This window comes from Cynocephalus volans, chromosome 12 (genome assembly GCF_027409185.1).
Source record: "Cynocephalus volans isolate mCynVol1 chromosome 12, mCynVol1.pri, whole genome shotgun sequence".
Classification (NCBI taxonomy): domain Eukaryota; kingdom Metazoa; phylum Chordata; class Mammalia; order Dermoptera; family Cynocephalidae; genus Cynocephalus; species Cynocephalus volans.
In genome coordinates this window covers 80461959-80606137 of record NC_084471.1, presented here as the reverse complement: position 1 = coordinate 80606137, position 144179 = coordinate 80461959, and the positions used below count along the sequence as shown (strand labels likewise).

The 144179-nt window shown below is 36.1% G+C and overlaps 1 protein-coding gene across 1 annotated transcript; it reads right to left on the bottom strand.

The window, feature by feature from the left end:
* Window positions 1-56684: 56684 nt before the first annotated feature.
* On the bottom strand, window positions 56685-122753 carry SYT10 (synaptotagmin 10). Its single transcript, XM_063075965.1, has 7 exons — window positions 122603-122753; window positions 107315-107672; window positions 92325-92892; window positions 64890-65010; window positions 61723-61894; window positions 59519-59648; window positions 56685-56756 (listed from the first exon to the last, which is right to left on the bottom strand). Exons 1-7 carry the CDS (start codon window positions 122751-122753, stop codon window positions 56685-56687), a joined length of 1572 nt encoding a protein of 523 aa, XP_062932035.1.
* Between the last annotated feature and the right edge of the window lie 21426 nt (window positions 122754-144179).

Sequence of the window (144179 nt, the reverse complement as noted above, 5' to 3'; positions counted from 1 at the left end):
AAGAATACAAATTGTTTTTGAACCACCAAAATGCAGATCAGAGAAGTCTAAATATATTTAAGAACATTAAATAAGGCATCATTAGCTGTAATTATACTTAATTACATGGTAACAACTTGGGGTTAACAAATTTGAGAAAATAAATCTTTGGTGGTCGGAACATTTTTTCTTTTAAAAAAATCTTTAGCAAATGATAAAAAGAATAATGCTATTATATTGGATAGATAAACTCAGTGCTAGTAGACCGAGGTAAGAATCTGAGGAATACTCTCGAGCATAATAAAAGTAAATGAATATATTTTCAATACAAGTAATTGTAGGGAATTTTGTATGATTTTACTTATTTATTTATTTATTTTTTTGGTAGACAAAACTAATTTTTAAAATTGTCAAATAGATATGTTTTCAGAATTAAATTTAGACATTTGTGCCTAAGTTTGTCTATCGGTCAAACAGATCTATACCACCACTAATGTTAAGGTCATAAAATTATGACTTCTGTGATATTTTTGACAGTTCACTCATGAACTAAAAGCTGTGAGAGCACTGGCAGCTGGGCTTTCCCCAAAGCCTCACACATGTCTTGTGAGCTTGTCTTTGATTCTAAGCCTCCAAATTCTGGGGTCTAACAGGTGGCCACGGTGAGGCCTGGGGACATTGTGTCCACAACACGTGGGCCACCAGCTGTAGTACAAAGCCAAGCCTGATATGTTCTCCTCCTTGTCACAGCTCCACCTCCTGGCCATGCTAGAAGGCACAATATCCTTTAGACATTATTTTTGTATCCTCTGCTTTGAGGTCTGTCTACATGACCTCCCTGAATGCCACAGAATTACTTGGGACCCAGGATGGTTAAGGAAAGGGGACCTAAGTCCAATATCTCAAAGGCCTTAATTAATACTAGTTGATAAATTGCTTTCTTCCTAGGTTTTTCCACTGGAAGTTAGGGTTACTAAGAATTAAAATTATAGTTAATATACTTAATTAAAACTGCTATGTATAAGAAAAACAATTTTGTGTACAGAATGTTTAAAAAAAGTAAAATATGAAGAAAACAAAATGTTTCTTGGTTAAAAAAAGAAAAAGGTTATAAAAAGAACACAAAGATGTAATGTGGTTTTCTGAAAACTTTTTTAATTCCTTTAATATCGGGCTGCCACTTTCCAGACTAACATTTCAATTTACATTTGAACAACCTTTGTGCCTATTACTTTATGGACTATTCAGAAAGTCCACTGGGACACCTGATACAAACTGCAAAGCAGAAAAATCTGTCAGCTTGCCACTGTCTGCTCTTGCTTCAGCTGAGGACACTGTGAGCCTGATGTCTAAAATCTTGACTATCTGCCCTCTGGACTCAAAAACTGAGTCTATAGTTTGCTCTAACCATTAACATTTGTTTTCTTTTATTTCCATAGACATGCCTCTTAATAAATATCTGATTTCTCACACTATATAGAGGCCTGACTTTGATAGCAGCCCATCTGCAACGCCACTGCCTATAATGAAGCACAACTTTTAACTGTTTAGCTGGACTGGCCTTTCTTGGAACTGAGATACTGATTCAATGACTTATGAAATAATACACCACCACAATTTCCGGATTATGAAATTTCTTGGGGAAGTTTTGGAGCAGGGAATGCTGGGGCCCAGAAAGCGATACCCCAAAGTGAAGGCCTCAGAGGCAGCCTCGGAAGCAAAGATTTCCTCTGACCATCTCCCACCCTCCTGTCTCTGAGCCTCATTCTCTCCTGAGGCAAGCCATGGAAACTAGAATCCCTCCTCTCCAAGGTGGCTCATGGATATACTCTAATCTTTCCCCCTGCCTCTCTGTCGTGGAGCTAACATAAAGAAATTCTCTAACCTACCTTGTCTGATTGTAGGTCATAAGACCCCCATTGCAGAAAGGGTCCTGCCCCATGCCCTGGAGGAATGGATGCTGCACAGAGGCCAAGAAGAATCTGAGCAGACAGGCCTTGCTGGGTTTCCCCACTCAGTCTGTCAGCATTAGATCAAACTTTTCTTGTCTGTTCACATTTCTACACAGCATGCCTGTTTCATAGAACCTAAGCATAAATATGGACAATTTTCTTTGGGTCTTTATTCTGAAGGCTCCCATGTCACATAAAACTTGATACAATAACATTTGTTCTGCCTTTTCTTCATATTAGTCTATGTTAATCAGATTATTTTTCAGAGAACCTTCAGGGAGTTGAAGGAGATGTTTTCCCTTGGCCCCTACATAATAATAAGTAACTGATGACATTTCATAATTTTCTCTTTCATAAAAGTCATCTGCAGAGCCTGTATACTGAAAAAACTTAAAAAGTATAAGCAATAAGGCAGCCATCACTTTAGTACACAGGTCACTTTGGCATTATATGAAAAACAAGAAGGTACAAATCATTAGAGTGTACAATTAAAGATTAGTATCACCATTATGGTCATTCTTAGATATGTAAAATATAAATTAAGGCTCATGGATAATTTGCAAAGTTGAAAAGACTACAGATAAGTTTTCTTATAGAAAACTGAATGCTAACTTGTCAAATTCATCCCTGCCAATTTGTGGGGGTGTATACAACATGTGACGCATGACTCATCAATTAATTCTCAATGGACTAGATCAACTTTTGGTTGCATTTTGATTTTGCTACTGCCATTTACATGCAGCCAGCCTTGATTTCCAGCAGCTGTTGTTAGAAAAAAGTGTACCTTGCTTTAATTAAATAAGGATTGCTCAGTTACATGGCCCATTTACCCACCAGAGTGACATTTATAGCTTATAGAAGTAAAAAAAAACTTAAAGACTGACAAAATTATAGACAAAATATTCGAGGACCAATATAATAAGAGGATTGTTCTCTTAGTTTCTATTTATTAAAAATCACAGAGAATTAATTCATTCCTTGTTGGGCTTCTATAAAGTTCCATAGATGAATAAATGAGTGATACATAGGGTATGCTGGCAGAGTAAAATTTGGTTACATGATATGGGTATAAAGAGATGCTATCTTTATTGACAAGTCAAAAATTAGAAATTGTTAGAATTCAGGTACTGTATTCTCTTCATAACTAAATTTTCCTGACAGAACACTACTACTATAACATTATGAGACAGGAATTTTAAAAATATACCTTCTTATCCTTAGTTACTAAGGTATATATTTTTCATTGTTTCGTATTGCCTAAAGAGCTAAATAAAAAAAATTAACCCATTAAAGCCAAATATTAAGATATTTGCCATGAAACTTCCCTTATGCAGAACAAATCATAGAATAATTACATGTTTAGAAGTGGAAAATACTTTGAAATCACTCCATTTTTGCTTGGCTCTTCCTATCAGTGATCTGATTCTCACCTTTCTCAGGTTGACAGGCTGCGACAGTCAACAGTACACCTGGTGATGGCTGTTGCCTACCCAACCTGTGCAATTGTATTAGGAAAAGAGGCATAAGTGCTGGAGAACCAAAGGAGGGCACTGTCAAACCAGGCTGGGAGGCCAGAGTGATAAACTCTTGCTTTTGCTCTATTTGTTCCAGTCTCTAGATATCCATCAGACTTTCTTTAATTTCTTCTAGAATTAACATCCTCTTTCTTTAACTGAGCTAGTGAATAGGCCTGTGTCATACACAGAGACTGTTAAACAGTAGAAGCTTTACCAATATTTGGACTTGGCACAGTTGCACTTTGTTATAAATCTCTTAGGCCATTCTGCTCAGTATCAGCGTGGTAGGATGTTTATCTCTGCCAGGGAACTGTAAGCTCTTTTGGGGTGGGACTTTGTTTTCCCACAACTCCTTGATTGTACCTTTTGTGGACCTTATTAAGCCTGTCTTGCCTGGCTTATTCATGGCTTTTTCCTACGTCACTGGATTATGAGTTCCTGGAGTCCTCACTTGTGCCATTGTCATCTCCCTGCTCCTCATAGCAGCTAATGATGCTTGGTACGTAATAAGTGCTCAAAGTTTTTATTTTCAAAACATTCACATTTGAATGGGACTTATTTTATCTAAGTGATTTATTCTGCAGATTAAGGTGATTGTGAATTAAACTAGAAGACATGAAAAACTTTAACATGCTGCTTCAGCCTTCACTAGGGATTTAACACAGTGAGTGCAGAGTAGCAGAACGCACAGATGCCATTTGGTAGCTAGTAATTTTCAGAGTATGTTTGCTATGAGACGGTAAGGTACACACTTGATGGGGACTTTTAAAAAAAAAATTTTTTTTACTTTATTGTAAGAACACTTAGTAGAGATATACAATTTTAATAAATTTTTAAGTGTATAGTACATATTATTGACTACAGGCACAATGTTGTATACCAGCTCTCTAGAGCTTATTTATCTTGCTCGTCTGAAACTTTATGCCTGTTGATTAGTAATTTCCCATTTCCCCCTCCCTTGGGGCTTTATAAAGATGGGGCAAATAGGCCCTAAGGACCATATATATTCTTTGTACACAAATTTTGGCAGTAATCAATTTAACTTGTACTATACAATAGAAAAGAACGGTTAAAAAGTTAAGCTAGATATTCCAATCACTCAAATAACTGGGCTTTTTGAATTAAATGAGTGTTTACTCATTTAATTAGTTGCATATAATGTCTGATGTCTGAGGCAGGAAACTTGTCAGACATTAGTGGAGGACGGTGAAGAAAGTTTTCTAAAAGTTACTTGTTTTTTATTCTTTGACCCCCATTTCTAAAAAGTGCCAATGTGTTATCTAAAAGGATTTTTTTTAAATGCTCACCTGTTATATAAAATAAGTTCACCTGTACAGAGTATGCTTTTTAAGAAGAAATTTGAAATGTTTGTTTTCAAAAGACTCAGCCTGTGTCAGTCAGTCTCTAGATAGCAATCAAGCCTTTCTTAACTCACTTCATAACTGATCATTGATTTGTTGGAGCATTCTATGAAGATCATGATTTGACATCGTTGGAATGCTCCAAATGAGCCCTTGAAGTTGGAAAAGATCAGGAGTGATATCTGGCCATTCATTGTCTCTCTCATCCAAACACTAGCTAGTTTCCTGAGGGTCAGGAAAGGCCCAGCATAGAACATCTCAGCAGCTGATTGCTCTAAACTCAGAATAATGGAAGATTTTGGTGTTTGCAACAGGTTAAAGTGTAGGCAAAGTGTTTTCCAAAAGCTGCAATTAAAATTACAATTTAAAGGAAGTTCCTTTAAAGTAGCAGCCTGGAGTTCGCAGACATCTCTCCTGAAAAATTTACCTTGGGAAAAATCTAGTTATGAGTTCCTATGGATTTAGACCAACTCTGTCTTTGAAAAAGAAGCTCTCTCATATTAAAGTTGCCTCTTTTCTTGTCTAGAGTCTAGACTAGAATAAGATTGGAAGTTCTTCATGAAAAGAGACTGCCTCTCATTTTGAAGAAATAGCAGAATAGTCTATTCCACATACGACTATGTTATAGGAATAAAGAAAAAAACGTATAATTATTTGTAAGTTTTTCCCTCTACTTTTTGCTTCCATTCCCTCCCTGTACTCCTCCTTTTTGCTCATCTTTCTAAGAAGAAAGAATGCCTTTGTACATTGGTCAACTGACAGTCTTTCTTGTGCTTACAAGACCCTTAATGTACTTAGAGCCGGAGAAGAGAGACTGGAGGAAACAGGATCTGATCATTGATATAAGAGATGGCAAAAAGGTACTTAGAGAAGAGACTGAAAAAGCTTGGTTAAACAGGGGAAAGGGAAGCAAGAAGAAAGCCAGGGCCTCTGTTAAATTTTGCAGACAGAAAGATTTAAGAAATGTGAGTTGGTACTATTTAAAGTGAAATTTCGAGGGAGTTTGGGATGTTTTACTTTCTAACATGCAAAGTAATTCCGATAGATCTTTAGGTGAATTGCAATAAAGGCCAGCAATATTCTCATTGTTTTATGGACCTGGACTTCTATAGCTTATGAATGTAAGATGATACCCTAGTTTTACTTGTGTTACACCTATTGTTTTAGTCCGTTTTGTGTTGCTGTAACAGAATACCTGAAACTGGGTAATTTATAAAGAAAAGAGGTTTATTTGGCTTACAATTCTGGGACAGCTGCATCTGGCTGGCCTCAAGCTGTTTCTACTCATGGTGGAAAAGTGGCAGGCAGCCACATGGCAAGAGGAAGCAAGAGAGAAAGAGAAGGTGCCAGGGTCTTTTTAAGCAACGAGCTCTTGTGGGAACTAATAGAGCGAGAACTCACTCATTAATCCCCCCTCCCCCAGGGAAAGCATTAATCCATTCATGACGGATCCGCCCCCATGACTCAATCAGTTTCCAACACTGCCACATTGGAGATCAAATTTCCACATGAGTTTTGGGAGGGACAACACATCCAAACTCTATCACCTACTAAGCACATATCAGAGAGCAGGTATTCTATTTGGAGATGTAATGTTGAATTAGACGTATGTAACATATGCTGCTTGTTGAATGATATTTGTTAAACGATAGGACAAGGAATGCATGAATAAATGACCACACTTGGAAGGTCAAACATTTTTTTCTCCTCTGAACACATATATCATGGCCCTTTACCCCTAAATATTTCAATGTGTATTTTGTTAGAGTAAAAAATCAGGTGATTTTATTTACTCTCTTCATTAATTTTATGGGCTTTTAGAGAGGGTGCAGGGAGATTTGGAATCAGGCAATTGCTATTGTTCTCCTGAGACTTGTTTATTAATAATGTATTTTCTCACATGGACATGACCCCTGGTTATACTGAAGAACAATACACTGGGCACGCACTATAAGACCTTTCCATACCTCTCCTGAAATTACAATTTGCAAGAGAGCAAGCACTCGTTCATCATATTCTTTCAAATGTGCTGATTGCAAGAGCACACCATGAAAATAGTTCACAAAATTTTTTTCTAGCACAACATCAGCAATAACAGTTGTTTGCTTCAAATCTCACTTCCTTTATAATACTCTCATTTGGCTATTTTCAACAAGCTTATTACCTCCCATACTCAGTTTATCACACCTGCCACTCCCGCCCACCAGTGCCTCTTACGATATTCTCTTGGGCTTGCTTTTCAGCTGTGTATCTAACAGCTCTGTGATCATTGGGATGTCACACTCCTCTCCATTCCTCTCCTCTAGTGACAAGGGTCACTAGGATACTGTGTGAGATATGGTCCCTTTACATTACTAATATGTTAATTTCAATCATATGATTTTTAGTTTCAATTTTTCCATTTTCCATGATCCTGTTTCTTATTCTCCTACTTTATTTTTCATTTAAGTTCTAATTTTGATTCTTGTTCATTCTCTTTTATTTTTCCTTTGTTATGCTTACTGCAATCTTCAAGAAAAATGCATAATGTTAAAATTTAGGGGGGCACCAAGATATTGTTTACTGGATCTTCTGAGAAGTTTGTCTAAATCATAGTAGACTCTGTTGGTGGTTCAGGAAAACAGTAGAAAGCCTGAATGGATTTAAATAGGTGTGAGCTTCTCTATTAGTCTGTTTCTGTTGCTTATAACAAAATACCTGGAACTGGGTAATTTATAAGGAAACAAAATTTATTGCTTACAGTTTCTGAGGCTGGGAAGTCCAAAGTATAGGGAACACATCTGGTGAGGGTCTTCTTTGGTGGTGGCTCTACAGCAATGCAGGGGTCTCACATGGCAGAAAATGGTAGAGCAGGGAGAGCAAAACTATCCTCCTTATTCATTCTCCTTTTAAAGCCCTCCAAATCATGCCCATGACCACCATTTTTAATCCATTCACTATGGCATGGTTCTACAACCTAATCAACTCTTCAAAGTCCCACCTTTCAATTACCGTAATAGAATTTCCCACCCTCTTAACACTGTCACACTGAGGGTCAAACTTTGGGGGGATATCCAAGGCAGCTTCCAAAGGTACCTTACAGGAAGATTTGCAAATTTGTAACTGTCAGGTTGGACTCATGCTGCAAGACTGATATTTCTTTCTTCTTTTTAAAAAATTTTGACCCACACAATGGTTTAAACAATTTTCAGTTAGTCACCAGCATTCAACATAAGAGATTTTGGCTTCTCTTTAAAATCTAGATCCACAAAACTAGAGGGCAACAGTCAGCTGTAGCTGAAGAGGTGCTGACCTCTTTAGATGGGGGTATGGTTTGGAGTTTACCCCAGTCCCCACCAGACCCTTTTCGATCATCTATCTTCCCTGCCTGGCCCCTGTAGGCATGTGGGTTTTTGACATTTATATTAAAGTCTTGGAATCAGCCTGTCTTGGGAGGTGGAGAACATGGCCGTATGAAAGTGACAAATGCCCCCAAAGGACACTAAGAAACTATAGTGTTTTTACTGTGGCTCCTTGGCTTTGTTGCCTGATGTGTGGTGATATTTTTTGAAAATGACTGACTCGACAAACTGACTGACTGAACTCAGGAATCATTGTGATACCTTAATTTTAAAAACCTCTGAAAACTCAGCAGGGCTAGTGTGGAATTTGCAATCCTTCCAGCCCTGGACATGAACAGCTGTGAGGGAGGGCCAGACTCATGGATTTCACTTTGTTTTGTTTACTCAACTACCAATGTTTCCATCTTCTTACTGTGATTGGATTGGCAGTTTCCTAAGAGAAAGATCATTAGGGGTAAGGAAGACACACACGAAAAGTCATTGTAATTGATCAAAAATATAAATAAATGGCTTCATGTCACCATCTTGATTGAAACCCTTCTTTGGATTCTCACTGCACTTGAGTAACACCTAAACTCCTTATCAGGTGCTCTTTTGGCTCCTTGCCTCCTCCCTGTCCTAGCTCCAGTACAATTCTGTACTCTGTCCCATTCATTCCACTTCAGGCAGACCTCTGGGTCTCCTTCAGATTTTTGACATCTGTATTAAAGGGTTGGAAGCAGCATGTTTCAGGAGGTGGAGAACAGGGCCATGTTGAGGTAGTAATTTGTCCTAAAAGGACACAGCCCAGAGCGTCTCCTTCAGGCTTCTCCAGCCCATCGGTCTCTTTGCTACTGCAGGGACTGGCACTGGCTGTCTGTCTGCTTTCACCTTGGCTGTCTTTTGACTTGTTCTCTTCCCATCTTTTAGGTCTCAGCTTAAATGTGCCATCCTCAGAAAGGTCTGCTTTGATGATCTCATTCAAAGTAGGGCTGCACATCATATCACCTTACTTATTTTCATTTTAGCATTTGTCATAATCTGGTGTATGTATGTATGTTTGTTTTTAATTAATTAATTAATTAATTAATTAATAATCTATCTCTCTACTTTAAACACAAGTATAAACTCTATGATCACAGCAACACTGCCTGTCCACTTATTGACATATTCCTACCACCTAAGCAGTGTCTGGCTTATAGCAGTCGTTTGGCAGAGATTACAGAATAAATAAATATGTACTACACGTTGAATCCCCTTTATGACTTTGATATTTCTACCTCCAGCGATATACTTTCTAGAAACAAATTATATTATTGGAGTACATTCTATTAACTATTTTCACTATACGTTTAAACCAATTTGAGAAAGTACTGAAGAGTATAATTTATTCTAATTAAATATTGATATAATTTTCTTATAATGTGAATCAACAGTTGCATCCACTCTTATTTCTAATAATCTTCTCCCATGATTTGTTTTGTAAGTGATAATAAGTTCAAAAACACGAAAGTAAAATTTTTACATAAGGTTGTGCAAAGGTAATTTAATTTGAAGCATACTTATTTGAAAGGCATGATACTCTATTAGTCACATGAACTCTATGATTATAATATAGGTTTTACTATGTAACTAAACTACTTTAAGTCAATGGACTCTGTGAGATCATAATAGCCAGTGATTCATTTCCCTGCTTTCATAAGCATTTCGTATTCTATAATTCTCATATATCATATTTATTTTTTTAAAAAGACCTAGCCAATTCGACTTTCAGATAACGTAATAGCTCTTGAATTCCCATCTCTACATTTCTCTAAGCACTGAACGTGAGACAATTCAACGCTGTCTGTAGTGTAGACATACTCCAGACTTAAGCAATAAATCCTAGCCTACAACAGGAGAAATGTAAAAATGTATTCCAGGTGCATATCCACTCCCTACTGTGTCAGCTGTTGTTGCTTCGTGTAAGGCTAGGGCTAGGGCTCACAGACCCCTCGAGGCCGTTGTCCACACTGGGTCACAAACCCTCCACACGCAGGTCTAGGAGCCAGGTAACAGGAAAAGGTCCTGGGAGCCCTGGGTGAAGACTTAATAGGCTTTATTCAGAGCTAGGAGCAGCCGCCCTAGTGGCTTCCTGGGGCATCCTCAGAAGCGCCTTGTATCAGAGCCGTTAGTCCGTTATACTCAAGTCTACAATCCAAACACCCTCAGGGATGCAGAACCCAACCCCAGGATGTGAGGAGCAGAGTTGGAATCACCCCACTGTCTGCAATTTCCATACAGAAGACGGTGGAGTGGGCAGAGCTGCACGTGCGCAATCACATCAGACAGTAACAAGGGACACCTGGGTGCACGTGCACATTCACATCAGATGCTCAGCGAGATTCTGAACATCTGAGGGGCCCTGACCATTTTTCTATATTTTCCCAATACCTCAAGTACAGCCAGAGATTCCCAAACTGTATTAAGATTTGCTGACCTTGAAGTCATAGAATCCGACATCTGTAGTCGGTCAGACCTCTTACTGGCTGTCTGTCAGTCTTTCTGTACTCTCCCTGGTTGCCTTCCCCACCATTGTTCTAGATCTTTCCTTTTACTCCAATTTATATTAATGTGCAACTTATTCTACCCCCATTTGGACATGCGGCCATGCACATGAGAAAGATTGGACTGGTAAGGGGATCGCAACTCTCTGCACGGTGTCATTAGCACCACGCTCAACCAGTGAGCGCACCAGCCATCCCTATATAGGATCCGAACCCGCGGCCTCGGCGCTACCAGCGCGGCACTCTCCGGAGTGAGCCACAGGGCGACCCAGAAAGATTGGTACTAAACACGTTGGTCCTCTTAGTCTGTTTCATGTGCTTTTAGTCACTACATCATGCTTTGGGTTTTTCTTACAAATAAACCCAAATGAAAATACTGGATATCGTTACATTTATATAATTCATTTTGATTTTTGAGTCTTGCTTAGAAATACATTGAAGTTTTAGGCATCCTTTTGATAATAGTTTTCTTGGTAAGTTACTCCATAGTCGTCTCACCTCTTACTGCCTTACCCTTCTCATTTCTAATTAAGTCCATAGAAATGTCATTGCTATTCTTATTTATACTCACAGCATAGTCCAATACAAATTCCACCAAAACCAGATCCCTTGTGGACCAAACACCAGTAGTCCAAACACCAGTGATATCCTATCTCAAACGATTCATTTCCCTTCACTTCATTACTGGTTACCTTTGATCTTTAGTTTTAGCAAATCTTTATTCCCTGTGAGAGTGCTGATTATCAAGCTGAGAAGGTTATTTCTGTGATTAAAGTTTCATGGTTTCTTGCATCTAAATTCTTTGCTAGAGAGAACAATGAATATTCTCTGGAGGAAAAAAAAATACAGGATAACAATTTTCTGTTGCAGAAATTTACCATTATGAATTCTAGAGAATGCCCTTTCATTAGTTCTCTCCGGGAGAAAATGAATAACTGTAATCTTGCTGCCTAGCAAGAATCAGGTTTTGACAATTTATGTTTATAATAATAACATCTTAGATATATAAGGATGATTTTTATCTGTATTTTTATTTTCAAGACCAAATAGATAAGAAATGGAAGAATTAAAACAAGAATATACCGTGTGAAAATTTTAGTCCTACATTGTGCTATTTCTAGTCCTTCGATGGTTTATTGATCCTATTAATATAATCATGTTCTTCAGCATATTTTGTTTAATAAGCCACAGGTTTTTTTTGTTGCAATTGATATTTCAGAAGGAAATTCTTAATTGATTTAAGAACCTGCCATAGCAAATCAAAGCAAAAAACATTTCTTATAATCCCAATGTGTGGCTAGTTCTATTTTATATACTCTAAAGGAATTCATCATCTCTGTTGTGAGTTTTATAATCTTGACAAAGAAACAAGTAAAGAAAGAGAAGTCCAATATATTGTATATGACATCAAGTTCTAGTTTTTATAGGATAAAAGCTGACAGATTAAAAAAATCTGCATGTTAGCATCTCATGGGGGCACTAACTTAGGGGTATGAGACTGTTTGCCCTTAAAGAGAGTGTAGGAGTTAAATTAAGGGGTGAGTGAGGAAGGAAGAGGGAGACACAGTAGAGAGGTCAGTTTCCATCAAAAGGTGGGTAAACTCTTTTCTTCTGGGGAAGTACATTTTTGTCTAACCCTCAGATTTTATTGGACCAACTCTCCACGATATGTGTAGTGTTGTCTTTAGAACTGTAGGACTTTCAGGTTTCTTGCTGTTCGTAGAAATGGATGGGCTTGCTGAGGTGATTTACAACAAGTAAATTAGACCAAGTTCAGTGATGTTCAATTTTGCCACGTGCATAGACACAGCTGTAGCTCTGGAAGTTATTCAGATTTTATTTCAATAATAGGAGGTTAACTGGTAAGGTCACTTTGTGATTCAGAATAGAAAGACAAAATGTTCTGAGCCAGATAATAAAATACAGCCAGACATGTGACCAAGATTTCTCTCAGGTACTGGAATCTGAAACATATTTTTATGTTGGAGAAAAACAACAGCATAATTTGGTGAAATATGTCACAGGCAAGAATTAACATCTGATTCTGTCCTTGTCTGAGTATAGCAGGCATCCGACCTCAAGTAGCTGCAAAGAAGAGGGGATTTTTAATACTAAGTGGGTATATTACAGATCCAGTGACTTCTGAGCAATCAGGAAAAAATTCTCCTCAACTTAGAATTTGTTCTGTTTTTAACCAAAATTCAGGAGCTATAGATCCGTTTTGGTGCTACAGTGTAGATGAGAAAAAAAATGAAAAATAGAAATGGAAAGGTCCAAAGAGGATGGAGCTAGAGTAAGACAAAGAGGAACTGAGAGAATAAGGGAAAGAGAGACTGGGCTCTCTTCCTGAACCTAATACTTGGCATTAGGAACTAAATTGTGCGCCCCCACCCCTACCCCCAGTTAATATGTTGAATCCTTAACCCTCAATTTGATTATATTTGAGACAGGGCCTTTGAGGAGATAACTGAGGTTAAGTGAGGTCATAAGGTAGTGCCCTAATCTGATAGGACTTCTGTCCTCTTCTTGTAAGAAGAGGAAAAGACACCAGAAATTCTTTCTCTGTAAGCACAGAGGAAAGGCCATCTAAGGACACAGGGAGAAGCAAGCCAGGAGGAGAGGCCTAATCAGAAATCAACCTTGTTGTCACCTTGGTCTTGGACTTCTAGCCTCTAGAAGTGTAAGAAAATAAATGTCTGTTGTTTGAGATACCCAGTTTGTGGTATTTGTCATGGTGGCCTGAGCAAACTAACATGTTCAGTATGTCAGTGAAGAAGTGGTGTGCTTGGCAGACCTGGAAGCAGTGTCCATAATGGGGAAAAATATCCACAAGAGACACAATGGGGACAGAGTAGTTAGGAAGAGAGGATGGGAGGATGGCCCGGAGACTGGCAGCTGCACCTCTTTCTGTCCTTTGTATTGTTTTTAGCAACATACTCTGGGGTTGCGGTCTGGGAAACAAAGCTCAAAAGAAGCTAGGAGGTGCCTTCTCCACTACACTTGCACACTTTTGCTTATGTCTACTATATGAACAGCCAATTCAGATCCAAAACATCACCACCCAACCCCTCCCCCAAACAAAACTCCAAACCAGAAACACTGCGTGAGCATGCTCACATGGCTATGAATGCAGGGTTCCCTGGGTCTACATCTCCGGATGAAGAGGATGAATAGCAGAGTGCACAGTACTAACCTGAGATCTGGACAGCACCTGAGTTTGGCTGGGGTGGGGCACCAGCAGCACTGGGGCCAGTGTTAGACTTGACAGCTCCCAACTGTTGATAAATCTACAAAAATCTTGTTTGCTTTCCTTAATGTGATACTGTCATCACGTTAGGTCAATGTGATGAAGCTGAGAAGAATTTTAAAATTGCAGACATAATACTAATAAGAAGTTATATATTAAATTATTGCAATCTTGTTCTGTTACACACATGTCATCCAGCTGCCCACTGCACTGCTTACAGGCTGCTTTCAGGATTTCTCCACATGATTCTTCACATAGAGCCTGCATAGTAGGCTCTACGAAGTGGTTTACTTGGCATATGTCCCTTGTGCTCTGACTTGGGTACTTTGAGGACCTTGTGAGGCACCCACACCTCTGTGTTCAAGGTGAGTCTTAACTTTGTAAAGTTAAATCAAAACAAGTTCCATCTGAAGCAAGAGCCTAAGCAGCCACTTCTTATCTTGTTCTTTTCAGAATGTCAGAAAGTTCCCAAAGATGAAGGCTGGGAAAGAGGAGGAAAGGCGAAGCAGAAAGGGTGAAGGAAAGTGAGGGGCTGTCTGAACTCAGTGGAATGAACAGCCATTTCTATTGTCCTTTATAAATTGATGGATCAGCGGCCAACAGAAGTTGGGTTCTGCACAGCTTTGTATGTTCAGGGAGGTCCCTACAACAGTACCCTCCGTAGAAATGAGCGGAGTCATCTGCCGTCAGTATTTGTATGCTTCCAAAGCTGAAGGAAAACAACAAATCCAAGATCAAAATTTAAAAAAAAACCCAAACACTACTTCTTCCTATATCCCTTGCCCCCCCCACACCCCCCGCCCCAAACCAGCCAACCAACCAACCAACCAAGACTGCACCATTTTTGAACAGCCAAACCACTTTCTCTGCTGTAAAGAAACATGAGGGGCATATCTCGATTTGTGTCTAAGTGAGTTTGAGGTGACATCACCCTTGAGTTGGGTCCAATTTTGTCAGCATAATGAAAATAGATGAGACCATCCATCAGCTCAGGAAGATCTTGAACTGCATCCCCACCCAAAACAACTTACACTGATTTATCCTAAATTCAATTCTGTTTTGTGTCTAATCCTTTCCTATTCTTCTGTTCTGTGGTAATGCCAAGGGATGCAAGTGAGTCATTCGTAGCTGAAATACTTTCATAAGGGTCCAAGCGGCATTGTAGCCGTGACAGACATCACTCCCTGCTGGGTGGTCCTCAGTTTAGAGTTGGTTGTGGTCTAGGGGAAGCCCTCTCATTCTCTGGGGGTGGGTGACAGGCAGGGCTTCCTCTAGTGCAAGTAGGGGAAAGGCAGGCTTCCCCAGCTGCCAGGCCCTTGAATAACATGCTCCCTCAGAGTGAACCTTTGCTTTAAAATACCTCATTCCTCACCATGTGATTCATTCATGGCAGGCCTTCTCATCCTGGGCTCAGCAGCCCACCACCCAGCCTTTAGCAACTTGTTCTAGCTTCATAGGAGTTGAAGTGGAGAAAAGCTCTGCCTCAGTTTGACTAAGTCATCTCCGTGTCCCAATGAGCAAAGGCTTTTGAAACAAAAAGGCCAGGAAGAAATTCATTTTTTTCTCCATCACTTTTCTCTCCTGAAAAAATGATCTTGGAAAATCTAGCTGCTTTGACTGTGGACATCAGAAGAAGAAATGGGTGGGGAAAAGCCAACCCCAAGGAGGAAGGAAGAGAAAGGAATCGTATTGGCAAATGTTTTAAAATATTACCGTGTCATGCATGTTATGCCACCTGCTGTATGCATGTATGCATGTAAACTGCTATTAAGTCCCAGTTTCCATCTTCCTTAGGAGGGATTTAGGGAACCAGGAGTCAATAGAAATGGTTATAGAAATGTCATACAAACTTAAATCATGGAGAAAGAAGTAATGTCATTAGGTTAGTGGTTATCAACAGGAATGACATTGCTACCAGGGAGGTAGTTTTTTTTTTTTTGTTTGTTTTGTAATTGCATTTTTTTTTTTAACTTTTATTTTGTCGATATACATTGTGGTTGATTATTGTTGCCCCTTACCAAAACCTCCAGGGAGGTAGTTTTGAGTGTCACCATCCTGTATCTTTTAATGAGAAAGGACCAGGAATGCTAGATGTTCTGCAATACTTAGGGCTGCCTGAACAAGAAAAAATTGTTCAGCATCCTGCATAGTTTTTATTTTTAAGAAACTTTAAAAAATTTTTTAAAAACTTTTTAAAATTAAAAAATTTTTAAAGTTGACAAAAATTGTATATATGTATTGTGTACAAACTGATGTTTTGATACATTGTGGAATGGCTAAATCAAACTAATTAACATACACATTACCTCACATGCTTATTTTTTTGTGTGGTGAGACCACAAAATCTACTCTTAGTAATTTTCAAGTATACAGTATATTGTTATTAACCACGATGTGCAATAGATCTCTTGAATTTTTCTTCCTGTCTAACTGCAATTTTGTGTCATTTGACCAATATCTCCCTCATCCCATAATCCCCAGCCTCTGGTAACCACCATTCTACTCTATTTTTATGAGTTCAACTATTTTAGTTTCCACATATGAATGAGTGCTTGAGGTATTTGTTTTTCTGTGCTTGGCTTATTTTATTTAAGATAATGTCTTCTAGGTTCATTCTTTTGTTACAAATGATGGGAGTTCCTTCTTTTTTTAAGGCCAAATAGTATTACATTGTGTATCTATACAACATTTTCTTTATCTGTTCCTCCATTGATAGACATTTAGGTTGTTTCCATGTCTTGGCTATTGTGAATAATGCTGCAATGCACATGGGAGTGCAGATATCTCTTTGACATACTGATTTCAGTTTTTTTTTATATACCAGAAGTGGGTTGCTGCATCAGATGGTAATTCTGTTTTTAGTACTTTGAGAAACCTCCATACTGTTTTCCAGAATGGCTGTACTAATTTACATTTGCACCAACAGTACACAAGTGTTCCCTTTTCTCTACATCCTTGTCAAAATTGTATACCCTGAACAAGCCAATCCTTCCAGATGGATTCTGAGTGACTAGCTGGGTCCAGATTCTGAGTGGAGCTGAGCAGCCATTTGCTGACTGGAAGTTACACACATAACCTGCACCCTTGGAGAAACTGCAATAATTGAACTTTGGGGTTTTCAAAGCTGTTTGCTCCTGTTTACTCAGCCAGAATCAATTGCTGCTGGAAAGTACCATTTTGCCACCTGGATCTGACCAATGCTCTTTGACCTGTGGTCAATTTTAATGAAAACCAAACAGGACTCAACAATTAGCAGCCCTCACTTGCATAGCAGACTGAAGTAGGAACCTGGGTGAGAACTTTCTCTATATAAGATAGTCTCTCCTTTTGTTCTAGTGGAGCACACCTTCCATTGTACCGACAGCTGCATCTCCCTGGTTTGCAAACTGCTCACCCGAATAAAGTCTTTCTTTATCTCAAATTCCTTTGCAGTGAATTATTTTATTTTATTTTATTTATTTAACAAAACACTTCTTTTTTTCTTTTTGGTAATAACCGTTTTAACAAATGCAAGGGATATCTTTGAGGTTTTAATTTGAATTTCCCTGATTTGTGATGTGAAGCACTTTTTCACATACTTGTTAGCCATTTGTATATCTTCTTTTGAAAAATGGATATTTGGGTCCTTTGTCCATTTTTAATTTGGGTTTTTTGTTTTCTTCCTAGTGAGTTGTTTGAGTTTCTTATACATCTTGGATTTTAACCCTTTTTCAGATATATAATTTGCAAATATTTTCTCTCATTCAGTAGGTAGTCTCTTTACTCTGTTGATTGTTTCCTTTGCTATGCAGAAGCTTTTTAGCTTGATGTAATCCCATTTGTCTATTCTTGCTTTTATTGCCTGTGCTTTTGGGATCATATCCAAAAAATCATTGCTCAGACCAATGTCATGGAGCATTCCCTCCAGGTTTTCGTCTAGTAGTTTTACAGTTTCAGGTCTTTAATTCAGTTTGAGTTTAAGTCTTTAATCCATTTTGAATTGATTTTTGTTTATGGTGTATGATAAGGCTCTAATTTTCTTCTTCAGCATGTGAATATTCAGTTGTACCAACACCAGTTATTGAAGAAACTATCCTTACTCTATTGCATGTTCTTGGCACTTTTGTCAAAAATAAATTAACTGTAAGTGTTTGGATTTTTATCCAGGCTCTCTATTTTCCATTGGGCAGTGTGTCTGTTTTCATGCCAGTACCATGCTGTTTTGATTACTATAGCTTTGTAGCAGATTTCAAAATCAGAAAGTCTGATGCCTCCAGCTTTGTTCTTTTTGCTAAAGATTGCTTTGGCTGTTTGGCATCTTTTGTAGTTACATACAAATTTTAGGATATTTTTTTCTATTTCTGTGAAAAATGTCATTGGAATTTTGATAAGGATTACATTGAATCTGTACATCAGTTTGAGTAATATGGACTTTTTAACAATGTTAATTCTTCCAATCCATAAACACAAGATATCTTTCCACTTATTTGTCTTCATTTTTTCATCAACTTTTTTTGCATGCAATAAATATTCATTTATTTATTTATTTTTATTTTTTATTTTTGGCCATAAAACAAGTCTTAATATATTTAAAAAGACTAATATCATAAAAAATATGTTCCCTGACAACAATAACAGAAGAAGATTTAGAAAATTCACTAATGTATGAAAATTAAACAACACTGTCCTAAATAAATAATATGTAAAAAGAAAAAAACAGGGAAATTAGAAAGTACTTTGAGATAAAAATAGACATCCTTTTCCTTTCTGGTCTCAATTGGTGATTCTCCCATGTCAATGCAGTTGAATGTCTGGCAGGGCACCTGTATGATGGCTGTGGCTACTGCTATGGTGTTGAGCCACTTTTGCAGCAGTTGTGGCTATGGTGGTGCCTGAGGTAGGCCACCTGCATGGAAGTGGTGTTTTTGGTGAGCTCCTTGCCTGATTATGGGTGGAGCGGGCAGCCCTTGGTTCCTGCCTCAAGACCCCAGGCCTTTCTGTTGCCTGCCAAGTTTTGAGTGGAAGGGAATTTCATCAATGTTTTATTTTACAGTTTTCAGTGGAGCGGTCTTTTACCTTTTTGGGAAAGTTTATTCCTTTTTTTTTTTTTTTTTTTGGTAACTATTAGAAATGAGATTGTTTTCTTGATTTCTTTTTTGGATAGTTCATTGTTGGTATGCAGAAATGCTGCTGATTTTCATATGTTGATTTTGTATCCCACAACTTTACTGAATTCATTTATCAGGTGGAGTCTTTAGGGTTTTCTATATTTAGGATCATGTTATCTGCAGAAACTATGTAACTTCTTTGAATGTCTTTTATTTTTTTCTCTTGCTTAGTAGTTCTGGTTAAGACTCCCAGTACTATGTGAAACAGAAGTGGTGAGAATGGGCATCCTTGTCTTGTTCTTGATCTTAGAGAAAGAGTTTCCTACTTTTCCTCAATGAGTATGATGTTACCTGTGGGCTTGTCATATATGGGCTTTATTATGTTGAGGTACATCCCTCTATACCTAATTTGGTGAAAGACTTTTTTTAAAAATCATAAAACGATGTTGAATTTTTTCAAGTGCTTTATCTGCATCAATTGAGATGATCATATCGTTTTGCCCTTCATTCTGTTAATGTGGTGTATCACATTTATTCATTTGTATATGTTGAAACATCCCTACATTTCCAGGATAAATTCCACTTGATCTTGGTGAATGATCCTTTCAATGTGCTGCTGAATTGGGTTTGCTAATATTTTGTTGAGGATTTTTGCACCTATGTCAATCAGGCATATTGGCCTGTAATTTTCTTTTCTTGTATCCTTGTCTGGCTTTGGTATCAGGGTAATGCTAACTTCATAAAATAAGATTAGAAGTATTCCCTCCTCTTTAATTTTTTGGAGGAATTTGAGAAGGATTGGTATTAGTTATTCTTTAAATGTGTGGTAGAATTCAGCTGTGAAGCCATTAGGTCTTGCACTTTTCTCTGAGGGAGACTTTTTATTACTAATTCAGTTTCCTTAATAATTATTGGTTTGCTCAAATTTTGTGTTTCTTCATGACTCAGTCTTGGTAGGTTGTATGTTTCTAGAAATGTATCCATTTCTTCTACGTTATTCAATTTATTGGTGTATAGTACATGACTTTTAATTCATCCACAGAACATCCATGTAGATGAAAACCAACTGATAATTATCTGAACCTAGAACTTACCTCTGTTTTACATAAAAACACAAGGTATTTTTTGCATAGTGTTGAAATATATTCAATTTTCTAGAAATGGTGCTACTGAGAGAAGATGGTAATTTATTTTGGTTAGAAATTTACCGTAAGTTGTTAGCCACTAGGGAAAATCATGCCTGCAGTAGTTAATTTTCTTCCATGTGTACTTTTATATTGCAGTAAAGATCTTTTAGGGATTTTTTTTTAAAATGACATATCTCAAAAGATTATAGTATATACATGTACTAAGGGGTCCTTAATACCACCCTCAGGTTCAGTGATTCACTAGAAGGACATGTAGAACTCAGAAGAACTATTGTACTCCCAGTTATGGTTTATTACAGCGGGAGAATACAATTAAAATCAGCAAAGTTAAAAGGTGCATAGAGCAGAGACTGGAGAGACTAGGCACTAGTTTCCAGTTGTCCTCTCCCAGTGGAGTCATATGGATAGCGCTTAATTCTCTCAGCAATAATATGTGACCACATGTATGAAGTAATGTCAACCAGGGAAGTTCATCTAAGCCACGGTGACCAGGCTTTTAGTTGGAGATTGATCACTTAGTTATGAAGTGTCCTCGTTGGTGACCAACATGGTTTGTTTGTGTACCTCCAAAATTCATGTTGAAGCCTCATTTCCATTGCAGTGGTATTAAGAGTTGAGGCCTTTGGGGAAGTGATTACATCATGAGGGTTCTGCCCTTGTGAATGGGATTAATACCCTTAGAAAAGAGGCTCCAGAGAGCTGCCTGGCCCTTCTGTTTCTTCTGCCATTTAGGGACACAGAAACAAGATGCCATTGTGCAAGCAGAGAGCAAGCCTTTACCTTACACTGAATCTGCTGGCACCTTCATCTTGAACTTCTCAGTCTCCAGAACTGTGAGATATAAATTTATATTATTTATAAATTACCCAGTCTAAGGTATTTTGTTATAGTAGCACAAATGAACTAACACACTGACCTTATTTAATCAATCTTCAGCTCCTTAAGAGATCAAATTGACACTGGTTCACCCAAGACCCCCACCATAAACCACATTGTTAACATAAACTGTCTTTTGTGGCCCAAGTTTCCAGGTAAACAAAGACTCTTATCAGGCATAATATTCCAAAGGCTTAGAGATTATCTTCCGGGAGCTGGTCAGGGTCCAAACCTTTGTTTGGAATGTGCAGGATTTGGACAACCCAGGTCTTCTGAGTTAACCCTTTACTGCACCTTTTGGATTTTATTTCAGAATATGAAAAAGAATACCGCAAAACTTCTATTATTAAAAGGCAGCATTGGGTTTTCTAGGGTTTAGAATCACTGTATTAAAACATAGAAAGAGATTGAGTTAGAACAACATTTTACACTCTGAGAGAAAATATAGCCGACTGCAACTTCAATTCACCCCTTCTTTCAGTCTCCTTCAGGTGGTAGAGTGCAATTTCCAAGGCACAAGTATCTGGAGTCAATCTGGACAATAATCTGGCCCTACTATTCACAAAGTTTGTGATTCAGGGGAGGCTACTGAAAGGTCTCATGACTAAGTTTCTACATGTGCTAGTATAGTAGGATTGCAAAGTACCCTACTAAGAACATAGTCAGTTACTTGTAAATGATTTTTGGTAAGCATTCAATGTCTATTAGTATTACTAATATTATTAGCTTTTGTAAGAGAAGAAATGGGGTTACCAAAATCAGAATGCAAAGAAAGGTTCAGCATCATTTGCATTTTGAGTAATGGTGCCTTTTCAGTTTTGGGTTCTGGAGGGCTCTGGCTCTCAGTCTTTCTCCCAATTAATTAAGGGATACATGCTATTTGAGATGGGTTTTGAGTTCTGAAGAATGAAGAGCAAGGATGGAAAAGTGCTAGTTGTCTCCTGAGAGCCTGCTCAGCACTTTTGGTTCAAAAAGAGAGAGCTTAAAGCAAATCTCTTTTATGTTTCTAAATTGTCCAAACCTATTGGCTAAGGTACAAATGAAGCAGAGATTCACGGCAGCAGTTCAGTGAAATAATAAACATTTTGCTGCAGTTTTCTTTGGTGCTGCTTCCCTTGAGCTGCTGAGAGGATGGACTTTGTACGGCACCTCCACACACAATTTACCAGTTACCTAACAGCCTGAACTCATAAAACTTTTCTTATCTAGGGTGAACAAATTACATTATGTAAAGTGATTTTGAAGTGCTTTAGTCATTGCTTTCATGATATACATACAACTTATAAGAGTATGTGAATGATTCATTTAGGCAAAATAGGTTGCATAAATTGGCTTTTATCAAAAATAACTTAAAATAAGAGAATTGATTAATTGAAGACAATATACCTCAGTTGAAGAGTCTCCGTTTATGGTAGAGTTACATACCACATTATCCAAAGTGCAGTGCTATCAAGTGGCAGAAAGTGAAAATACATACTGTGCATTAGAGAGCCTGCTTTCTAGAACGGCCCACAGGGCACAGGGGTGGTCTTAGGGATGAAGTGACTCATGCTCCCAACCCTAGCTAAAGCTATTAATCTTTCTTCTTTTTCAGAAAACTTTTTCAGAGAATTGAAGTACAATTGAGCCTGTTGGATAATGAATTTTAATAAAATAACATCTTCTTAGGAGATTCCCACAGCTGTTGCTCAAAGTGACGAAGAAAGCTTGCTCTTTGCCCCATCACAAAGCTCTGGACAACCTTTTCAGACTTCAGCAGCCCTGGGGACCCTCCAGAGATGACTGAGGTGAACTCTTGCTGCTTGGCATTCCTACTGTCCTCAGAATTGCTAGACTTCCAGCCACTCCCAAGTTCACATTATCATAATGCTCTGGGGCTCCTCTCCACTGATGCAGTCTCTCACTCCTTTTACACTCTCCTAAACCTTTTCACTGTGCCATTTGGTACTCCTGATCTATGATCAGCAAACTCTTGTGTAGCCTCAGTTTCTTTCACGCATTGGCCTTAACCGAACCTCCTTCTGTAGTATCTCTCAAGCAGAGATTCACCTGCTCACACCCTGTATTAGTCCGTTTTGTGTTGCTATAACAGAAATACCCGAGACTGGGTAATTTATGAGGAAAAGAGGTTTATTTGGCTTACGATTCTGGGACAGCTGCATCTGGCATGGGCCTCAGGCTGCTTCCACTCATGGCGGAAAGTAGCCACATAGCCGGTGGGTACAGGCAGATCACGTGGCAAGAGGAAGCAAAAGAGAGCAGAAAGAGGAGGTGCTGGGGTCTCTTAAAACAATCAGCTCAGGCAGGAACTAACAGAGCGAGAACTCACTCGTTAATCCCCCCTCCCCCAAGGAAAGAATTAATCCATTCATGAGGGATCTGCCCCCATGACTTAATCAGTTTCCAACACTGCCACATTAGAGATCAAATTTCCACATGAGTTTTGGAGGGGACCACACATCCAAACTCCATGACACTCCACTTACCTCTGGGTCAGATCATGTGAAATACACAGGCTATTAATGCCTTGACCACCTGCCTCAAATGGGATCTCCTATTCACTAGATATTCTCACTTCTGTGGGTACATTGCCTACCTTTTATCACCCCCAAATCTTCCACCTTAAAATCCCCACTGCAGACATTTCATTGGGAGGCCCTTCCTATATTTCTTGTTGGCTCATATAGCTTATTGGCATGATTGTTTTGTTTTTATGCTTTAGCTCTTCAGCATCAACCTTAACTCATGTAGCTTTCTCATAACTATTTCAGATTTTTACTCTCTATCCTCAAAGACCTAACCCCTTCCTTCTTACTTTTGGCAAATGATTTGGACTTTGATATCCACCTACTTGACACAGACATTTAGATGTCTCAGTCATCTCGAACTCAGTATATGGAAAAATTTTTGAACTCTCTTCTTATATCAAAAATGACTCTCCTTTGGTGTTCTCTATTTCTTTTGCACTCTTGAACACCTCCAATGTAGTCACTCAAAAATTTAAAATTATAAACCTGAAGGTCTCCTGTCTACAGTCATCCCATTGCCACTATTAGAAAGTTTAAGTGCTTGTTAATCATGCTACTGCATGGGCTGGCTCCAGCCTATCCATCTCTCCAGCCTCATCTCATGCCAGTCCTTTGTTCTACCCACAGTCAGCACATTTCATTTCTTATAATGTACTCAGGGTCCCTGCACAGGCAGTTTTCTCTGTCTACCTTTATACCCAGCAACCAGCTTACACCTTCTCATTCTTCATGTCTCAGTTAAAATACCTCTTCTTCCCCTGAAACCTCCACTGTCCAAGCTCTCTAACCACTCTGAGTTAGGTCTTTCTGTTATACAAAATAATAAAAAGTTTCATATCTCAATAAGAATGATTGATTAGTATCTCTTTCCTACCCTCAAAGTAAACTCTATAATGTTAGGGTCTGGGTCCATTGTATTTACCCATATAGATTCTCAATAACATCCATGAAAAACAAATGAATGACTTTAAATTAGTCTGTTTACCATGTTTTGCAAACTTATCATTATATTTTTTTTGTGACTCACAGTGGTATGATTTTCTCTCCTCAAAGAAGACACGAATAACTGCAGCCCCTCTGTTATCTCAATTTCATGCACTCTGCTCTTGGGTCACTATCTCCTATCTTTCCAGGTTGCCCCCTCTGTTGCTCCTACTCTATCGAAACTTTGTGCTTGTACCCTTGAAGCTGAATGTGACTGGAGAAAAACAATTACACTGACTGTTCCTGCTTTAAATTCATCACCACAAGCCTAAAAGTAAATGCTTAATTCTGCCCAGCCATCAGAGTACCTTTCCCTAGGCTGTTCGCTCTCCCACACTCACAGAAGATTTTCACACCTCTTCCTTTCTCATACTTTGAGTACTACCCTTGCAGCCTTCGCTCTCAGCCAACACCCTTGCTTCCTTCTCCACTGAGAACACTGAAGCATCTAAAGAGAAAGAGAAATTAAGGTGGGAAATATAACATCATGCTTGTGTGTTTTGGAATAATAATGGAAACAGGGAAAACGTAATGATACAAGAGAAAGGGTGCAGATTTGCTGGAACAATGTTTACATGGATGAGCACACAAGTATGATGTTATTCTCCCATCTTAATTTTTCTTTAAAATTTATAAAAATAATTTTCTGATATCATTCAATACTTTCTGAAATGTGACTTTTGAGTTCAGTATGTCAGTTTCCTACTTTTTATAATTTATTGTTTGTCGATGGTTTCTTGTTTTTTTCTTTGTGTGTGTGTATGTTTTGCTATATAGACTACTTTGTTTTTTTTCTCAATTTATACAGAGTATATACTTTGCTTTCATTCTAGTAATATTTATTTTTAGGTAAATATAATGGTTATTTTCTTTGAGTATTGGTGTCTATCAACCACTTCCATGTATTATAATAAATTCAATTTGATTTTTTCCTTGCACCTATATCCAGTTTTTTTTTTTTAAATAGGGAAATCTATGTTATTTCATATTTGTTATATCAGGTTTTCTCTTTCAAGATTTTTTATATTATATTAAGTTTTATAATGAATTAATATGCATTCAAACAATTTCTTATTTAAATAGTTTTATTTCTTAGAGAAAATTTTTTTATACTATGATTTTTTTCTCTATTCTTAAAACCTTTGATTTTTGATTCTTTTCTCATTTTGTGGAATTACTTCTTTAAATATTTTGTTCTTAGTGTATGCATATATAAGGGTACTTCAAAAACTTTGTGAAAAATAGAATTAACAGATAATACAAATCTTTCCATGAACTTTTTGAAGACCCCTCGTACTATACTTTCTGTACATTTGCACATCTAAAGATATCTGTTCTTGTTCTTACAGTTGAATACAAAGTTAGCCATGTATAGAGTTCCTTTGTTATAACTATTTTTTTTTCTGTGCAAAACTCGGTAAATATTGTTTTACTTTCTGATCTTAAGAATAGGGTGAAGGAAGTTCAGGGGTTCATATGTCCTATACCATCCCCACAATCTGAAGGAGGAGGAAGTACAACTATTAAAATGTGGTGAAATTTTCAAAAGCATAGGTAAGAGATAAAGTATGTTTCTCTCTACTTTGTGACCAGGTGAAGATTGCAATATTTTCAGCTAGAAAGCAAATAAAAATTATACAACTGATTCTGGTACTTTAACCTCATCATTTTTGTCCCACTTATGTCCTGCCTACAGACCTGTTCATACTCACTTGTTTATAATGACACTGTACAATACTATCATGCGAGGTACACAAAATCTCTTAAATTTTAGCTGTGGTTGGATGTAGTTTATTTCTTGGTACCTGAGATGACTTTCAAACTGTACAAAATAAAAACTGTACTAATATTTTCATAATAATTAAGATGCATTCAACTAATAAGTGAAGAGTGCAAAATAACCAAATATTTTATTATTATCAAGAAGTTTTCACTTGGTGCTAATATAATGAGAATATACTGAGGTTACAGTATGAGATTATAATCATTTCATGGCTTGAAAATCATGAAAATAAGGAAGAAATGGTATTAACTAAAATTTACCTATAAAGCAAGAAAACTTTAAATCAAAACTTGAAATTTTCAAACATCTTGGTTTAGATTTTTCTGATCATGTTCTACATAGGAGGTAGCTTTCCCTTGTTTATGTTATTGGTCTAACAATAAAAATTCACCCATGAAAGATAGTTATTTACAATACAAAAGACTTTAATCTAAATAACACTATAACAACAATGACATTGGAAAATTTAAAAAAATATGACGTTAAATAATATTGAAAATCGGTGCAATTAAGGACTGAATGCCAATTTCTTGGTAAAACTGTTGCTGATAGTTATAATTACAATTATAATTAAATTACCTAATCACAAGAGGTTAAATAAATAGAATGCACTTGAAATTCATAGAGAACTGTACTTATTTACTTAGACAACAATTTTTATACTTAAGAAAGATAATCTATTTTATTATGAACACAGTCCACAAAAGAACCGTTTTAATGTATTAGTTCATAAGATAATATTCCTACAAAGTTGTGCAAATTCAAAATAGAATCATAAGAATTAGAATGCTGCATGACATTGGCTACTAGATCTTTTTTGGTTTCTTTAGTAGTATCTGATGGAAATATTGATGTACACATAAATGACAGCTGTCAGTTCATGTAAGATAGTCGAATACCAAAATTTTTCTAAAAAGAGTACTTAGATTTTATTATTGTAGAAAAGGCAGCTGGAAACAGCATAAATAGGTTCTTTTTTTTTTTTTTTTAGGAAATAGTTCTTTTATTCTGCTGATGAGGGTGAAAATTGGTAAGAACATTTTGGAGAGCATTTGGCAACTGCAAGTATATTTTCAAAAGTGCAAATCATATAACACAGCAATGCTACTTTCAGGTATATGACATAGAACATTCTGCACCTATATATAAGGAAACATTTATAATTACATGCCTTGTAGAATTTTTATAACAATAAAATATTAGAAACATCCTTTGAGTGAAAGATTAACAAAATGCTTTCTCTTTCTATGTGAAAAAATTAGGCTAACTTTCTACCTCTGCTCCTCTGGGAACCTGACGAAAGCGAATGTCAGCTGCATAGGTAACATTGCTATGGTAAAAATGATCTGTGACTGATAAATTGCATCTGGACTGTAAGTGAACTGTGAATGCTTGGTAGGATGCCATAGCCCTTGTGTAGTGATTTTTGTAACTGTTGCAGGGGATATTGTCTCCTATGTGGGATATGCTGCTTCTAAATCTGGGTGGCCTGTTTGGTCTTGTTTCCTAACATCTGTGTACTTAATGTGGGGTGAAGGGATGGGGGAAGTGCAGAAAGAATAGTTAGTGAGCTGTGTGGACAGCTGAGGGGACTCCCCTTGAAAACACTTCTGGCAGGAGCGAAGTCAACACCTATGTGGCCTATTGAGCTTTGTAAGCCTGATTGTCTACTTGAGCCTAACACCGTCACTGATGACACTGTAGAATCCAAATGTTCATCAGAAAGGAACACATGATATAATGATAAAACAGGATTACATAGTGGTTGAAAGTAATAAAATAGATCCAGATGTATAAATTATTATATATCTCAAAAGTAATTTTAGTTAAAAAAAGCTAATATCACAATTACACATACAATGGGACAGCATTCATGTAAATATTAAAAACACAAAATACATCACCACATATAAAATATAATACATATAATACATTCATGTTTATAAACATATATAAACACCATTCGTGTATTAGAAATATAAAAATGTGGACTTGAGAAACAAAGTTCATAATAAGTTTGTCTTGAGGGGAGGAAGGAAATGAGACTGAGAAGAAATATAAGAGAGATGTCAATTTTACCTGTACTGTTTCATTTATTTAAAAAAAATTGAAAAATGTACATTTAGGTGTAACTATATTTATTAATATAAAGAGATATGGATGATATAATATTTTTAAAAGATGCTACAATTTGTTCCTATGGTAGAAATGATTATGTTAAAATAATTGGGGATTTCTTCTTTCTCCTTAAGATATTTATGTATTATGCAAAGTTTTTCACAACTGTAGAGCAATTATATAAATAAAACCACTTTAGTTTCTCAGGCAGGGTTGCTGGTGAGAGGATGGAAAAGGCTTTCCCAGGTGCTTGAGGTCATTAGCATCAGGCACTATATTTTCTCAACACCAAGCTTCAGTTTAGAATGGAAAGAAATGGGCATTTCTCCTCATACATATCTATAAAGCACCCACTTGTGGCATTTTGGGCCATGGAACTGAGTTGATGACCTTAAATTTCATAATGATAATCAACTTCTTAGAGATAGTAAGGAATGTAATCTGAAGAACAAAGATTAAATAAACATAAATTGCTTATCAATAATTTTATATGTCTTACCCCATTTCCAGAAATCCTTCAAATGCATCTACCCCCAATGCCACATCAGTATTGCTTGAAAAATAATGCAGATCCCCACTGGTGCCCCCTTTGGCTAAGGCAAATCACTGGACACAACTCACTATTATTCTCTGTATCTTTGAATTCCTTAAACCTTCATCTCTTACTCATGACAGTAGCAGGAAATAAACAACAAAAAAGCCCAACCTTCCTCCTCCTTCTCTTTATTTTCCTTCAAAGTCATCATTAACCTCCAAGGCTTCAGATACTTAAGCATACAAAGTCTTATAAAGTTTTTTTTCATTCTAGCCAGTGGGAGGTCATATATCTATCACACGCCCTTTGACCTTTTAATTCCTAGTGCAGTATTAATCAGTATATCTTCAGGGGCCAGCCATTGCTAAACTTTACACATCATTAATTATAGCAACTTTAAAAAAAAATTGAAATATAATTGATTATACCTATTTGTCTGGTACAGAGTTGAGTGTCAATACCTGTATACAATGTGTGATGATCAAATCAGGATAATTATCATATTCATCATTATAAAACAAAATCATTTCTTTGGGTTGAGGACATCAATCTCCTCTATTCTAGCAATTTGATAACATGCAGGAAATTAATGTTAACTAAAGATACCTAGCTTCACCTGCTTTTCCTAACTAGCTGTTTTATGTCCATTAATCAATTTCACTATTCCTCCTCCCCCTTTCCTACCTCTAGTAACCACTGTTCTGTTTTCTCCTTCTTTAAGTTTAACTTATTATCAGTTGTCTTTCCTTCCTTCCTTCCTTCCTTCCTTCCTTCCTTCCTTCCTTCCTTCCTTCCTTCCTTCCTTCCTTCCTTCCTTCCTTCCTTCCTTCCTTCCTTCCTTCCTCCCTCCCTCCCTCCCTCCCTCCCTCCCTCCCTCCCTCCCTCTCTCTCTCTCTCTCTCTCTCTCAGCTCCCACTTATGAGTGAGGACATGCAGTATTTCTCTTTCTGTGCCTGCCTTATTTCACGTAGCATAATTTTCTTTAAGTTCATCCATGTTGCTGTGAATGGCAGAATTTCATTCTTTTTTATGGCTGAGTAGTATTCCATTGCATATATATACCACATTTTCTTTATCAAGTCATCTGTAGATAAGCATTTAGATTGGTTCCATATCTTGGCTGTTGTAAATAGAGCTGCAATGAACATGGGAGTACAGGTGTCCCTTCGACATGATGGTTTCCATTCCTTTGGGGATATACTCAGCCGTGGGATTCCTGGATTGTATGGTAGTTCTGTCTGCAGTTGTTTGAGAAACCTCCATACTGTTTTCCATAATGAGTGTACTAATTTACAGTCCCACCAACAGTGTAGAAGAGTTCCCTCTTCTCCACATCCTTGCCAGCATTTTTTACTCTCTGTCTTTTTGATAATAGCCAATCTAACTGGGGTGAGATGATATCTCAATGTGGTTTTGATTTACATTTCCCTGATGATTAGATATGTTGAACATTTCTTCATGTACCTGATGGCCATTTGTATGTCTTCCTTTGAAAAATGTTTGCTCAGCTCCTTTGCACATTTTTAGATTGAATTATTTGTTTTTTTTACTGTGAAGTTGTTTGAGTTCCTTGTATCTTCCGGATATTAATCCTTTGTCAGATGAACAGTTTACAAATATTTTCTTGCATTCTATAGGTTGTCTTTCTGATCTGCTAATTGTTTCCTTTGTTGTGCAGAAGCTTTTTAGTTTGATACAATCCAATTTGTTTATTTTTTCTTTTTTGCTTGTGCTTTTGGGGTTTTATTCATAAAACCTTTGCTCAGTCCTACTTCCTGAAGTATTTTGCCTATGTTTTCTTTTAGGAGTTTTATCATATCAGGTCTTATTCTTAAGACTTGAGTCCATTTTGAGTTGATTTTGGTATGTGGTGAGAGGTACAGGTCTAGTTACATTCTTCTGCATATGAATGTCCAGTTTTCCCAGCACCATTTATTGAAGAAGGAGTCTTTTTCCCTATGTATGTTCTTGTTGCCTTTGTCAAAGATAACTTGGCTGTAAGTATGTGGGTTGATTTCTGTGTTCTATATTCTGTTCCGTTGGTCCAAGTGTCTGTTTTTACGCCAGTATCATGCTATTTTTGTTACTATAGCTTTTTAGTATGATTCGAAGTCTGGTAGTTTTATGCCTCTGGCTTTGTTCTTTTGCTCAGGGTTGCTTTTACTATTCAGTGTCTTTTGTTGTTGCATATAAATGTTAGGATTGTTTTTCTATTTATGTGAAGAATGTCATTCATATTTTGATGGGGATTGTATTGAATCTGTAGATTGCTTTGGGTAGTATGGACATTTTCACAATGTTAATTCTTCCAATCTAAGAGCATGGGATGTCTTTCCACCTTTTTGTGTCCTCTTTAATTACTTTCAGTAGTGTTTTGTAGTTCTCACTGTAGAGATCTTTCATTTCCTTGGTTAAATTGATTTCTAGCTATTTTATTTTTTTTTGATGGCAATTGAAAATGGACTTGCTTTCTTCGTTTCTTTTTCTGCTGGTTCATTGTTGGTGTATAAAAATGCTACTGATTTTTGTACATTGATTTTGTTTCCTACAACTTTACTGAATTTATCAGTTCTAAGAGTTTTTTGGTGGAGCCTTCATGTTTTTCTATATATAGGATTATGTCATCTGCAGAGACAGTTTGACTTTATCTTTCCTTTCTTGGACGCCCTTTATCTTGCCTGATTGCTCTGGCTAGTACTTCCAATAGTATGTTAAATAGGAGTGGTAAGAGTGGGCATCGTCATCTTGTTCCTGTTCCTAAAGGCAAAGCTTTCAGCCTCTCCTCATTCAGGATGATGTTAGTGGTGGGTTTGTCATATATGGCTTTTATTGTATTGAGATACTTTCCTTCTATACCTAATTTGTTGAGAGTGTTTATCATGAAGTGATGTTGAATTTTGTCAAATATTTTTCTGCGTCTATTAATATGATCATATGGTTTTTGTCTTCGATTTTGTTGATGTGGTGTATCACTGTTACTGATTTGCTTGTGTTGAGCCATCCTTGCCTCATCAGGATGAATCCCACTTCAATATGCTATATAATCTTTTTAATGTCCTATTGAATTCTGTTTGCTAATATTTTTGTTGAGAATTTTTGCATCTATGTTCATCAAGGGTATTGGCCTTTTCTTTCTTGTGTCTTTGTCTGATTTTTTATCAGGATGATGCAGGCCTCATAGAATGAGGTTGGGAGAATGGCCTGTGTTTTAATTTTTTTGAATGATTTGAAAAGGATTGATATTAATTCTTCTGTAAAGATTTGGTAGAATTCAGTAGAGAAGCCATCTGGTCCTGGGTTTGTTTTTTTTTGTTGGGAGACTGCTGATTAGTGATTTAATCTCATTGCTGAATATTGTTCTACACAGGTTTTCTGTTTCTTCTTGGTTCAGTATTGGTAGTTTCTATATGTCCAGAAATTTATCCATTTCCTCTAGATTGTCAAATTTTTTGGTGTATCATTATTCAAATAGTCACTAATGACTCTTTGTATTTCTGTGGTATTGGTTGCAATGTTTACTCTTTCATCTGATTTTTGATATTTGGGTCTACTGTCTCTTTTTTTTAGTTAGTCTAGCTAAAGATTTGTTTATTTTGTTTATCCTCTTAGAAAACCAAATTTTTGTTTCATTGATCTTTCGTACAATTTTTGGGGGGCTCTATTTCATTTATTTCTGCTCTAATCCTTATTATTTCTTTCCATCTATGATTTTTTGTAGATTGAAAATTTTGAGATTGGATTGTTCTTGTTTTTCTAGTTCTTTGAGAGGTTTAGCATTACGTCATTTATTTGAAGTCTTTTTATTTGTTTGATGTAAACATTTATTGCAATAAACTTCCCTCTTAGTATTGTTTTTGCAGTATCCCAAAGGTATTGGTATGATGTGCTTTTATTTTCATTTGTTTCCAGAAAATGTTTGATTTCCTGCTTAATTTCTTCTCTGACCCATAGATCATTCCAGAACATGTTGTTTAATATCCATGTATTTGTAGTTTCCAGAGTTTCTCTTGTTATTAATTTTTAGTTATTCTATTGTGGTCTGTAAAGATACTTGAAATGATTTCAATTTTTAAAAAATTTGTTGATACTTGATTTCTGACATAACATGTGGTCTATCCTGGAGAATGTTCCATGTGCTGATGAGAAGAATGTATATTCTGTAGTTGTTGGATGAAGTGTTCTGTAGATGTCTGTCAAGTCCAATTCATCTAAAATATAGTTTAAATCCTGTGTTTCTCTGCTGATTTATTGTCTAGATGATCTGTCCAGTGTTAACAGAGAAGTGCTAAGGTCCACAACTATTATTGTATTGGGATCTATCTCTCTGTTTAGGTCTAATGATGTTTGCTTTATAAATCTGGTGCTCATACACACACACTCACACACACACATATATATGTATATATAGATAGATATTTGCTTTATATATGTGGGTGCATATGTATTTATGATTGGTATATCCTCTTGCTGGATTGATCCCCTTAACATTATTTAATGACCTTCTTGTGTCCTTTTATAATTTTTGGTTTAATGTCTATTTCATCAGATATAAGAATAGCTATTCCTGCTTGTTTATGGTTTACATTTCTGTGCTGTGTCTTTTTCCTTCCCTTCACTATTAGTCTGTGTGAGTCTTTACAGGTAAACTGAGTTTCTTGCAGGCAACATATAGTTGGTGCTATTTTTTAAATCCATTCAAACAGTCTACGTTTTTGATTGGGGAATTCAATCATTTTACATTTAGGGTTGTTACTGAAAAGTATTGCCTTACTTCTGACATTTTATTGATTTTTTTAATGGTTGTTTTATATATCCTTTGTTCCTTTCTTGCCTGCTATTGTTTGTCTTTGGCTGTGGTGGTAAGATATAATTTCTTTCTAATTTGCACATATGCTCTACCAGTGGGTTTTATTCTTTCTCATGCATTCATGCTTCCATTTATGACATCTACATGAGTTTGAATTTTAGTGGTGTTGTAAAAAATTTATTTTTTTGCATTAAATGATAGTAAGGCTTTGCATGGAATAAGAGAATTCTGAAATGTTCCAAATTTTAAAAATTTCCATATAACACTATGCATCTGAAATATGAGAGGCATTTTGTTTCACAAAATATTTGTAAAGAAGTTAAATTTGTAATATTTAGGACACATTATTTGTTGAGAACATATTGAATTGTATATCAGCATGGATTATATGAAAGAATGTTTCAAAAATGCAACTTGGCTAAAAATTGGAGTGATTTAACGATATTGGCTTCCAGATTTGAATTTTATCTTTTCCCTAAAACTTTTGTATCACATATTGAGGGTTTGGGATTTTGCCTAAGAGTGTCAAAGTAAAAGTATTGTCTTTTCCCTTTTCTTTTCCAAAGGAGAAGCATTGAAGAGAAACAAAATGCTTAGGACAGTGAAGAAGAATTATACAAAATCAAAAACACGGAACTAACCAAACAAAAAGGCAAACAAAAAAGTCTGATATTTTAAAGTTATTAGAGTTATAAACAACAGAACATAATTTTAAAAATGAAACATTTTTTTTTTTTTTAATTTTATTTTGTCGATATACATTGTGGCTGATTACTGCTCCCCATCACCAAAACCTCCCTCCCTTCTCCCTCCCCCCTCCCCCCCAACAATGTCCTTTCTGTTTGCTTGTCGTATCAACTTCAAATAATTGTGGTTGTTATATCTTCTCCCCCCCCCCCGGTTTGTGTGTGTGTGTGTGTGTGAATTTATATATTAATTTTTAGCTCCCACCAATAAGTGAGAACATGTGGTATTTCTCTTTCTGTGCCTGACTTGTTTCACTTAATATAATTCTCTCAAGGTCCATCCATGTTGTTGCAAATGGCAGTATTTCATTCGTTTTTATAGCTGAGTAGTATTCCATTGTGTAGATGTACCACATTTTCCGTATCCACTCATCCGATGATGGGCATTTGGGCTGGTTCCAACCCTTGGCTATTGTAAAGAGTGCTGCGATAAACATTGGGAAACAGGTATACCTTCGACTTGATGATTTCCATTCCTCTGGGTATACACCCAACAGTGGGATAGCTGGGTCGTATGGTAGATCTATCTGCAATTGTTTGAGGAACCTCCATACCATTTTCCATAGAGGCTGCACCATTTTGCAGTCCCACCAACAATGTATGAGAGTTCCTTTTTCTCTGCAACCTCGCCAGCATTTATCGTTCATAGTCTTTTGGATTTTAGCCATCCTAACTGGGGTTAGATGGTATCTCAATGTGGTTTTGATTTGCATTTCCCGGATGCTGAGTGATGTTGAGCATTTTTTCATATGTCTGTTGGCCATTTGGATATCTTCCTTAGAGAAATGCCTACTTAGCTCTTTTGCCCATTTTTTAATCGGGTTGTTTGTTTTCTTCTTGTACAGTTGTTTGAGTTCCTTATATATTCTGGATATTAATCCTTTGTCAGATATATATTTTGCAAATATTTTCTCCCACTCTGTTGGTTGTCTTTTAACTCTTTTAATTGTTTCTTTTGCTGTGCAGAAGCTTTTTAGTTTGATATAATCCCATTTGTTTATTTTTCCTTTGGTTGCCCGTGCTTTTGGGGTCGTATTCATGAAGTCTGTGCCCAGTCCTATTTCCTGAAGTGTTTCTCCTATGTTTTCTTTAAGAAGTTTTATTGTTTCAGGGTGTATATTTAAATCCTTAATCCATTTTGAGTTGATTTTAGTATACGGCGAGAGGTATGGATCTAGTTTCATTCTCCTGCATATGGATATCCAGTTATCCCAGCACCATTTGCTGAAGAGGCAGTCCCTTCGCCACTGAATAGGCTTGGTGCCTTTGTCAAAGATCAGCTGACAGTAAGTGTGTGGGTTGATTTCTGGATTCTCTATTCTATTCCATTGGTCAGTGTGTCTGTTTTTATGCCAGTACCATACTGTTTTGGTTATTATAGCTTTGTAGTATAGCTTAAAGTCAGGTAGTGTTATGCCTCCAGCTTTATTTTTTTTGCTCAGCATTGCTTTGGCTCTGCGTGGTCTTTTATTGTTCCATATAAATGTCTGGATAGTTTTTTCCATTTCTGAGAAAAATGTCTTTGGAATTTTGATGGGGATTGCATTGAATTTGTATATCACTTTGGGTAGTATGGACATTTTCACTATGTTGATTCTTCCAATCCAAGAGCATGGGATATCTTTCCATCTTCTTGTATCCTCTCTAATTTCTCTCAGCAGTGGTTTGTAGTTCTCATGATAGAGATTTTTCACCTCCTTGGTTAACTCAATTCCTAAGTATTTTATTTTTTTGGTGGCTATTGTAAATGGGCAGGCTTTCTTGATTTCTCGTTCTGCCTGTTGACTATTGGAGAAAAGAAATGCTACTGATTTTTGTGTGTTGATTTTGTATCCTGCTACTGTGCTGAAATCATTTATCAATTCCAAGAGTTTTTTTGTAGAGGTTTTAGGCTGTTCGATATATAGGATCATGTCATCTGCAAACAGGGACAGTTTGACTTCATCTTTTCCAATCTGGATGCCCTTTATTTCCTTCTCTTCTCTGATTGCTCTGGCTAGTACTTCCAACACTATGTTGAATAAGAGTGGTGAGAGTGGGCATCCTTGTCTAGTTCCTGTTCTTAAAGGAAAAGCTTTCAGCTTTTCCCCATTCAGGATGATATTGGCTGTGGGTTTGGCATATATGGCTTTAATTATGTTGAGATACTTTCCCTCTATACCTAACTTATAGAGCGTCTTTGTCATGAATGAGTGCTGAACTTTATCAAATGCTTTTTCAGCATCTATAGAGATGATCATATGGTCCTTGTGTTTGAGTTTATTAATATGGTGTATCACATTTATTGATTTGCATATGTTGAACCAACCTTGCATCCCTGGGATGAATCCCACTTGATCGTGATGGATAATTTTACGTATGTGTTGCTGTATTCTGGTTGCTAGTAATTTAGTGAGGATTTTTGCATCTATATTCATCAAGGATATTGGCCTGTAGTTTTCTTTTTTGGTTATATCTTTACCTGGTTTTGGTATCAGGATGATGTTTGCTTCATAGAATGAGTTTTGGAGATTTGCGTCCGTTTCAATCTTTTGGAATAGTTTGTAAAGAATCGGTGTCAATTCCTCTTTGAATGTTTGGTAAAATTCTGCTGTGAATCCATCTGGTCCTGGGCTTTTCTTTGTTGGGAGCCTACTGATAACAGCTTCAATCTCCTTTATTGTTATTGGTCTGTTCAAATTTTCTACATCTTCCCGGTTCAGTTTTGGGAGCTTGTGTGTGTCCAGAAATTTATCCATTTCCTCTAGATTTTCAAATTTGTTGGCATATAGTTGTTTATAGTAGTCTCGAATGATTCCTTGTATTTCAGATGAATCAGTTGTAATATCGCCTTTTTCATTTCTAATTTTGGTTATTTGGGTCTTCTCTCTTCTTTTTTTTGTTAGCCATGCTAATGGTTTGTCAATTTTATTTATCTTTTCAAAAAACCAACTTTTTGATTCGTTGATCTTTTGAATTGTTTTTTGGTTTTCAATTTCATTCAGTTCTGCTCTGATCTTAATGATTTCTTTCCGTCTGCTAACTTTAGGTTTGGATTGTTCTTGTTTTTCTAGTTCTTTAAGGTGAAGTGTTAGGTTGTTCACTTGCCATCTTTCTATTCTTCTGAAGTGAGCGTTTAATGCGATAAATTTTCCCCTCAATACTGCTTTTGCAGTATCCCACAGGTTTTGGTATGATGTATCATTGTTTTCATTAGTTTCAATAAATTTTTTGATTTCCTGCTTGATTTCTTCTTGGACCCATATGTCATTAAGTAGAATGCTGTTTAATTTCCATGTGTTTGTATATTTTCCAGAGTTTCGTTTGTTATTAATTTCTAGTTTTAATCCATTGTGGTCTGAGAAGATACATGGGATAATTCCAATTTTTTTGAATTTATTGAGACTTGATTTGTGACCTAATATGTGATCTATCCTGGAGAATGATCCATGTGCTGCTGAGAAGAATGAATATTCTGAGGTTGTTGGGTGGAATGTTCTGTAGATATCTGCCAATTCCAATTGGTCTAGAGTCTTGTTTAGATCTTGTGTTTCTCTACTGATTCTTTGCCTAGATGATCTGTCTAATATTGATAGTGGGGTGTTCAGGTCCCCTGCTATTATGGTGTTAGTGTCTATTTCCTTCTTTAGGTCTAATAGAGTTTGTTTTATAAATCTGGCTGCTCCAACATTGGGTGCATACATATTTATGATTGTTATTTCTTCTTGATGGATCAGTCCTTTTATCATTAAGTATTGTCCCTCATTGTCTCTTTTTATGGTTTTTAGTTTAAAGTCTGTTTTGTCAGATATAAGAATAGCTACTCCAGCTCGTTTTTCTTTTCTGTTTGCATGGTAAATCTTTTTCCATCCTTTCACTCTTAGTCTGTGTGAATCTTTATGGGTGAGGTGGGTCTCTTGTAGGCAGCATATAGTTGGGTCCTGCTTTTTGATCCAGTCAGCCAGTCTGTGTCTTTTAATTGGGGAATTTAAGCCTTTTACATTAAGAGTTGTTATTGAAAGGTGTTGATTTATTCCTAGCATTTTATTGGTTGTTTGGTTGTCTTAGGTGTCTTTTGTTCCTTGCTTTCTGATTTACTGTTTGGTTTCTGTGTTTGTTGGTTCCTTAGGTTGTAGATAGTGTTTTTGTTAGCTTGTTTTCTCTTCATGAATGCCATTTTTATTATACTAGCGGGTTTAGATTTTTCTTGGGTTTTTATGGCAGTGGTAGTTATTTTTCAGGAACCAAACCCAATACTCCCTTGAGGATTTCTTGTAAGGGTGGTCTTGTGGTAGTGAACTCCCGCAGTTTTTGTTTGTCTGAGAAATGTACTATTTGCCCCTCATTTCGGAAGGATAGCCTTGCAGGGTAGAGTATTCTTGGCTGGCAATCTTTGTCTTTTAGTATTTTGAAAATATCATCCCATTCCTTTCTAGCTTTTAGGGTTTGTGATGAAAAGTCTGATGTTAACCTGATTGGGGCTCCCTTATAGGTGATTTGACGCTTCTCTCTTGCAGCTTTTAAGATTCTCTCTTTATCTCTGAGTTTTGCCAATTTGACTATGACATGTCTTGGAGAAGGTCTTTTTGGGTTGAATACATTTGGAGATCGTTGAGCTTCCTGGATCTGAAGATCTGTGATTTTTCCTATACCTGGGAAGTTTTCCGCCACTATTTTGTTGAATATGTTTTCAATGGAATCTCCATTTTCCTCCCCTTCTGGAATACCCATGACTCGGATATTTGATCGCTTATGGTTGTCTGATATCTCTCTCAGATTTTCTTCAATGTCCTTGATTCTTTTTTCTTTCTTTTTGTCTGCTTGTGTTATTTCAAACAGCCCATCTTCAAGTTCAGAGGTTCTCTCTTCAACTTCGACAAGCCTGCTGGTTAAACTCTCCGTTGTGTTTTTTATTTCGTTGAATAACTTCTTCAGTTCAGCAAGTTCTGCTACATTTTTTTTCAGGACATTGATTTCCTTGTACATTTCCCCTTTCAGATCCTGTATACTTTTCCTCATTTCATCATGATGTCTAGCTGAGTTTTCTTGTATCTCATTCAGTTTCCTTAGAATTATCACTCGAAATTCCTTGTCAGTCATTTCAAGGGCTTCTTGTTCTAAAGGATCTAGAGTTTTAGATTTATTAACTTTTGGTGGTGTACTTTCTTGATTTTTTGTATTTCTAGTATCTTTTTTTTGGTGTTTATTCATTGTGGCCGGGGGTTTCACAGTTCACCGGTTTAAGACTAATGACTAACTAGGATGTTGCTGTAGTTGCCAATTTGGTATGGCTCCCTCCGTGACTGCTCAGTTGGCCTCTAGTGCCTTGTGTGTGTGGTTGCCTCGGGTCTTGGGCTTCTCCGGGGAGCCACCTTTCTGGTCAGCTTGGACTCTGCTGGGCTGGTGGATCACGTATCACAGGGTGTGTGATCTCTGTTGAGCTTTCACTTCCCGTGCAGGACTTCTCCCTGTTCCGTGTGCTCTGGCCCAGGCTGTTAGATCGTGCAGTGGCGACCCCACAGGGTGTGTAGTTTCTGTCAAGTCTCCGCCTCCCTGGCCGCACGTCTCCCCACTCTGTGCGCACTGTGCTGGGCTGGGGCGTGTCTTCTGCACCCCTCGTCTATCAGCTGGGCCTTCAAGACCCTGCTCGGCACCGCCTCGCCCAGGAAGTCTACCAGGTTTCTGCTGGGCACAGACGACCGGTCTCTCTGTGTGCCTTTGTAGCACTATGTAGATCTTTCTCGGGTCTTGTTCACCTTTGTATCCCCCCAGTATAAACCGAGTCTAGCGCCCACCTGCAGCCTGGTCTCCGGCCGGTTCAAGCGGACCTGGGAAGTCTCCTACCACACTATTCCAAATCAGAAATTCGTTAGGCTTTTTTCCAAACTGGTGGCCGCAGAGATGGTGTCTGCCTCCCAGTAACAGGGAGTTTACCTGGGGCCGGAGTCCAGGGTATGGTGGAGTGACGGATACTACCTTGCCCTCCCGAGTCTGGCCCGGGACACCCCTGTCACCAGCCCCGCCAGAGAACCGCGGAGGGAGTTGGAGCCGAGGCCAGTCCGCAGGCTCCGGAAAGCCCGGCGCCAGGCCAAGCAAGTGGGAGGGCTCAGTTATGGCCGAGCAGGGCGGAGCTGCCCGCACCTGGGAAAATGGAGGCAGCACCTGGCGGTGAGTGGCCTGGTGGTGCAGGCGGGAGCCGCGTGGGCATGCACCCCCCGAACAGAGCTATGCCAGGGATCACTCACAGTGCTGTGCCAGGTCGGGTGCTCGCTCTCTGTCTCTGGTTTGCCGCCTTTCCCAGTTCTCGGCCGCTGCCGCCTCGGGCTATTCAGTCGCGGCGCGGCTCGGGCGCTCCCAGGAATCTTCTTTAATGCCGGCCTGAAACCTTGAATCCTGAACAGGGCAGCTGGCCGCCTTCAGCGCGGCCCCGGCCTCCGGGATCCTGGCTGCATCCACAGCAGCCCTGGCGCCGTGTACCCTGTTTCGAGACTCGCTTTTGCAGCTAAGAAACAGTTCTTTTCCTGCTCCACACTTCAAAGCTGTTGCCTGTAAATGAGGCAGCCTCTCCTGCCGGGGGGCAAAGTGGCGGTCACCCCCCCCCCGACCGGTCAGCAGCAGCAGTCCTCCCTTAAGAGATGGCGAGAGGAAGGTCCACAGGTTTCCCGGCTGCCTGAGGCCCAGTGGCCGCCTTTTTCACCTCAGGTACTCCGCGCCAGCCGCCGCAGCCGCCGCCATCTTGAAAACCCTCAAAAATGAAACATTTTTTGAGACTATTTATAAGCAATGTTTGTAATTTAAGGACACTTTCTCCAATCTCTACTCCACTGCCATTATTTATATTGTCATTCCTTTGGCCAACATTACTACTATCACCACTCTTTCTTTCATTTCCCTGTAGTCTATATAATTGAGACTCTGGTGGTAAATGAGAACTAACCAGATGTATCCAAAAGGGAATATGGATGGGGGGAGATGGGGACAGTGGGAGAATGAACACAGATGAAGTTTGTTTTCACCCTGTTGAAGGTAGATTTTAAAAGATCGGTGGCTGTTCATTTTTACATTTATCATTTGAAGTGGTAAAATTAAAATTTTTTTCTCTGTTTAACAAGTTCATTTAACCACATTGGACTCACTCATCCAATTTTGTGAACTGGTGATATAATACATACAATGTAATAAAGCAGTCAATTAATTATTTTTTAAATGGGCCTTGATCGTACAGAATTATGTTAATCATAATGCTTGGATGCTGGTTTCTAGACAAATTATCTTCATTGGCAATACAAGGTCCTCTTTTATTTTATGTGTGTAGGTATGAGCATATATATGCATTTATTAATATAAAGAGTACCTGTGAACTCAAACCTTACTCAAGAACTAGACCATTTCTAGTTATTTATGTCTCTATATTTATTCATTTTCATACTATTGCTCTATCTCCCATCTCCAAACAAACACTTTCCTGAATTTTATGTTTATCATTTTCTTGCTTTTTTTTTTTTGGTAACAGCTTTATTGGGATATAATTCACATACCAACCAATGAACCCACCTAAAGTGTATATTTACTGTTTTTTAGTGTATTCATATAGTTATACAAACATTACCACAATCAATTTCAGAACATTTTCATCACCTCAAAAAGTAACCTCATTTTCTTTGCAGTCACCCTCAATCTTCTCATCTATTGCAGCATCAGGCTACCATTCATCTACCTCCTTTCTGTATAGATTTTCTTATTCTGTACATTTCATATAAATGAAATCCTGTAATATATATTTTTTTTCACTTACCATAATGTTTCTAAGTTCACTATGTTGTAGCATGTACCAATGTTTCATTCTTTTTTATTGCCAAATAATATTGTGTTGTATGGACATACCATATTTTATTTATCCTTTCATCAATTATTGAGCATTTTCATTTTTCCTCTTTTTGACTATTTTGAATAAGGACGCTATGAACATTCATATACAAGTTTTTTTGTAGACATGTATTTTTATTTCTCTAGGGTATATATTCAGGAGTAAAATTGCTGGTCATATGGTAATTTTATATGTGACATTTTAAGGAATTGCCAGGTAATATTCCAAAGTGATTGCACCAGTTTACATCTCTACTAACAGTTTACAAGAGTTAAAATTTCTCCACATACATTGTTGGGCCCATTTTTAGGAGCAAACATTATCTGTGAGCCACATGGTGCCTATGGGTGGAGGATGAAGATGGTACCTGCAGGAAGTAGGGGAGGCGTAACCCAAAAGGTTTTTATTGGTCCTCCAGTATTTCCACACTCATGAGCCCTGCGTGATTGCTATGCTCAACATGTTAGTACAAAATGCATGCCCGCATGATCCTTTAATTGATTGGTCAGTTCATGGAAAGCCTGTACTTGCTTGCTTATATAAATTGCAGTGTAACGGCAATAAAGTGGAAATGCCCTGACAGAACCCCTGCCGCGTCTGAGTGTCTCTTTCACAGGGCTGGGTTGGCGGGTAGCAGGCTCACTTTTCCCCAAGATCTCTTGGTCCCAACACCAGGGGTGATTCTGTCAGCTCCTTCTCCTTCTGGGTCTGCCAGAGGACCCCAGGTGCGCCCTTGCAATACATGCCAACACTTTTTATTATCTGTCTTTTTAATTATAGAGATGGATTTTAGTGGGTATGAAGTGGTATCTCACTGTGGTTTTGACTTACATTTTCCTGATGACTAATGATGCTGAACTTCTTTTCATGTACTTATTGGTCATTTACATATCTTTTTGAAAAAATGTCTTTTTAGATTGCCCATTTTTAAACTGGGTTCTTTGTCTTTTTGTTACTGAATTTTAAACGTTCTTTATATATCTAGACACAAGTCCCGTATAAGATTTATGACTTGGATACTGTTTCTCCCATACAGTGAAATATTTTTTTTCACTTTCTTAATAGTGTCCTCTGAAGCACAAAAATTCTTAATTTTGATGAAGTCCAATTTGTCTATCTTTGAAATCATTGCCAAATCCAAGGTCATGAAGATTTACCTACGTTTTCTTCTCAGAGTTTTATCATTTTAGCATTTATATTTAGGTCTTTGATCCACTCTGAGTTAATTTTTGTATGTGGTGTGAGGTAGAGGTCTAACTTCATTCATTTGGATGTGTATATTTAATTGTCCTAGCACTATTTGTTGAAAAGACTATTATTTCCCTATTAAATTGTTTTGACACCCTTGTCAAAAATCAGTTGAGTTAAATATGTGGGTTTATTTCTGGATTCTCAATTCTATTGTATTAATCTATTTCTCTATCCTCAATTATCACATCTTTATTCTCATGTTCTTTTGAATTAATTTGCATGTGGTTTTTGTTTGCAATGATCCAGTATTTTTTAGGGATTATAAAAAAATATAAAAATCTAACCATATATATTCTTTAGGGACTTAGTGTTTTCAGGCGACATTTTCGAAGATTTGTTACTAAGATTGATCCATGTTGTAGGTAGCAATAATTCAGTTATTCCACATTGTGTAATATTTTATTGTTGAATATACCACACTTTCTTTGTCCACCACCCTTTCTATAGGCGTGTAAGTTATTTCTTATCCCTCTCCCCCGTTTTGTACAATTTTTCTGTGAAAATTCTTGTAATATCTTCTAAACCACATGGTTGAAGGTTTTCTGTTTAATGCTACCTACTATTATCTCATTACAACCTTGACTTGCATTTCCTTGATTATTAATGATGTGGAGCACTTCTTTATATGTTTATTGCCTGAGGACATTCCCTCCTCCATAAAAGATCTTTCATGTTTTTGCCCACTTCAAATTGCATTATTTAAAACTCTTCTTATTGATTTGTGAGATTCATTTATATAACTTGCTACTAATCCTTTGTTAGTTACATGTGTTGTAAATATCTTATCCTCAATTTTTAGCTTGCCTTTTCACTTTTTAAAGGTGTGTTTTGATAATGACAAGTTATTTATTTAATATAGTACAATTTACCAGTCTTTTCTTACATAGAGCACACTTTGTGTGTTAAGATACCATTTCATCTCTCTAAATTATTTGTACTTTACAATAGAATTTTGAAAGTTTCATTTGACATTGGATACTATCTGAAGTTGAACTTAGTGTGTGGACTGAAAAGGGGATCCATATTTATATTTTTCCCTATGAAAAACCATTTTTTACAGCTGCAGTTATTAAATAGTCTCATTTTCCCCACAACTTAGTATGTCTCCTCTGTTACAAATCTAATTTCCATGTCAACTTGACAATTTTTACTCTATTTTGTCAATTTTTCTGTCTTCACAATAGTGCCACACCGTCTTGATTAATATAGCTTCAGAATAAGACATGATCTTTTTTATTAAGCCACACATTTGTAAGTCTCTCTATAATTGTTTTGGGTCATTTTTAAACTAGAAATTCTTGGCTAGGTGCGTCTACTCCAAAGTTATAAAGATATCCTGTTTTGTTTGGTCTTCTGGAAGATTTACAGGTTTAATATTTCCATTTCAGTCTGATGTATATGAAATTAACTTTTATGTATGATATGAGGTAGGGGTCAAATATTATTTTATTTTCTTATGGATTTTGAGTTGTTCCAGTACCACTTTTTTCTTTAAGATTTATATAAGGTTTTTGAGCAAGGGTATGTAATGTTGAGAGATGCATTTTTTTGGAGATGGATCTGTGTAGTAGAGAGTGGCTTCTATAAGAATCTTGGAGGTTTTAAAACCAATCTGCAAGATTTATAAAATGCAGAAAAGAGGTTCCATGGCCTGAACTAGGGTAATAGCAATGGGAAAATAATAGAAAATGAGATATGATTAACAGGAAGACTACAGGACATGAGCCTATGGATCATGTTCCTTTTCTGCTCTTTTTTGTCAGGTCAGGGTCAATTCTGCATCTACTCCGCCGTTCTTAGCCATTTGATCAGCACAGACACCTATCTATGGCTTTTAAAAATATTTATCCCATTCAAGGGTTTCGGCTATCATGTTGGTGTAAAAACTAGTGCCACTATTTGCATACTATTTTACATATCACAAAAATGACACACATATAAACTAATTAGTAGGTCAGACAGATGTATCTCATGAGTAAGTGTCAGTGAGGTTTATGTATCTTTTATCTTGGTGATTTATCTAAAGAGGCAAAAATGCTTTAAGTCTTCTTTTGTTTCATAGCATGTTGAGTGCATTCTACTGAAAACAGAAGTCATAAAATGTGCATGTAGTTTGAAGACCAAAGACCTTGATTTGAAGCCCAGCCCCATTGTCTACTACATGACCTTGGTTTGTAGTTAACCTCCCTTAAACCACAATTACCGTCTTTGTTAATGGGGGTGATAAAATCCACATGACTTGGGGCAAGATTAAAAAACAGTATATGTGAAAATATTTTAAAATTGTACAAATATTAGTTTTTATATTTTTTGACTTGTAGAGAAGGAAAGCCTAGACTTTAGAATGAGTTAGAGATGTATGTAAAATTGTGCTTTGCTGTTAGCTATGTATCCACTTAATTGATCTGAGCCTCTAAGTGAGGGAAAAGAACATGAACAGTTTTTCCTACTATACTTTCCCAGCACACTTTTGACACCAGATATATGGGGATTGCTACCCACCAGCAAGCAAGCCAGCATTTCCATAGCAGACACCAGCTGGGTGTCCTCTAATTGAATTCTGACACTATCTACCTGGAGATAGTGTCAGATCCCATACTGGGGCTCAGTCCCACAGACTGTCCCCTCACTTTAGATGCCAGGTACAAGCCCCAGGTTATTTTACCTGTGCTTCTGACTGACTGGCTCTACATTGCGGTTCTCATAACCCCTTCCTCCCTCTTTAGGCTCTATTAATTTGCTTGAGCAGTCCACAAAACCCAGGGAAACTCTTACATTTACCGGTTTATCATATTATAAAGGCCACAGATGAAGAGATGCATAGGGCAAACTATGGGGAAAGGGGATGAAGCTTCCAGGCCTTCCCCAGGTGTGCCACCCTCTGCAACTCTGTGAGTTCAGCTGTCTGGAAGATAGCCACAAGTTATCTGAACTCAGGCCTCTTGGGCTTTTATGGAGGTTTCATTACACAGGCACGATTGATTAAATCGTTGGCCACTGGTGGTCATCTTAACCAACTTTAGTCTCTCGGAGACTAAAGTTAAGTTGACCACCAGTGGCCAATGATGTTTTGTTCTTTCCTGTGACCAGTCTACATCCTAAAGCTACCTAGGGACTGCTAGCCATTAGTTAACTCATTAGCATACAAAGAAACAGCACTCTGAAGATTTTAAGGATTTTTAGGAGTTGTGTGTTTGGGACAAAGAACAAATATATATTTTCACAATATCAAGCCTCAATCTCTCCATTTTTAAAATGGTCATAATAATACATCAGAGATTCTGTACAGATTAGAGATAAGGTATGTAATGAGCGTAGTACTTGATGCATAGCACATGTTTTGTATGTTTTAGGCAATATGTTCAATTAAAAAAAAAATCTTTCTGCTTTCTGACTCTAGCTTTCAACGATAGCTTCTGGTTGGGGTAACTCTGTAGCCTTCAGTACTGCTTATGCCTTATTATTTACTAATCTGAGGTGGTTAGATTTCAGTGTTTCTTGGGCACTATTTACATATACTGCAGTGTGATGAATGCCTCCTGCAGTTGTGCAATTTGGTAGTCTGTATGTGTCTTATGTTCTCAGTATTGTAACCATGGCTTTTCAGTTAAAATTTATTCCCTGTTTATATTGCTCGGTCTTTCAATAAAATTTAGTAACTAACCTCTCATCTATTTCTTCCTATCTGCCTTTTAAAGATCATGTCTCTGGCTGAAAGGTTGTGTGCTTAGGGGAGTTTTTAAGGATAATTGGAGGTAGCCTGGCCTGACACAAACCTTGCTAGGCTGGTTGAGCCTGCAGACCTCTCTACTGAGCCTGCACGAATGTGTGAAAACACTGCCTCCGGAGCCCGCCATTTTCTGAAGCTGCAGGGAGCCCGCCATTTTCTGAAGCTGCAGAGGCATGCCGATGGCTTGCGCCTGTGACTGTCCTTGACCCACTTCTGACCACTTCCCCGTGCTGAGGTGCAGAAAAGCTGTTACCCCTAAGTATGGTGCTTTGGCAAGTGGGAATAAAGCAGTAGCCTCAAGATCTCTCTGACACCCTCTCCCCCGTCCCTTAATTCTGAGCCAATCTCTAAAGCACGGGATGCAGCCATTCTCCTAGTTCCCGTATCTGCCTAAAGTCTGCACCCACCAAAGAAGAAGACACTTACCTTTGGTCCTTTCCCTGAGTTTTTACTAACCTAACTCATATCACAGGAGGGAAGACTGGAGTCTGTCAACACACCTGGACCAATTTTTGTCACAAAATTTGTCTTTTATTTTGGTCCCATTCAGTATTTTAAAGAAAATTGTTTACCAGTCATTGGCTGCTCTGTAGGCAAATAGATTTTGTCCCAGGCAGCTGGATGTTCTCTAGGCCCATTGAATCCCCCAAAGAATCATTTACTCCTACACTCATCTCCCTTTTCCCCATGGAGATGGGTATATGAGTTCTGTACCCCACTGCAAAATTGGGACATTACTCTTTTGTGATTTCCCTCTCCCAGCATGTTAAATAATAAAATCGGTTATGCTCTTTCTTCATGTTGATCTAAGTTTGTCAGTGATTGTTATTAATGAATCTTCAGGGGTGAAGAGGAAGTTTTCCCTTGGCCTTTGCACCCATAAATATACCATCTTCCCTGCCATGGGCAAGATGGATTTCAGACACAAAGCTCCTGTATACAAATCTCACTTGCCCCCTGGGAAATAAACCTTTTTCCCTACTACAAAGACCCATGCTTGGGTGCCTGGCAAATAAACTCCACTGGTTCAGTAACAATATCATTCTTATCTATTAGCTCCTTCAACTTTGTGGTTTGAGTTCCTGCCACTGTCTCAGGTCTAGCTTCCCATTTAAGGTAAAATTTTTTAGCCATGTATGTCCTGAAATTTATAATAAAAAACATTTGCTTATGAAATGCACACAATCTCCCTAGAATCACTAAATGTGTTCATAGTGGAAATTGATTTTTTGTTCACATAATTTATACTTATACTTGAAACTTTAGATGATTTTTTTTCTCATTTGGAGAAAAGGAAAGGTTTAAAAAATTTCTAACTGCAGCATGAAAATGGAAACTATCAGTGTTCTCTTTGTGGTTTCTGTTCAGATTTTCAGTTTTATTCTGTGAGCATTGATGGTATAGCTTCCTTTTGTTCTGTGTCGTTTTATGGGTGGATAGAATCAAAATTGTTCAAATCTAGCACAAAAAGGGATTTGAAACAATAGCATAAATGACGGCTTATCCATGAAGGGATCATTTTTAATTGTCTTAGACATACCAGTGGGGACAGCCCAAAATCACCTTGGAAATTGCCAAGATAACAACTAATGCTTTTCAACAGATGATAACTTTTGTTTGCACTTCATTTTATGTTTCCTCACACGTATATTTCAATATGCATTTGTCATTCAAATACATTGTATAAATTTCCTTTATGGATTATAACCTAACATTATGCCTTCTACTTTGTAAAAATAATGCAGATCATTTTGAGATGTGATCATATGAAAATTTATCTGCATTAAAACATGGAATAAAATCCTCTAAATATCAATAAAGAAATCCCAACAGAAGAATGAGAAAAAACTTAAGCAATGAAATCCAAATTGCTATTGAATATGTAAAAAATGATCAATGCCACTAGGAAAAAAAAAAAAAAAAAGAGAAAGAAGAAATGACGACATTGATGAGATATCATTTTGGTCATGTTCAAACTGGCAGATTCAAATAACTGGCAAGTTGTTTACAAGGGTACTGGGACACTCTCTTATATTGTAAGTCAGAATGTAAATTTTAAACCAGTTTGATAATATAAACACTTCCTGGGGAGAAATCTGGAAACAGTAATAAGAAAAATTGGAAAAGTGTCTCTTTTACTGCTTTTTAAAAAAGCAACTCATGTTTCATTTGGGCTCCTCACACTTTTTGGATGTAGGGACTTAAGCAAGGCCAGACAGGTCACTCATTATCTTGCATTCTAGGAAGAGGCATAGATTTATTTATGAACTTGCTTCCTCTATGAACTCTATGTGTATGTATGTGTATATATATACATACTAAACAATGACTCTAGATATAGAACATCTGCTTTGTCAACAGTTATGATTTTCTTTGAGTTAGTACTGTGCTGACTGCCTAAAACTAGTTGCTGCATCTGTATGCCTTATGAAAATATTTTTGAAAACCTGAGGCAAGGCACAAAGAAACAAAATAACTGGTATATACCCCAACTGCTGTATCAGCTACTAAGGTATTTCTTGGGACTTGGAACTTTTTTGTAGGTAAAACAAATTTAGCTAATATGTGCAAATGGTATTTATGAGGGTACTTCCAAAAGTTCATGGAAAAATTCGTATTACCTTTTAATTTTATTTTTCTACGAACTATTGGAAGTACCTTTGTATCTCTTTTAACACTCAACTCATGATTGTTTCATTACTTCTTAATCTTAGTGGAAATAATCCTGGAACTTAAATTAATAATTTTGTGATAAAAATGATTTGTACTAAAGGAGGGCTTTAAAATATATTCAGTGCTTGAGTTATTAAATTATCAATAAATGAATTACTCTGCAGTGCTAATGAGTGCCCAAAATAATGTCTATTAAAGAAACTTAACCACATAAAGCTCTCAAAATTAAATCTGTAAAAGATATTTTCTCCAAAAGACAGACAAAAATAATAATTTATAATCACTTTATTTCTTTTTCAAAATACATATGAAACAGAGTAAAATTATATTTCAAGTGCTTTTCCATTTTCTTTTACAAAAGTAATCATAAACTGTACACTTCATAACAGCTTTGAGGTTTCATTGTTACATAATTCATCTGAACCTGACAAATATGTTCACACATTCTAAAGAAAACATTGTAAAAATACTGCAATATGTAACATCTTTTAAAGGTGGTTGCAAAAACATTTATTCTAAGTAATACAATTATAAGCTGTCAAGTTTCACAAATGGCTGGTTACCATGTACAAAAGCCGGAAACACAAATTTCAAAAGATTTTAAAATTTCTGCTCTATAATACGGAGGTCAAAGATATTGATTTGAACAATGGCTAAGTATTAAATCACAGACTTCAGTTAAAAAGTCACCTTAAGACCAACAACTGAAGGGTTAAAAAAAAAGATCAAATATGATAGATCCAAATTATTTGATGTCATGTGTGATAAGAAGAATTTTAGTGGTTTTTGCCAGTTTAGAATAATTGGCAAACATTTTGAACTGTTCATTAGTGAAATCTTCACATTTACAATGTGAAGCAGTTCTCCCCTATTTTGACTTCTTTATCGTTCATTTTGAAATGAAGGTTTTACTGCATTGTGTTCTACAATTTCCATATTTTGCAAATGAATCCTATCACTTCTCTCAGTTGGAAGGATTAATAACAAGTTAATATGGATAATATCAACTTGGGGTTGGACTTTTTGTTTATGAAACAAAGTATAAATGCAAATATTTTATATATTAGAGTTGGTCTACTTGCTTCTTTTTTATACAATGACAGAATTTATGAAGCTATTCACACTGGAGATTACTGTGTATTTTAAAAGAAAAAACAAAAATTATAATGAAACCCACAAAATGATCTATATAGATGTATATAGAATAAACCATGCATTTTATAGAGAATGATTCTATGGCCAGTTTGTAGATAGCCTTAGTGATTATAGTTTTTCTTGTGTCCACAAACTTTATTCTACAGCCAAATCACAGCCAAACATAATTTGTTGTATTGATGTTCTGGTTGGGAGAACAAAAAACAATTGTGAAAGGAGTGACAAAAAGAAACACTCAATGCATTAACCTTCCAACATTAAGACTTACTTCTCTTAACAACTTTTTACTCATATCTATAAATGCACTGATATCCAATAAATTCTTTTTGAGGGAAGAAAAGCATGAAATTGAATAACTGAAACCTTTCATCCTGTACAGTACATAGGGTGCACAACAGATGCAACTCACAACAAAATTTCAGAAGAAAATGGCTTATTCTTACCTTCTGATAAGATCAGGCATAGTTTTGCTCTTTGGAGAGGGTTCTCATGGTCCAGGTAAATTTAGAAGAAATTATTGTCAGTTTGAGATTAAAATATTTCCATATAAATGTTTCTTTCAATAGCAAGTCATTTCTAGTCTCACAGTATAGGTAAAAATAGGATTATTCTCAATTCCTCTCAGCAAAAGTATATCAAAGTCATTTCAGGCATGAGGAAGCCTATTCTTTCTCTTAAACATCTTCTACTTATTTTTTCAATCATCGTTGCTAGTATTCAAAATGTTTGCATTCAATAAATCATTAAGTCTGCTCTTAATTTAGTGCTTTCTTTTTTAAGGCTCTGCAGCATGATGGTGTCATGCTACCAAATCAAACTCTGATTTCCTATTTGCATGATGAACAGGGTGGAAGTAAAAATAATTTTTTCCTTTGAGGAGAAAACACTTGAACCGCGTTTTAACTGCCACTGTTCAAATACACATCTTTTTGGTTTACCATTAATGGCAGATGACAAGAAATTATCAACACACCTTTTATTAAGTTACCATTCACTTTAATTAACAGAATATTAAGTAAGTATAGAAGTCTTTTAATCAAACAGAAAATTTTTACCTAAAAGGGTATCACTAGATAACATATTAGAAATAGTCCTAGATTTGTTTCCCATGTAAAATATAAACTCATTATTCTCTTTACAGCAGGTTCAGATGAATCATATCCTGAGCCTTGTCACTGAGTAACTATTAATTGCTGTGTCATGGGGTTTTTTTGAACAATGTTACATGATTTACTTTCCACTAAAACTTAAAATACAAAGGAGTTTTTTGATTTTGTGTCTCAATATTTTTATTTCCATATGCTTTAACATCTTTGCTTAACCTCATTTTCTATTCTAAGTATAAATTTTCTTGTCTTTTTTTAAAAACCTTCTTATTGGAATAAGACTGAAATGTACACTGTCCATGGTGCACATCTCAAAGGTAAGGTTGGGTAATTCAATATAGATACCTTCCTGGAAATGAGACAATAAAAAATTGACCTGATTTAAAAGAAAATTCTGTCTTGTAAAAACATGTGCATAGTTTTTACATCCAGTGGCCTGATCCTTGATCCTTATAAAGGCAAATACCTTTCATGAAAACTGGAGGTCTGGGCCTTTAGAATTAATCTGTTTATTTTTATTAAATGTTGAAGTTGCATTATTTATGGCATGCTTCCATAGTTTGCTTAACTATCTTTAATTATGTGGATTCTTACTTTATATTATTTACCTTCAGTTCTTTTGAATAATTTCTCATTGACAGCAATACATATTTAGCCTAAAGATTGTAATAAATGTTTAGATCGATTAGAGTACTTCAGAACAAGTGTAGTTGCTTCAAGAAAAGGTTGTGAGGAAATCAGATTTCCATATTGTCTTTAGATTTAGGAGAGGTTGAATGACTTTCTTAAATCCTTATTAACCCCAGTTTTGTTTTGTTTTCTTATCAGGTAATTAGATTACCTGGTTATAATCACAATTACGTTTGCAAAAAAAAAAAAAAAAAAGAAGAAGAATCAGAGTATTCCATTCCATGAAAACATAACATTCTTTGACAATATCAAATACTGTTTTTAAAGAGGTAAAGAAATTATCATGTGTTTGATGTTAAGATTTCATGTCCCTTTATTTGTAATAGTCTTTAGCTCTTTTGGTAACTCATCCTGAAATAAGTTACATTTTGTTGTATAGATAGCAAAAGTTGAGCCAGGAATGGAAGTTGGGCTTTTTCAATTTTGAAATAATTAATCATTAAATGAAAGCATTCAGAGATTGATAGCTCTTTACTGAATATGCAAAATTATAAAATAATAAACATTATAGGAGAATAAACACAGCTGGAAATGTCAATTAAATATCACAAATAGGTTGAAATATATTTGCTTTTGTCTAAAACCTGAGTCAGTATTGATCAGTTTGTGATCTCCCTGCAGTAACTAGAACACACATACACTCCCCAAAACTGTGTAAGGAAGAGGGTGCTTGGCTCTGCTTTCCTGTCTCTGTTTCCCTGACACTAGTCCTAATGACATGGTTACTGAACCATGAAAGTATTAATATGATGATTTTTACGTGTAAAATAAAGTACCAGAAACACAGCATCGGCCTGACAATGACAATTAAAATTGTCCAGAAAAATATTAGCAAGCCAGTGTGAAAAATCATCAACTGTTCAGATTTTTGTGAAAAGATTGTGTGCTCCACAAATATTAATGTTCTTTTCCTATTTAATTTTCTCATTTCCCTGATTGCTTGTTGGCGAATCAGGTAAAAATGACAACAACACCCCCCCCCCCAACAAAAAAGAACATCAGTGTTGTTATACTAATAAATCAACACTTCCTCATTTTTCCTAGACTTATATTTGGTAAGTCCCTGAATAAGTCCCTGAAATTAGGTATTCATTATATACCAAAACTACAACTTCATAATGTGCCAGTACTGTCATTAAAATGTGGTGTCCCCTGCAAATTAGTGAAAGATATTTCTAACATCACACCTTATTTTAAATACTGAAACTAAAAATATTTCATCTTCAATCACAAGCAGAAAGAAGATAAGTTACGTGTATATGGATGGGTGACTGTGTAGAGTGAGGGTTTGTTGTATTACAAGTGGCAGGATTACATTTTTATAATATAAACTACCATTCATAGAGATCATGTTTTATCAGCTGATGATAAACGTGTATCATGTTTTATCAGCTGATGATAAACATGTACATGTATTTCATGAAAGGTGAATTGTGGTCAATTTCCTCCCCTTTAATCTCTCTCACAGGATTAACAAATACTCTGGCATGATTTATTTTAATCCCTAGGTAACATTTAAAAAAATATTTTAAAAACTTATTTTAACCTATAATCCCAATATTAAAGTCTCCTGATTGGCTGATGGTTCACATTTTTTCATCACAAACATTGGCTTTTTCTCCTTAGAAAACAAAGAAAAGCATGAGCTTCTAAGGTTGAATGAGTCCTTAAAATATGTTTTTGGGTGAAAATAATTATTACATTCACTTAGGAAATGTAGTTGCTAATTTACTTTAAGCTGCAGCTATATCTACTAATAAAACAATTTGCCCAAAGATGTCATTCTATTAAGAGTATAACTTGTCTTTACATTTGAGAATTTTTATTTCCTAGTAAAACAGAGTTCCAAAATGGAAGTCTCATCTTCAGTCATTCTGCCTACAGCAAGCAGGTCTTTTAGGCTTGATAAGGTAGCCAAGCATTTTCAAACAGGTTTCTTTTATTATTTCCAATGAGAAAATAATAAAAGCTAAGAATATTTGTTTTCATTAGGATGGTACAAGCATTTTTGAAAAATTTTAGGCAGAACTGTGTTTGCCTTTAAATGTTAATGTGTAAAATATTTACATCTGAATTAACAGTAATGCCATCATTATGAAAGATATCAACAAACAAAATTTTGAGGCTTTTATGACTTTATTTTTTAATATTTAGAAATAAAAAAATTTTATGAAAATAAAAATCTTATAATTGCTGATAAAATTTTCTCATTCTGATGAACATGTTTTTATATTCTAAGTATAAATGTTCTTGCCTTTTTCTTTAACCTCCTATTTGGAATAAGCTTGATTTTTATATTCTAAGTATAAATGTTCTTGCCTTTTTCTTTAACCTCCTATTTGGAATAAGCTTGATATATACACTCTCCATAGTGCACATCTTAAAAGTAAGGTTGGGTAATTCAATATAGATACCTTCCAATAGGGCCTGGAAATGGGACAATAAAAAATTTACCTGATTTAAAAGAAAATTCTGTCTTGTAAAAACATTTGCATAGTTTTTACATCTAGCAGCCTCATCCTTGATCCTTATGAAGGCAAATGCCTTTCATGAACGACTGGAGGTCTGGGCCTTTAGAATTAATCTGTTTATTTTTATTAAATGTTGAAGTTGTATTGTTTATGGTATGTTTATATAGTTTGCTGAAAATAAGTCATCCTTCCTTTAAGAAAATACCCAGTTCCAATGATTAGCTTCTGACTGAGTTTAAGAGTCACCAGTCTAATGACAATGAGCACAGACAGCTTTGCTGTACCTTTGGTGTCTGTTAGCGTGGTCTATCAGAAATACAGAATCTACACGATAGCTTCATGTCACAAAAAATACATGTCACAGTATTTGAGAACCTTATAAACACTTAAAAAACAAACTTCTGATTCTATTCACTTAGGAATACTAATGCTACATTTGAGAGTAAGATTATTAGAATTTAAAAAATGTCAGTTAAACTAAGTGCAACAAATACTCAAACTAATGTAACAATAAGATGGTATAAAATTGTAGCCAAAATGGCTCAACCTCCATTTTCCAACTACTAAATATCACTTTTTAAATGTATATTCAAAATGATTCTTTAAATTTACAGCTTAATCTGTATATTTTAAAGAACAAGCTTGAGAGACAAAATTTTGAGTTTGGCAAAGCCAAACCTCATCAAGAAAAGAATTTGTTGATAATGAAATAAAATATTATTAGATACGTAACATTAATTTGATTGCACAAGGATTTAATACTATGTATGTTAAGTTCAAAAATTCGATTAAAGTTTATGTAGATCCATGTGCACAATTGGAAATGAACACAGTTGTAACAAATCAAAACCATACATATGAGACATGTGCTACTTTATACAATAGCAGCACAAACTATATTTAATTTTACATAAGTATGAATTATTTAAAAAAACACTTCTTTGTTTATGCAAAGAATTACACATATTAAAACACTTTGTGCTAATAGGCTTATGACACAAAGGATAAAATGCCTTATGTAACTAAGGACTATTTGTATTCAAGTAAAACATATTAAAATATTCAAAGTCAAAAAACAGACCAAAATGTAAATCAAAAGTTGCACATCAAGTTTGTTCATTACTATGGATATATTTTAAATGAGGAAATCAAACCTTCCACTTTTTTTTTCTGATCCAATGAGCACATGGTCATAGGTCCTTATTATAATGATCTTATTTCAGAGGCATTATGGTGTGGAAGGTGGTTTGGGAGAAGGACAGGATCCTTGACTATCAAAACTGGTTGCCCGGCCAGGTAACTGAAAGACAATAATTTCATACTATATGATCTAGTGCATAAAATACAAATATGGTGGGTAATTGTTTATCTCTTTTAATAGTGAATATATAAGTCTCTGGAGATATGTAGAACTCTGCCCTTCAGAACTTACCTTCTAAGGTCGTGTGAGGGGAGCACAAATGTCTCATAGGGACGTACACAGAGCATGGTACATAGATGGTACACAGAGCAGCACTGTACAAACAACTATTTGTGAGTGCAGACTACTTTCACATTTTATGACAGGTTTTTAGTTGTTTTTGCAAAATAATTAACGTTTTCCTACAGTGGGGGGCAATTGCTAGGTAAGAGCAATAAGAGGTTCTAAACACAAGAGACTACATTCCACTTGCTGTAAGGCAGGATGTGGTTTTTATGGGGGCAATTAATGAGAGGAGAGGGACTGAGTGTGGCAGGTAGGAGCCCCGAGTGACAAAGAATAATTTCTCATGATCCTTAAATATCTATGTGTGTTTAAAAAGCTTAATTACAGCAGAATAAACTTTTAACTATCTAGGTAGAAGTAAACAGATTTTCTAAATGATGCTTCAGTCTCTCTCCCACCCATTTACCCAGCTCTAGAGTAATTCTCCCCTTCTCATATTTATCCTTTTTCTGGCAAGAATGCATATATTTGCACACTCATTTTTCTTGTTAATACAAAATCCAGCCAGTTCTGAGGTCTTCAGTCCATATATTCTGTCTGACCGTGGCAGTAGGGATTAAAAAAAAGGGAGAAAATTGCTGGAGAATGTACATTTACATAATCTTTTAGTCTTGCTTGTTCTTTGATACACAGCAACCAGAAAAAATCTGGGTCCTTTTTTTCTGATTCCCATATTGTGGTGTATCTTCCTATACATCCTATCATGACTGAAAAGTGTTTACATATTCTCAGACAGAAACACCTGCCTATTTCATAGGTCCCTTCGTCAGATAAATGTATAACTTCTTATTGAACAGGTATAAATAACTAATATGCCTTTCATCATGCAGCACCTTTATCCTCATTACATAAAAGTTCTTGCTCACATTATCTCATGTCTCCCTGTGCCATCCCAGAGAAGCCTGTCGGGGCAAACAGTTCTATTTTCATTAAATACAGAGAAATGCAGCTGTAGACAGAATAAGTGGCCTGCCCAGGATTAGACAGCAAAAAAAAAAAAGAACAAGGATTAGAACTTATGTCTCCATTCGGTGTGGGTTCCTGCCCAGCAAAGCTTCACTCTCTCTCCTTTCTAGATTCTTAGAACTAATGCTCACTTTTCAAACTTATTAAAAAAAAAAAAAGATGAGAACCAGGAAAAAGATAGTAATTACACAATATACAGTACACTATGCTTTAGACAATACTGTTGAAACAAAACGTAACTGCCCAAAATTTGTTGAGCTACTCAGAGAATACTCTGTACTCTAGAGGAAACAATCTAGGGGAAAGCATTGTGTGACTCTGTGTGTGTGTGTGTAAATGCATTTGTGTGTTTGTCTGTCTTCTATGACTTGCATTAAATTCCGAAGTCAGGTGAAGACTTGGAACATTCATACATAAACAGATAGCTATAATGGCAGGTCACCTGGGCTATCTGGGCATGCGATGTTAGTAACTATTCATCCAGTTTTCCCCGCAATGTTCAGATTAACACAGCCATGGTCACATTTTTTGTAACTAGGCTGAGATTAGAAACTGCTGCCACTGGTATTTATTCAGTTACACTGCACAGCCTTTCTCATTCAAACCGGTGCCTGCTGCCAGAACAAGCAGCAGAAGCTTACCCACGGGGAGGTGGCAGATGTATCGTTCACTTACTATGTGGTTATTACAACTATTCTTTTCATTGAATTGCATAAAATCCATAATCTACTCTACCTCCTTTTGTGAACTTACATTACCGCTCAGTTAATCAGGTCATATAAATTACTTACTTTGTCTTTGGGAAAAAAAGCCCTTCAACCTAGAAACATGGAGTGCATCGAGCAGACTGACAACTAACTTTTTGGGTAAAAATTCTGATAGAAAACTGGTATTGATACTTCTGTCTGGTTAATACAGCTATTAATCATACTTATAATAATAGCTAATATTATGGCATACTCTGTGCTAAGCACTTACTATTCAGCATTTATTTAGTTTTACAGAGTGCACTACTATGAAAGAGTCATAGCAGAAACTTAGACAGGTTAAAGTAACTTGCCCAAGGTTCTGGTTATTAGTAGTCACACAGCAGAGCCATGCTTTGAACTCGGGTAAGCTGTTGCCTCAGTAATTTTAAAATCTGAGCAGTTTTACTCCTGAGTTGGGGGAGATATACCTATCCTCTTACACAGATAGGTTGAATTAGGTGACAGTACCTTTATTTAGGGATTCTGGTGAACTTTAGGTAAGGTGGCTGTTTTCACTAAAGGAAGCACCAAAATTTCGTTTCCAGTTAGTAATAAAATTACTAGATTGCTCCATCACTCACTGATGTAAGTTTTCAGGCTATGCAAAGAAAATAACAGACTTGCAGTTTTTAATGAGCTGCTTGTCCAAAGGCATACAAAGCCCAGAAAGTCTAGTGGTTTTTAAAATCCAACAAGGCCCACAGAAGTTTGAATGCTAGGTATTAGAGACTACGGGATAAAAGCAAGAGCAATTTTTTGAAAAAAGGTGAATACATAAAATATCAGATAAAGGTTAGCAGGTTAATAATATTTGAGTGAAAGATAACAAAGAAAGTAGATGTCAGGAAATCACGAGCTTACCTCCAACAAAGGGTGCCAGTGTGTTATTGGTTTTCGGTGATAGGCCAGCATTTCATTCCAATGGTCTCGCCCAAGACCCTCGGCGTCCAGTCCTGTTCTACACACTCCTATGACTTCATTGTGTCCTACCCTGTGATTCATAGAATATTATATTTTTGTTTCCGACATTCAAAGATAAATGAAGCTTCACACTTCTTAGTAGAATTTTAAACATCTGATTAAAACACTAATTTCTGTGATTTTGCAGATTATATTACTTCAGACCAAATGAAAAACCTTAAGTCAATCAAAATTTGCTAAACAATATCAACATTCAGAAATGTGTTTGTATAGAATCACACACTAACCATTTTAGTGCTCTGTAACTCGAGCACGTTTCACAATAATAAAAATACCGTGACTGAGAAAAGTCACTAGGTTCTCACCTATATGAGTTTCTTTCATAGAAGCAGTCTTATTAAATTTAAGTAAGGTAAATCAAATCTTGTTCTTTCTACCAGGCTTAATGTTTTATAATGATGTTGAGATTTCTCACAGAGACCACAGTACCCACTTTGTTGTATAAAAGACCACATTTAATTGACAATAAATGATGTCAGTATATGTTATTGCTTGAACTACAATGAAACAGCGCAGGGTTTTGTTCAGTCCCATGGCTTCTGATTTATTACTGCATAACAGTAAGCCTAATGGACAACATTCCTATTTTCTATTTAAGTCCTGCTTCCACAGCAACAAATCAAAATAATAATAGTTAACATTTTTGAGAGCTTATTATGTGCCAGACAGCATTCTAAATAATTTAAATGTACTGACCCCTTAATTCTCACACCATGACCTTGAATATCATTATTATCATCTCATTTTACAGATAAATAAACTAAATGACCAGAAGGTTAGGAACTGGCCTGACTTTGTACACTTAGTAGGAGGCAGAGGCAGGAGCTGAATCAGGGAAGTTGACTCAAGAGTGTGTGTGGTAAGTTGATTCTCAAGAATGAAATGTAATTTAAAGGAATTTCTCTAGGGTTATTTTGACAGACACCTCTGAAGAGACTTTTGAGATGATCTTAGGACATCTCATTACTTTATTCCTGTTACTGAAGTACATATGTATACTAAGCTTCATTTTCCTCAATATGATGTTTCCTAAACAAGCATACTTCTGGAAATAAAAATTTTAAAATCTTCCCATTTTATATTATATTGTTAGGTTCCATTGCGTGGGTGACAATGGTTACTATCATTTTCACGATACTATAAGATGGACATACTTTTTGTGTGTCTATGTATTCTGTACCACTTTTGTCATCATCAGAACAAAATAAATGTAGTGAGGCACTGTTTAAAGGCTGAAAATTTTATATGTTAAAGATACAGTATTTCTTTCCCCAAATGTATAAATATAAAAGGCGGAATAACAATTAGAAGTATACAGTAAGGGCTGAATAAGAGATGTGAACCTCTAGTGGGAGAAGAGTTCAGAAGAAGAGGTTGGTCACTAAGAAAGACTTACGGAGGTGCTGGTGTGTGCAGGGCTGTGATGCATGTGTGGGACACGATACACAGAGGAGGGGGCCATTTCAGACAAAGGGACGAGTGGGAGGGCAAAGGTAGGAGCTGCAGCATGAACCTTCAGAGCTCCACTGGGGAGTCTGCCATTAATTTTATGAAAGGAGAAGTGGCCCCCTGTGTGTGAGCTGAAGAACTATCCACCGAATAACATTTCAAGATGAATGTAAAAGCGTCAAGGCGGACTCCCCGTGGCCACTATTCACCTTCCATTCTTAGTATTCACTGTCCACAGTTCCACATAATGATAAAGTTTTACAAATGCAAAATGTGAATCCCAAAGAGATTAACTTGGCTTCTCACACATCCAAATTCCAGCCCTGTTGGTAAAACAAAGTCTGTTGATGGTAATCTCTGTTATTAACATAAAAATACTTCACAATAGTGCTTTCAATAATGTATTCTTGCTACTTTGGGGCCCATTCTTTCATCAGCCCCAGATAAATTTCAAGTTGAGAATGACTTCTTTTGGGGAAAAAAACCCTCAAAACTGTAACATAGAAAAAATGAATTTCTATTGAATCATTTTTCCCTCCTCCCACTTAAACTGAAACTGTTGTAGCAGCAAATTACCTGAAAAGTTGAATTTGGACTGAGAATGAGTAGACATGGCTGAATGGAGAAACACGTACCTATCGTAATCCATGACCGCAATGGAGAGGCTGACCTGGTCCACATTCTCTGGAGGGATGTCAAAAATGATGGCCTCGTTGTACACAGGGTTTAGAGTGTTTTTCTTTGTTGTTGTTTTCCTCTTTTTTAATCTTCGACCCTCACACATCAGAGACACTTTGACATAAGGATCTAGGAGTGTAAAGATAATTTTATTAAGATGAAAGTAATCGTACAAAGCATAAACAAAACTGTAGTTCATTTACTAAATAAGAAAAGTGGTATATTAAGCCCTTTGGTATTACCAGTTAAAAATTCAAATGACTTATGAAGGTACTTCAGAATGTATATAAAATATAATTTAAAAATTATATGAAACTTTCCATGAATTTTTTTTGAAGTACCCTCATCTTTGAGGACAATAGATTCTCTAAGACTTCTTACTTAAATGTACGCAATTTATCTTGAATAAACCAGAAAAAAATTAACTTAAGCTCATTTTTTTTGATACAAGAGATGAAAACCACTAGTTTTCATCTAGTCCACAAGCTAGTCCAGAACTTTAATGTATCTTTTAACCACAGCTATTTGAGGACACATTTTGCTAGGAGTGATTTATAAGGAATATAATCCTAATGAATAAGAATAATTGTATTAAGGTTAGTTTCCTTCAGAATGATTTATAATAGGAAGACTAAAACTTGTGAAAGACTTAGCGACACTTTATCTAGACAATTATATATAATCACAATGTGTAGAAATTAGAAAGCAAAAATGAAATTATACTTGGAATTTTCCTCAATTGCTGGAAAGGTACTAAAACTAGAAGTATTTTTGTCAGTGTTGGTGCTTGATAAGGAGCTTGGACTGAAGAAATGACCACTACAAATAGTTTATTAAATGCACAACAGCATATGATTTAAAAAAGGCAATATTTGGTTTAAAGATGGCTACAAGGAAGGCCCCTGATACGATGTTGTATGTATGATGCAAACTGGAGTGATAAAAATTTAGTTGGGCTATATTTTTATGGGTCAAAGAGAGCAAATAATTATTTGTTAACAAGTTCTGCTCCAGCTGATTTGATCCCCACCCTCTCTTACTGCTACCATCTTAAGTAGAAAAACTGCTACACTATTATAGAAGATTATGCAATATTACACAAAAGTTTCTAAGAAGCTTAACTTTTGTACCTTTTTTTTTTAAAGGAGGCAGGACTTTGGGAGGGGATGTTGGCATTGGAGTGAACACGCTGGATAGTTAAAACAATCAGTGTCTGCTTTATTTTCATTATTTTTTTCCATTCTGGCTATCATCCAACTATAGAACCACCATGTCATTTTCTCTATTTCCATAGTAGTAAATTTAATTTACTTAGAATAAGCCTAAATGATGGTAATATACATTTATTGGAACAGATGAATGCTTTTAATCGCTAGAAAAATGTATCTATATATTTCGAAATCATTTTCGTCAAGGATCAAAAGATATTTTGTGGCTGGAAAAAGGGTATGTAGAGGAAAACAAGTTAACAGAGCAATGTTAATATGTTTCCCATTTATTTTTAAATTCTTTAATAAGAAATGTGTGCTAAATAAGAAGCTCACTTCTGTGATAAACTTTTGGGTATGACCCTGCAGGCCTAGGCCTTCTCATGAACAATGGGAATGAGGCATGGTTTATCCTTTGCTACCCTCAGCATGGCTCTGACTACATTTCTCTGCTTGTGACAAGGATAATTTATTGGCTCCTTATTTGATTCACAAGGCTGTTGTGAGGATTAATGAGGTGGTGCTCTCAAAGCATGCGCTCCTCCGATGAAAAGCTTAATATAAATAAACGTCATCTTGTACTTAAATACAACTTTGATGCTGTTTGCGTGTCTCAAAATTTGATCTCTTTTGATATATGTTAAAAAGAGTAGAATATTCAATAATTTACAGAGTACACTGTTTACCTTAAGTTCTTCAACATTTATTGACCCAAGACTTTCTCACTAAAATAAATGTGAAGTTTACTTGCTGTTCTACCTTTATATTCACACTATCTATTGCAAATTGTAAAAAATAAGTAGGTAATTCATGACATAGTACAAAAATGAAGATGTTAGAGAAAGATATACAAGAAGAAGTCTCCCTCCGTTCTGTCCCCATCCCTCTCTACCCTTTAGATTTTGTGTGTCATCCCAATATTTCTTTATGCAAATACTGGCATTATGAATTTATGTTCTAAAATTCCCTATTCTTACACAGAAGCAAGCATAATGTCTACATTTATTTTTGTGCCTCCTTTTTTATTCACTCGTATATGCTGGAGTGCTTTCCACACCAGAATTTAGAGTTCCCTTATTTTTTTTGTAATAAAAAATTAGCAAATTTAGCTTTTTTTTTGTTCTGAAGAACGACAGTTATAGATACCCTCATGTCATCCTTTACTATATCTCCACTACTACTTCTTATTTCTGTTTAATTCGACAAATACTTACTGATCTTCCTACTCTTCCCTTATAGCTCCCAAAGAGCTATGCCAGTGTTTATGTATTTACTAATAAATAATCCCCAGAACTGCAGTGATTTAAATGAAGAGATAAAGAAGCATGATGTGGCTTTACCTCTTTATAAACATTAGTTCGAGAGAAATTTCCTTCAAGAATTTCTTTAACAAAGTTCAAGAAGCGGTAATTTACCTTATTTCTTTCAGTCCCTACTGCTGCCCAAATTTTAAGTTAGAAAGGTGGCAAGAATGCAAATAAAAATCATGGCCCTGAAACATGGTTGTTTTTTTGCAGATCTGGTGAGGGAAATAAATTCAATATAAATATGTCCTCACATGGCCCTCACTCACAGCTTAAAGTCCAAGAATCTTCCTTTATAAACAACTGACTAGCTGAAAGTGGGGGAGTGGATGGCAAATACGTACTTTTGAGATAGAACTAAATCAGTAGAAAAAGAAATAAAAACAAGAACTCAAGTTCACAGCTAATCTATTTGATAACAACTTTTTTAACTTTCATAATAATAATGTAAATAAAAGAGATGATTTGGAACATTTTAATTTATAATATTTTTTTCTCCTTTTATAGTACTCCACTACAGACAAATAATTCAATAGCCATATATAATTTTAGATACATGGAATATTTTATTTGGGAGTGTGCCCTTGACCCACTGGCCAATCTTGTATGTACCTGATGAGCCAGTAATATCCATCGCCTTCAGATTTCTGCACTTGATGACTGTCAATGTCATGCGCCCAGCAGTCGGCAGATAACAAAGGGAAAACATGATTTCACCCAGGTCTACACTTTCCTAAAAAGCAATCAGTAATGTTAGCAGTTTCAAACACTGAGTAGTGAAAACAAAATATAATGGAAGATGTTGGGTAAAAATCACTTTAATAGAATATTGGAATGTCATTTGAAATTGTTTTATTGAGGACACAGATAACATTGCAAGAAAGCTCTTCTAAATGGAGTAATAAATAAAAGTGTATGCCAACTGGTTATTTGACATCTCCACTGGTATTTATACAAGAATCTCAAACTAAATACAGTTAAAACCAGACTGCTGATTCCATCCATTCTCCATCATTTTCTGAAACTGATTCGTCTTTCAGTCTTTCCACAATCAACCAATTGCATCATAATTCACGCAGAAACCAAAAACCTAGCAATCACTTTTATTTTTCTCTTTCCCTCACCCCTATATCAACCCATGGGCAAGCCTTATCTACAAAAATATCATCAACCAGTGACTTTCTTTTTTGCTCTATACTACCATTCAAGCTACGATCACTTCTTGTCAGGATTACTTCATTAGCCTCTGAAATTGATCTCTCTTGGAAGTTAATCTTCACAGAGCAGTCAAAGTGATCATTTATGAAATGCAAACCAAATGATATCACACTTCTGCTTAAAACTATCTAAGGGTTCACAACTGTACAGGAGTAAAACTCAAATTCCTTACTTTGGCATGTAAGTCTGGTGTGCTTGGGAAATTCCTGGTTTATACCTGTTGTTCTGGTGTAATTATTAAGAACATCTCCTTCCACCCTTAAGCATGTCTTTGCTTTCCATTAACAAGGTCATGAACATAAAATCTGTGTCATCTGGATTCTACATTTAGCTCTAACTTCATCTCTTGCCTCTCTCTCCCAGCTCTGATGCAGACACAAAAGCCCCCAGCCCTTTTTTTTGTTACTCAGAAAAATGAAGTTGTTCCTGCCTTGGGGTCTTTGTTTTTTTTTTTTTTTTTTCCTTTGAGACTTGTACTTTTATCTCTTATATCTTTCTATGGCTAACTTCTCACCAGGCAGGACTCAGCTCAAACAGCATCTTTTCAGTGATGCCTTCCCCTGTCTTTCATTCTAAGGTAGCACCCCCCTCCTAACCTGTACCCACCCAATTCCAGGATCTTCACAGTTTTCATAGCACTTATCACTGTCTGAAATCATCTTTTAAATTCATTTTTTTTTTGTTTGTTTCCCTGACTCGCATACATAATGAGAACAGGGTTCTTGGCTGTCTTATTTTCTACATCCTGCTGAAGTGCCTGGTGCATAGTTGGTTCTCAATACATATTTTTTGAAGAAATGAATACATTATTTAATTAATCTGGGTGAAAACTGATCTGTTTTGTTCATTTATAAAGCAAAACTGTCCATAGTACCCTGGAAGATTTGTATGCTGTCTTTGGCTACATAGATGGAGGATGAATGGAAATGAATGTGGTCAATGAACAATTTAGTATGCCTCTCAAAGAGCTGTACAAAATTCAGTCAGATCATTCATGGTGAGACAATGTGTGCTAGGTTTAATTTTGGGGAAGATAAATTGTTGACTATGCACCCAAGTCCACAGCACCTGGTTCTTAAAAATTCTTCATAATAAACAATTAACATTTATTGGACTTATACTTACAGCTCAGGTTCTGATTTACATAATTCTCATTTTTTTACTCATGGTCTAGAACTAGTAGAGCCCAGTAATTAAGAGCATAAACTTTAAAGTTAGTTAAACTTGAGTTTGACCCTCAGTTTTCTAGCTCCTAGCTATGAGATCCTAGGAAATTTAATTACATTTTGAATCTCCAAAATTTCATTTTCAAATTGAGGATAATACCTGCTACACAGAAGCTGTAAGTGTTAGATGAGATAATGTAGTTAAAAAATAAGACATTTAACACGGTGTCTGCATATGATAAAGGGTGTTGCTTTGTTCAGTGCTGTACTGCTAGCACATGAGCAATGCCTTACACATGTCAGATGCTCAGTAAGTACTAGATAAGTGAAAAACTTAATAAATGAAAGCAGTTATTACTTTTCAAAAAAATTGATAAAAAAATAAGTATTTTAAAACAAACACACACAAACACACACACACACACACACACAGACACACACACACATCCTCTGGGCTGGTGGATTGCTGCAGACCAAAAACAGTGAGCAGGATCCCATAGAAGTGGGCTGAAGAAAAGAGGAAGACAATCTCCTACTAAGGAAGAGGTTTATTCTTTTCATCACCTAACAATTATTGAGCATTATTTGTTAGACACAGTGGTTGGTGCTATAGACACCAAGATGGACATGGCATGATTCTGCCCTTGAAGATTTCAATTGAGAAGGTAGAGAGTAGGCTATAAAAAGATAAGAAAATACGTTTAAATCCCATTTTTATCTGATGATTCTTTTCTTCTTTCTCTTTGTTTCTTTTTCCAAGGGTCTCTTTAGGCTCAGTCTCTGGGACGAGGTTTTCAACCAGTCCCCTATCCCTCACTGGGTATTTCTCTTTTCAGTTACTGTTAATAAGTGCAGGCAAATTTTGTTGCCAGCTGGTCAAATTAAGGGACTATTTATGAATGTAGAGAACGATACCAAGTTCCACCAAGAAACCTGGCAGTGTTGATGGAAGCCAGGAAAGAAATAAGAGACATGATCTTAGGAATGAAATATGCAGAATTCAACAGGAAAGGTACCACATGGAAACAGGAAAGAAACCCCACAGAAAGAGTCATCTAAAGGGATTAACAAATAACACATATTTTCACATTCTAACTGATATGGTTTTACCTTTACACATTAAATAATCTGTGAAGGTAATTTTTTTACTTCTACAGCTATATTACTTGCTTATTGGTTGGAACAAAGAAAGTTCATCATGTTTTATCCCATCCTTCAAGGATCCCTTCTATGGTTTCAGTTGCTATATAATTTTGACCATCTGTTATTTGCAGGTATTGATAAGCATATAAAAGTTAAACTCAGGAGTTGACCAAAGTATCAATCTAAATAAATGGAAAGCAAATAGCCCCATTAAAGGGCATCTTCCAGCAGCTCTGTATCACAAGCTAGTTGGCTTTATGCCTACTGCAATAGTAAGAACTCTGCTTAAATATTCAAACTCCATGTAGTGAGGAGTTTTAAGGCAAGTGGAATAATCTGTGTGATAAAAACTAATGCATGGTATGCATGCATAATAACTGCACAAAAATTTAATTCTTCATTAGACTAAAATTATCTTTCAGGACGTATGAATGTGAAAGAACAAACTGCCTACAACTGAAAAGGGCAGAATACTCTCTAAGATAAATACAAATATTCTTAAAACTTTAAAATCTGGATGTTATCTAAGAGATAATTGTAAGAAAATAAACTTAGTGAAGGTAAATGGCTGGATGACCTTAAAAAAGGTCCTGTGCCAGACATAATGCAGAACTCTAGATTTTGGCTACAGTGCTCTGAGTACCCACCACTGGGGCTATCCCCATACTGACATTCCAACTCCAGTGAGCAGGTAGAGTTTGAATTGCCACTTCTCAGTCTGCCCCAATGTGGCTCCTAAGGCCATACTCAGCCTCAATTATCTGAACACTTTGGTGCCCAGCAAAGAACCAGGAAACAAATTGAAAGGTCTATGAACATACAGCATAAATATAAGCAAATTATACACAAAAGGGTTTTTTTTTTTAATATAAGGAGACTACATCTTGAGTTTCAAGATGGCGGCGGCTGCGGCGGCTGGCGCGGAGTAGCTGAGGTGGAAAAGGTGGCCACTGGGCCTCAGGCAGCCGGGAAACTTGTGGACCTTCCTCTGGCCATCTCTTAAGGGAGGACTGCTGCTGCTGGCCGGTCGTGGGGGCTCAACGCCACTTTGCCCCCGGCAGGAGAGGCTGCCTCATTTACAGGCAACAGCTTTGAAGTGTGGAGCAGGAAAAGAACTGATTCTTAGCTGCAAAAGTGAGTCTTGAAACAGGGAACACGGCGCCAGGGCTGCTGTGGATGCAGCCAGGATCCCGGAGGCTGGGGCCGCACTGAAGGCGGCCAGCTGCCCTATTCAGGATTCGAGGTTTCAGGCCGGCATTAAAGAAGATTCCTGGGAGCGCCCGAGCGGCGCCGCGACTGAACAGCCCGAGGCGGCAGCGCCGAGAACACGGAAGGCAACAAACCAGAGACAGAGCGAGCGCCCGACCTGGCACAGCACTGTGAGTGATCCCTGGCACAGCTCTGTACGGGGGGTGCATGCCCACCACGCGGCTCCCGCCTGCACCACCAGGCCACTCACTGCCCCGGTGCTGCCTCCATTTTCCCAGGTGCGGGCAGCTCCGCCCTGCTCGGCCATCACTGAGCCCATTTGCTTGGCCTGGCGCGGGGATTTCCGGACCCTGCGGGCCGGCCTCCTCTCCCACTCCCTCCCCGGTTCTCTGGCAGGGCTGGGGGTGTGGGGCGTCCCGACCAGTTTTGGGAGGGCTAGGAAGTACGGGCGGGCCGACTGTCACTCCACCACACCCTGGACTTCGGCCCGGTAAACTTCCTGTTACTGGGAGGCAGATACCATCTCTGCGACCACCAGTTTGGAAAAAAGCCTAACGAATTTCTGGTTGGGAATAGTGTGGTAGGAGAGTTCCCAGGTCCGCTTGAACCTGCCGGAGAGCAGGCTGCAGGCGGGCACTAGACTCGGTTTATACCGGGGGGATACAAAGGTGAACAAGACCCGAGAAAGATCTACACAGTGTTACAAAGGCACCCAGAGAGACCTGTCGTCTGTGCCTAGCAGAAACCTGGTAGACTTCCTGGGCGAGGCGGTGCTGAGCAGGGTCTTGAAGGCCCAGCTGATAGACGAGGGGTGCAGAAGACACGCCCCAACCCAGCACAGTGTGCACAGAGGGGGGAGACGTGCGGCCAGGGAGGCGGAGACTCGACAGAAACCACACACCCGGTGGGGTCGCCACTGCACGATCTAACAGCCTGGGCCAGAGCACACGGAACGGGGAGAAGTCCTGTACAGAAAGTGAAAGCTCAACAGAGATCACACACCCTGTGGTACGTGATCCACCAGCCCAGCAGAGTACAAGCTGACCAGAAAGGTGGATCCCCGGAGAAGCCCAAGACCCGAGGCAACCACACACACAAGACACTAGAGGCCAACTGAGCAGTCACGGCGGGAGCCATACCAAATTGGCAACAACAGCAACATCCTAGTTAGTCATTAGTCTTAAACCGGTGGACTGTGAAACCCCCTGCCACAATGAATAAACACCAAAAAAAAGACACCAGAAATACAAAAAATCAAGAAAGTACACCACCAAAAGTTAATAAATCTCATACTCTAGATCCTATAGAACAAGAAGCCCTTGAAATAACTGACAAGGAATTTCGAGTGATAATTCTAAAGAAACTGAATGAGATACAAGAAAACTCAGCTAGACATCATGATGAAATGAGGAAAAGTATACAGGATCTGAAAGAGGAAATATACAAGGAAATCAATGTCCTGAAAAAAAATGTAGCAGAACTTGCTGAACTGAAGAAGTTATTCAGCGAAATAAAAAACACAACGGAGAGTTTAACCAGCAGGCTTGTCGAAATTGAAGAGAGAACCTCTGAACTTGAAGATGGGCTGTTTGAAATAACACAAGCAGACAAAAAGAAAGAAAAAAGAATCAAGGACATGGAAGAAAATCTGAGAGAGATATCAGACAACCTCAAGCGTTCAAATATCCGAGTCATGGGTATTCCAGAAGGGGAGGAAAATGGAGATTCCATTGAAAACATATTCAACAAAATAGTGGCAGAAAACTTCCCAGGTATAGGAAAAATCACAGATCTTCAGATCCAGGAAGCTCAACGATCTCCAAACGTATTCAACCCAAAAAGGCCTTCTCCAAGACATGTCATAGTCAAATTGGCAAAACTCAGAGACAAAGAGAGAATCTTAAAAGCTGCAAGAGAGAAGCGTCAAATCACCTATAAGGGAGCCCCAATCAGGTTAACATCAGACTTTTCATCACAAACCCTAAAAGCTAGAAAGGAATGGGATGATATTTTCAAAATACTAAAAGACAAAGATTGCCAACCAAGAATACTCTACCCTGCAAGGCTATCCTTCCGAAATGAGGGGCAAATAGTATATTTCTCAGACAAACAAAAACTGCGGGAGTTCACTACCACAAGACCACCCTTACAAGAAATCCTCAAGGGAGTACTGGGTTTGGTTCCTGAAAAATAACTACCACTGCCATAAAAACCTAAGAAAAATCTAAACCCGCTAGTACAATAAAAATGGCATTCATGAAGAGAAAACAAGCTAACAAAAACACTATCTACAACCTAAGGAACCAACAAACAAAGAAACCAAACAGTAAATCAGAAAGCAAGGAACAAAAGACACCTAAGACAACCAAACAACCAATAAAATGCTAGGAATAAATCAACACCTTTCAATAACAACTCTTAATGTTAAAGGCTTAAATTCCCCAATTAAAAGACACAGACTGGCTGACTGGATCAAAAAGCAGGACCCAACTATATGCTGCCTACAAGAGACCCACCTCACCCATAAAGATTCACACAGACTAAGAGTGAAAGGATGGAAAAAGATTTACCATGCAAACAGAAAAGAAAAACGAGCTGGAGTGGCTATTCTTATATCTGACAAAACAGACTTTAAACTAAAAACCATAAAAAGAGACAATGAGGGACACTACTTAATGATAAAAGGACTGATCCATCAAGAAGACATAACAATCATAAATATGTACGCACCCAATGTTGCAGCAGCCAGATTTATAAAACAAACTCTATTAGACCTAAAGAAGGAAATAGACACTAATACCATAATAGCAGGGGACCTGAACACTCCACTGTCAATATTAGACAGATCATCTAGGCAAAGAATCAGTAGAGAAACACAAGATCTAAACAAGACTCTAGACCAATTGGAATTGGCAGATATCTACAGAACATTCCACCCAACAACCTCAGAATATTCATTCTTCTCATCAGCACATGGATCATTCTCCAAGATAGATCACATATTAGGTCACAAATCAAGTCTCAATAAATTCAAAAAAATTGGAATTATCCCATGTATCTTCTCAGACCACAATGGATTAAAACTAGAAATTAATAACAAACAAAACTCTGGAAACTATACAAACACATGGAAATTAAACAGCATTCTACTTAATGACATATGGGTCCAAGAAGAAATCAAGCAGGAAATCAAAAAGTTTATTGAAACTAATGAAAACAATGATACATCATACCAAAACCTGTGGGATACTGCAAAAGCAGTATTGAGGGGAAAATTTATTGCATTAAATGCTCACTTCAGAAGAATGGAAAGATGGCAAGTGAACAACCTAACACTTCACCTTAAAGAACTAGAAAAACAAGAACAATCTAATCCTAAAGTTAGCAGACGGAAAGAAATCATTAAGATCAGAGCAGAACTGAATGAAATTGAAAACCAGAAAACAATTCAAAAGATCAACGAATCAAAAAGTTGGTTTTTTGAAAAGATAAATAAAATTGACAAACCATTAGCATGGCTAACAAAAAAAAGAAGAGAGAAGACTCAAATAACAAAAATTAGAAATGAAAAAGGCGATATTACAACTGATTCATCTGAAATACAAGGAATCATTCGAGACTACTATAAACAACTATACGCCAACAAATTTGAAAATCTGGAGGAAATGGATAAATTTCTGGACACACACAAGCTCCCAAAACTGAACCGTGAAGACGTAGAAAATTTGAACAGACCAATAACAATAAAGGAGATTGAAGCTGTTATCAGAAGGCTCCCAACAAAGAAAAGCCCAGGACCAGATGGATTCACAGCAGAATTTTACCAAACATTCAAAGAGGAATTGACACCGATTCTTTACAAACTATTCCAAAAGATTGAAACGGACGCAAATCTCCCAAACTCATTCTATGAAGCAAACATCATCCTGATACCAAAACCAGGTAAAGATATAACCAAAAAAGAAAACTACAGGCCGATATCCTTGATGAATATAGATGCAAAAATCCTCACTAAAATACTAGCAAACAGAATACAGCAACACATACGAAAAATTATTCATCACGATCAAGTGGGATTCATCCCAGGGATGCAAGGTTGGTTCAACATACGCAAATCAATAAATGTGATACACCATATTAATAAACTCAAACACAAGGACCATATGATCATCTCTATAGATGCTGAAAAAGCATTTGATAAAGTTCAGCACTCATTCATGACAAAGACCCTCTATAAGTTAGGTATAGAGGGAAAGTATCTCAACATAATTAAAGCCATATATGCCAAACCCACTGCCAATATCATCCTGAATGGGGAAAAGCTGAAAGCTTTTCCTTTAAGAACAGGAACTAGACAAGGATGCCCACTCTCACCACTCCTATTCAACATAGTGTTGGAAGTACTAGCCAGAGCAATCAGAGAAGAGAAGGAAATAAAGGGCATCCAGATTGGAAAAGATGAAGTCAAACTGTCCCTGTTTGCAGATGACATGATCCTATATATCGAACAGCCTAAAACCTCTACAAAAAAACTCTTGGAATTGATAAATGATTTCAGCACAGTAGCAGGATACAAAATCAACACACATAAATCAGTAGCATTTCTTTTCTCCAATAGTGAACATGAAGAAGGAGAAATCAAGAAAGCCTGCCCATTTACAATAGCCACCAAAAAAATAAAATACTTAGGAATTGAGTTAACCAAGGAGGTGAAAAATCTCTATAATGAGAACTACAAACCACTGCTGAGAGAAATTAGAGAGGATACAAGAAGATGGAAAGATATTCCATGCTCTTGGATTGGAAGAATCAACATAGTGAAAATGTCCATACTACCCAAAGTGATATACAAATTCAATGCAATCCCCATCAAAATTCCAAAGACATTTTTCTCAGAAATGGAAAAAACTATTCAGACATTTATATGGAACAATAAAAGACCACGAATAGCCAAAGCAATGCTCAGCAAAAAAAATAAAGCTGGAGGCATAACACTACCTGACTTTAAGCTATACTACAAAGCTATAATAACCAAAACAGTATGGTACTGGCATAAAAACAGACACACTGACCAATGGAATAGAATAGAGAATCCAGAAATCAACCCACACACTTACTGCCATCTGATCTTTGACAAAGGCACCAAGCCTATTCACTGGGGAAGGGGCTGCCTCTTCAGCAAGTGGTGCTGGGATAACTGGATATCGATATGCAGGAGAATGAAACTAGATCCATACCTCTCACCGTATACTAAAATCAACTCAAAATGGATTAAGGATTTAAATATACACCCTGAGACAATAAAACTTCTTAAAGAAAACATAGGGGAAACACTTCAGGAAATAGGACTGGGCACAGACTTCATGAATACGACCCCAAAAGCACGGGCAACCAAAGGAAAAATAAACAAATGGGATTATATCAAACTAAAAAGCTTCTGCACAGCAAAAGAAACAATTAAAAGAGTTAAAAGACAACCAACAGAGTGGGAGAAAATATTTGCAAAATATACATCTGACAAAGGATTAATATCCAGAATATATAAGGAACTCAAACAACTTTACAAGAAGAAAACAAGCAACCCAATTAAAAAATGGGCAAAAGAGCTAAGTAGGCATTTCTCTAAGGAAGATATCCAAATGGCCAACAGACATATGAAAAAATGCTCAACATCACTCAGCATCCGGGAAATGCAAATCAAAACCACATTGAGATACCATCTAACCCCAGTTAGGATGGCTAAAATCCAAAAGACTATGAACGATAAATGCTGGCGAGGCTGCGGAGAAAAAGGAACTCTCATACATTGTTGGTGGGACTGCAAAATGGTGCAGCCTCTATGGAAAATGGTATGGAGGTTCCTTAAACAATTGCAGATAGATCTACCATACGATCCAGCCATCCCACTGTTGGGAATATACCCAGAGGAATGGAAATCATCAAGTCGAAGGTATACCTGTTCCCCAATGTTCATCGCAGCACTCTTTACAATAGCCAAGAGTTGGAACCAGCCCAAATGCCCATCATCAGATGAGTGGATACGGAAAATGTGGTACATCTACACAATGGAATACTACTCGGCTATAAAAACGAATGAAATACTGCCATTTGCAACAACATGGATGGACCTCGAGAGAATTATATTAAGTGAAACAAGTCAGGCACAGAAAGAGAAATACCACATGTTCTCACTTATTGGTGGGAGCTAAAAATTAATATATAAATTCACACACACACATACACACATACACACACAAACCGGGGGGGGGGGGAAGAAGATATAACAACCACAATTATTTGAAGTTGATACAACAAACAAACAGAAAGGACATTGTTGGGGGGGAGGGGGGGAGGGAGAAAGGAGTGAGGTTTTGGTGATGGGGAGCATTAATCAGCTACAATGTATATCGACAAAATAAAATTTATAAATTAAAAAAAATAAAAAATAAAAAAAAAAAAAAAAAGGAGACTACATCTTATTCAACATCCATTACTATTATTTTAGATAAAATTCTAGCAAGAATATTTACTTGGTATATCAATCTACAGCAGGTCAAAACTCACAAGTGAAATGTGGAGACGGGGAAATTAATAGCTGTAGGTCTAGTGAAGGCAGCGATAAATGATAGCTACAAAGATACAATACAGATTAAAAAAAGAAGCAAATATTCTAAAAGTGTAGTAATCTGGAATCATTTCGTTTTAAAGGGAAGTAACCATAATAATGCCTCAGTCACTTAAACTCTTCACATTTTATTACAGACTTGAACAGTAATTAATATTCAAAATGATGACCTTGAGTCATCAAGATAAGGAAACATATCCTATATGTTCTGTTTAAGAGGTATAGAAGTACAATCTATTTTTCAGGATTATTATTCAACATGCTTAAAATGTTTAAGTGAGTCATTTCAGCTTAAAATGAGAAAGGCTGTGAGTTTCTAAAAATTTTATTTATGTGTAATCTCATTTCCTATAATTTTATATAAACATAATTTTCTCATATTGACCTTTAAAAAACTCTTTTATCTTTGGGTATATAACCATTTGAAAGCCTGCTATAAAGTCTGGGATAGAATGTTCCGTCAAATTTATTTCAGGTAAGATTTTTACTCTGTTTTCACACAAGCTAATTTGTTTGGTTGAACATTCACAACAACAATTTTCTGAGACTTGAAAAAGGGGTTTATGGAGAAAGGCTGACGCGGAGCCTGGGTCGGGGGTTGTGCATTTGACTTCTTCATCCAGAATCTACCAACAGAGAGCTGGGTAGATAAAGATCATTTTCTGATGACCGGTTATAGTCATCCTCACAAATATAGTTGCAGTTATAAAGTTTTCCTCATGTACTCTCTCTTCAAAATAAAAATAAAAGCCACTGGAGAGATAAATTGATACGAAAGTATTTGTACTGCACATTCTATTTCAGGACTAACTGAACAGCTTGATTTCACTAAATAGGAATTGAGTGTAGGAGACTGAGAGGAAGGAGATTGGAAGCTTGATTACTAAAGGTTGTAATAACCAAAGGGAGCATTTTTGGAGGGAAATGATCATTATATTAGGGTTTAAAAAATTAATAAAATGAGATTTCACAGGGAAAAAGAAGAATTATGTTGTGTTTGAGTATTGTGATAAATACTCAGAAGTAAGAATGGGCAGTATGTGTTGAGAAACAGAGTTTGGTGACATGTTAGAGGAAGTTTAGCCAAGATGTAGATGTCTTAGTACTTCTATGGGCAATAGGGACCCAAAGGGGTTGGTGACATGAAAGAGTGGGAGTATGGCAGAGTGAAAAGGACATAGGTTCCTGAGTCAGAAAAACTGGAGTTAAAATCTTAAGTCTTGCATGTACTAGTTCCCAAGCATGTGGCAAAAATACTTGGCCTCCCTGAACTTGAGTTTAATTGCAAGTAAATGGAAATAATAATATCCGTCTTACAAGGCAGGTATCAAGCATAAGTGCCTGGTAAAAACAGATACTCTAAAAATAATGATATCAATTAAGTAATATTTGAAAAACATTTCTTTATTGGCAGTAGGCTAGATTAGGATGAAAAAAAGACAGAAGAGATCGATGCCACTGAAGTAAAACAGGTGTGGGAAGGTGCTGGCTGAGAAAAGGTTTCAATTCAGGGTTATATTGGGAAGTAAGAATCATTAAGATTTAAGGAAAAAAAGCTATAAACAAACAATTGGTTGCTATGGTGACAGCAAGCCTCACATCCATCCAGCACCCTAAATGCAGCCTGCTTTCCACATTTTCTTGGTGTTAAGAAAACAGATGGTTTCCTTCACCCCGTTCAAAGAAGGATATATGACAGATTGAATGAGCTTCTTCATCAAGTGACTAGTCCTTCATCTACCTGCTCACAAAATGAAGCTACAGTGAAATGCAGATCCAGAGTGGCTCTGTTGGGGTGGCGTTGGTGGTACAGTGGTGGGCACAGCTGCCTTCTACAGGGGTCTACTGGATTCAAACTACTGCAAAATTTTTATTTCTCCCCGACCCACATTTCTCACTCACCTGAGAAAATTGTGGAATTTCACCTTGAGCAATCCAGTTTTCCTCACTGGACCTCAGTTTCCTTGGTAAATCAGGAGGGTGTTAAAAGAGATAAACTAATTTATTTTCCAGCTGTAAAATTTTGTAATTTTAAGCACTGGTAAAAAATGAGGGCTAAATAGCACATACAAGGGTACTTCAAAAAGTTCTTAAAGGAATGAAATGAAAAGATAATATGAATCTTTCCATGAACTGTTTGAAGACTCCTCACATAGTTCGGGCATGTTCAAGAAAGTCTCAATAGGCCCTCTCAGGCATTGTTTGCTACAGTGCTTGGCAAAGCCTTACTGCAAAGACCGCAGAGGAACAATTGGTGCTAATAGCTCAATTTCAAGGTCAAAAACAAGTGTTATAAAAACCAGCTGTCACTTAAATTTCCAGACAATGTGGCAGATGAAGAAAGATCCAATTCTCAAGGCAGGGAGTATCAGGATTGATCTAGCTGGGGATTCATGAGGAAAGACCATACAGGTTAACCAATGTGCAATGGCATTTATATTGTCCTCTGTCTGTGCTAAATATCTCAAGGGGATTCTCTGATACGTGTTAGACACATAGGGCTTACAGTATAAAGTCCAAACTCCTCGACATATTGCATGTGGCCCCTCTGGTCCCTAATGTTTTTCCTACCTTCATCTTACAAATTTCTTGTTATGCTCCCACAACCTCAAAACTGTACACTCCAGCTATTTCATATGCTTTGTCAGTCTTTAAACATTCATTCATTAGCATGCTCATGTTTATTGGGAGCATCTAAAATGCCAGGCATTCTTCTAATTAGGAGAACATTATAGACCAAGACAAAAATTTTCTCCTCACAGGGCTTATATGTGATTTTGAACAAGTTACTTAACCTTGCAGAATATCACACAATTAATTAAGGGACAAGCTGGAATGTGAACACAGGCCTACATCATTTTAAAGCATATCTTTTTTTTTTTTCTTTTTGATCCAATGTTGTAAGTGCTTTTCAGAGGGATTCTTGGGTTTTAATTATAGGAACAGTGATGAAAGGTACTCGATTCTTCCCATGAGAATGTAGGAAGACTTCAGAAGTGAATGACAATTAATCTGAACCTTAAAGAATAAGTAAAGGCAGAAATGAAAACAGAGGAAATGGCACATAAAGAGGCTGTGAGGTGAAGCTTGACGTGTCCATTAATGACTAGAAGGTCAAATAGAAAGCACTGGCTCTGGTAATGACAGAGTACAATTTGAATGGCAATACAGTGACCTTATTCTAAATGGCCCCTCCTCAGGAATACTTAATCAAATCGCCTCTGATTTTCTCTGCAGTCAGGACGAGATCCATTTTTTTGGATAATAATTGCAACCCTGGAGGGTTGCAACCCCTCCAGGGTTGCAATTAGATTTAAAAGGGATAATATATAAAGATAATATATGTCATGGGTCCAGTTTGCAGCTCAACGCATAGTAGATGCTCAGAAAAAATACTATTTTTTTCTTGTTCATAACAATTTTTCTGGGCTCAATGATTGGCATAAGGTTGAAGCTCAATAAAAAGCTTATTGAATAAATAGATGAAAAAAATTATAAAAGCATCAGACCAGTCATGACTTCAGTTGCAACAGGGGCATCTACTATTTGAAGGAGTGAAGACTGCTCAGTAACCAGAGAACAAATGAACAAAGACACTTTTTAGGGTGTGTGGCCTTTGTGAGTGAAATCTCCTAGGATTGTGCAAGGGCTTGTCCATGTAGGAGGGTACTTAAAAAAGTTCATGGAAAGGTTCATAGTATCTTCCAATTCTATTTCCTACAAGCTTTGTGAAGTACCCTCGTATGATGGCCCTGAGAATACAATAAATTAATATTCATAACTGTCTTGAGTTATTAAAGATACATGTAAGGTTTTAGAGCTACAGTTAGAGCAATTTTATCCTCTAAATATCTTATCTTTATTAGATAAGACTAATAAACTTAACTATTAGTTTTATTGAGCCTTAATTCTCTATAGATTTCTCAGGTCTAGTGTGATCTGGTATTATGTCTGTGATAATTCTATAGGGCATTGAAATTTCAGAATCAAATGTATCCCTAAGATCTATAAATTGCTTTTTTTTTATTTGCACATCTGGCGCTCTCCCCCAACCAGCCAGCACAAGCAGTCTAGTGACTCTTGATGGCAAATGAAGAGGAGGAGAAAGCTGTTGGATAGAGCACAATTAGGAAATGTAATTAACATTGTAACCCTTCTCCTGTTTCTAGCTCACTTCCCCCTTTTCTTTCAAAGAGTCACAATTTTCACAGAGCACTTCCTCCCAGTTCTGTTTCCTTCTCCTAGTGATTCTGATTAAACCAGATTTCATCCTGTTCAATAGGGGTGAGGGAGGGAATGGGAAAAGAAGACCTCTGTCACAAAAGCTAGTTAGATTCCTGGGTTTTCACATCACATTTTCATTATTTCATTCGTTATCCATCATCTCCACTTAAACACAGGGAAAATGCTCACCAAGTGCCCCTTAGCAGGACCTCCTTGTAATTCTGCCCCCAAGGAAGTAATTCATTTGGTATTGGCACATAATCTTAAGCATTATGCTTGGCCATAACACAAAGTTCAGGTGAAACTTGGCTGAAGTCAGGGCAGAAACATGGCAGTGTTAGAGACGGGATAATCACAAACCCCTTTGGGCCTTAAATGATTAATAGTAACAGCCCATAGTTACTATTGCCAGGGATGCTGTCTAGGAGTGCCCATGTTTCTGCTCCATAGGGGATCCATTTTCAGTTCCCAATCCAAACAGGAAATAATTTTGCCTGTCAAAATGGTTGAGCTCTTATCCTAACATAGCCATCAACTTAAGTTACCAGGAGCCATAAAGTGCTCAGTTTACAGAGACAGAGCTGAGGCCTTAAAACAACCTTTCCTTAACTTAAGAAATTGAGTCTCATAACAACTGGTGTAATAAGGGTGTTGAAGCAAAGAAATGAGAGCCTAATGTAGATACTGGGACAAGAGCAAATTCGGACATAAAAAGAGGATACAAACTTGATTAGAACTTTTCCCTTCATCACACTGGTTGAGAAATACCATAAGCTTCTCAGTGAAAGGAACTGCAGACTTAGAAACTTGTGCAATAAACTGTACAGAGCTCTGTGTAAAGTGTTTGATGCTTTTAAATACCTTTCCAAAGTCTTAATTAAAGGAATCCCTCTAAATACTGCTGTATGTAGACACCTACTGTATGAAATTGGCTTCATTATTTTGGAGTTTAAGTTGATTTACATGGTTCTAATTCTTCCCCTCAAAGTTTATTCTCACATAGGAGCCAGAGATCATATTAATTCTAAGCGAGACCATTCTCACTTCTGAACAAAAACCATTATATGGTCTTATATGCCACTTAAAATAAAACCCAAAGCTCTTTCCATGGCTTAAAGGCTCTAGATGATCTGACCCTCAGCTATCTCTCTGATTTTATCTGCTGTCACTATCATCTGAGAGTCCTTATCTGAGCATGCTATGTGGGGTCTCCCCACCACAGTGCCACTTACTACCCCTTATCCTGTCTCGTGTTTCATATAACACTTGCCTTCATCAGACATATTATATATTTCCTTCATTACTACCTGTCTTCCTTTTCTAGGAAGCAGGCCTTTAGAGAACAGGGGCATTTTATGTTTTAAGATACCTAGAAGAGTGTTTGGTAAACAGGAAAACTAAATAAAAGTTTGTTGAGCTGATGGTGTAAGATCCTTATATATACTAGTTTAACTAGATTATAAATTAGGACACTTGTAGTCTGCTTGGTATGATAACAGCCTTTTAGGCATAATTTTCTGTTTTCAGTTATCTAAGCTCTTCTGCAGACAGGTATTCGATAAGGGCCAGCATCCCTTTACCTACTATGGATGGGGGGGAGATTACGCATAGAGTATTTAAAAATCTAAAATCACTGCAAAACCATGAAAAAAATATTCAGTCAGTAAGGTCTCCTGTTTAGTGAATTAACTTTGTAGGACTTAATGCCATACATGACATGGCATGTCATAGGCTTATAATATTGTCATATTTTATTTCATTTCAAGATTTAGGAGAAGAGTTAAGACATAAGTATCTCTCATTCACTTTTAAAAATATGAGGGAGATACATTAAAATATTAGGGTATGAACTTTAAGTCATGAAAGGAAGTAGGATATTAGTACTGAGTAGATAACAAGAAGCTGTTTTCTTTCTGTGCAAGATTATAGCATGTCGGGAATAACTGATAGTCAGAAACTTTAAATTTTATAAGATTTCACATTTATTATCTCATTTTATTTTAGAAATATTCCTGTGGGGTGGATAGTACTATAAATCTCTTTGTGTGGATGAGGAAACAAGATCAAAAATTGTCAGCAACTTATTCAAAGTGATACAGCCAGAAGGCAGCCACACTAGGATTCTAATAAAAATCCACTTATTTCCTGTACTTTTCTGCTTCATGCTGGCTTTCCCCAATAGAAATGGTACCTTAAATTTTAATAGCCAGAAAAACAGACTTAAAATTTTTTTTCATGGTCTTAGATTTCCAAGCAGGCAGATAAAGTACTGTATTTCTTTGAAAAAAAAAAAAATGTTTAGAACAACTGCATATTCTTTTCATTATATAAGAACATGTTAAAATAACTAAAAATTAAACTGATTAAATGCAAGAGAGAAATAGAACTACTTTAACTAAACAGTATCTTTAGAACTTCACTACATTCCTAAAACTTGCAACAGATCCAGGTATGTTGTTAGAACACCATGGTGCTGAAAAGTTTCTCTTTATCTCCTACAACATTCAAGCATTAAAATACACGAAGACATAAATGATGCAATTAAATTATACTCAAACATAAATGTTTTACTAATTGCACCTAAGGGAGAAAAATTGCCTAGAAATTTCCTGAAATAACAATGACTCCAACTGCTCTTTTAAATAAGGCAAAGAGAAATATTGCTTAGTTCTTCATGCATTTCAATCCAAGTTTTACAAGATAGATTTGACAGATGATTATAAGTTTTAAATGCCTTATACATATATTTTTATCACAAGTGTTACATCACAAATTTCTTTAATCCAAACTATATTTGTATTTAGATATTTCAATTCTGTAAGGCAGAAGTTGAACTTCCAGAAAGAAAATTCAATTTAGTATACCCCAAGTATGGTAAAACTCTAACATAATTCAGTGGAAACAAATGAACTGAGTTAATTAAAGATTTAAAATCTAGTTCTGGCTCTTGCACTTAATCACTTGTGTGAATTTAAATGATTTTCTTAATGTCCCTGGACTTTCACTTTCTAAACTATAAAATGAAATAATTAAACTTGAATTCTCTACCAAATCTGAAATAACGATTATTTGATCTAAACATGAGACTTCTCAAAATCCTAATCAGAACATACCCATGAAACTTAAAGGTAATATAGAAAGACCTTTGACCTAATACAAGTCTTATGCACTTTCCCCTGAGAACAAGATCTCAGTTCATTACTTAAGACTTACTGATTTTATTTATATACAGTCTTACCAACTTTCATATTTTATTATTTGACCTAAAAGCTGTAAGGAATGCAGGGAACATTTATACTTATAATAGAGATGAAGTAGTGAAATATAATAGTAATGGACTGCAATAAAAATCTGCTTTTTAAGTTTATCATAGTAATGAATGGTCACAAAAATCATCCCTATTAAAAAAAGGTTAGTTTACATTCAGTATATCCTACTTAAAAAGCAGGACATGTACAGAATTTTATAAGTATTTCTACTTTAGATTTCTTAAGTAAGAAACTGGGAACATATAAACATATAAAATTAACTAAGAGTTATCTTTCCAGACTATTCTAAATAAATGATGTATGTCCCTGTCTGAAATCTTTAAGAGGCAAAAATTCTGACTTTTTCAATTGCAACAAAATATGAAATTTTCACATTGAAGGAGTTCCTTTAAAGTTGTCTGTGCAATAAAGTAAAAGTAGAGGGTTTAGCAATGCTCATTGCTCTTCCACACTTTCTGGGGTTGAAGGCCTTGTTTTATCATCAAGACTTTACAGGGATAATTTGGTTTCTACTGAAGTAATGGACATGCAGATCCTCTCAGATACGCAGCATGGTTGATGAAGGTTACAGGAAATTAACCTGTTTGCAATTAGGAATCATTTTCTTTCTTTAGGGTGTTGGTCAGGGATCCAGCAGGAAGCAGAAGGAACACACAAATTAGAGTAATTCCAGTGGGCTTAATAAAGGGACTATTCACAGGGATGTAAAAGAGAGTAGGAAAACACAAGAGATAGTGCCATACCCTGGAGCTGGGAACATAGAGGCCATAAGACTACTAAGACTGTAAAATCAAGGAAGGGGACACTTACCTGGATTGTAAGAAAATTCAGGAAATTGGAAGGAATTAATAAGGAAATTGGAAGGGAAGTGGTAAGAAGAAAGGACACTTTGAGAGAAACTGTACCCTCATGTGAAGGACACAGCCAGCCTGAGTCTTTTTCATAGGAGAAAGACCTGAACAGACAATGCATAGGATACATATTCCAATGTCACTCTCCTCCTGTCCTGACGTCTCTGGTCTGAGGGCAGAGACTCTTGCCTCAGAGGGCAGAGTCTGTGAACCACACAGGCCAGCCTTTTGAGGCACAAGACAGGGTGGAAAACAGTGGACAGTGAATCTAAAGAACAGATCAGAGATATTCAGCATCTTCAGTTCCTGAGGTTTCATAAGACGCACTTTGGTAAGTGCATGTAGCAGTCTGGTGAGAGGACGAAGAGGAGGAAGTGCCCAGTGGAAAGGCAAGAGAGCCAAGTCAAGCTTCTCCCAAGGAAGAGATGTCTACGCTGAATCTAAGGTTTCACCAGGCAGAAATAGGGAGGCAGGACATTTTAGGCAGGAGGCCTCAGCCAATGACAAGACTAGAAGGCCTGTGAAACCTACTGCTTTAAGTGAGGTGAAACTAATACAGATAAATCATATTCAGAGTGGTGGAAAAGAATAAGGAAAGTTAGAAATACTCCAGTTCACATAGAATAGGTATAATGGGAAATTGGAAGGGCATAGAAAGGATAGGCAGTGGAACAATTAGAATGCTCAGGACGGGGATACCCCGAGTGGGAGTAAAGAGAAACTGAGTCAGGTGCCAAAATTCTAAATGAATGTGAGAAAAATAATTGGGAGACCATGTCCAGGTCTCCAGATGAAGGACAGGTTAGATGGCATTATGATTCTATGCATCATTAGAAAAAATTGCGTCTACCCACTGAATCCATACTGTAACCAAAGAGATTTAAATATCTCTGACTCAAAACTTTCTGAGTTGAATAGAAAAATATGCCAGCTGAAATTATCCCTTATCAGAATAATAGGATATACTATTTTTAGCATCAAGGTCTTTATTCCTATTTAATATGTAAGCTTCATCAACAACAACCAAAACCTACCACAAAATGTATCCTGATGATACTACTTGTTGGTGGCTAGCATATATCGAGAATTTGCAAATGCCTGACTCTGTTCTAATCACTTATGTTATTTAGTTCTCACAACAAACTACAGGTCACCTTCTTGTAATCATCATTTTACAGATAATATGATTCAGACTTAGAGAGATTTAGGAACTTGCTCAAAGCCATACACAGGAAGTAACACAGTGCAAACGCAAAGCCATGTTGGTTTGTTCCAGAGCCTTAAGTGCTGTACTGATTAGGCTAGATGGCAATTATAATCTTTACAAGCAGAACCGTGTAGAAATGTAAGTGGGAAATTATGTAGATGCAATGAATTTAGGCAAAAAAAAAAAAAAAAAGAAAAGAAAAAGAACAACCAGATCATTTTGGTTTTTAAATGATTCCAAATATTTTGACTATAATATGGTTGGTAGCCATTCCTTATGTAGTTATTAGCCATTCCTTATGTAGTTATCTTAGCTACCCATTTTTAAATGACACCCTGTCAATGAATCACAATATCCTACTGTGCTTATCCAACAATTCTATGTTTATCTAAAAAGTATGACATTAATGTTAAATTAAGTTTAAAACTGATGGTAAATTGAAACAAATTCAAGTTTCAGATTTGCATTAATTGTGATTTTTTGTTTTGTGAAACAGAACTCTGTAATCAATATTACGGGAAGCTAATGTTTAAACTGCTAATAAAAGGCTAATATAATCGTTGTTGTAGGCTATTTTACAGCCAATTTACCAGCATTCTTTCCCATGAAATGCAAAGACAGTCAAAATAGACTGATCAGACAATGAAACCTTGTTCTTTAAATGTACATAGATGAGATCTAACTTAAAAAAATAATACATTAAACTATGATGATTTATCGAATATTAAATATTCATGAGACATGGTTCCTTTTGACAGAATGCCTGAATTGGGGCAGGTGTTAAGGCCAAGAAGAATCATACTCTGGACACTCACACCGTCTTGTGATCATGATAGACTCTACTATTTTAAACTTATATTCAATTTTATATTGCAAGTTAAATGCTTCCTATCAATTCTTACAAAATGACTGAAAGACCTTATATATGAGTTCATGGAATTTACTTGCATCATTTGAATTAATCAATAATCAGTTACTGGCGGCCTACTGGCAAACACGTAATCTGTGACACTCAGGCCAGGTTTAATGCAGAGATGAAACAGAAAACTAGGAATGCTCAGAGAGGAGCAAATGTGTGTTCATCATACCAATCTGCAGGCCTATGGCTACAATGCTGCCCGCTACACTTGGGGAGAGGTAGTGAGACAGGTAGCCCCTGAGCAGAAAGGTCTGCTGCCTACTGCCCAGCCTTCCACTTATAATGAGACTGGAATTTTATCACTCTTTAAAATGTTATTGGGTAACACATTACTCCATAGTTAACAAACTTTAGAAGAGAATTCATTGATAACAAAATGCAAAAAAACATATAGTGTTATTCTGATCCTGTGAAAGATCCAGGACAATTTGGGGTTAGAATTAAAAATGTCACTAGAAATAAGAAAACGAATTAAAAAAAATTTTTTAACAATTAAAAAAAATTAGTAATACATAATAAAATACACTACTTCAAGCCAAAGCTCGGCAGGTACATTTAGTACTCTGAATGATTGGTACAATGAACACCACAGTTCCTTTGTATTTGTCATGTCAAGGCCTACTCTTTTAACAATACTTGACAGATGCTTAGTTAGAAGATAATAGACTCAAATGTTTTACAGCTATAAATGGGGTCGATATGGTATGCACACTCACCTTCCTTTCTTGTGAAAATTTTTAAGGGTCTAGAACATAGTTGGTGCTGCAAAGATGTTCATTGAATAGAGAAGTAAATAAACAAATATGTAAAATGAAGTTGGTTCTGTTCAAAGAAAAGGTAATCTTTTCCTCATCTACCTATACTTTCAATGATTTCTTGAGTATGCATACAAAAACTACATTCAAATATTCAAAGTACATTAGTTTTTATAGTGATTAACTTTTTGAAAAGCATGTTATATACACGTTTTGTAAAACATGTTATATACACGTTTTAAACATAAAATATATATAAAGCGATACGTTGCAAATCATTCCTTTTCTATATTCATTCATCTAGTTTCTACCACTTTTGCCAATATGTAATTACTATTATTAAATTTTTGTCTTTACATAGACTTTTTTGATATATATAACTGAATATGCCTATATATTTCTTCTTTCCATTTCAGAAATAGCATAGGATACATACTGTTCTTCAATGTGATTTTTTCCTACCTTGAGATATTTCTAAGTTAGTACAAGATGTGATCGGCTTGTTATATTTGTGATATACATTAGGATGATCCCTAAAGTGAAAATTAATTTTTTCACAGAATAAAGACATGCTTTTATTGCTTTCTTTCCCATTCAATCTCAAATTTAAAAAAGAAAAATTGCTAATTCCTGATAAAATATTAATCCTTCTTATATAGACCTTTATTAGTAATGATATTATGAATGCAAAATATGTGACTCTTATTTCAACCTGACAGAATTTTTGTGAAGAAATTTAAAATGTTCTTGGTTTATTTTACATAAGAATGTATGCCATACACTGGATATTTAAAAATACTTTTTGTCTACAGAAAGTAGCTAATGTTAACAAAATATAAGCCTATACTTATTGATTTGTAATCAATAGGGTACATCATTGCATTGTTTTCCCTCTGGTAGTGGTGGATTTGTACTTACATTCTACCCTTGACCTTATATGATAATTTGTTAAGTTGTTTATTCAACAAGTATTTATTGACTAACCATGAAGCACTCATAATTGCTGTAAGGGATACAAGAGATGTATGACATGATTTCTGCCTTCCAGAAGCTCAGAGGCAGGTGGCGGACATAAGACAAATATTTTAAGAGGTTTAAATAACTGCAACAGACAATGCTTCATTAGCAAATATTAGCCCCTTTCCATTCCCCTGGCCACCGGCCCCAATCAGGCTTAATTTCATCTCATCTAGACTGCCGTGTTAGATTCTTCCCTAGCCCCCTACATTCATAATCCCCCACTCCTATCCACTGTACACACTGAGTTGCCATGTGAGATGACAGCCCCAGTAATTGCACTCTCCTGATAAAAACAAAGTAAATATAGCGCCCCCCCCCCCCCCCCCCCGGCATTAAAGGTCCTCCTGATTGTAGGACAGGAGGACCTCCTGATTAAATATAACATTCGAGTTTGGGTTCCCTTTAGACTTTTCTTCATCTCATATTTATATTCGACATTTTTTCCCTGAAAAAATTCTACAGTTTTAATTTATTTCCTTTTCCTCATGCTGTTTTCTCTTCCAGAAGCATTCAGCTTCTCTTCTCAGAATTCTATAATCATCCAAAGGTGATCTTAAATACTATTTTGATATGGAATATAATCTGTACCACAAAGTGTGTACGTGTGTGCATGTGTGTGTGTAAGCAAGACCGCTTGTAGACAAGTCTAGATGCAGAGGCTATAGGAAAAGTTTATATGGTAATCTACACTCTGGCATATACTTTAATTCTTCGTTTACTTGTCTCCCCTGTTAGACTGAAATCCTTGACTAAAACTAGAATTACTAGTCTTTTTTTCCACTTTGGAACTAAATATAAACTTTGTACATAGAAAGTTCTCAGTAAATATTTATGCAATCAAATTAAAGTTATTTGAATCAAATGCTGTAGAAAAAAAATCAATTTCATGAAATAAACTATCCTAGGAAGGTTTTCTTGAATAAGGCCTTAGACATGCCTTTGGATATATGGAAAAAAAAATACGATGGAGACACTATGGTGAAAATTTGTTGAAATGAGACACTTAAGTCAATTAAAAACAAAATCACAAAAAGCAGCAAATCTGATTTTTATAGAGTTCTATATTCAATTGAAAGATATAATTGGGGTGAAGAAGGAAAGAGAGCCATGGTATTTCCATCAATATGATAGTAAAGCAGGACTCAATGACACTAACAAGAATCATTAAATAAAAATATACCAAATTTTCAGCTTTTCAAACTGATAAAATGTTTTTGGTCTGCTAAATTTTGGACTAAATTAAGTTGGAAATTTTCAGTTATATGAAGTCACTCTTTAAAAACTCATAATTGATTATTTCAAATAAGAATCTTCTAAGAATTCTTATAATTATAATAAATTATAGAAGTCACAATTATAAGAATTATAAAATTATATAAGATTACAAGAGTATTTATATTTGTCATCAGTGTCTCCTAATATAATGATAGCTAGTCTTTTAACTTAAATATTTGTTTTATCTTTTATATAATCTCTTTTATATCTATGTCTGCACAGTTGGATCACCTTGGCAGTTTTCTATAGGGCTTGGATGAATAAGACCATATACTAAATTTCCTCTTATTTCCTTTTTTCTTCCTTCTTTTTAGAAAATTCTGTAATTCCTGTATTAAATTACTTAAGATTAAAGATGTGTGAATAGGAAAAGAAAGTTTCTGAAGCAAATTTTAACCCACATGTTTTCCTTTTTATCAATAATAAAATATACAATTGCTTAATTATTTTTCAGAAGCTGAATATTTAATTAAATATTTACACTAACTGTAAAGATGATACTAGTGTATACTATAAACTTTTGCCAAATCCTCTAGAAATTTAGGTTTCATTACCATGTTCCCAGAAAAAAATAATCCATAAGCAGCATCTTGAACAGTGTATGGCTCAATGTTCCATTTAAAGGGAAATATCATTTTTCTAGAATAACTTAATAATAAATTTTATTTTCTGCCTACTTTGTTTCATGTTAAGAATACTGAAAAGAAAATGTATACAGGAGTGGAAGGCATATATAGGCACCCCCAAAGATGGTCACATCCTACTTCCCGGAATCTATGAATATGTTACTTACATGGCAAAAGGGACTTTGCAGATGTGATTAAGATTAGGGACCTTCAGATGGGGGACTTTTTTAGGTTACCCACGTGGGCCCAAACTAAGGTAAAGAATGCTTGTGGCCTTTAGAAGCTGGAAAAGGAAAGGAAATAGATTTCCGTAAGAGCCTCCAGAAAGAAACACCTTGATTTTATTTAGTTCAGCAAGACCCATCTTGGACTTCTAATAGAATCGTATGATGTTTGTGTTAAAACACTAAATTTGTGGTAATTTTTACAGCAAAAATAGAAAATACACCAGGCATATGGGAGAGTTGAAAATAAAATTAAAGAATTTATTAAATGTTTACTAAAAACTAAAGTTTCTATAAGAAATTCCCACTTTTTTCTAAGGACCAGTTTGGAATACAAAAATCTACAAATATATACATATAAAAAAATCCACTGCCAATCTCTTAGAAAATTGTACTAATTTTTAGACTTCATTTGCAGATTACTTACCTCTGAACCTGAATATATGAACAGAACATGCTTCAAAACAGTTTTTTATACAAATGAATTTATTGTATCCCCATTACGTAGAGCATCCCAAACACATAGCAGGCACTTGGTAAATATTTGCTGAGTGAATAAAGAAGTAATAATGTAAGACGTAATAATGTAATAATGTAAGTAATAATGTGAGAATGAATAAAGAAGTAGTAATGTAAGAGGAATTGAGAGAAATAACCTAGCAATGAATTACTACATGCATCTGTAGAATTCTAAAAGGTGTCATATTTTTAAAAACAGTAAAAATCATTGCCAACCATATTTTCCCTGTAGTAATATAAGTAATAAAGTGAAAACCAACATCAAATCAAAAGAGCTCCAATGTGTCTTTGAAATATGATCCAGTTTCAACCTTTCTTCTTTGTTCCCTAGTAGATATCACAATAGAGACCATGAAATAAAAACTCAACAACGGAAAATATTGTGATGATGAAATACAACATGAAACTGGTGGTATAAATTTTTGAGTTAACTTATCCACATAATTTATAATAACAATATAATCACACCAAATACTGATTGAAATTAGAATATTGATAAGAAAAAATTACGAAAGAAGTTACTTTGAATAAAAAAAATTTCTTTTTCATTTAATAATCCCTTGTCTCTATTTAAATGTTCAACATTTAAAGTTTGTAAATTTTGATAAAACTTAAACAAAAGGTGGTAAATACATAAAGACAACCAGATGGTGAAGAATTAAATGCTCCCATTTAAAAACTAATGAATCTATATAATTTAACAATCTAACCTAAGAGACCAGTTCTCTAATTTCACTTCTATAATTCTATCCTGGACAAACAGTCTTGAATGAAAAACAGATTTATAAAAAAACCACAATATTTTTTTTTTTCTTTTTTGTGACTGGTAAGGGGATCGCAATCCTTGGCTTGGCGTCGTTGGCACCGTGCTCAGCCAGTGAGCGCACCAGCCATCCCTACATAGGATCCGAACCCGCAGCGGGAGTGCCGCTGCGCTCCCAGCGCCGCACTCTCCCGAGTGAGCCACGGGGTCGACCTCACAATAATTTTTAGTATAACAATACTTATGCTTAACTTATGCCTAACGTAAATGTCTAACAATAAGAAGATGATTAGGTAAATGGTTCATACATTTAAACATCATGCAGTAAAACTAAAGCATAGCATGAAAGAAAATCAGGGTGAAAAATTTTAAACAGTATTATCTTAATTATTTTAAAACTTGAATCACAAAAAATTGGAAAGCAACATGCTAAAATATATACAATTGGTAGTACTGTGGATTCTTTTAATTTTATGCTATGTGTTTTTACTCTGTTGTCCAAATTTCCAATACTGAAGTTGATATTATTTTATAATCAGATAAAGCATTTTTTAATGAAAAAGTTCTAATGTAAATAATTTTTTTCTTGATCATTCAGCATTTCATATATTATGACTGTATGTACTCCATGAAAGCTTCTGAAGTAATGGGTTGCTTTAGTTCAATCCATGGACTTTTCCAAATAGCATCAAAGTACATTTTAGGTTTGGTTTGAGGAACAATATCATCTTAAATAATGAAAGTTAATATTAACTATGAGGAAATTGGGTGCTGGGGATAGGTCAGATAATTTACCAGACAAAAGGCCTACTATTTTTGGTAATTTCCCAGAGCTGGTTTCTATAATAATGTTATCTATATAGTGTTAGGTGCTCGAGCTATTATTATTATATAATCACTTCCTATCTTTGCAGGTTCTTGGGACATAAATTCCATAACTCTGTAAACTTTATTCCAATAATTTGGGTAATAATTAGTATTGTACATCACTGTAGGTCAAATAAAAACAATGTATTGGTGAAATTACTACTTACTGTGGTAGCACAATGAATATCTTTCCATATTGTGGCTTCCCTGGAGAGATCAGTGACTTCAAACAAATTATCAAGAATCACTTCCCCAATCATGTCATGTCTAGAAAATCTGTCAAAATCATACAGACTGAAATGTAGTTTTCGGTTGCTTAGTTGATCATATGCTACAGGAAATAGAAAAGTTTCATCAAATAGAGGATTTAAAGTTTTTCTGTGCACACGGGTCTGAAATTTCTTTTTCCTATCTGGAAGGAGATACATCTTCACGTAAGGGTCTGAAGTTCCTGTGAAGTCTTTAGCAGGGAGATCTAAGGCCTTGATAATTTTAACAACTAGAAGTTCATTTTCATAATCATACTGGAGGGTAAAGTTAAGTTTCCCACATGTTTTGACATCTTCTTTCCTGTTGCCCTCAGAGTCAACTGATTTTTGTTTGTAGAGCTCTGGTTTTATCCTCCCAATGCTGGTTGTTGTTTCTCCTCTTTGTAAAACAGGTTCTGCTCCCATGCTAAAATCAACACTGGAAACCTGCATTTGCCTTGGTAGATGTCTCCTGAAGGAATTGTGGCTGTACACACACACATACACACAAAATCATTTAGGTAGATCATTTTGATAACAATGTTATACAGTGGCATATAAATTCTCCCCCACCCCCAGAATAATGAAAAGATAACTATATCTATAACTGTATCAATATGGACAGATGGACACACACACACACAAGCCTAGGACTACTTCTGAACAAACAGAATTGCAATATTGAAAGAAAAAGTGTCCTAAAATTCTAGAAACCCATGAAACACACAAATGTACATTTTTATGAGCTTTCAGAATTTTGTACTCTCAATCTTAAGCACATAATTAAAGATACAGAAAAACAAGACTACCAACAAAGTTCAGTATTCCGCAGAAAATTGAGTGTTATCAATTATCTGAGTATGTAAGCATTATATAGACAAAAATCATTCAGATGGCTGATTTCTTTCCATCTGAATATTTAGGTCTCATGAATTTCATGTTTTAGTAACTACAGCATTAAAACAAAAAACATATGATAAGCCCACATATTCTTATAATGTGTTAATTATATCTAATAATTAAGATAACTAGATGAATATTTACTTTAAAAGGAATATATAGTGTGACAGCCAAAATGAGTACATTTTCCTTTTTCAACATAGAGTGGGCAACAAGCTCTAAAGACAAAAAAAAAAAAAAAAAGTAAAATTTTAGAATTTAGGGGCAACATAACAGAGTTTTTAAAATTCAAACTGAATTTCCTGTAGCCACTGTTACTATTCATCTAGCCAACATTTCTAGAATATTAAATATATAGGCTTACCAATGTCTTCTGAATATGACTTGCATTAAGATCTGCTTCTCTTCTGCTTCCGCAATGACTCCTAGCAGGAGCTATGGCAACCTAACTGTCTCCTCAAGGCTTAGTCCCAGGTCTTTGTTCTTATCCCCAGTCTGTCCATCAGACTAATCATCAGTTCTTGGACTATAATTATTGTCATGAATATGATGGTTCTTCAGGTTATGTCCCAGCTACATAAACTTCATGTCCCAAATCTACAAATCTCCAAGGAAGATTTCTACACAGATGTCCTAATTTCACCTCAAACTCAGGCAAACTCATCATTTCTGCCTTTTCCTCTCAAACCTGTTTTCTCTCTCTCTCACAATCTCTGACAATAACGCGAGCATTTTTATCAGTCACTCATGCTTGGAAACATACAGTATGCTTTGAATCACCTTCCTCTTTTCCATGGGATTTAACTCAATTTTTAAAATCCAGTTGAGGTTTCCTTGGAAACATCTTGTATAACTGTCCATTCCATTCCATTTCCATTGCTGCTCAGCTCAGCCCTTCATCACTGTATACTTTGCTTTTTGTAGTAGCCTTCACCTGGCCTTTCCTCTTCCAGCTCCTCCCTCCTTCAGCACACTGTCAGGGAACCCACTCCAAAATCTTTTACTCACTTCTGCTTTCTTCTGTCTCAGGTCTATACCTTTTATAGCACTAAATAATACTGAGGACTTTGCTCAATTAATATTTATCCATTGATGTACACATAAAAATTGTTTTCTTAAAGTGGAATAAAAAAATTAGTGAACACCCAGAAGTGAGGTACCTAGGCACAAGGCCACTTGAGAAGTAGTCAGAGGAGACGAGAATGTTGAACCTAGAAAGGAGAAGAAGCATGCTAGCTTTCTTCTAATGGCTGAAGGACTGTCATGATGAAATAAGTATTTATGGAATTTATAAGTACCCAGACTTCAGCTTAATAGAAGGGAAAATTAAAAAATATCTAGAGCTATCCAACATGGTATAATAATAAACTTCCCCAAACTGGAAGTGTAAGGCAAAGGTTAGATCTTGAAGGAAAAGACTTCTGCCTTAGTGAAATGCTAGACCGTTAAGTGTTTTCTACCCTAAGTTTCCGTGATTCTTTGTCATTCTATTGTTCTTTGATAATTTTAAGGATCTAAAATTCACAATACATATAATGTGTATTAAGAAAGTGAAATTTGTTAAAATCAGAATTATAAGAAACCTGAGGGTTTTGTCAAGTTCATTCTCTTATATTTAATTAGTTTATTTTCTATAACTGGACTAAAATATGGAACAATTACTCAAACAACACAATAAAAAATGCTTAGAGCTTTACTGAAATTAATTCAACCACTCTATATAGTCCCCTTTTACATGGAAAAGAAAGACAAGCCAAAATGGGCTGTAAGAGTGTCAGCAACCTAATGCTGTATTATTCACAGATTTCTCAAAAACATTTTTTAAAGGATCTATATAGTTCAGTACATACATTGCAAATTAAGATAAGGACTGAGACTGGTAAAGTGGTGAAACAGTGCCACAGGTGTAAACACAGCAGCTTTTTGGAAAGATCTCTTCCTCAACATTCTGCTTAGCCTCACAATGGGCACGAAAGGCTTTTAGTGTGCTGTCATGGAGAATTATACGGAAGAAAAGAGAATGCATTAGGAAAAAAATGATATTCCAGTATCAGATTAGTGTTAAAGAATATCAAGAATTAGAAAGGAAAAAAAAATCTAATGGCAATGTGGGATGAAATGGAAGAATAATAAGAGACAAGAAAAAAATAAGGAAATATACACTATAACATTTTCACCATAAAAAATTAAAGTGTGCCCTTGCTTGTCTGGTTTTGCCAGTGAAAGCTCACATAATGAGTGCTTACGATGTGGCAGGTTCAGGCGTAAAGTCTTTATTGACTCATTCAATCCTCATGTAAACCTATGAGGTACCGACTATTACGTTCCCTAGTTTACAAATGAGGGCACTGAGGGAACAGCGGTAAGTACCTTATTCAAAGTTACACAACCAGGCAGGTGTTAAAATTAAAATTTGACTGATGGAGTCTGGGTCTAGTGGCCACACCCTTGACCATCATGTTATACTGTCATATTCATGGTTATCCCAATTGATTAAATTATTTCAAAACTTAATCGTTCTACTAAGTAACCATATAAAATATTAGAAATTTATTTATATATGCTTCTATATAACTTTTTCCACTTAAACATTATAGATAACAGAATTATGTAATCCACTAAGAGTCAAAGTTTACTTGGTTAAAATAGCTTGAGATATGTTTTTAGAGAAGTTTTTAACTTTTTTGACTAGTTACCAAGAATTGAAAGAAAGCAAGAATGTTTAATTTGTAAGTAAAATTATGATTAGATATTAGGTACAAATTTCTTATTGAGTTTATAGTTATGGTACATTTTATAAGAAATTACATATAGTTTGAAAATAGTAGCAAAGTAAAATTTGTAAGGCAATTTATGCTATATCACATGTTAAAAAATGACTGATTAGTTAAAATTTCACTATAATAGAAAAACTATTTCTATACGGAGAAACATACTAGGACTATTTTATCTCAGGTCAGGGAATTAGCTCCTAATTAAAACTAAGCTGAATTTAAGACACAATATTTTAGGTTCTAAGCGTGTATATATGTAAAAGTCTTTATTAACTTAAATCTTGAAGTGATCTGCTTCCTCAGATCTATCCCATTTTAACGCATGAGGCATGCCATGAAACATATTTTTACCCTAAATCCACCCCAGATATAAAAGACCAGGAAATTAAATTAGGGTCAGGGGAAGGTCAGAGAGAATTTATAAATATAAAAAGAATTCAAAAAGGAATAAAGGTAGTAAATGGGTTGTGAAGTATTAAAGGGGTCTAGTAAAAACCAGTTTATATATTCAATGTTCCTAAAATATTTAGGATATTTTATTGAATAAATAATCAAATACTCCTACTAAAATCACTTTTACTTATGCAACAATCTTTTGATGTTTGTGAGCAAAAACTCCCAAGAAGTTAATTTCTTATTTTTTATAGATTTATTCCATAATTTCACACTCACTTTGCTTTTCGATATAATAAAACTTTAATCTTTTATCCTCCACCCCAAATCAGTAACTTCTTCTTTATGCCTCTGAATATAATTTGTGGAGCTGTAAAGCCCCTTCTAACAGGAATAAAAGAGTAGTAACGTTTTTGTTCTAGTAAGCCAGTGTCCTAATTATAGGGTAAACGGTGCATATTCTAAGTCACAGTTTAGCGAGTCAGTTAAGAAAAGCTTTAATTATTGCAATGTTAAACTATTGCCATGACAACATAGATCTTTTTTTTCTTCTTGTCCTTTTTTCCCCCTCTTTTAGAATGACAGTGATTAGTGCACATATAATCTCACACAAATATCCAACCAAAGTTCAAGCCATTTGACAGCTAATCATCCCGTTCTTATCCTTCAAATCTAAGAGGGCATCACCCAAGTACTCTTCCAGAGAGGGAGAAACTTTCCCCATCTTACCTGGACCACTGAATGTAACTAGATACAGTCAATATTACTTGATCCCACAGGAATATAATGTATTACTATGGTGATTTTCAAATATTTACTACCAAGAGATCCTTTCCTTCAAACAAAATTTGAGGCCAGAAGTTGAATATGTAAGAACAGAGGTTTCCTGGTAGACATGTGGTCAGAATCTTGAAAACTCTGGAAACCAAGCCAATTTTTTCCCTCCTTACAGAAAAAAAAAATGTTTCAAGCCTTGTACATTGAGATGAAGTGGAAAAAATGCTGAACTGGAAACAGACTGAAGTTTGGTCCCGGTGCCCTATGTAGTGAGAGCAACTTTGGGCAAGTCACTTAAATTGTTTGAGTTTTACTTTCCTCACCTATAAAGCAGCCTTTCACAGTTTTCATGAACATCAAATGAGATATTACAGATGACTGTGAAAGGTATAATTTTTCGTACTGATATTAGTTATTATCATTAGAATTCAGGATGCAAGGAGCCAAAGTGCAAATGCCATTATTAACTCTCTATTTTTAACAAGTTCAAATCTAGTCTTCTTGTTTGGGGATGCAGGCATGGCACAAAGGCATTCCCATGTAAGCATGTCCTGGATCACTACTCTGGACTAAAGAGACCCTCCAACTAACTCCTCAGCACCCAACTAACTCACTTCTCAGCGTCCTAAAGTGGAAAACCTATGAGAGAGCTTCTAAAATTTCATAGAAAGATTCATATTATCTTTTAATTCTATTTTTCCATGAACTTTTTGAAGTACTTCCCATATATCCTTATAATTTTATTCCCATGTCTTTACATTCTATTAAGACACCACAGATACTGCTCGAGAAATCAGAGAGGAAAAGTAAAAATATCTTTAGCAGCATTTCATTCAACATGTTTAAAAGGAATTCCTCCTTTTTTGTTTTAACACTGAAATTTGCATCAGAAACGATCACCATATATTAAAAGTTACAGCCCTATTTCATAGTTAAGGAGGTTTGAATAGTAAGACTAAATCAAGTTTCTGATAAACGAAGTATTCATTATTTGTTGTCTATTTTCTTCCATTCAATTTGAAACAAAGACAAGAGTGATTCATTCATTACACAAATATCTGAGCATATGCCATGCAAGGCAGTACATGTCTGAAAGCAGAATAAGTTGTTTAAAATGCCACAATGAATTTTTAAAAAATAATTAATTGACCTCTGTATCCTTAATTTTGCTTCTGAATGTTCTTCTGTGTCTTCCCCATTTACACCTCACATGGTGGCTAATATGTTTGCTGCAGCCCTTATTCCACTAGGCCTGGGGGTAGGGTAGTTGTACATTTCTCTTGTCCCCTATTACCACTTTCACATCATTTTCCCTTAAACCACAGCTCCCGGCTCTGAAGCTCAAGTCAATCATATCCCCATTACCACTTATTGTTAGTTATCTAATGACATCCAAAGCACCCCCTTTAAGTCTTCATTATATTAGTCTCCTGATTCACTAACACTCTCTTTGACAATGTTTCTGTTCTAATTCCCAGTAATGTATATGTTTCTTCTAACCACCTGGCCTCTCCGATGATGTTGTCTATGTACCTCAGTCACTATCACGTGCATAGCGAGATTTTGACAACATCATTAACTGCAAACTCTCTACAACCCCAATTTCATGTCTGCCTCTGTCTGATCAATACCTACTACCTTTCCAGGTTCTTTTAAGATAGAAGAAATAACAGTATGCTTTTATACTAAGGATACTGATCAAATATAGAGGGAGAATTAATAATGCAGGAATCAGAGAGGCACATTCTTAAAGATGACATGAGGGAAAAAGGGATCTAGTGTACAAGTGGAGAGATTGGCTTTAGATAGAAGCACTGGAGGTTAGTCCAATATCCATCAAGAAGGCAAACATGTGCACAGACGCTAGTAAGAGGGTTGATGATGTGGTGGAAATCTATGGAACTATAGAAGGTTTTTTGTTTTTTGCTTCAATTTTTTTAGTGAAATGGAAAGCAGGGTCATTAATTGAAACTGAGAATGAGGAAGAAGGTGATAAAAGATTGAAGAAAGGTGAGAAGCGTAAAATAGCCTTCTTGAGAATCAGGAAGATTAAGGGGGAAAATCGATTGCTAAGCAGCATTAAGTATCTACATGAGGAATGTGGTCACAAATTTAAAGTGGATCAGTGAAAGTTGTTTTATCTTTTTTCCAGTCATTTTCACTTGCACATGTGTAGGTGTAGAGATGAGGGAGAACTGAATTCAATCAGGGCTGTGGTTTTGCCCTGCAAATAAGAAAGTAGACAGCAACAAGGGAATTGGAGTATATGCATGAGAGCACCTTTAAGGAATGACAATGGAATTGAAACTGAGTAAAGAGGAAAAAATAATATCAAGGAATTAGGGACTATGAAATGATGACAGAATCAATGGACTGGAGGTGCTGGTGAGTTGGAAGGTTGTCTCAGTTGGAGTATGAGAGGGTCTTAAAGAACCTTCTTTCTAATCACCCTCATTCTCTCCTGTATGGCTTTGTTTCTCTAACACATTTTCAGCAAAACTCCTAGAAAGAGTTGAGTCCAGTATATTCACTGTCAAATTTATCTCCTCCCATTCTACTCAAATCTACTCTGATTAGCTTTTCACATGCCCTACTCCATCACAACTCTCTTGAAAATGTTAACAATGTCTCCCTCACATTGCTAAATTCATGGGTCAATTCACAGTCCTCATCCCTCATCTGGCCTTATCAGATAATCCCTCCCAGGTAATCCCTCCCAGTTGTTTACATGTTCTCTTCACTTAGCTTTCAGGTTGTACCCAACTGGCTTTTCGCCTACTTTACTAGTTTCTACTTCTCAATCTACTGTGTTGTTCCTGATGTCTTAATACAGGGTACCTCAGGGATTTGTCTCTGGTCTTCTCTTCCCTATCTGCAGTCACCTCTTTGATGCTATCATCTCCTGGCTTTGGACACCATCTATGAAGGTACTTCGGAATATTTGTGGAAAAACAGAATTAAAAGATAATATGAATCTTTCCATTAACTTTTTGAAGTACCCTCATATATGCTGAGGACCTCAAATTCATATATGTATCACAGATTCTCTCCTGAATTCTAGAGGCATTATCCACTTGCCTACTTAACTTCTCCACTTAGATTTCTAACAGAATCCTTAAACTCATCAGGTCCAGTTCTCTTTTTCTTGCCTCTCAAACTCACTCCATTCACAATCTCTCTATCTCAAATGAATTTTTCCAGATGCTCAGGTCAAGACCTCAAAGTTATCTTTCATTCCTCCCTTTTTATTCACATGCCACAGCTATTCTGTAAGGATATTCTGTTTGTTTTACCTTCAAAATATATCCTGAATCCAATCAGTTCTCACCACCAGCAACTACCATCTCCCTGGTCTGAGCCACCATTGACCCTGGCCTGGATGATGGCCTCCAGCGTGGTCTGTCTGCTTCTATCCTTGTGCCTGCCTCAATGTCTATTCTTGAAACAACAGACAGAGTGATTCTGTGAAAGACGAATAAGTCACACCACTCCTTTGATTTAAAACCTTCTAGTGGCTTCCCGTATTTCTTAGAGTAAAAGTCAAAAATGGTTTAGCTCCTGCTATTTCCAGCTTTTCTCCAAGAATTCTCCATCATGCTCTTTGCTACTGCCAGTCTGGCCTCCTGGTTTGGGTGAAAACATAATGCAGGTTCTAGTCAGGGCCTTTGCAGCAGCTGCCTCCTCTTCACAAAAAGCTCTTCCAGACACATATATGGTCTACCCTCGATCACATCAAGTCTTCATTGAAGCGTTACTTTCTCAGCAAGATCTATCCTGACTACCATGTTTAAAATGGCAACACAGTCTCCCATTCAGGTCTGCTGATCCCTTTATTTTGTGCTGTTATTTTCTACAGAACTTAGTACCTTCTAATTCATCCTATATTTTACTTATTACCTTCTAATACATCATATACTTTACAAGAATGTATGAAGGAATTTTTGACACTTTTGTTCCCTAACGTGTATCAGATGTTAAGAAAAATGTCTGGCACATAACAAATGTTCAATAAATATTGTTGAATACATAAATTAATTAAATATTTTTCCCTGAAAAATTTATCCATATGACTAAATAGCCATCTAATAATAATAAAAACTGGAGAAACAACTCGTTGTCTTCTCAAATATGATGGTTAAAATCCATTTAAGTAAATTACCTTTATTCTGTTCAAAGAATTTATAGGCTATTTGTTCTGTAATAGCAATTAATGAAATAAATGTTCACTTATTCTGAAAATACTTGCTTTGACCTCTCTCCATGTGAAAAAAAAGTATAAATATAATGACTGATGATAAGCTTTTGATCTGGCATATATTTAAAGGAATGTATATGAAGTAATTGGAAACAATTTCCTAGTAGTTTTTGATTTACGCATAAAGTTCTGAGAACATAACATTTTATATTATAAGAAAGGAAGTAAATATAGAATAATGATAAATATTAAAAAAATTCTGAATAACAACTGGTCAAAATAATAAATCTAAGAACTTATGTTTTAGTATTACCAGATCCCAAGAAGGTCTGTGTATTCTAGCTCTAAACTATGTATTCTAGCTCTAAATTTCTCTGCTCAGCATGCCATTTCAGGCCTTCCCTTACTTTGGAATATGTTTTAAACTAACATGAGCACATCTCCTTGTGAGCTCAGCTAGGTTTTGGAGAAAAATAGTCACAGTCCTCCAAATGAGTTCACCCACCACTCTTGGTGATTCCTCTGTGCCTCCACATCTCTTTGAGCATATTGCAAATAGTGTATTGAAATGACCTGTTTTCAGATCTGTCTTCAACTCCCCAGCCCTGTTAGTAGACTGTGATCTTTATAATAGCAAAGACTAAGTTTTATTCATCTCTTTATGCATTTCATCATAAACATATGCTGGGACTAAGGAAATGTCTGTTGGAGTTTGTTTGAAAATAATTTACCCTCAGATTCCTGTGACTAATAAAATCAAACTTCCCAAGCATTATTTGTATTATAAAGAAGGGCCTAATCAATGTATAATTAGTGCTTATTTACAAGAGATCATATTTATCACTGCCAGAAAACAAACTCTTCAAGGTTGAATCTACTTTGTAAGGTTTTGTCTCTGGCCTTGGTTCAAAGAGCCATCCCATTTCAGAAAAGAAGCAAGTGTTTACAACAAAAACATATCTCTCATAAAGAGGTTTATTTAATCCACCTCAAGTTCTTGCATGTATGTATGTATGTATGCTATGAACTTGTATTTCTTAGTTCTTCCCATTGTTTTGGGCAAACACTGCTTCTTGCTATCCTATCTAGCTAGAAATCTTTCAAACTCTCTCTTTGTGTAACATCTTCATTTCTACTTCCTACATTGTCTTATAATGGACAATTTCAATTTTTGCTATCTTTTGAGTTAAACTTAACTTTTAAAATATCTCTTACTACAAACCTTGCAATCCTGGTTTATATATTTTTACATAGGTCTTCATTTTTTCTTATAACAAATGTACACTGAGTATTCTGACATTGTATGTGAGAATTTTAAGAATTACTTTTCTAATCAATCATAGCTAATTGTAAATATTACAAATTCATCAGCACATGAGTCAGTGATTTTTTTCCCAGGTACATTTGCCCGCTTTTGTTCATGTTCAAATGGATCTGCCATTATATTTCCTAATTATTTTCGGTAGGTATTTTGAATCATTTCTAACAGTGGCAAACTTACATAATTCGTCATGCTCAACAAATAATTTTGCCACTTACTATTCACCTCATATTTACACCATTAATGAATGCACAGAAAATTGGCTCTCATACTCATACCTACAAGTGTGTTATTATTAACCACCTTCTATTATGAACACAGTTTTATCTCACCACTTGATATCTTTAAAAGAGCAAAATGAAGTGGAGGGATGATCAATCAACCAAAAGCATTCACTTGATGCTTATTATGCACCTACACAGTGCTGGAAATTAGGAGGGCTTAAAAGTAGGTTCCATCCCTTGTTCTCTAAGAACTTAGCATCAAGTTTGGCAAACAGCTAGATGAAGCTCAATATTAGGACACTAAATAATTAATTGCTAAATTGTAGCTACAGCTTTAAATAATGAAGGATAATAGCTTATAATTGGGCAGAGAAAGTAGAGTCTCAGAGGCATTTTCCTTAAATGTCTTATAATGGGTAGAAATGAAGTCACCATTCTAGACAATGAGAAGCAGCATGAGCAAAAGTACAGAGGGAGAGAGATGTAAGGTCTTCAGGAGGATGACGGAAAGACCAAACACCCTTCTTGCGGGCAACCATGAGAGATCCATTTGAATAGACAAGATGAGGTCATTGGACTCATTTGCGGATGTTTTTTTTCAACAAATACACCCTGAGTTCCTAAAAAGCTTTGTCTAGACATCGCAAAGCCATATAAAGGTGAATATGGCAGATTTTCTGCCTAAGAAAGCAGTACAGAGCTACAAGTGTGGAGGCATATGGAACCACAATGCTATAATGGTATCTTGGTGTAATTAGATATTAATAGTCTTGAATGTCAGGCTTTTAAAATGTTTGGACTAGACATGAAATGATTGAAGTGTCACTTCATGTTTTTTATAAGGGATCTTAGATTCTTTCTTTACAGCTTTGTTAGATTTCTGTTTTGTGTTGTTGTTTGCTATTTTCTGATTTTTATTATACTTTACTGGTTTCAAAATAGACGTCTTCCCCTACAGTCTGTCCTATAAACTGCTGCCAAATTAATTATCTTAAAACATAACACTTATCTACGGGACTCTTCTGTTGCAAATATTTTTGACAGGATAGACTCTGAACATCTTGGTTATGATTTCAAGAACTCCCTATACTTTAATTCCGACTGACTTTACCTTCCATTATTTTTTCGTTCAACTGTATTTTCTGATCAAGTTAGTTTGCCTGCTGATTTCTCAGCAACACTTTCTTCTGTGACTCTTCACATAAAATGCTTCCACCTGGGATGCACATCTTCTTCTGATAACCATTATGTGAATTCCTAGTTTCCTTTAGCCTCAGCCTAAAGACCCTTCTCCATCCCTCAGCTAGAAATAATTTCTCTATGCACTGAATTTCACACTCTCCACCACACAGTTTGCGCTTATAATTCCTCATATTGAAGTTGGTATTACATGTCAGCTGGGTCATTTGGTTGCCTGGCAGGCTGATGGGGCCACATGCGCAGGTATTTGAAAAAGGAGACGAGAATTTGGGAAATGTGGTAGTTTCCAGCAATGCTGCTAACTCTGGACCTATCAGGATGTTATTTAAGTATCGAGACAAAACTCACTTGAAACGGTGTGACGTTGTTTGTCATCTACTCTCTGAGCCAAATAAAAGGGAGTCCCAACAGTGGATTGGAGCAAGGACATACTAATAAGGTGAGGAAAGCAAATATTAAAGTCAAACTCATTGTGTGTGTGTGTGTGTGTGTGTGTGTGTGTGCACACGCACGAACATGCACTCACATACCTGTGTATGTAGGTTTGATTTTGCTACATCTCGGTGAGAAGTTGGCATTTGAGCAGAATAATCTAATTTATAGTAGTGTGCCCTTGATCTCTGTGTCCAAGTGGACTGTATAATGAATTCAGCAATTTCCTCTTCCTCTCCATATAAAGGTAATTTCTAGTATGATGAAGTGATTAATATAGATGAGGGTTTTTGAGAACTAGAAATAATCAAGTTTTCTGCAAGGAATTCATCCCAGGCCAAACAGATTAAAATCATGACTCAAGTCATTCACAATAACCACATACCATTCCAGATTTCTAGTTGAGCAGAATGAGCAGGAAGATGCCCCTATTCTCCAACATCCAAATTACTCGTCCTCAGCAGACTTGTAACCACCATCTTTATTTGCAGAAAAATTACCTCCTTGGTTTTATGCTCAAAATGTGTTCCATCAATCTGGATAAATTTGAATTCTTACTCTTGCCAGCTGTATGACTTCAGGCAAATTTTTAAATCTCTCTGGGCTTCAGTTAACTCACAAGTAATGGGATAATTAATAATACTTACTTCATGAAAGTTGGTGCAGGATTAGTAGGTAGGGTGCCTTGGCATAGTAACTAAGTTGAAAGTTCTCAAAAATAACTCTTTTCTTCTTCCTTCCCCAGCCACCCACATAAATAAGGAAATTCAAAGAGACAGATGAAATGATATCAAAGTTCTAGCAAAATTATGAATTTATATTGTACTTTTTCTTTTAGAAAATACCAGATATGTACAATCTAATTTTTATGTTTGTTTTTAAGATTGAGAAGTGTTTTTCCAATTTATATCACATAATTACTGAGAAATCCGGGGCTAGATTGATGTATCTTCATTACTAGTTTATATTATTTCCAGAAAACAATTCTTCAACTAATGCCAATCATCACACATGTGTTTTCAGTATTTTTTCTCTCATTATTCTCTAGCTAGGGATAGTCAGATGAGCAGTTTCTTTATATTCAACAGATATTTTGGAGATAGTATTTTCTTTTTCTGAGTTTTCCAAAAAACATAGATTACTTCAGTTGGTCTTCATTGAGTATCCTTATGTAGGGTGTACTTATCAATTAAAAGAGTTGAATAATTCTGAATACTAAGCAGGTATATATACATAGCTGTTTTAATGTTTTAAAAATGTTTTGCAAATTAATTGAACATTTTTACCCTGAAATTTCTGAGTGTCTCAAGCAATTGTCGATATTAAACACCATATTTGGCCACAGTTTTCAGGGATGTTAGTAGTGATAATCAAGTAAACACATGAGATAATTTTAAAGCACTTTTCCTTATAGATAGACTCGAGACAGTGTTTTGGAAAAAAGCAAGTTCCCCCAAAGGCATTTTTTTCTATTTCCAAAACATGTTAAAAAAAGTAATATATTGGGTAATTATTTATATAGTTAAATAGCCACAATAAATAAAATGTTAAAATTATCATTTATTCAGTTACATAACATAAAAATCACAAATAAGAAAAAAATTTAAATGACAGTAAGTACCTCTGCTCAGGAAAACTTGTCACAATAATAACTAAATATGAGGCAAGCCTTGATTATATAATTTAAGTAGCACAGAAAAGTGTAACATGGACAAGATACCTCCATCCATCCTCCTTATCCCCAAATTCTTTATCTCAAAGGTAACAATTATTCTTACTTATTCCTCAGGGAAATATTTCTGAAAGAAGTGCATTTATTTGTAGATACAATCCTTTTGTATTTACACAAAAGATGTTGAATAGTCTTTCAATCCTAGTAGCAAACATGACCTATTTTTTCAATTTGATAGATTTCTGAGCCCACAAAAGTATGTCACGTCAGAAAATATTAATGCACTTTGGGTTCAGAGAGATAGGAAGGTAAGAGTAAGAAGTAAATTAGTCAGCAGGAAACAGCAGTTACCCTGTCCTAGGGTAAAACTAGTTGCAACTTCTGGGAACCAGAGAAACTACTATCATGTTTGTTTTAAGAACTGATGACTCTAGTTAGCAGAAAAATAACTCTTTTCAAGAATCTCCCTTCTTTTACAGTTAATACTATTTGAATACGCTGTGGCAAATTGTTTTCATTCAAACAAACTTTTGCTGATTTCCCAGCCTAAGTTAAAACGTATTTCATTAAGGAGGTCATCTTCCTCCCTTGTATGGACACTCTTTGGTATGCTCATGACATTTAGGCTCTTGTGGAAGTTATCATACTCTGCCCAGTGTAAGAGTTTGGTCTATATAAGCTCAAATGAACAGTGACATTTTCCAGCAGTTTCATGTTTATAGTGTAGGTGCTAAATAATTGTAGTAGACTAAATATTAGTCTCTGTTAGTTGTAACTGTAAACTTCTAGATGATTCCTAATTGTTTTGTGCCTCATGATACACATTTCAAATGGCTGTTTTCTCTATATTTATTGATTGAATTAAACTAAGTTGAAAGTATCAACTATGTCTTTCCCATTTCTCCTGTTTCTCTTTTCTCTTCTCTCTTCCTTCCTAAGTTTTTCTCTCTTATGAAATCATACTACACACACACACACACATACACACACACAGAGTTTTACATATTTGATCTTTTCTTACCGGGATGAAGATGTAGGCTCAGTGGTTTGTCTTTGCACACGTGCGTGTTTAATCAAATGCTCTTTTAAAGCAGTTTGGACTTCTGCTGGGATATCAGGGGAAGTGTGGCTGATTTTTATTGCAGGTTCAATAACTTTTAGTGCTGGTTTTTCATTTTCTTTAACCTCTTTTTTCTCTTCAGTCTCAAAAACTTCAGTAGGAGCACTTGATATGCTCTGTGGAAGGGTACTGACGTTGGAGGTCATAGGTTTGCTTTTCCAGCATGGCCAGCACAATTTCCAGAAGACAAAAAGCGAGACAACCAACAAGGCCAGGCCACAAAAACTTACAACCACTGCTAACAGGCTCACCGAAATATCTGGAAAAAATTACAATGTAAAGAAACATAAATTATAATATAAATGAATATTATACATACAAGGGCATAAATGTTGAAATAATTTTACTTTATAATTATTATTAATAGTTTCTTGATTTAGAATTTCAAAAATCCACTTTAAGTTATCTTCGTAGGGAGGAAAGATGTCTGGAAATTCTCAAAGGAGATATTTGTAAAGTTCCATCCCAGGAAAAATTTCCAACTGCATACAGGAAAAGCATGAAGTATGCATACAATTTCAAAGTACACTACATGGGGTTGAAATTTTGCAAATGAAACTTGATAACTTGCAACTTGCCATGAAGCCATAAAACCGAAGAAACTCCGAAACTGCACACAACAGGAAATGTTTATTTGCTTCTTCTTTGATCTAAAGATGCAAACTTCTCATTCTCTAAGCAGGAAATAATGTTAGTTATTTGTGTGAACTGCTTTCTATTCTATAAATGAGAACAACACATTACTAACAGAGAATAAGTAAACTATTAGCTACATTTTCAAACTCTGTAGGTCCTTTCTGATGACTCTTTATGCTTCTAATTTCTTAAGTCCTAAAGTATGTACTGAATCATGCTATGGTCTGAATATTTGTGTCCCCCACAAATTCATATGTTGAAATTCTAACCTCCCAGGATGATGGAATTAGGAAGTGGGGCCTCTGAAGAGGTGATTAGGTCATGAGGGTGGAGTCTTCATAAATGGGATTAATGCCCTGATAAAATAGGCCCAAGGAGCTCTTTTGAGCTTTAACCAGGTGAGGACACAGAGAGAAGGCATCATCTATGAACCAGAAAGTGGGTCCTCACCAGACATTGAATCTGCCAGTGACTTTATCTTGAACTTCCCAGTCTTCAGAGTATAAGAAATAATTTCTGATGTTTATAAGCTACCTAGTTTATGATATTTTGTTGCAGCAACCTGAATGGACTAACACAAATTGTTATTTAGGTATCTTTAAAATATTTTTATTTAGGTTACAATAGGTTTGTAATATAACTTGAAGTCAAGGTATGGTTATGCCTCTGCTTTCATGGTACTGGTATAAAAACAGACACTCAGACCAATGGGACAGAATACAGAACCCAGAAATGAACCCACATACTTACAGCCCACCAATCTTTGAAAAAGGCAGCAAGAATATACATTGCAGAAAAGACAACTTCTTCAATAAATGGTGCTAGGAAAACTGGACATCCAAATGCAGAAGAATGAAACTAGACCTGTTCCCCTCGTCATATATGAAAATCAACTTAAAATGTATTAAAGACTTAAGTATAAGACCCCAAACCATAAAATTACTCAAAGAAAATGTAAGGGAAACATTTCAGGAGGTAGGACTGGGCAAAGACTTTATGAAAAAGACCCCTAAAGCACAAACAACAAAAGAAAAAACAAATGGGATTATATCAAACTAAAAAGCTTCTGCACTGCAAAGGAAACAATCAACAGAGCAGAAAGACAATCTACATAATGGGAGAAAATATTTGCAAACTATACATCTAGCATGGGATTAATATCCAGAATATATAATAACTCAAACAACTTCACAGTAAAAAAACCAAATAATCCAATTAAAAAATGGGCAAAGGAGCAGAATAGACATTTTTCAAAGGAAAACTACCAATGACCAACAGGTACAGGAAAAAATGGCCAATATCACTAAGCATCAGGGAAATGCAAATCCAAACCACACTGAGAGACTGGACATTGTTTAAAAGACTGAGAATAACAAATGCTGGCAAGGATGTGAAGAAAGAGGAAACCATCTACACTGTTGGTGGGACTGTAAAATATTATAGTCATTATGGAAAACAGTATGGAGATTCCTCAAACAACTACAGATGGAACTGCCATATGATCCAGCAATCCCACTGCTGGGTATATACCCAAAGGAATGGAAATCACCATTTTGAAGGGATACCTGCATTCCCATTTTCATCACAGCTCTGTTCACAATAGACAAGTTATGGAACCAACCTAAATGTCCATCTACAGATGACTGGGTAAGGAGAATGTGGTATGGAATGCTACTCAGCATAAAAAAGAATGAAATTCTGCCATTTGCAGCAACATGGATGAGTCTGGAGAAAATTATGTTAAGTGAAATAAGCCAGACACAGAAAGAAAAATACCATGTCATCACTCATAAATGGGTGCTAAGAAATAAGGAAAGAAAGAAAGAAAGAAAGAAAGAAAGAAAGAAAGAAAGAAAGAAAGAAAGAAAGAAAGAAAGAAAGAAAGAAAGAAAAAAAGAAGAAAAGAGTGAAAAGACTACAATAATACATCGAACTTTCAGAAGGAAAGAACAAATTTACATTTACTAGAGGTGGGGGGGAGGTTGGGAAGATACTGGGTAAAGGACACAAAGAATAATTACAATTTGTTATAATGAATATGCAAGTAATATTGATTTAATCATTACATGTTGCACACAGGTGATGGCAGTCAATGCTATACCCCCAAAATATGTATAATCAATCATGCTTCAATAAAAAAATTAAAAATATTCTTATTTAAAAATAATTACAATATTAATATATGCTCATTATATAAAATGATTCAAAGGAATATGGTTAAAAAGTTAATAAGACTGAGTAAAAAATAAGTGGGGGGAGAAGCAGCATATATCTCATGCAGAAGAATTCTGAACAATTTATGTAGATCGTCCACTCTCAGGGTGGTGGAGCATAACTTTGGAAATATCTGGAAAAAATAAGAAAAAACTAACAAAAACTAACTATGCGCAGGCCACACTTAACATAATTTCTTTCTTTCTTTTTTTTTTTGACCGGTAAGGGGATCGCAACCCTTGGCTCGGTGTTGTCTGCACCACGCTCAGCCAGTGAGCGCACTGGCCATCCCTATAGAGGATCTGAACCCGTGGCCTCGGCGCTACCAGTGCCACACTCTCCTGAGTGAGCCACGGGGCCGGCCCTTAACATAATTTCTTATGCAGGCTGCGCATAGTGCATGGTGACTTCCTTCCAGAGAGTACTGTGGGGAAGGTAGTAACTTCATAGTGGAAAAACCTGATGAACACTAACCTTATTCAGCTGATCAAGGTTAACATTGACAGTGATGAACCATGCTCATAGCATGTACCCTTGATAAGATGTGATGAAAATGGCACTTCACCTCTGTGGTCTTCCTCCTCCAAACCCATGACCTAAGTCTAATCATGAGAAAAGTACCAGACAAATTCTGAGAAGAGCATTCTACAAAATACCTGATCAGTATTCCTCAACACTGTCAAGGTCACAAGGAAAGTTGGAGAAACTGTCACAGCCAAGAAGCATATAAGGAGACATATGACAACTAAATACAATGTGGTAACTTGAATGGGATCCTGGAACAGAAAAAGGACATTAGGCAAAAACTAGGGAAATGTGAATGAAGTGTAGACTTTAATCATGTATCAATACTGGTTTATTAATTGTAACAAATGTATCACACTAGTGTAAGATGTTAAGAATAGGAGAAATTGGGGATGGGGTATATGGAATTTTGTACTATTTTACTGATTTTTCTATATATCTAAAACTGCTCTAAAAAGTAAAGTCTATTTAAAAAAAATTAATAATATCTCCCTACCCACTTCCATTTTCCTTCTAAGATAACCAGTGTTAGCAATCTGATATTACAGCATTCTTAAAGTTTTGAAGACCGAATGGATTTCCTGTAAAGGACAATTTTTCTGGATTTGAATAACATTATAATTTTCTTTTACAACTTTGTTTACCTTCAACATCAAGTACAAATTCAATTTATTTTGTTCGTTTTAATAAAAATGTTAGAAATATGTTATGGGCTGAATTGTGTCCTCTCCACCTCTCTAAATTCACTTCTTAAAGTCCTAACCCCCAGTTCTTCAGAATGTGATTGTCTTTGGAGACAGGGCCTTTAAATTGTTAGTTAAGGTAAAAGGAGGTCATAGGGGTTGGCCCTAATCCTATGAAACTGGTGTCCTTATAAGAAGAGGAGATAAGGACACATACACAGAGGGAAAACCATGTGCAGACACAGGGAGAAGGTGGCCATCTACAAGCCAAGGAGAGAGGCCTCAGAAAAATTCATGTGAGGAAGTAAGTTTCTAATGTTTAAGCCATCCAGTCTGTGATACTTCGTTATGACAGCCCTAGCAAACTAATACAGAATAACTCAAATTTCTTTTAACCACCACTCTAAATCCAGGAGGTCCCACCCCTCCCCAGAAGTAACCACTGATACCAGCTTAGTGTGTATCTGTCTAGCCTCAGCACTAATAAACAATAAAACCATAAACATATACAACTGTATAATACACTTTTTTCCTACATAAATGGCTTACTGCATATTTCTTCCTTCAATTCACTTTATTTTTTATTCAACAATATTTGAGGTCCAACTTCATGTCACATAGCATTTCATAACACTTCATCATGATGGATATTCAGATTATGCCCAATGTTTGCTACTTCAACACAGCTGCAATGAACATCCTTGTACCTTTCTCTTTGTGCATATATTTGTGACTTTCTCTAAAGTAAATATCGAAAAATAGAATTGCTGGGTCATAGGTTGTGCACATGTTTAGTTTCTTCAGATATTTCCAAAATGACTCTCAGAGTTGCTGTAATAAAAACATCATATGAGTTTACCAGTTCCTACAATCTCAGAGAAATATTGTTGTACTTTAATTTTCACTGATCTTATGGGGAAATGATACCTTGTTTTTTAATTTATATTTTTGTGATTGGTAAGATCAAACAGTTTCATTTAACCCCCCCGATTTGTAGTTAATGGAAATTCATTTGGAAATTGAAATAATTGCAAGTTTTTATTGCTACTTAATTATAAGAATAAAAATTAATTTTGACATGCTGTGATACATGCATATTAATATTTTCCTTCATTTTCCAGTTGCTTACTAAAGCAACTATTGAATGTTTTCCATTTATATTCCATTGGTGAAGAGTGTGAGATCATATTTTATATTTTGTAATTTACTTTTACTTTTTTATTATTTGTTATTGTTTTATTATTTTTCTTGAGAAAAAGAGAAAAAATTATAAAATTAATGTGCTTCCTAGTTATTAGCTATGGTTTAAAAATGGGTGGATAAATACAATTATGGCTTCCTAATCTTGGTTTATTTTCAGCTCCACTTACAATATATTTTTCTGTGTACTTTAACTGAATTAACTTCTTCAGTAGGGTATCTCCTATATACTTGGAGTCAAAAGCCAAAATGTAAGGAAACTACAGGACAATGTGGCATGGGGGGAGGATGGAAGTAGTTACCAGTTTCTAACTGAAAACACCTCCCTTTTTACTCATGGAGGTCAGGCGTGAGAGAACCTCTTACACTCTATCCACAACAGTTTTATAAAAATCCCTTTATGCCACTGTTCCTAAGGAGGGACTCTGGCCTTCATAAGTTCTCATCTTAGGAAATCTCTGAACCTACTTCCATTTTCCCCATTGCTTTATTGATAGCACAAACTGTCACTTTCAATAGTGTTCTGATTTGCATAAAATATTATGTGGTCCCCCAAATGACAGAACCGGATATCAATTTTAGAAAGAAAATTTTCTCTACTTCTCTATATTGTAAATTTTATAGGATCAATTCCCCATGGAGAATACTCATAGTTGTCCAGCCAAGCCTGTGACTGTTTGGGCAAGTCTAATTAATTCAGGTGACTTATGAGGGTACTTCATCAAGCTCATGGAAAGATTTATTTTAATTCATTTTTTCCACAAACTTGTTGAAGTACCCTCATACAAGTATTAGCCAGTCCACTTTCTGATAGACCTAAGCTTACTCCCTAATATTTTAGTTGCTTCATGCCTGACCACTGTGTCCATCTTTCAGTTGTTCTGGGCACAAGTGGGTAAGAAAATGGAGTGTTATTTATTAACCTCCTGAAACATTAAAATTTACTGAGAAAGTTTAGTTTCCATTATAGACAAATTCACTTTTTTCAGTATCAAATATCTTCAGAAGATGAGTTTCTCCCCTTAATAATCTGTGGAATCACCATTCAATCAATAGCCAACCCATACATATGCCTCTTTCCCCCTAAACACTCTTGCGTGTGTCAAGATTCCAAGACAATTCTAATCTTGTAGCTCTTTCCATCCAGAGACAAAAAGTAAGGGGAAAGGAAATCCCCTTAACAGCAAAAAGTGAAAGAAGTTGGAAACAAGTTAATTGTACTTTATATTTACATTGTTTGCTATTCCAATTATGACTGATCATTAACAGTACTAAAACTGATATCAAATGTTTAATGCTTAGGTCTTTATGACAATTTTTTTTCCAACAAGCTTTGTTTAAAATGAATAAAAAGAATCTATTAAAAGATTAAGTGAGGATCTGGGAGAATGTATAACAACACCAAAAAAGTTGAAATAACATTTTTATGGTCTGTCCTCCAGGATAACTCAGTCCTTCCAGGCCTCAGGGTCTGTGATGGGTGGGGCACCCTTCCAGGCTTCTCTGCAGGGCTTACCTCTCATTTTCTCCCGCTATTAGCATCTGACTGCCTCACCTGCTAAGATAATGTCTTTAGCAACCAGTTTATCTGTTTCACCCTTGCATTGTTCTCCAGCTCTCCAGCTCTGTTTCTTCACAGCATGGCCTGGCTGCAAATTTTCCAAATCTGTATGCTGTGCTTCCCTTTTAAATTCTGGCTTTACGTTATGCCTTTGCTGCTTAGAAATTTCTTCAGCCAAAAGCTCTGGTTTGCAGCTCTTAAGTTCCAACTTCCACAAAGTCCAAGGGCATGGACACAATGCAGCCAGGTTCCTTGCTATGGTGTAGCAAGGGTTATCTTTTGTCCATTTCTCAGTAAGTCCCTCATTTCTATCTGAGACCTAATCATCTGCATGGTCTTTACTGTCCACATTTCTATCAGCATTCTGCTCACCACCACATAAGTCTTTAAGACATTCCAAACTTTCCCTTGTCTTTTTCTCTTCTTCTAAGTCCTCCAAACTCCTCCAACCTTTGCCCATTATCGAGTTCCAAAGCTGCATCCACATTTTCAGGTATCTGTTTAGCAACACCCCACTCCTCAGTCGCAATTTTCTGTTTTAGTCCATTTTGTGTTGCTATAACAGAAACACCTGAGACTGGATAATTTATAAAGGAAAGAGGTTTATTTGGCTTACAATTCTGGGACAGCTGCATCTGGCATGGGCCTCGGGCTGCTTCTACTCATGGTGGAAAGTGGCAGGCAGCCGGTAGGTACAAGCAGATCACATGGCGAGAGGAAGCAAGAGAGAGAGAGCAAGAGAGAGAGAGAAGGTGCCAGGGTCTTTTAAACAACCAACTCTCGCAGGAACTAATAGAGTGAGAACTCACTCTGTCATCTATGTGAAAGAGTATAGTGATTCTGAGCCAGGGTTGCTGAAATGGGAAAAAGAGAAGATTCTGGAGAAAATGGAAAATAAAAGTTCTAGTGAAGGAATGTGATGATTCAAAAAGGGCAAGATGTGACTCATTGGGAGACAAACAGAATGATGAACAAGAGAAGACCATGACTTCAGTTTTGGCCGTACTAAGTATGAAGTACTTGTGATTCACAAGTAGAAATTTTGGGTAGGCTGCTGGTCAGGCATACTGCAACTCGGACAGAACTGAAGGACTTCCTTAAATAGTGGAATCTAAATCCATAGAAGAGAAGATAAAAGTTTCTCAACAGAATCCTGAGCACACCAATATTTAAAGAAAGAGAACTTTAAGGAACATGAAGCTTGCATAGAAGACTGGGAAAGAGTAGAAGGAAAGGTATGGAAAAAAAGTCAGGGCAATGGGTTTTTATAGAAGGTAGGAGAAGAATATTTTAAGTGGTCAACAGTGTAGAACATTAAAATAAGTTCAATTAAAACAAGGGTTCACAAGTGACCATTAACTTTAACAAGTAGGTCTTTAGTGAATCTGATGAGACCAGTGAAGTGGAGGCTGTGTTAACCAGATTAACATGGTTTAAGAAACATATGGCAGTAAGGAAGTGGACTCTGTGAGAGGAGATAATTCCTTCAAGAAATTGTACTTAGGAAAGGAGGAGAGAGTGGCAATAAGTACAGTAGCACATGGAGTTGATGAATGATGAAGGTGCTTTTATTTAGAAGATGCAATGCTTCAGCATGCTTAAAACTGATGAGAAGGAATCAGTACACAAGAAGACATAGTTACCCAGAATAATTAGTAGTGAAATCCTACAAAAGGCGACAATGGATGGGGTTTAAAGCAAAGGTGAAAGAATTGAATTACTTCTTCCTTTGTAAGAAAAAGAGGATGGTTTTGGATGCCAGTGAATTTATAGGTCTTCGGGTAGGAAGTCAAGCAAATTCTTCTTTACAACTAGTGTTTTTCTCTCCAAAGAAGAGGTAGGTTCAACTATCAATTATTTTGGGATATTTGGAGATTGTTCAGGAAATTTAAAAAGAGTAGGAAAAGTTTAAAGTAAGAACTGTAGAGAACAGTAGAAAATTGAATAGGAAAACATAGGAAGCCTGGTCAGAATTTAGAGTTTGTTCAAAACTGGAGACTAATAGAGTGATGCCAGTCTGTCTGGTTTTAAAATCTATTCCTACATACTCAGTTGCTTTGGGATAGAGAGACAGACAGATTTATCCATGAATGAATTTTTTGTTTATTTGCTTAATTTTCTGGGGGAATGTGATGAATCCCAAAGGAGGAAGTGATAGCAACAAAGAAATTATGTAAGTATGAGCCATACTTACTGTCAGGGGATTCACACAGAAGCAGAAAGTCTGGTGAAGATGAATGCAGAGGAGCTTTCAGTTGGGGATTGGAATATTTGAATTTATAATTCTAAGACAGCATTGTTCACCACAATGACAAGTGTTTAACATGATCATCAAAAGAAAAGATGTAAAGTGGGGAAGAGGAGAAGATCACTTGGAGGAAAGAGGCCAACAAACAGGAGACCAGGGTGATAAATATGAAGGGTCTGCATTTTCCACACAGACTTTTAGGTTACCTATTACAATGGGCAAACTTGATGACTAGGATCTCTCTAGCTCACATTTTATCACATTTTCACATATTCTCCAGATAATTAAAAAGAATCCATTATCTGACATTCATCCTATTATATCTCGGTAAGCTTAAGAGTTAATGAAATTTACAGAAATTAGATTAGATTTAAAATTACTCAAACTCTGGTTTAATCACATACATATGCATAAATATTGCTGTACCACTATCTATCCACTTATCTATTTATCTGTCTTTCTGACTATATTTCTAACTCATTTTAGCTATAAAGATTTCACTTTTTTTCAAGTCTTCATATCTCAAAATAAAGTAAAAAGTAGTTCTGAAAAACTGAGAAAAGATCACTCTCATCAGAAAACACAGAAATCCCCAAAATGCTAATTCCTCAGAAACTTTTAGTAAAGCAGAACTTTGCTAAAGTCTATATAATCAGAACTATACATCTAGATAATCCTATTCACTGTGGCTTGTGAATACCGGTAGTTGTAATTACCTACTACCTATGCAGCTGGCTACTATCATGCAGAAAAAGCACAGACCAATCAGTGATCATGCTCTCAATTGCAGTTACCACTGCCTTAGTTGATAGTCTTCTTCTATGTGTCTTTCTGTATCATTTCTTTTTTTTTAAATTTTAAAATTCTAGTTCATCTTTAATTTTTCAAAATGTATAAAAATGTGATTTCTCATAATTGGTCAGAAATTATAATTTAGTTCATGGATATTCCAAGCCTTTTGTTTCTTTGGTTGCTACTTGTTGTTGCCTGACCACAGGCCACTTTCTGTTTATGGCACCATTCTGTAGAGACAGAGGGGGAATAAAACTCGAATCAGCAACCCTATTCAAAGAAAGCTGAGGCAACTGCCTCTAAGATAAAAATCTGGGATTATCTTTGAAGTTAACTTATTTATACAGGATGATATTCATGTGATATTACTAGTTCTGATATTCATATAATATTCATATTCGTATGATACTATTATTCATATATTCATATATTACTATTATAACGGTTAGGGAATAGTTCTCATTTCTTTAACAAGGGGCCAAATTAACAGTAACTTTAACAAGATAGTTTATATCTCTGTCATGTAGAGAGAGACTGTCCCAGCACGAGAAGGTCAGGGCAGATATTTCAACTCCAAGATTTCTGGAATCCTCCAAGATTTATGGAATCTATATTTTTGCTCTGCTATTCGAAGGTTTTTGTTTCTCCTTAAAGTACAAGATAGCAAGCTACCATGTTCACATTCCAGGCAGCTGGAGGGAGGAAGGATAATAAAGGAAAAGGGAAGGTGAGAGTATGTGCTTTTATTTTAAGTGTACAATCTTGAAGTGGTGCACATCACTGCTGCTAACATTCAGTGGTCAGAACTTAATTAGGTGGCCACAACAAACTGCAAGGGAGACTGAGAATTGTTGTCCCCCCCTTTTTTTTAAATGCTGCCATATACCCAACTGAAAATAAGGGATCCTATTACTGTGAAGTAGAAAGGAGAAATGAATATAAGAAAGCAACTAGCAGCCTCACTTTCCAATACATAATACAATCAATCAACATACTTATCTTTGCAACAATGCCTCATAATTTCTCTTTAACTTTACCACACTTTGCCTTTCTCTTGAATTTCAGTAAATGATAAAGCACTTTATATTAATATCATATTTAATTGATTAAAAATGCACATTTTAAAACATCATATTTCTGAAATCAGAATGTATATTAATATCAGATTTTAGAGATTCACAGCTCATATAAAGAGGAAATACAGATCTTAGTTTGTCACAAGAAAAAAAAGGTTAAAGCAAAAAAACAAAAAATAAAACACAAAAAACAAAACAAACCCACCAATATTCCCAAAATACTGATATCCTCAAATTTAGAAAAATAGATGTCTGATCTGATGAGATCTGCTTGGCCTTTGAAGATAGTTGTCCATTTCCTTTGGGAACAAATGATACCAAGTGCAAAATGTATTGATGGTCATGTGACATGAGACTAGAAATAGTAGAAGTTGGCCATTCTTCAGTGCAGTGACAATGTGGAGGAAGAAAAAAAACCTTCTCATACATCATTCTTCAAAAGGGCCTATAGTTCTGAATTCACTATGGTTCAATTATTCTTTTTCAGACCTACAAGTCTCAAGGGATAATTTCCACTGACATATGTTTCTAAGTTGTAATTCTTTATAACAATCATTAGGATGTGAGAAATTCAAAGTTATGGTGATACAAAAATGATAACTCAATTAATTGGGTAGTTATTTGCTTGTGTCTATAAAGTAAAACCTATGAAATCCCCTTACTCCTTTTAAGCCCTTATAATAGACTCAAAAAGCCTTGATCTTGAAAGAAAATCATGATGCAATTTTTAAACTTTTACTTAGTTATTTCTATTCTATTAGTTATGAAATTCTTTGCCATACACCTACTCACTGTCCCCACCTCAAAGAAATCGAGGAACACATGTATAAATTCAAAGAATTTGTCTAAGTTTTTATTTTAGAACTTTTAGTCCCAAATTAAAATTGTGTAAAAATGCAAAATCAAAACACTGATAAATTAAATGCTTATTAAAATATTTAAATTAAGGGTGCATGTATACAATTGTAATGTGAGTGTGAATGTGAACTTAAGTGGCTTTGATTGGCTGTGATTTATGCCTTTCAAGCAACATAGGTTCCTTGAACTGATAAGCATTTGAGCACTGATTAATGACTGACCAGAAATTAACCTAAATGCAGTTCAAAAACTATTATGTATATTCAGTCACAGCATATCTGAAAAATAACATTTGAGACAAATATACTGTCCTGTGTTTTCCTTAAGCATTTTATTATTACACCATATTGTGCATTAGGATGAATTGGGTGGGTGACATATGACATATGCCTCCCCTATTTTGGGAAAGAAGGAGAATCAGTGGTAAAATGACTCCCAAATCATCTGATTTTCAAAAAATTGCACATGATGAACTTTCTAGTATTCTAGTAATGCGGACACATATAATGGCTCTAATAAACTATTCCAAAAGAGTAAATTAACTAGTGTTGGCAGCTGCAGACTAAGTCTTCACAAATTTTACTAAAATATGAGGCTGATCAACTTGGTTGGGGGATCCTTAATGGCAATAACACTGCTGCTCCTTCTGTTAATGGCTGTTATGGCAAAGGGGATAGTGATGCTTGAGTTTTATTGGCATTTAAAACCCATTACGATAATATATTATTTATATATGTGATTTGTAACTCCCTTAATGTAGGATGACTTTAACTGGGATTACCTGAATTTCTCTTCCTCTATCTCTGTGTGAAGGACTCAAAAATACACACAATTCTGAACCTCGTGATTGTCACTGCAGTGTTAGAATAAATGAAACCATCTTAGCCATGCTGATTAATCAACTTTCAAAGTAAATAACCATTGTACCATTCAAAGTCACGATGTTCTCCTACCAAAAATTCACTTCTCATTAAACAAACAATGGGTAGAAGGGCCACTGAAAGTGCTTTTAGTTAGGGATCTATGGTAAAGGGTACTAGTGCACATGTTAGAAGAAAATCTATTTCAAAGAATAATGTGAAGCTGAGTGGCTAATTAATAAACTTAAAGATTTAGTAAATAATCTTTGAATCCACTTCAAAAATGTTAGTAATATTGGGAATCTATGAGCGTACTTTAAAAAGTTAATGGAAAGATTTATATTATCTTTCAATTCTATTTTTCCACAAACTTTCTGAGGTACCCTCATATTTGCAGATTAAAGTATTCTACTGCTGTTGCATAGACTTGCAAACGGAAAACGTAAAGCAATCTTGTTCATCTTTAAATCTCACAGACAGCCTAATAGAATACCTTCCATAGTGATCGCCATTCAATATATATGTTCATATATTAAGTTGAATACCTCACTTGAATAGTATATATTTTCCCTTAAGGGGAGAAGTTCATGCAATTGTTTTAGACTAATTTTTCCCCACTTTTTGTTCTCAAGGGAGAGTCCAAAAGGAATTAGGACTACAATGACTTCTTATGGTGCTTAGGAAAAACTCAGAACCCTTTCCATCATTCATATACTGGGCTTTACCTTAAACTGACATAGTTGTGCATTTCAGAATGATTTAGAAGCTAGTATTTGGTTTCCTAACTTCACACGTTTTCCTCATTACCAGCCAATTCAAGACCCAGGAAACCAGTATTTGGTGTGTGATCACAAAGGGGCATGTGTGTCACTAGAGACATTTCAGAGGAGCTTATCTAATGTCATCACAGAGGACTCTAAGTCACACTATCCTGGTCTTCCCCTCATGCTTTTAACAACAGTACACATTGCACGGTGTTCACCCAGTCCCTTCACTGATAATTCAGTTTCAGACACTCCTAGGAAATTAATACCTACTGAATAAATGGAAAAGACTCTCAGTTGTGTTTATGCATTCACAAAACGTCTAAGTTCCAACGTGCTGAAAGGAGAAATTATGTGTCATTCCGCTCCAGGGTCCAAGCAGCAGCATCTCCCCAGGTTCTGCCAAGTGCAGACAGAAGCCTCTCTCGGCTCCTGTTGCCATGATCCGAGAATTCGAAAACCCTGCAGATATTCCATGTAAATCATGGTAGGTAAACGCTAAACCAAATCCATCTTCCTTTGTCTTGGACTCTGGGGCGGTGGTGGAGGTGGAGGATTCACTAAGTGTGCCCTCCTTTGCTCTTTCCCAGCACGCAGGGTTGTCTGCCCTGAGCTTGGCGGACTCGTTGCCCTGGCTACCCTCACCCCATGAAGTCTCGCCAGGAGACCAAACATGACAGGGAAGGCAGAGAGAAGAAAACAAAACAAAACCCTACAGAAAGAATGGCAACCTTCCAGCCGGTTGCCGAAAACCCCGAAACCAGTGTTTGTCTCCCAGTGCAACAAGTGACCCTCACCAGGGACTCTTGAAAGCACGCTGCCTGCAACTCCGGAGTCCATCTCGCCCGTGGGGGCAGGGCAGCAGGCTGGACAAACCAACGATTGAACGTGTGGTTAAAGTCTTTTCCCCAAGCGTGACCAAAACGGTGGCTCTGATTTGATACCCCCACTCCCAAGCCTTGAGGAAAATGTCACCTGAGACTTCTTTCCATGTCCAGATTTCTGACGAGCGAGCGTTGTCCTTCTCCTTCCCACCCCATTTCCTTCCAAGTTTGCCGTAGAGCAGGGAGGATGCCTGTGAGTTGGGGGGTGTATGAAAGCGTGTGTGTAGAAAGGATTATAGCCTTTTTTCCCCTCTTTTCCACCTCCTCGATATGTTCCCTGAGTCTTAGGGGTCACCACAAAAGTGATATCAATAATCCCTGCTGGTTTGCCAAGGTTGTCATGAAGCCCTAGAAAATCACACCTATTAAAGGACTGCGGAAACTGTCAAGAGCTCCACAGGTTGCAACCGCGGGTACCCGTACGGGGATCCTTTCCGCGCTCGGAGGTTCGTGGCGTCCAAGAGTGGAGTCTCTAGCCCGGCTCCTTCGCCAAGCCCGGGACCCGCGGGACACGCGAGGGCAGCCCGAGTCCCCCGGCGAGCCGCCCCCGCCAGCAGCGGCGCCGCTGCCCGCGCTCGCCTGTGCACTCCGGGAGGGAGACGCGAGGCGTGGGAGAGCGCGGAGACGGCGCGCGGGAGCCCGACGCCAGGAACGGCGCGGGCAGGCAGGACGCAGCCCGGACCGTGGGAGAAGCCGGGCAGCGGGAGAGGGGGAAAAACAGACCCCCAACCCCCAGGCTCGAAGTCGCCAGGAGCTGAGCCCAGGGCTGGAGCGAGGTAGGAAGGCGCGGCGCGGGAGGCGCGGGAGGCGCAGGAGCCGGGAGCGGGGATCTGAGCGCGCGGGGCCCCAGCAGAGCGCGAGGACGCGAGCGGAGCCCTCCCCGGTTACCTGTGCTGCCTCCGCCCTGGCTGCCCCTGTCCGGGGGGAAGATGCCCGAGCACTTCTCCCACTCCACCTGGCCAGCGAAGCACAGCTCGGTGACGATGTGCAGCGCCTTCTGGCACAGGCTGCTCACTCCGTCCTCCTTGTGGAAACTCATTGTTGGGCTTTTCTTCTCGTTTCCTTTTCTTTTTCCCTCCCAGTGAGCCGTCCTTTCCCCTTCTCGTTACCTCTAGGCTGACCCCTCTGGCGCCCTAAGCCATCGTCCGCCCGCGGGGACTTGGGCCGGAGAGCGCGCTGCTAAGAGCCGGCAACTCTTAGGAGCCCCAAGTTGGCCCCATGGCGGGAGCGGAGGGCGCAGGGGAAGGCGGAGAGGCACGGGCGGCAGCCGAGCCAGGCGGCGGCGGCGGCGAGCTTTGCGCCAACTCTCCCGCCGCGCGAGCGAGCCGAGGCGAGCCGGAGCGAGAGACCCGGCATGGAGTGCGGAGGGGAGGGGGGGACGTAAAGAAGCAGAAGCCCTCGCCTCGCAAGAACGCCCCCCTCCTCTCCCGGCGCCTTTGTGTTTCTGGCGGGTGTCTGGCGGCGGCGCGTCCAATCGCAGCCCGGCGCGGCCCGGCTGACAGGCGGCGGAGCGCGCACCCCCGCGCCCCGCTCAGCTGGGGAAGGGACGGGCGCCGCAGGGTGGCGGCCCGCGCCCCTGCTGAGGCCGGGGTGCTCACCGTTGCGGGGAGCGGGCAGAGAAGCCCTCTCCGCGCTCCCTGTACTTTTCCCAGCCTCCGGCCCCCCACCCGCCTGTGTCTCTCCAACTTTTCTACAAATGTATTCTACGCTGTGCTCTGTCAGGTTCTGCTTTTCTGGAAAAGTCATTCCAACTAAAGAAGAACGGAAAACGTTAAATTTTAAAAACGAATAAATGAATAATCAAACCTATCGTCTACAGGAAGAAGAAAGACGTTCCTGTAAAGCATTTTAAAAATGATTTCTAACAGTGATGATTCAGGGACAGAGACTGTGTTACCTGAAAGGACATTCTTACTACGTAGTAGTGAAATTCACCATTAGTTACATTCCCTGTTTACCCAATTCAGTTGTTCTTCGTGCATAAATACTATGAATAAGCAAATCTAAATTTATTGCCTTGGGTTTTTTTTTAACCCTCTTAGATCACAAAACGAAATATGTTATTTATGTTAATATTCAGTTAGGAATCTTGACGATCAATCTGTAATTGGCAATTGAGAATGCAGATCTTAACTCCCTTTATTTCTTTTAAGAGCGACTTAAATAAAGACAAAGCATGGGTGTTACAGGGGAGAAGGGTTCATAAGTTAAAATTTGTCACATACCCTTGCTTAACCTTGAAGAAGTTGTTTTGTCTGTAAAATGAGGGGCTTGGCCTCGCATCTCTTGAGCTCACCTGTTCTTATAATTCTCTAATGCATATAGATGTAAATCACTAATGGAGATAAAGCTACAGAACAAAATTAACATGTGCCACAAGGTTACAACAGATATGTTTACGGAGACTTTAAATAGTTTTCAGTTGTTTCAAGTTTGATTCCATATCATAACCTGAGGATGGATTTAACTGTCATTAGGTGGGGGGTCCTTTGTTTTTGAAGTGGAACAAGGTGAACTACTTAGCATGTCTATACTATAGAATAAGTAGCCTTATTTTAAACTGCTAGTTCGTAGTACATTATTTCCTTTGTACAGACATTATGGTAAAGCTTACTATAAATATTAGGCACAGCATCCCAGTAGATAAGCATTCATTAGTTGAATCATTGTGACCTGATTCATAGGACAATTGGTTTAAGTAGGACTATTTTTACCATGAATTAAGACAAACTAAAATCTGTAGGCTTCATTTGATTTTTTTTTTTTTAATGCACATGGATTTGGGTGGTTTTAGATGAAATTGTTTAAAGAAATAATTTCATAGTCAATCAAAAAATATTGAACATCTACTGTATGCTCAAAGCTAAGTGGTACTTTAATAAGGCCCTTTCCAATTGTCCTTGCCCTCCTTTCCTCTACAGTCTAGACAGACAAATCCATATAAAACAGCCTGCAGTGCAGTGCTGTGCTTTCATATTTACGGTATGAAGGAACTGCTGTGTGGGAGGACCAAATGAGTAATTTATCTTTATACTACTTACAGGCTCTAATTGCTTAAATGGAGTAAGTTAGAGGGTCTCTCTAATGACCCTCTCATGTTTGATTTCAGTGTTAAATATTAAGTAAACAAATTCTGAAAATAACTTTTCTGTTATCTGTTTATGCCATTCCTGTACCACTGCTATTCTTCCTGCTGTGTTTTCACAACAGTTAATTTCACTTTGATATTCATTTTTCTTAATTTATTTGTCTGAAAAATTTTTTGTCTTTTATCTAGGATGAGTGCCATAAGGTTCTGATTTTTTTCTTTGTTCTTTAGACCATATCACAGCTCTTTAAAGCAGTTTTACTTGTCACTTATTAACAGCTCAGGTAAGAGTTTTAGGAAAAGTAGAAACTACATTCAAAGACTTTTTTTTTTTTTTCCCTTCAGTGATGAAGGATAAGATGACAAAAATTTCAATTCTCAGTCTTTAAAATTTTTTGGTAACTCTTTCAGCTACCAAGAGCCTAAAGAGTAAACTGAGTAACACAGATTTGCATTTACTTCCCCACCCACATTCTGTAGGACTCACTACAAGAGAAAAAGGAGGGGAGAGTGAGACTGATCCTTACTGAGCACCATTTGTTGTGCCAAATACTGTACTAGGCATTGATAGTCAAAAAATGCTGGCTGTGATGGTCTCTGTCAAAGTTTCCTTCTGAATGCCTACTGAGTGAAGTAGAGGAGGAATTGGTTTGGAGGTAGGAGCCTAAGAGAAATCCATGTGATTTAAGGGCACCTCTTGAGTGGCAATTTTGAACATTCAACACTGTGATTTCTCTACTTGCTCAATTCTCTCCAGATTCCTTCTTTCCCTTCCTGTGCCCTTTTTAAATCCTGGAGGAGGGAGAATTATCTTCTTGGGTAGAGAAAATGAGGAAATCTCAGAGCAGCCAAGCTGAGTCTGAATGAAGATCAGAGACAAATAATAAATTTTAACTTAGAGCTTTACTTCTTTTCTTTTCTGAGTTCTGCAGGCAGCTCAGGTCCATAACAGCCCGGTTTAAACTTCCTGTACATGCACGCCTGCTCCTGTAGTCTTTAATTCAGAAAATGGCGTTGCTACTCACTCCCGACTAGTGATGGTGATGACCTGTAGATTGATGTCCCTACTGAGACTTTTCATTCTAACTCTAGATTTTGTTAATACAACCTGATTCTTCACTCTGGAAGGTTTGGTGTCTCCTCTTTTTCCATTGTGTTTACTTTGTTCATCCTGATGGATACTCAGTGAGCATTTCAACCTAACACTCAGTTTTCAGTGCTTCAATTTTGAGATATTCTGTTGATTTATTCCTTCAGTTATTCTCTGCCTTCTATTTTTCTGTGTAGTCCCTTCCTGGTACTCCTTTTTGTTGGATTTTTGATCACCAGGATTGAATGTCCAATTTTTATTTCTCTTCTATTTTTCATTTCTACCACCCCCCGACTCCTTGTACTCTAATTATTGGGAGAGTTCCTTGACTTTCTCTTCTGAGACTTCTCTTAAACTATTACAATTTCCGAGGTTCCATTTCTAAGATCTCTGCGTACTTTTTGGTTTACTGATTGTTTTTTGTTCTTTATTTCATGCATACAAAGTCTTTTCTTATTTCTCTGACCATATTAATTATATTTTTTAACCCGCCCCCTGCCCAGGGCTGGCTGATTAGCTCAGTTGGTTAGAGCATGGTGCTGGTAACACTTAGGTTCAGAGTTTGATCTCTGTAGTAGCCAGCTGCCAAAACAAAATAAAACAGACCTCTCCCCCACCTCCTTTCTGTCTTGTGTCCTTTTCCTCTGAATAACTCACTTTTTTTTGTTTGTTGAATTGTTGTTCTTTATGTTGGAGGATTTTCTCAGGTGTCGCTGATCTTTGGCTCTCCATTTAAGTGCACTGTAATATTAATTTGAAGCTCCAAAATGCATCAGTAAGGCCATCACTGAATGTGATTCAAAACTGAGCTGTATTCAATGGAATACTACTCAGCTATAAAAACGAATGAAATACTGCCATTTGCAACAACATGGATGGACCTCGAGAGAATTATATTAAGTGAAACAAGTCAGGCACAGAAAGAGAAATACCACATGTTCTCACTTATTGGTGGGAGCTAAAAATTAATATATAAATTCACACACACACATACACACATACACACACAAACGGGGGTGGGTAAGAAGATATAACAACCACAATTATTTGAAGTTGATACAACAAACAAACAGAAAGGACATGGTTGGGGGGGAGGGGGGAGGGAGAAGGGAGGGAGGTTTTGGTGATGGGGAGCATTAATCAGCTACAATGTATATCGACAAAATAAAATTAAAAAAAAAAAAAAAAAAAAAAAAAAAAAAAAAAAAGAAAAAGGACATTAGATAAAAACTAAGAAAATCTGAATAAAGTGTGGATTTGAGTTTTCAAAAAGTCTGAATAAACAAATTCTCCAGAGAAAAAAAAAAAAAAAAAAAAAAAAAAAAAAAAACTGAGCTGTATTTTTAATTGAAACATCCCAAATGTCAGTATCAATAGCTTTATTCTCTCGAGCGCTTCAGTTCTTTTCAGAGAGGGACCATCTAACCTCTCACGAGGGATGTGGAATAATAAATATGTCTGCCTGCTTTTACTTAACTCTCCTTTTTCAGTCTGGAGCCTCATTGTGCCCCATATTTGGTTAGGTGTCTAGTTTCTGTAGTTTTGTAGTTTTTCTAGTTTAATATCTCCAGGGAAAAACTCTTTTATTCCTAAGTTTGGGGAAGGGTAATCACTGACCAGGGGAGATATGTGGGTGGAGACTTGAGCCTCAGGACAACTTAAGGGTTACACTAACTCCCCAACCCTTGCCTTTTTAGTCTCTCACCTTACCCCAATCTTTCGTGGATTCAGTAGGAGGTCCCTCCATTTCTGTTTTTTTTTTTTTTTTGAGATTCTCTGGGGTTTTTCACCAGCTCCTCATTGCTATCTGCCTCTAGAGTTTTAAGCTCCCTCTGCTCAGCAAATCAGTTACTGTTCTTTCACTGGCTTCCATCTTGTAAACCTATGAACATCTTTTGTCTTTTCCTGTGTCCTTCCCTGTTCTTTTTGTTTTTGGGGGTTTCTAGCTTCTTATTGCTTCATTCTCATTTCATTGTCATTTCAGGAATGGCAGGTACACAAGCACACATGTCTTTAACTTTGTCATGTTAACTTTTTAAAAAGGCATTTCTCATTGTGTCACTGTTTAAAACTTGTCAGTGGTTCTCCACTGCACTTTAGACTTACCAAATACCTTCAGTGTGGCCTGTAAAGCCCTGTGTGACCCTGCCTCTGTCTATTCGCTTTTTCCTTTTCTGAATTATTTGACTTTGTGTTTTCTTTTCATCCTCTATTTCTTCTTTGCAGCACAAATCACAGTTAAAGCCAAATAATTTGTTGTAAAATCAGAAAGGAAGAGAAGCTATTTTTCTTTGTCACTACTTTTTTTTCAAGTAACTTGCATTGTGCCAGCAGTAGTAGTCACTCAGCAAATATTTGCTGAAGCAGTAAATTAGTGTATACCATTTTTTAACTCTATCTCTTTCCCACTAGTTATTATCAGCAGTAAAAACCTTTAGTTACTTGTTTCAGAAATACCAGGGTATATAATAGAAACCGATGAACTGTTCTATTCCCAGGGAAGAAAGACTACAAGGAAGAGCAAGTGGTAGTAATGGAATATGTCCTTTAAGAAGGTAAAAGATGGTCATTTGTTTCTCAGTAACAGACGTGAACTTTTGAGTATCTGTTTTGTGTCCAGGTCTGTATTATATGTATTACATATACGATTTAATAATAATAATCATCATAATTACTATTATTTATTGTATAAGCTATATAAAACTAAGTACTCTGTAAGCTAATTGTTATAGTAATTTATATATTAACTCATTTAGAACCATGATGGGCAAAGTTCTAAGCTTTTATATACATTAACTCATTTAATTCTCACAACAAACTTGTGAGATAGGCACTATTATTTTCATTTTACAGGTGAGAAAACTGATCCATAGATCAGGCTAAATAACCTTTCTTAGGCCATGTAGCCATTGGTCTTACAGTCTAGATTTAGACTAAGACCTTAAGGTCTCAGAGTTTAGTTTCTTAACTATTGCAATATGCGGCTGCTTCTCATGAGACACCTATAAAATAGGCAGAATGAGATTAAAGGACTGTTCAGCCAGGCAGCTGAATGGATAAAAGCATTTAATGATAAAATTATGGCCTTTATATACTTCTCCATTCATATTAGCAACCAGTTCTTGCCCCCAGTAGTCATGCCATTTAAGAATCTAGCATGTATCTTGTTAAACTTTTCTCCTCTCCCATATAATTAAATAAACATATGGATTGACATATGTACAAATAGGTGTTTTTTTAATTATCTATTTTCCAAAATGTATAGTTATTACCCAACCATAATTAATGAAAATGCTTCCAGTTCAACTGATGTAGCTTTAACTGTTTTTTCCAAGCTTTTTTGAAGGGCAATGACAAATAAAAATTGTATATATTCAAGGTGTACAATATAATAATTTGATATATGTATACATTGTGAAATAATTACCGCAATCTAATTAACACAGCCATCACCATACATGGGTACCATTTTGTGTGTGGTGGGGGAGGGGACATTTCAGATATAACTCTCTTAGCAAATTTCAAATAAACAATCCAGTATTATTAACTAACGTTACCATGCTGTACATTACAAGGGCCCTTCAAAAAGTTCGTGGAAAGATTTGTATTATCTTTGAATTATATTTTTCCATAAAGTTTTTGAAGTACTGATGTAGATCCCCAGCATGGCGACTAATAACTTATAATGACTAGAAATTTTTCGTTGTGATGATATACTATAATCTATTCAACTATTTTGCTACTGATGGGGATTTGTTTTATTAACTATTCATCACTGTTAGCCATGTTGCAGTAAAGTTTCTTGTAATCTTTAGTTGTATACTGATAATTTCATGTATATCATCTAGATTCCCAAGAATGAGAATTTCACTACATAAAATCTCGTTTAAATTCACATTTCTACCAGGCAATATATAAGATTATCCTTTTCTCTTCATCCCCTGCTTAAAAAAGTAGGTGTTAGTACTTTAAAATTCTTTCTGTTATTTGGAGTGCATTATTTTCAAAGACTACACTAAAAAAATCACATATGATGTGATCATATTTATACATTAGGCAAATTATTATCTATGTAATGTGTATGTGTATAAATGAAGTTAAAATTAAAGTTTAAATCATATTTATTTTTAATCAAAAAACAAGGCTTACGGGGATAATCATTACTTGTTTCCTAAATTAGTGATGTCAAACCCTAGCATGTATCAGAATCACCTGGAGGACTTGTCAAAAAACAGATTGGTAGGCCCCACTCCCAGAGGTTCTGATTCAGTAGGTCTGAGGTGGGGACTGAGATTTGCATTTCTAACAAATTCCCGGGTGTTGCTGATACTGCTGGTTCAGGGACCATACTTTGAAAACTGTTGTTCTGTTTGGACTCTTTAAGACCAAGAAGTATTTCTAAGAATTAATTTAAGAAGTATGTTTCCCAACATGCATATCTGGTCAATTCAAAAGAATCAGTCTAAAATAAAAGATTGAGGGCATTGATTAAAATTAGGTAGAAAACCATAGTTCTGGTTTAAGTTCCATCATTTGCTAGTGTGATGGATAACTCACTCAAACTTTTTGAACCTAGTTTTCCTCTTTTAATGTTAGAGTAATATTGTGTTTTACTTTCATTAAAGAAGCAATGAATGTGAAAGTGCTTAAAAACCTGTCAAACACTATGCAAATATAAATCACTGTCACCATTCTTTGGATTAGGATGATTTGATATATAAAATCAAAATCAGTTACAACTCAGTCATACTAATCTATGTTAAGGCTTTTCTCAAGTTGGCATCTCATTTATAAGTAAAACAACTGAAACTCCACAAAAGCCTTAAAAAGTAACAGTACACCTTTCTCAAGAGGCAACAAGTGATGGATTACGTCACACCACTAACTTCCTAAAATTTGTTTAGAGAACATATTCCTCCAATTTTCATTCTTTGAGAAACTTCCAGTCATTTAAAATCATATTAGAATATTCTATTATCCCTATACCAGTAGCTTCCCTCTGAAATTATCTTGCTGGTTTGTTTATGTGTTTATAATCTGTCTTTTCCATACTAGATTACAAATTCCATGACAGCCAGATCTCTCTGACTTTTCACCACCGTATGCCAGAACTGAGAATAATTATGAGCACAGAGTAGGCATGAAACAATGATTTAGCTTTTTAGTGACTAAATGAAGCCTTTGAATAACTTCTAAGTAGGTTCTATCTGGGACTGACAAATTTGAATTAGGAGCTATGAATGTGCTGTGTCAATTTCTAAATACTAGAAAAATGTAAACATTGCTGGTTATTTTGGGAAGTTCAATAGAGAGAGTATATTGATTAGAGTTGCCTTGTAAATCACTATGATTATAATTAATTCAATAAACAAATATTCATATAATTTATACATAATAATGGAAATAGTGTATAAGTTCTCAGCAACTTTTTACTGTCAGTCCCTTTATTGGAAGAAAGCTGGCTTAGAAAAAAGCAATTCTAACTTGCTAGACTAGAACCAATTCTCCTGATATCAAGCACTCTTTTCCCATCAGAAGAGATGATACAGTTGTTGTGCTCTACTTACTCTTGAGAGCAGAACTAGGGCAAATGGTGTGAGTAACAGAGGCAATTTTGGCTTATAATGAGAAACAACTTTCTGATAATGATTATTATTCTTATAATGTCAATTTTGATTTGTTGAGTAAGTTTTCTGCAGAAGCATTTGTAGTATTCTTGGTTCCACACATTAAAGAGTAAGTGCTAGAATATGGAATGTGCCTACAAAATAAAGACTATATTGGTTTTCTGAATAGTTGCTTTTATAAGATTGCTGCTAACTCCAATAATACTACATTTACTCAAAATATTTTTGGAAGTGCATCTTTTGGAACTGGTGAAGTCAGCTTACATGCTATCAAGAAAACCAGAGAACTTCAGAATGGCACCAATTTTTAAAAAATAAATTGTAATTATGTAATTTGAATAAATATTTTATTTACCAATCTTGAATCCTGACTATTAAATCTTGACTTTAAAAATAAATGGATTCATGATAAAAAACATTCAACAAACTAGGAGTAAAAGGGAATTCCTCAACCTGATAAAGGCCATCTACAAAAAATATCCAGCTACATACTTAAAAGTGAAAGACTGCTTTTCCCTGAAGATCAGGAAAAGACAAGGATGTCCACTCTAGCCACTTCTATTCAACATTGTATCGAGGGTTTTATCCAGGGCAATTAGGCAAATAAGTAAGTAAGAGGCATCAGATTGGAAAGGAAGTAGTAAACTTATCTCTATTTGAAGATGACATGATCTTGTATGTAAAAAAATACATATTAAAACTATGATAGCTAATAAGTGAGTTCAACAAGGCTGCAGAATTCAAGATTAATATAAAAATATTGTGTTGCTATACAATACTAATGAGCAATCCAAAATGAAATTAAGTAAGCAATTCCATTTACAATATCATTAAAGGAATAAAAGACTTAAGAATAAAGTTAATAAAAGAAATGTGAGACTTGAACCCTGAAAACTACAAAATGTTGCTGAAAGAAATTAAAGAATATTTTAATAAATGAAATATATTCTATATTCATGAAAGACTTAATATTGTTAAAAAGGCAAGGAACACTCCCAAAATTGCTATACAGATTTTATGCATCCATTTAAAAATCCCATATGCTTTTTTGCACAAATTGATAGAATGATATTAGAATTCATATGGAACTGCAAGGTACCCAGAATAACCAAAACAATATTGAAAAAGAAGTTAAGAGACTTACACTTCCCATTTTCAAACTTACTACAAAGCACTATAGTAGTCCAGACAGTAAAATATTGGTACAAGGATAGATACATACATCAATGTTAGTCCAAAAATCAACCCTTATATTTATAGGCAATTGATTTTTACCAAAGTTACCAACACAATTCAATGAGGGAAATTATTCTTTTCAACAAATGGTGCTGAGATAACTGTTATCCATATGCAGAATAATGCAGTTAGACCTTTTCCTCACACCGTATGTGAGAATTAACTCAAAATGGATCATAGACCTAAATATAAGAGCTAAAGATATAAACATTTTAGAGAAAAATATAGGAGTACATTTTCATGACCTTGGGTTAGACAGTGATTTCTTAGATATGATATCAAAAGATAAATAGATAAAAGAAAAAATAGGTAAATTGAACGTCATGAAAATTACAACTTTTGTGCTTCAAAGGAAATAATCAAGAAAGTGAAAAGTCAACTCACAAGTTTGGAGAAAATAAGGTAAAACACATGATAAAGGATTCTTATCTGGGAAATATAAAGAACTCTTTCAAGTCAGAAAGACAGATAACCCAATTTTAAAAAGGGCAAAGGATTTGAATACATATTTCTCCAAAGAAAATATACAAATGGTCAATAAGTATATTAAAAGGTACTCAACATCATTAGTCATTAGGGAAATGCAAATTAAAACCATGGTAACAAATCACATCAACAAAGATAGCTATTATTAAAAAGACAGATATAATACATGTTGGGGAGAATGTGGAGAAATTAGGGCACTTATATGTTTTTGGTGGAAATATAAATGGTGCAGCCACTTTGGAAAAGAGTTCAGAACTTCCAGTGAGTTATCTGGTAATTCATTACTCAGTATTTACCCAGGAGAACTGGAAGTATATTTTCACACAAAAAATTGTACAATAATGTTTATATTATTCCTAGCAGCAAAAAAATGGTAATATCTATTCACTCATTAATGGATAAACAGCCCTATGGCAGGCAGCCATGCATGTATTCCTGGAGCAACCTGCACACATCTTGCAGGAGCCAGGGTGGGCAAAAAAGGCTACTGTCCTCCAAACACCAGGGATCTGTGCTCTGACTGCCAGTTGTTGCTTCTAACCACAGAGTTGCAGGCAAAGAAGTGGGGGCTACTGTTCTACTGTTGTTGCACCTCCCATTGTTGCAAGCCCTTACCCCCGATCCACAGTGGCTGAGGTTACTTTCAGGGAGTTTAAAGGGCCAATGCCCTTTCCCTTCTTAGTTTTTCTCCTTTCTCCCTTTTTGGGGTCAGACATTAAGGACCGAGGCATTCAAAAGCAACTACCTATATGGGGAAAATAAGAAAGTGACCATACATGTCTAGGGAAAGGTGCAGGCTCAGAGAAGACTTCAGAAGACCTGAAATTTATAGCATATGCTGATCCTTGACACAGAAACAGACTACAACATTTCTTTTAAAAACTTGATATATATAAGCAGTAACAAAAAACAATACACCTTAGGGAAATAGTGGGGAGGGGAGGATTTGATTTCCAGAGTTACCACATTATTAGACTCAAATGTCCAGTTTTCAACAACAAAAAAATCACAAGGCATGTAAAGAAATTGGTAAGCGTGCTCCCTTCAGAGGAAAAAAAACTAAATCAACAGAAACTATTTCTGAAAAAGACTTGATGGCTGATCTAGATGAAGACTTTAAAATAACTGTCTTAAAGATGCTCAAAGAACTAAAAGAAGATGTGGAGAAAGTCAAGGAAATACTGTTTGAAATAATGTAACTATCAATAAAGAGATAGAAAACAAAACAAAACAAAAAAACAAAAGGAAATTCTGGAGGTGAAAATTACAATAATTGAAATGAAAATTTACTACAGGGATTCAAAGACAGATTTGATCAGGAAGAAGAAAGAATTGACAAACTTGAAAATAGGACACTGGAAATTATTGAGTGTGAGTAACATGAAAAAAAAAAAGATTTAAGAACAGAGCCTACAGGACCTGCAGGACACCATCAACTAACATATGCACTATGAGAAGAAGAGAGAGAAAGTGGTGGAGAGAATTTTCGAAGAAATAAGGGCTGAACTCTTTCCAAATTTGATGAAAGACATGAACATGAGCATTCAGAAAGCTCAATGAGCTCCAACTAAGATGAACTCAAAGAGACCCACACTGAGGAACATTATAATTAAGTTTTTGAAAATCAAAGAATCTTAAAAGCAGCAATAGAGAAGAGACTCGTCACATACAAGGGATCCTTAATAAGATTATCAGCAGATTTCTCAAAAACTTTGGAGGCCAAAAGGTAGTGAGTAAATATATTCAAAATGTTAAAAGAAAAAAAAAAAAAACTGTCAACCAAGAATCCTATATCTAGCAAAACTGTCTTTCAAAAGTGAGGGAGAAATTAAGACACTCAAGCATACCATGCAAGAAATATTCAAGATTGCCTTCCAGGGTAAAATGAAAGGACATTGGACAGAAACTTGAAGTCATAGAAAGAAATAAAGATCTCAATAAAGGCAAAAAAAACCCCACACCAAAAACAGGCCATTATAATAGATAGTATTATTATAACAATGGTTTGTAACTGTACTTTTAATTTTCTACGTAATTTAAAAGACCAGTTCATTTAAAAAAATATTAATCTAAAACCTAATATTATTGAAATTTTGGTTTGACATTTCAAATTTTGTTTTCTACATGATTTAAGAGATTGGTGCATTTCAAAAATTATTAGTTTATGTTTTTGAGCATACAATATGTAAAGGTGTAATTTTGTGACATTAACAACTCAAAGGGGTGTTACTGAAGTTAAGCTGGTATAAATTCAAATTAGAGTGTTATAACTTTAGGATGTGAAATGCAATCCCCATAATAATCGTAAAGAAAATAGCTATAGAATATATATTAAAAAGAAATGAGAAATTGATTTTAATATTCTGCAATAAAAATCAACTAAACAAAAGAAAAAATTAATGCAGGAAATAGGCACAAAAAAGTTATAAGGCATACAGAAAACAAATAACAAAATGACAGACTTAAGTCCATTTTTATTAGTAATTACTTTAAATGTACCTATATTGAACTTGCCAATCAAAAGATGGATATTGGAGGAATTCATTTTTAAAAAAACATGATCCAACTGTATGCTGTCTACAAGAGACTAACTTTAGATCCAAAGATACAAATAGATTAAAAATGAAAGGAGGGAAAAAGATATTCCATGCAAATAGGAACCAAAAAAGAGCAGGGTGTTTATACCAAGATCAGTCCAAATAGATCTTACATCAAAATAGACTTTAACTTCTTTAAATTTAAAGCCAAAGTAGGACATTACCCTTTCATAAAAAGTTTAACACAGCAAGAAGATATAGAAATCATAAACATTTTTGTACCTAATAATAGACCATCAAAATATATAAAGTAGAAACTGGAAGTAGTGAAGGGTGAAATAGAAAGTTCGACAAGAAGAGTTGGAGACTCTAGGACCCTACTGTCAATAACAGATAGAACAATCAGACAGAAGATGTATAACAAAATAGAGGACTTAACACAATAAGCCAACTAGATCTAATGGATGTATGGAGAACATTCTACCCCACAACAACAGCATTCTTCTCATGTGCACAAGGGACATTTTCCAGGATAGACCATATGTTAATACACAAAGCAAGTTTCAATAGATATAAAAAGATAGATGGCACACAAACTATCTTCTCTGAATGGACCTTGTTAGAAATCAATAACTGAAGTAAAACTGGAAAATTCATAAAATTCTGGAAATTAAACAACATACTTAAACAACCAATGGATTAAAGAAAAAATCACAAGGGAAATTAGAAAATACTTAGAGATGAATGAAAACAAAAACACAACCTACCTAAACTTATGGGGTGCAGTGAAAGCAGTGCTAAGAGGGAAATTTGTATTTATAAATGCTTTCATTAAAAAATAAGAATGATCTAAAATCAACAACTTAATTTTACAACTTAAGGAAATATGAAAAGAAGAACAAACTAAATCCAAAGTTAGCAGAAGGAAATAAGTATTAGAGCAAAGATAAACGCAATAGAGAATAGAAAAATGACACAGAAAATCAGTGAAACCAAAATTTGATTCCTCAAAAAGAACAAAATTTACAAACCTTTAGCCAGATGAAGAGAAAAGAGAGAGAAAACTCAAACTACTAAAATCAGAAATGAATTTGGAGATATTACTACTGACTTCACAGAAATAAAAAGGAATACGCAAGTGCTGTGAGTAATTGTATGCCAACAAATTGGATAACCTCAATGAAATGAACAAATTCCTAAAAATATAAAACATACCAACACGAAATCATGAAGAAATAGAAAATATAAATAAATCTATAACTAGTAAGAATATTGAATGAGTAATGAAAAAAATCTTCCAGTGAAGAAAAGCCCTGGACTTGATGGCTTCACTGATGAATCTTACCAAACCTTTAAAGGAAAACTAACACCAGTCCTGTCAAACTTTTCCAGAAACTTGAAGAGGAGGGTACATTTCTTTACTCATTCTATGAGGCCAACATTACCCTTATACCAAAGCCAGACAAAGACATTCAGGAAAAGATAACTACATACCAATAATCCCTGTGAACATTGATGCAAAAATTCTCAAAACAAAACAAAAAAGAAAACTAACAAACCAAGTTTACCAGTATGTTAAAAGGATTATACACTATGACCAAATAGGATTTATTTATGGAATGCAAAGATAGTTCAATGTACAAAAATCATTGGATGTAATGTATCACATTAACAGAATAAAAGAAAAAAAACATGATTATCTTAATTGATGCAGAAAAATCATGTCATAAAATTCACCATTCTTTTATGATAAAAACATTCAGCAAACCAGGAACAGAAGGAAACTACCTCAACATAGGATGACTGAATAGGCCACTTCTATTCAGTATAATACTGGAAATCCTAGCCAGACAATTATGCAAGAAAAAGAAATAAAAGCATTCAAGTTGGAAAGGAAAAATCAAAATGATCTGTTTGCAGATGATATTCTCTTATATGTAGAAAAATCCTAGATTCCACAAAAAATCCTGCTAGAACTAATAAATGAATCCAACAAAGTAGAAGGATACAAAGTCAATACATAAGCATCAATTGCATTTCTATACACTAACAATGAACAATATGAAAAGGAAATTACAAAAACAATTCCATTTAAAATAGCATCGTAGAGAAGAAAATACTTAGGTATTAAATAAGCAGTTGAAAAACTTGTAAAATGAAAATGGCAAACAATGCTGAAAGAAATTAAAGCAGACATAAGTAAGTGGGAACATATTCCATGCTTATGAATTGGAAGACAATGTTATTAACCTGTCAATACTATCCAAAACAATCTACATATTCTATGTAATATCTGTCAACATCCCAATGACATTTTTTTAAGAAATAGAAAAACCCATCGTAAAATTCACATAGAATCTTGAGACTCTGAATAGCCAAAACAATTTTGAAAAAGAAGAAAAAAAGCTGGAAGACTCACACTTCCTCATTTCAATACTTATGACAAAGCTATAGTTGTACCAAACAGTGTTGTACTTACATAAAGACAGACACGTTAGACCAGTGGAATAGAAGAGAGACCACAGAAATAAATACTTGCATATACAGTGCTGTGGTTTGAATTCCCCCTGCTCCCCAACACCATGTTGGGACTTAACCCTCATTTTGGTGGTGTAAAGTGAGGCCTTTAAGAGAGGTGATTAGATTGCGAGGAATGTGCCCTACTGAACAGATCGATCCATTCATGGAGTAATGGGTTAATGGTTTAAAAGGCTGTCATGGGCATGGTTCTATTGGCTGTATAAGGAGAGCAAGTGAGAAGGTAAGCTCTCTTGCTTGTGAGATCCTAGTTATGTGATTCCCTACATCACCATGGGACCCTGTAGAGTTCCCACACAAAAGAAGGCCCTTACCAAATGGGCTCCCTAGACTGTGGACTTCCCAGCCTCTGAAACCATAAGAAATATATTTTGTTTTCTTTATGAATTATCCAGTTTAAGGTATTGTGTTATAAGTGACAGAAAAAGGACTGTTGTGTATAGTCAAATGATTTTGACAGGGGTGCCAAGACCATTCAATAGGTAAAGGACAGTATTTTCAATAAATTGTGCTGGGAAAACTGGTTATTCACATGCAAAAGAATGAAGTTGGACCCTTACTTAACACCACATACAAAAGTTAACAAAATGTATCAAAGGCCTAAATAAAAGACTTAAAACTATAAAACTCTTACAAAAAAATATAGGGCAAAAGTTTCATGGTGTTGAATTTGGCAATGATTTCTTGAATATGACACTTAAGGCAATAAAAGAAAAAGGAGACAAATTGGACTTCATGAAAATTTTAAAATTTGATGCATCAAAAGACACTATCAACAGTAAAAAGGCATTACACAGAATGGGAGAAAATATTTGCGAATGATATATCTGATAAGAGATTAACATCCAGAATATATAGAGAACTACTAAAACTCAACCACAAGAGAAAAATCCAGTTCACAAATGGGCAAATTACTTGAATAGACGTTTCTGCAAAGAAGATACACAGATGGTCAACAAGCATTTGAAAAGATGCTCAACATCACTGGTTATCAAAAGTATGATGAGGTAACACACGCATTAGGATGGCCACTATAAAACAAAACAAAACAAAACACCCAGAAAATAATAAGTGTTGGTGACGATGTGAAGAAATTGGAACCCTTGTGTATTGTTGGTTGGAATGTAAAGCAGTATGGCCACGGTGGAAAACAGAATGGTGGTTTTTCGAAAAATCAAAAAATAGAATTGCATATGATCCAGCAATTCTGCTTCTGGTATATATGCAAAATAACTGAAAGCAGGGTTTCAAAGAGATATTTGTACACCCATTTTAGCAGCATTATTCACAGTAGCTCAAACATGGAAGCAACCTAAGTGTGCATCAGTGGATGAATGGCTAAGCAAAATGTGGGGTGTGTGTGTGTGTGTGTGTGTGTGTGTGTGTGTGTGTGTGTGTTTCTGAAATACTACTCAGCCTTAAAAAGGGTGGAAATTCTGACATATGTTACAGCATGGATGAACCTCAAGGATATTAGGCTAAGTGAAATAAGCCCATCATATAAAGACAAATACTGTACACTTATGTGAGGTACTTAGAATAGTCAAAACATAGAAAGAGAAAGTAGAATAGTGGTTGCCAGGGGCTAGGAGGAGGGGGAGATGGGTAGTTACTGTTTAATGGGTATAGAGTTAAGTTTTAAAAGATGAAAAGAGTTACAGAGATGGGGATGGGGGCAATAGTTGCACATCGAATGTATTTAATACCACTAAACAGTACACTTAAAAATGGTTAAGATGGTAAATTTTAGGATATGTGTATTTTATCACAATAAAAAAATTTTAAGTGTTAAGATAATTGGTGAAAAAACACAGTAATGTGAAAATATGATCATGATATGCAGTAAAATGAAATAATCAAATTATGAAGTAGGTACAAACTTATTGATTTATGAATAACAATAATAAAAAAGAACCAACAAAATGGTCCCGGTGGTTATATGTGAATGTTGAGCTAAGTGGGTATGATGGGCTCATGCTCAGCGTCTCTTCCAAACTCTTCTCGTATGTTTTCTTATACTGAAGAGACTAGAAAGGTAGAAATTACATTTCCCAGACTCCATCATAGCTCAGATTCTGTATCTAATTAATGTCCGTGAACCTCATGTCATTGCAGGTGATTTGGAAGGTGCAAATGAGGCAGAAGCTATGCTTTTGTTGCTCCTGTCATTTCTGCTGGCAAGCATAGTCATGGCAGCATTTGATTTTTTGTTGCAGCATCATCAAGGGTACCAGGGTCAAGTCACTTGTAATGTAATTCTCATGAAGCTGTGCATGGGACATCCATTTTGTTGGTGTGTGGTGTATCAGGCACAGGTTAGATTATGAAGCAGTTTCCTAGTCCTGGCAATGATGGTGTGATTTTTAATCCTAATGTTCAATCATATAAGAATCAGTATCTGTCTGTGTTACGGCTTTAGGATTCATTTCTGAAAGAATCTTGTCTTTTCACCCTTACAATAATTCTGTAAGTTGTTTAGTACTTAGTAAAATCTCTTTTGGTTTACACTGGTGGAAAGGATTCTGTTCTCTGCAACTGAACACTGATATGATTGGATTAGTTTTGTTTTCATCCTTTAGGTTATATGTATTATCTAAATTTTACACAACAACCATTTGTTACTATTTTAATGTGAAAAATCTATTTAGATAATAATAATTTGGGACAAATCTAAAGTTTACAAAGGAATGACTTCCATGATTGCAATAATTTTTGGAACAAGGCTGTCTTAGTCCATTTGGGCTGATATAACAATATACCATAAACTGGGTAGTTTATAGCAACAGAAATTTACTTATCACAGTTCTGGAGGCTGGGAAGTTCAAGATCAAGGCAGCAGCAGATTCACTTCCTGGTTCATAGAGGGCAGTATCCTCATGTTGTGTACTTGCATGGCAGAAGGGCCAAATGAACTCCTTTGGACCTCTTTTATAAGATCTAATCACTTTCCATGTCCTAATATCATGACCTTGGGGTTTAGAATTTCAGCATATAAATTTTGAGGAGACACAAAAATTCAGACAATAGCAAAGGTGTTATAGTTTAATAGTTAAGAGCTTGGGCTCTGGAGTCAGACAGCATAGATTCAAATCCTAACACAGCTATGTTCTCCCTTAGCTTTCTTAAACAATAGCCATTCTAAAACATCAGAATCTAGGATTATAACACATTACTTATGGTATAAGAATGAAATATGTAACGCTGAGGTTGGAGTGCTTAGTATTTTTCAGGAATTCAATAAACCGTGGCATCTTCTCAGTTTCCCTTAAATTTTCATAGAGCTCACATGTCTCTATCTTGATCATAAGAACATCCAGGCATATCTTTCCTAAATTTTTTTCTTTGAACTGCATTTCGTTATACTACATCAAAATAACTACAGACAAATGCCATAATTTCATTTAAACTAGATGCAGAAACATCAAGAAAATATTAGATGAAAATTGTTTCTCCATGTGAGCTTGTATTTCATTATTGTTGACATTACTTAAGAAAACAAATTCTACCCTAGATTTAAGTGATTTTAGGATTTATTTCAGTTTGCTGACTGTTTCAAATTGAAACAAGTGCCAGGCTGGTGTTCAAAATACAGCAACATATCAATGTCTGATAATTAAAGTGTTTATGCTTCCTGGGATTCACATGCATAACTCTTAGTAAAGTTAATAACAAATGAAGGCATACAATAAATTCGCTAGGAATTTAAGACAAGAATATGCTTCTGAACTGTTTTCAAGCACCCAACATACATAGGATAAATATACCCTTAAATGTACACCTTCATATTGTGTACTTAAAATTTTTTTGATTACAGAGAGATCATTGAAAACTGTCAGTGAACTGAAAGCACCTATCCAGTAGGTCTAATGGTTTCTGCTAATCTAGTTGTAGTCACTTTATTTTTTTTGCAATATTAGGTTCCCTAGGGAGAGGAATGTAATATGTGCCACTGCATAAACAGAAAGAAAACTACCTTTTATGGGACTCAAATGTATGGCCTTGGCTTTATTAGCATATATGCTAACCAACTGAGCTGATCTTTTTTTGTATTTTTTATTTATGTTTATTAGCATATTTATTCTTACAAATCGCATTATTTCTTTATGCCCTTTACCCGATCTATCACTTCCCAAACCCCTTCCCCCCTTCCCCACCATCTCTAGTATCCTTAGGATTGTTCTCTCCTGAAAGTTCAACATATTGTTGTGGTCTTTTCTTTCTTTCAATCCTTCATTCCTTCCTTCATCCTTCCCTCTTCCCCTCCCCCTACCCCCCACCTGTTCATTCCTTCCTAGCAGCCAGTTATGAGTGAGAAAAGGCAGTATTTTTGTTTCTTTGTCTGGCTTATTTCACTTAACATAATTTTCTCTGGCCTCATCCACATTGCTGCAAAAGGCAGAATTTCATTCTTGTTTATGATTGAGTACTATTCCATTGTGTATATATACCACATTTTCCTTATCCAGTCATCCATCAATGGACATGTAGGTTGGTTCTGTATTTTGGCTATTGTAATTACAGCTGTGATGAACATGGGAGTACAGGTATCCCTTCAACATGATGATTTCCGTTCCTTTGGTTATATACCCAGTAGTGGGATTGCTGGATCATATGGTAGTTCTATCTGTAGTTTGAGAAACCTCCATCCTGTTTTCCGTAATGGCTGTGCTAATTTATAGTCCCACCAACAGTGTAGGAGAGTTTCCTTTTCTCCACATCCTCACCAGCATTTGTTATTCTCTACCTTTTTAATAATGGCCAGTCTAACTGGGGTGAGATGATAACTCATGTGGTTTTGATTTTCATTTCTCTGATGACTAGTGACGCTGAGCATATTTTCATGTACCTGTTGGCTATTGGTATGTCTTCCTTTGCAAAATGTCTATTCATCTCCTTTGCCCATTTTAAATTGGATTACTTGTTTTTTTACTGTATAGTTGTTTGAGTTCTTTATATATTCTGGATATCAATCCCTTATTGGATGTATAGTTTGCTAATATTTTCTCCTATTCTATAGGTTGTCTTTCCACTCTGTTGATTATTTCCTTTGCTGTGCAGAAGCTTTTTAGTTTGATATAATCCCATTTATTTATTTTTTCTTTTGTTGCTTGTGTTTTTGGGGTCTTGTTCATAAATTCTTTGCTCAGTCCTACTAACTGGGTCATTTCCCCTATGTTCTCCTTTAGTACTTTTATGGTTTCAGGTCTTTTATTTAAGTCTTTAATTCATTTTGAGTTGATTTTGGTATATGGTGAGAGGTATAGGTCCAGTTTCATTTTTCTACATATGGATGTCCAATTTTCCCAGCACCATTTATTGAAGATGCAGTCTTTTCCCCAATGTATGTTTTTAAATATGAATAAATATGATTCTGTCAGTTACTTTGAATGTGCAATTCTTATATTGAAAAAATAAAGATATTCATGAGGATTATTCCTTGAGACATATTCTCCTAAGGTGTAGGTAACTATCTGAGTTTTCTTTCTACTTTAACTAATAAGAATGGGATCAGGAACGCCTCCTTACAACCTCTTTTTAAAAATAAGTGCTTGGCATTAATTTGTTATAGTGAGAACTTGTTAGTAAGTAGAAGAATAATGCTTGTTCATTGACTAATCCATTTAATATATGTCTATATTTTTAAAATGAAGAAAAATTAATTGTGTCTCCTACTTATGCCAGGTAATGTCACAGGAGCTGGGGATACTGCAGCTGTCAAAATGTAGAAATCTTTGCATTCATAGAGCTAACTACTTTTCAATAAATATTTATTAAAACTAAAAGACCATGCTCTTTGTTTAGACAAAGGTTATCCAACAAGGAATTATTACTTGATATGATAATTAGAGGACAATTAAGTAGA

What these genes read in the sequence shown, in the direction of transcription:
- SYT10 (XM_063075965.1), bottom strand. Translation starts at nt 122,753, where the DNA reads ATGAGTTTCCACAAGGAGGACGGAGTGAGCAGCCTGTGCCAGAAGGCG. An exon ending in CCAGGGCGGAGGCAGCACAG is followed by an intron (nt 107,673 to 122,602) that starts GTAACCGGGGAG and finishes AATTTTTTCCAG; the next exon opens with ATATTTCGGTGAGCCTGTTA. An exon ending in GAGCCTACATCTTCATCCCG is followed by an intron (nt 92,893 to 107,314) that starts GTAAGAAAAGAT and finishes GTGTGTGTACAG; the next exon opens with CCACAATTCCTTCAGGAGAC.